Genomic DNA, 144179 nt, shown 5'->3' with positions numbered 1-144179 from the left:
TGATTGAAGGGCGGCCTGTAGCGTAGTGGTTAAGGTACGTGACTGGGGACCCACAAGGTCGGTCGTTCGATTCGATTCGAATGTGTAGCAGCAAGCTGTGTAGGGTGGGAAGTTTGTCCGCTTCAGAACCGACAGGAGAATTTGATGCAATGGCAGAACACATTTATGACTTCCAAAATGGGACGGCAAAGGTAAAACCTCGCCCTACAACCGATGACCGATGTCTGCTGACCAACGATTATCGTGTCAACCTCTACTTGAAGCGATCGTGTATCTTCATAACCAGCCTTCCTGTTTTGCATGCTTTTGTTCCCACCGTCAAATAAAAGTTCTGTGTCTATCACAGTCATACCAATAGCAAATTGTACGGTTTCAAGCGGCACTGGCTTTTATTCTGAGACGAGAAATGCGATTTCTCCAGCGATTGCAAACAATTTGTACAGCTTGCGTACTGTCCCTCGACTCAGCAGACTAACGCTGATGAATTGCAGATGGGCTAGCTCGGTGGAGTCTGAGCTTGGTGCTAGACCCCCACTGGGCGGGCATATTCACTTGTGGAGTGGGCGGGTCGCGAGCTGGCTGATTTGTTTGATCGATAGATTGTTTTTATGTGTGATCGTTACCTGTAAGCTAAAGTAGGCTAATGGCTGGAAGCCCCAGATTACACAGCTAGCTGTGTGTGGGTAGGTGCTATACTATAAGCAGCTCTTTGTGGAAGCGGTGCTGAAGTGCGCGTGGGAGGCAGAGTGTATTGGGCAGCTTGGGGGTGGTTGAGGACAGCAGGACATCTGTGCTAAAGAGCCACGGGCGGGCAGTAACGCTGGGATTTGTCACAGATTCTGTACATCCACCTGAAACTCATTTCTGAATGCTGAACAGTACACTTTCTGTCTCTCCTCCATTTAAGTTATAACAGAGTAGACCTACACTCTGTGCCCACTTTATTAGGTATTTATTACACCTATTTTTTGACACTCTGGTCTTCTGCTGCTGTAGCCCATCCATTTCCAAGGTTTGAAGTGTTGTATGTTCAGAGATGCTCTTCTGCATACCACTGTTGTAAAGTGTGGTTATTTGAGTTACTGTCACCTTCCCGTCAGCTTGAACCAATCTGGCCTTTCTCCTCTGACTTCTGCCATTCAGTGGATGTTTTTTGTTTTTCACATTATTCTCTGTGAGCCCTAGAGGTTGTTGTGTGTGAAAATAATAGGATATCAGTTATTTCTGAGGTACTCAAACCCCATCTGGCACCAATAATCATTCCACGGTCAAAGTCACTTAGATCACATGTCTTCTCCATAATTTATGGTCTGAACAACAAGTGAACCTCTTGACTACGTCTACATGCTTTTATGATCTTTGCTGGTCTATCTAATAAAGTGGTCAGTGGGTGTACATCCTCTCAAAATGCTTAAATCTTAGGTACAATAGTGTGGCAGTGGACATGCTGTCCTGTAACGCCGGAAATGATTATTAAGTAGAACCTCCTGTAGTAAGAAGCAAGAGGAATGTAGAAGCTAACTGCTAAGTATATATATTTTTTAGGCCTTTTTCAGCTTTATTGGACAGTATAGTATAGAGAGACAGGAAGAAAGGGAGCGAGAGAGAGGGGAAGACATGCAACAAATGTTAGACGGTCGGATTGGAGCCGCCGACGTCGCGGCTCGCAATGAGCATGCGGTCAGTGCTCTACAGGCTGCGCCACCGAGACACCCTGCTAAGTATATTTTATTCGGTTTGAGGTAATGAATCCGCTGTACCTCTGCTCTGACTTCACATACATTGTCCCTCCTGGCTGTGCTACTTTTTGGGGGAGGGGGGTGGGGGAGATATCATCAATCACAACAACAATCAGACATTGTGCATATTCTCCATGGAGACACAAACATGGTGCACTTCCTCCCTGATCCACAGCGATCAACAACATCTGCAGCTCCATCAGGCCAGAGCCAGAGCAGATGTGTGGAGGGAGGGAGAGAGAGAGAGAGAGAGAGAGAGAGAGAGAGAGGAGAGGGAGAGAGAAAGAGGGGAGAGGGAGAGAGAGAAAGAGAGAGAGGGGGATAGAGAGAAAGAGAGAGGGAGAGGGAGGGAGAAAGAGAGAGAGAAAGAGGGGAGAGAGAGGGGGAGAGGGGGAGAGGGAGAGAGAGAAAGAGAGAGGGGGAGAGGGAGCGAGAAAGAGAGAGAGGGAAAGAGAGAGAGAAAGAGGGGAGAGAGAGAGGGGGGGAGAGGGAGAGAGAGAGAAAGAGAGAGAGGGGGGAGAGGGAGGGAGAAAGAGAGAGGGAAAGAGAGGGGGAAGAGGGATAGAGTGAGAGAGAGGGAGAAAGAGAGAGGGTGAGAGAGAGAGAAAGAGAGAGAGGGGGGACCTGCTTCCTCTGGTAGGGGTGCAAAAAAACGTATATAACATGAAAGGAAGTCACATGATCAGATGGGATTGGTTGTTTTGAATTTTGGTTCCAGCGACTATTAGCCTTAGTAATTTTGAGTGGGAGGCTGTCCCATATCATAAATAAAGACACTGAGGATTTACTATTATATTTTCCTTATCTGATCTGAAGGACTGCACCTGGTGAGGCTTGACTTGACTCATTATTCAACGTCCGCTGTGATTTTGTTAAATGGTTATAATATTTATAAATGAACAAAATCTTACACTCTGCATTGTTGCTAAATTCTGGGAGAAAAGTGGCCCCACCGTGACCCTTCCTAGGATCACCGAGTTCTCAAAACATCTATCACACAACTCAACAGTCCCCACTTAATATCCCCCAGAGAGGCATCAGATATTAATAAATGATCACGTATTGTAACATTTGATGCTTTACTGTTTTTCCAATTCGAGTGTCAACAGAAAAAAAGAATTGAAAATGAAACATTGGAAATGTCCTCATTCTCTTTTTTTCCGCGGGACGGTATGTTCCCCGGTTGGTTTCCTCTGCGTGTCCTCCAACCAGTTTCATTCCAATCTGCTCTTCCTCTTCATCATTCCTCATTCAGCGCCCTTCTGTCTGTCCATAACTTACCATTCTGCTCTTTATCCGCCACGTACCGCTCTATCCCTCCATCCAGCCCTTACATCTGTGTTCATTCTCTCTATCCATCAGTGCTCTATCCTATCCCTCCATCCAGCCCTTACATCTGTGTTCATTCTCTCTATCCATCAGTGCTCTGTTCTATTCCTCCATCCAGCCCTTACCTCTGTGTTCATTCTCTCTATCAGTGCTCTGTTCTATTCCTCCATCCAGCCCTTACCTCTGTGTTCATTCTCTCTATCCATCAGTGCTCTGTTCTATCCCTCCATCCATCCCTTACTTCTGTGTTCTATCCCTCCATCCATCCCTTACCACTGTGTTCCTTCTCTCTATCCATCGCCGCTCTGTTGCGTCTCCCCATGTCCTCCCCATGAGGGATGGCCAATCCCAGTCTCCAGCCGCACTCACTCGCCACAGCCCACACTGGGCCGCTCCACCGGCTGACACTCCGTGTCTCCAAGACGAGAAGCCACTGCTTCTTTCCACGCTGCAGTCCAGAGTTTGATCTTGCACAGACGTGAGTCGGAGGATACTCACGGTACACTCTCAGGGAATAAGTTACATAGAGGCATAATGGTACATGGGCAAGCAAGCTTTTAATGCTTTTAAAATATATGCTTTTAAAATGGCAGGGAATCCCTATTTTACCACCTTTCTCACTCCTAATAGAGAGAGAGAGAAAGAGAGAGAGGGGGGAGAGGGAGGGAGAAAGAGAGAGGGAAAGAGAGGGGGAAGAGGGATAGAGTGAGAGAGAGGGAGAAAGAGAGAGGGTGAGAGAGAGAGAAAGAGAGAGAGGGGGGACCTGCTTCCTCTGGTAGGGGTGCAAAAAAACGTATATAACATGAAAGGAAGTCACATGATCAGATGGGATTGGTTGTTTTGAATTTTGGTTCCAGCGACTATTAGCCTTAGTAATTTTGAGTGGGAGGCTGTTGGTGTAAATGGTCCGACCATTCATTTATTATCCTAACCCGCTTATCCTGAACAGGGTCGCAGGGGGCTGGAGCCTATCCCAGAATACATTGGGCGAAAGGCAGGAATACACCCTGCACAGGGCACATGCACCATTCACTCACACACTCATACCTATGGGCAATTTAGACTCTCCAATCAGCCTATCCTGCATGTCTTTGGACTGTGGGAGGAAACCGGAGTACCCGGAGTAAACCCACGCGAACACGGGGAGAACATGCAAACTCCGCACAGAGAGTCCCCGGCCGACGGGGATTCAAACCCAGGACCTCCTTGCTGTGAGGTGGCACCATCCGTGCTGCCGCATGAAGAATTAGCAAGAGAAATTGACGTCAGAACCTGCAATGATCATACTTTAGAGCGCAGTTGGTTCCCTTGCTTTGGGACATTGGTCAATGGCTCAGAAAGAAATCTGTGTCACTTTGTGCCATGTAGCCCACCATGGGCAGGCCGGCCTGTATCATAGTGGTTAAGGTAAATGACTGGGACCCGCAAGGTTGGTGGTTCAATCCCCGGTGTAGCTACAATAAGATTTGCGCAGCCGTTGGGCCCTTGAGCAAGGCCATTAACCTTGCATCCCTCCAGGGGAGGATCGTCTCCTGCTCAGTCTACATCAACTGTGAGTCACTTTGGATAAATTACAAAAAAAAAAGCCAAATGACACGTAATGTAATGTAACGGTCATGGTTCTAAACCAAACCTGCAGTGGCGCTTGGAGAATGGAATTGTGGCTTTTAAAAACCAGTAAACCAGCCAAATGAGCCGGTTTCCGGCAAAACAAAACAAGTGTAACAATGTGGTGCCATGAGCAAACACACACATATGCGAGACAGGGAACACTGAAGCTGATTTAGACTAATGGCATTAGTTTGAGGACTGGCAAATACAGACAAAGAACGGCACGAAACCACATTGAGTAGAATACCAAGAAGCTAATGAACTGGCGCCACATTGCCCTGCTCGCACCAGCTTGTACACTGAACCCATGATAGTCAGCTGGCTCGTCTTTAATGTGGGTTTGGCCACAGATGCACGTTTCATCAAAGTCAGCCAACCGGCTTTCATATTAAGATGCAGTGTTGGCCACTACTCAACTCAATTGCAGAGGGAGAAATCAATTAGTGAAGTTCAATTGTAGACAGACTTCAATGTGTACCCACAACAATGTAAGCTGTGGATGACTTATTTTTTAGACCTCTACTGCTGTAGCCTATCCACTTAGTGTTATGATGCATTGTGTGTTCATAGATGCTCTTCTACATACCATTGCTATAATGTGTGCTTATTTGCATCACTGTCACCTTCATGTCAGCTTTGACCAGTCTGCCCATTCTCCTCTGACATCTCTCATTAACACGGCACATCTGTCTGCTGTTCACCAACAATCCTTCCACGGTCGAAGTCACTTGGATCACATTTTTTCCCCATTCTGATGGTTGATGTGAACATTAGCTGAAGCTTCTGACCCGCATCTACATGATTGTATGCATTGCACTGCAGCCACACAATTGGCTGATTAGATAATCGCATTAATAAGTAGGTGTAATAAAGTAAAAATGTTCCTAATAAAGTGCTTGGTGAGTGTATATACCCACATTACACATCCATGTACATGCTCTGCTTGTGACAACATTAATTGTTGCTTTCACGTTGGTTGATATAAAAATACAAGTTCAGTTTTCCAAAACTGCCCTCAACCCAGTTTATTATAAAATGGCCTCATGCACCAGCTTCCAGCCCATGTCAGCAATCATCAGCAGGTGTGCAACTGGCCTTAATCAGTCACAGCTTCTGTGACTATTAGCATTTTAAGGTAGACTGGAATTACAACAGGACGTGTTAAACAGAATGTGTTAAAAACATCAATCATTAAGCAAATGCATAGTTTCATTTTATCTTTGCCATTTACAAAAACCCATAGTATATCAGTCCCAGAATTCAAGCACATATACTCAAACCACTTGCTCTAGTACACATGTTTGGTCTTCAGAGACCAAGTTTCTCAACTACTACCTTATAATACCATACCACATGTGCAAAGCCTGCATGCATACACACACACACGCACACGCGCACACACACACACACACACACACACACATACACATTCTAAAAAAGAGTATCAACGTTTCTCTTTGTTGGTCAGCCTTGTTCTGATAGTACTCCCAGCTGTGCTGGGTTACACAGTGGGCACTCAGTTCCCATGTGTTCTGTTGCTAGGGAGGGAAATCAAAGCTAAATGCAAACACAGACAAAGATAAAAGACAATACATCTTTTAATACTTGATACCAGTTGGTGAGGTTCCCTTCCTAGCTGTCTTCCTTTCCCACACCACTCAGACTGAGTCTGTCAGGCACTGTGCATAGCCATACAGACCCACAGCCTGAATCAGAGCCAGGAAACTCTCAGTGCAGGAGAGAGGCAGCAATAAAACGCTACATTGCTCCTTCCTGATGATGACAGACAAGACTGTATGAGGCGTGGACAACAGCAATACAGGAATTAAATGTCTAGGGGGAGTGAAGGACATAGTATGTGAGCTACACTACTTTACTATATTCATGCACAAATGCGCTTGTACACACACACACACACACACACACACACACACACACCACTGTAAACATTGTCTGAAACAGACTACTTTGAATGACTGTAGCTTACTCACACATATCTGTAAACAATGTTTGACAGACTAGACTGTTCTCACACACATCTATAAACAATGTCTGATGAAGACTACATTGCTAGACTGCCATCTCACATCATCTGTGAACAATATCTTAAACTGACCACCACACCACATCACAGAGCATTATGGACTCTGTAAGCTCATCATACCTAAGGAAGATCCCTATGCCCTGACCTCTGCCCTTAATGCCAATGACATCACTGAGAGGTGTGCCAACTGTGACCTGCTCCATCAAATCTTTTTAAAATCTCAATCTTTTTGTCTTCCTTACATTGACTAAAAAGTAAAATAAAGTTTTAACCGTCCTATTATGTTTTGGGTAAATTTGACCCCATTCAGTGTTTGAGATCTCTTAAAGGAGTAACATGGTGGTTGGTCACACTTTCCAGGTTTTTATATGCATGATGAAAGTGTTAAATATGTCCGTTCTTTGGTTTTGGAGAAGTATGCGTTTTAAATGTATCGTCCTATTTTCAAGCGGTTCAGAATGTTCTCTCCTGTAACTCGTGACCTAGTTTGCACTGCTGGCCTACAGGCAAGAAAATGCAAATATTCTGCTAAATGACAAAAATGTAAATGTAAAATGTATTCGACTAATGTATTCACTTAAATTAGACTTCCTTTTTATGACTATTAGACTATTTCTGGTTATATTAATTTAGTGAGCTTATTTTGATCCTCTGTACCTCTGTAAAATGTCAGAAAATATTCAAACATTTTTATTTTTATCTCAGATTTCTTTCTGGATGATTCTGGAGGCACTTTTTCATACAGGTGCCAAACGTATGTACCTCAGGCTCTAAAATGAGATGTTTCTCACAGATTTCTCATATATACAAGGCTAGTCATTTGGGAGACAATAAGAAGGCTACACACAAGCTGACAAATTGTTTCTTCTGCAATAATTTAGGGTTTATTTAAACGGTTGGGGTCAATGTGACCTCAAACATAAAAGCGGTCGTAAACTCTTAGCATAATAGGAGGGTTAAGTCTAAATATAAGATTTACTTATTTGTGGCTTTTGCAGTGTGCATGTGTTCAGGGCTGTGATAATTCAGTTTCACACCGCACTGCGATGCTTGATATTCATAGGAAGCCAGACAAAGTACTAGGAGGCCAAACTGTTTCTGTTTGCATGGGCCCTGTGGCAGAATAAATATTTCATATGGGAGATTGACTTTCCAGAGAGACAATATATGTGTCAGTGCTTAATTTAAGCATTTTAAATATACGAGCGAGTTTGGCTATACATTATATTGTGCTATTACACACAAGGGGGCTCATTCATCAAACGTGAGCCGAACAAAATTGACTGTATATCCTTCATAAATGCATGGACACAAATAATGTGGGATTTATATCAAAGTTTTTCGGAAGTCATTTTTTTGTATGATCCGAACAGACTGCATGAGTGATCTCAGCTGTTCGTATTGTCAGTGGAAATAAAAGCACAAGGTTGTGAAGTTTGTTTTGAGCTTTTATTATTCATATTTTATTTTGATTTAGAGCTGCAAAATGACACTCACTGAGTACTTTATTAGGTATTTATTGCACTTATTTTTTTGACTTATTAGTCTTCTGCAGCTGTAGCCTATCCACTTAGAGTTATTATGCGTTGTGTATTCAGAGATGCTCTTCTGCACACCAGTGTTGTAATGTGTGGTTATTTGCATTACTGTCACCTTCCTGTCAGCTTTGACCAGTCTGGCCATTCTCCTCTGACCTGTCTCATTAAAAACGTGTTTTTGCCCGACCTAGCTGGTGTCTTTTTGGCTACCCCCGCTTCACTGTTAATAAGACAAGTTACAAAGTAGCTGTAGCACACACAGTCATATAACGATAAAAATAAAAATAAATCTTATTATTATTATGTTTTCATCTTTTCTCGGCCATCTCTTTAAATGAGCTGAAATTGTGTCTACTCCTCTTTGATGAATCCAGTGGAATTTGTTGAATCAGATCACACATAAATTTGTGCACGGAGTTACAAAAATATTGATAAATGAGGCCCAATATGCGCTTAATGTTTCAAACAGTAGGTCAAGCTCGACCATCACAGTGATCCAATAACTTACTGACTTGATTGACCTCGAGCAACCAAAGGTGACATGTCCAGTCTGCTGACTCCACTCAGTCTGAATTGAAGGAAAACAATACCAGTCCTGCATAAACGGCCACACCAATCTGACACAACAGCAAGCTATTTAAGTGATGAACATTGGCAACATTGAAGTCTCAATTGTTATCCCAAAACTCAGAGTCCGACAGCCGACAGGAAGTACAGACATTAATATGAGAAATTAAACGGTAGCATAAATGTGGAGTTGAATTTTTCAGCTGAATTAACTGCAAACACAATTGCCCTACCTCTCATCCAAGTACTGTAGTTCCTGACCTTATTACTTATGGACCTTATTCCTTACAGACCCGTTTTCCATGTGTACTAGACTTAATGTTCATGGCTGTACACCTGATTCTGTGCGAATTGTGCCTTATCCAACCTGTTCTGTGATTTGTTCTAATGACCTTGGTATGTTTCGTACGTCACTCTGGATAAAAGCATCAGCTAAGTAAATGTAATGTAATGTACAATTTGAGTGTGAGGATTACACAGTCAGCACGGCACTGTAGTTAATGACTTCAGTTCACTGGTCATTGTGAAGCTTTGCACATACTGCGCCATTGTGAAAGCAACACTATATGATTATTTGATACATAGTTCTGCGTATCACAGGTGAAAAAATACCTTTTGCCATTATGTGTGGTAATTGTAGTTCTACGCCCGGCTCAGATGCAATGAGACAAGACAAGAAGGTAATATTTTTAGTTAGTCAGTCCTCTTCAACCCTATTGGGACGTGAGGCCACGGGTAATGTTTTAGCCGATCAGAAACCCAGCGAGTTTCAGGCTCCTCTGCTGGACTCTCCGAGACGCAGGAGTTTCTGAATTCCTCAGGAATTCTTCTGAAGGTCCGTCTCCCCTCATCTCTCATCTCTCCACAGCAGCTTGCACTGTGGCACACACGCCGGGGCTAAAACACATGGGCTTCTTTGAAGATTAAACAGGGCTTTGAATGCAAATGTTAAGTGTTGCAACACCCGAGCCGGCAAAGACTGCCGCCCGACATGGGTCCCGGAGGCCTCGTTCCATTTCACACGGAAAACAAAGCGCCTCAGGATTCCTGGGTCATTTTTCAGCTCGCGAGCACCGCAAACTAGTTTTTGTTTACTGAAATTTTTAAACTTGAAAGTGCCGAAGATGACGCTACAGCTTAGCGGTGAGCACCAATTGCTATCATGTTTTTTCCCCCCACAAGCAGGCATTATACGACCAGATGTAGCTACGACTGCGCTTGTCTTCAGCTGCCGGATAGGACCACAGACCGCGCACATCTGAGTGAGCGCGCAGGGCAGCTTTTTCTGCCGGGCCGGTGCAGCTGGCCCAGGTGCCTAGAGCCCGCTGGGCTGGACAGAGTGTCTTCTGTGCAGCCTGTCGTGTGGACCGTGAGCGCAGAATACACACATGTGCTGCATCACACACTCCACACACTCAGCACAGAGTACAGACATGTGCTGCATCACACACTCAGCGCAGAGTACACACATGTGCTGCATCACACACTCCACACACTCAGCGCAGAGTACACACATGTACTGTACCACACACTCAGTGCAGAGTACACACATGTACCACACACTCAGCAAAGAGTACACACATGTACTGTACCACACACTCAGCGCAGAGTACACACATGTGCTGCATCACACACTCAGCGCAGAGTACACACATGTGCTGCATCACACACTCAGCGCAGAGTACACACATGTGCTGCATCACACACTCCACACACTCAGCGCAGAGTACACACATGTACTGTACCACACACTCAGCGCAGAGTACACACATGTACTGTACCACACACTCAGCACAGAGTACACACATGGACCACAAACTCAGCACAGAGTACACACATGTACCACACACTCAGCACAGAGTACACACATGTACTGTACCACACACTCAGCGCAGAGTACACACATGTACTGTACCACACACTCAGCGCAGAGTACACACATGTACCACACACTCTGCACAGAGTACACACATGTACCACACACTCTGCACAGAGTACACACATGTACTGTACCACACACTCAGCACAGAGTACACACATGTACCACACACTCAGCACAGAGTACACACATGTACTGTACCACACAAACAGCACAGAGTACACACATGTACTGTACCACACACTCAGCGCAGAGTACACACATGTGCTGCATCACACACTCAGCGCAGAGTACACACATGTACTGTACCACACACTCAGCGCAGAGTACACACATGTGCTGCATCACACACTCCACACACTCAGCGCAGAGTACACACATGTACTGTACCACACACTCAGTGCAGAGTACACACATGTACCACACACTCAGCACAGAGTACACACATGTACTGTACCACACACTCAGCGCAGAGTACACACAGGTGCTGCATCACACACTCAGCGCAGAGTACACACATGTGCTGCATCACACACTCAGCGCAGAGTACACACATGTGCTGCATCACACACTCCACACACTCAGCGCAGAGTACACACATGTACTGTACCACACACTCAGCGCAGAGTACACACCTGTGCTGCATCACACACTCCACACACTCAGCACAGAGTACACACATGTACTGCACCACACACTCAGCACAGAGTACACACATGTACCACACACTCAGCAGAGTACACACATGTACCACACACTCAGTACAGAGTACACACATGTACTGTACCACACACTCAGCGCAGAGTACACACATGTACTGTACCACACACTCAGCGCAGAGTACACACATGTACCACACACTCTGCACAGAGTACACACATGTACTGTACCACACACTCAGCACAGAGTACACACATGTACCACACACTCTGCACAGAGTACACACATGTACTGTACCACACACTCAGCACAGAGTACACACATGTACCACACACTCAGCACAGAGTACACACATGTACTGTACCACACAAACAGCACAGAGTACACACATGTACTGTACCACACACTCAGCACAGAGTACACACATGTGCTGCATCACACACTCAGCGCAGAGTACACACATGTACTGTACCACACACTCAGCGCAGAGTACACACATGTGCTGCATCACACACTCAGCGCAGAGTACACACATGTGCTGCATCACACACTCCACACACTCAGCACAGAGTACACACATGTACTGTACCACACACTCAGCGCAGAGTACACACATGTGCTGCATCACACACTCCACACACTCAGCACAGAGTACACACATGTACTGTACCACACACTCAGCAAAGAGTACACACATGTACTGCACCACACACTCAGCGCAGAGTACACACATGTACTGTACCACACACTCAGCACAGAGTACACACATGTACCACACACTCAGCACAGAGTCCACACATGTACCACACACTCAGCACAGAGTACACACATGTACTGTACCACACACTCAGCGCAGAGTACACACATGTACCACACACTCAGCGCAGAGAACACACATGTACTGTACCACACACTCAGCGCAGAGTACACACATGTACTGTACCACACACTCAGCGCAGAGTACACACATGTGCTGCATCACACACTCCACACACTCAGCGCAGAGTACACACATGTACTGTACCACACACTCAGTGCAGAGTACACACATGTACCACACACTCAGCACAGAGTACACACATGTACTGTACCACACACTCAGCGCAGAGTACACACATGTGCTGCATCACACACTCAGCGCAGAGTACACACATGTGCTGCATCACACACTCAGCGAAGAGTACACACATGTGCTGCATCACACACTCCACACACTCAGCGCAGAGTACACACATGTACTGTACCACACACTCAGCGCAGAGTACACACATGTGCTGCATCACACACTCCACACACTCAGCACAGAGTACACACATGTACTGTACCACGCACTCAGCACAGAGTACACACATGTACTGCACCACACACTCAGCACAGAGTACACACATGTACTACACACTCAGCACAGAGTACACACATGTACCACACACTCAGCACAGAGTACACACATGTACTGTACCACACACTCAGCAAAGAGTACACACATGTACTGCACCACACACTCAGCGCAGAGTACACACATGTACTGTACCACACACTCAGCACAGAGTCCACACATGTACCACACACTCAGCACAGAGTACACACATGTACTGTACCACACACTCAGCGCAGAGTACACACATGTACCACACACTCAGCGCAGAGTACACACATGTACTGTACCACACACTCAGCGCAGAGTACACACATGTACTGTACCACACACTCAGCGCAGAGTACACACATGTGCTGCATCACACACTCCACACACTCAGCGCAGAGTACACACATGTACTGTACCACACACTCAGTGCAGAGTACACACATGTACCACACACTCAGCACAGAGTACACACATGTACTGTACCACACACTCAGCGCAGAGTACACACATGTGCTGCATCACACACTCAGCGCAGAGTACACACATGTGCTGCATCACACACTCAGCGCAGAGTACACACATGTGCTGCATCACACACTCCACACACTCAGCGCAGAGTACACACATGTACTGTACCACACACTCAGCGCAGAGTACACACATGTGCTGCATCAAACACTCCACACACTCAGCACAGAGTACACACATGTACTGTACCACGCACTCAGCACAGAGTACACACATGTACTGCACCACACACTCAGCACAGAGTACACACATGTACCACACACTCAGCACAGAGTACACACATGTACCACACACTCAGCACAGAGTACACACATGTACTGTACCACACACTCAGCGCAGAGTACACACATGTACTGTACCACACAATCAGCGCAGAGTGCACACATGTGCTGCATCACACACTCAGCGCAGAGTACACACATGTGCTGCATCACACACTCCACACACTCAGCACAGAGTACACACATGTACTGTACCACACACTCAGCGCAGAGTACACACATGTGCTGCATCACACACTCCACACACTCAGCACAGAGTACACACATGTACTGTACCACACACTCAGCAAAGAGTACACACATGTACTGCACCACACACTCAGCGCAGAGTACACACATGTACTGTACCACACACTCAGCACAGAGTACACACATGTACCACACACTCAGCACAGAGTCCACACATGTACCACACACTCAGCACAGAGTACACACATGTACTGTACCACACACTCAGCGCAGAGTACACACATGTACCACACACTCAGCGCAGAGTACACACATGTACTGTACCACACACTCAGCGCAGAGTACACACATGTGCTGCATCACACACTCCACACACTCAGCACAGAGTACACACATGTACTGTACCACGCACTCAGCACAGAGTACACACATGTACTGCACCACACACTCAGCACAGAGTACACACATGTACTACACACTCAGCACAGAGTACACACATGTACCACACACTCAGCACAGAGTACACACATGTACTGTACCACACACTCAGCAAAGAGTACACACATGTACTGCACCACACACTCAGCGCAGAGTACACACATGTACTGTACCACACACTCAGCACAGAGTCCACACATGTACCACACACTCAGCACAGAGTACACACATGTACTGTACCACACACTCAGCGCAGAGTACACACATGTACCACACACTCAGCGCAGAGTACACACATGTACTGTACCACACACTCAGCGCAGAGTACACACATGTACTGTACCACACACTCAGCGCAGAGTACACACATGTGCTGCATCACACACTCCACACACTCAGCGCAGAGTACACACATGTACTGTACCACACACTCAGTGCAGAGTACACACATGTACCACACACTCAGCACAGAGTACACACATGTACTGTACCACACACTCAGCGCAGAGTACACACATGTGCTGCATCACACACTCAGCACAGAGTACACACATGTGCTGCATCACACACTCAGCGCAGAGTACACACATGTGCTGCATCACACACTCCACACACTCAGCGCAGAGTACACACATGTACTGTACCACACACTCAGCGCAGAGTACACACATGTGCTGCATCACACACTCCACACACTCAGCACAGAGTACACACATGTACTGTACCACGCACTCAGCACAGAGTACACACATGTACTGCACCACACACTCAGCACAGAGTACACACATGTACCACACACTCAGCACAGAGTACACACATTTACCACACACTCAGCACAGAGTACACACATGTACTGTACCACACACTCAGCGCAGAGTACACACATGTACTGTACCACACACTCAGCGCAGAGTACACACATGTACCACACACTCTGCACAGAGTACACACATGTACTGTACCACACACTCAGCACAGAGTACACACATGTACCACACACTCTGCACAGAGTACACACATGTACTGTACCACACACTCAGCACAGAGTACACACATGTACCACACACTCTGCACAGAGTACACACGTACTGTACCACACACTCAGCACAGAGTACACACATGTACTGTACCACACACTCAGCGCAGAGTACACACATGTGCTGCATCACACACTCAGCGCAGAGTACACACATGTACTGTACCACACAATCAGCGCAGAGTGCACACATGTGCTGCATCACACACTCAGCGCAGAGTACACACATGTGCTGCATCACACACTCCACACACTCAGCACAGAGTACACACATGTACTGTACCACACACTCAGCGCAGAGTACACACATGTGCTGCATCACACACTCCACACACTCAGCACAGAGTACACACATGTACTGTACCACACACTCAGCAAAGAGTACACACATGTACTGCACCACACACTCAGCGCAGAGTACACACATGTACTGTACCACACACTCAGCACAGAGTACACACATGTACCACACACTCAGCACAGAGTCCACACATGTACCACACACTCAGCACAGAGTACACACATGTACTGTACCACACACTCAGCGCAGAGTACACACATGTACCACACACTCAGCGCAGAGTACACACATGTACTGTACCACACACTCAGCGCAGAGTACACACATGTGCTGCATCACACACTCCACACACTCAGCACAGAGTACACACATGTACTGTACCACACACTCAGCAAAGAGTACACACATGTACTGCACCACACACTCAGCGCAGAGTACACACATGTACTGTACCACACACTCAGCACAGAGTACACACATGTACCACACACTCAGCACAGAGTCCACACATGTACCACACACTCAGCACAGAGTACACACATGTACTGTACCACACACTCAGCGCAGAGTACACACATGTACCACACACTCAGCGCAGAGTACACACATGTACTGTACCACACACTCAGCGCAGAGTACACACATGTACCACACACTCTGCACAGAGGACACACATGTACTGTACCACACACTCAGCACAGAGTACACACATGTACCACACACTCTGCACAGAGTACACACATGTACTGTACCACACACTCAGCACAGAGTACACACATGTACCACACACTCAGCACAGAGTACACACATGTACTGTACCACACAAACAGCACAGAGTACACACATGTACTGTACCACACACTCAGCGCAGAGTACACACATGTGCTGCATCACACACTCCACACACTCAGCGCAGAGTACACACATGTACTGTACCACACACTCAGTGCAGAGTACACACATGTACCACACACTCAGCACAGAGTACACACATGTACTGTACCACACACTCAGCGCAGAGTACACACATGTGCTGCATCACACACTCAGCACAGAGTACACACATGTGCTGCATCACACACTCAGCGCAGAGTACACACATGTGCTGCATCACACACTCCACACACTCAGCGCAGAGTACACACATGTACTGTACCACACACTCAGCGCAGAGTACACACATGTGCTGCATCACACACTCCACACACTCAGCACAGAGTACACACATGTACTGTACCACGCACTCAGCACAGAGTACACACATGTACTGCACCAAACACTCAGCACAGAGTACACACATGTACCACACACTCAGCACAGAGTACACACATGTACCACACACTCAGCACAGAGTACACACATGTACTGTACCACACACTCAGCGCAGAGTACACACATGTACTGTACCACACACTCAGCGCAGAGTACACACATGTACCACACACTCTGCACAGAGTACACACATGTACTGTACCACACACTCAGCACAGAGTACACACATGTACCACACACTCTGCACAGAGTACACACATGTACTGTACCACACACTCAGCACAGAGTACACACATGTACCACACACTCTGCACAGAGTACACACATGTACTGTACCACACACTCAGCACAGAGTACACACATGTACTGTACCACACACTCAGCGCAGAGTACACACATGTGCTGCATCACACACTCAGCGCAGAGTACACACATGTACTGTACCACACAATCAGCGCAGAGTGCACACATGTGCTGCATCACACACTCAGCGCAGAGTACACACATGTGCTGCATCACACACTCCACACACTCAGCACAGAGTACACACATGTACTGTACCACACACTCAGCGCAGAGTACACACATGTGCTGCATCACACACTCCACACACTCAGCACAGAGTACACACATGTACTGTACCACACACTCAGCAAAGAGTACACACATGTACTGCACCACACACTCAGCGCAGAGTACACACATGTACTGTACCACACACTCAGCACAGAGTACACACATGTACCACACACTCAGCACAGAGTCCACACATGTACCACACACTCAGCACAGAGTACACACATGTACTGTACCACACACTCAGCGCAGAGTACACACATGTACCACACACTCAGCGCAGAGTACACACATGTACTGTACCACACACTCAGCGCAGAGTACACACATGTGCTGCATCACACACTCCACACACTCAGCACAGAGTACACACATGTACTGTACCACACACTCAGCAAAGAGTACACACATGTACTGCACCACACACTCAGCGCAGAGTACACACATGTACTGTACCACACACTCAGCACAGAGTACACACATGTACCACACACTCAGCACAGAGTCCACACATGTACCACACACTCAGCACAGAGTACACACATGTACTGTACCACACACTCAGCGCAGAGTACACACATGTACCACACACTCAGCGCTGAGTACACACATGTACTGTACCACACACTCAGCGCAGAGTACACACATGTACCACACACTCTGCACAGAGTACACACATGTACTGTACCACACACTCAGCACAGAGTACACACATGTACCACACACTCTGCACAGAGTACACACATGTACTGTACCACACACTCAGCACAGAGTACACACATGTACCACACACTCAGCACAGAGTACACACATGTACTGTACCACACAAACAGCACAGAGTACACACATGTACTGTACCACACACTCAGCGCAGAGTACACACATGTGCTGCATCACACACTCAGCGCAGAGTACACACATGTACTGTACCACACACTCAGCGCAGAGTACACACATGTGCTGCATCACACACTCAGCGCAGAGTACACACATGTGCTGCATCACACACTCCACACACTCAGCACAGAGTACACACATGTACTGTACCACACACTCAGCGCAGAGTACACACATGTGCTGCATCACACACTCCACACACTCAGCACAGAGTACACACATGTACTGCACCACACACTCAGCACAGAGTACACACATGTACCACACACTCAGCACAGAGTCCACACATGTACCACACACTCAGCACAGAGTACACACATGTCCTGTACCACACACTCAGCGCAGAGTACACACATGTACCACACACTCAGCGCAGAGTACACACATGTACTGTACCACACACTCAGCAAAGAGTACACACATGTACTGCACCACACACTCAGCACAGAGTACACACATGTACCACACACTCAGCACAGAGTCCACACATGTACCACACACTCAGCACAGAGTACACACATGTCCTGTACCACACACTCAGCGCAGAGTACACACATGTACCACACACTCAGCGCAGAGTACACACATGTACTGTACCACACACTCAGCACAGAGTACACACATGTACCACACACTCAGCACAGAGTCCACACATGTACCACACACTCAGCACAGAGTACACACATGTACTGTACCACACACTCAGCGCAGAGTACACACATGTACCACACACTCAGCGCAGAGTACACACATGTACTGTACCACACACTCAGCGCAGAGTACACACATGTGCTGCATCACACACTCAGCGCAGAGTACACACATGTACTGTACCACACAATCAGCGCAGAGTGCACACATGTGCTGCATCACACACTCAGCGCAGAGTACACACATGTGCTGCATCACACACTCCACACACTCAGCACAGAGTACACACATGTACTGTACCACACACTCAGCGCAGAGTACACACATGTGCTGCATCACACACTCCACACACTCAGCACAGAGTACACACATGTACTGTACCACACACTCAGCAAAGAGTACACACATGTACTGCACCACACACTCAGCGCAGAGTACACACATGTACTGTACCACACACTCAGCACAGAGTACACACATGTACCACACACTCAGCACAGAGTCCACACATGTACCACACACTCAGCACAGAGTACACACATGTACTGGACCACACACTCAGCGCAGAGTACACACATGTACCACACACTCAGCGCAGAGTACACACATGTACTGTACCACACACTCAGCGCAGAGTACACACATGTGCTGCATCACACACTCCACACACTCAGCACAGAGTACACACATGTACTGTACCACACACTCAGCAAAGAGTACACACATGTACTGCACCACACACTCAGCGCAGAGTACACACATGTACTGTACCACACACTCAGCACAGAGTACACACATGTACCACACACTCAGCACAGAGTCCACACATGTACCACACACTCAGCACAGAGTACACACATGTACTGTACCACACACTCAGCGCAGAGTACACACATGTACCACACACTCAGCGCAGAGTACACACATGTACTGTACCACACACTCAGCGCAGAGTACACACATGTACCACACACTCTGCACAGAGGACACACATGTACTGTACCACACACTCAGCACAGAGTACACACATGTACCACACACTCTGCACAGAGTACACACATGTACTGTACCACACACTCAGCACAGAGTACACACATGTACCACACACTCAGCACAGAGTACACACATGTACTGTACCACACAAACAGCACAGAGTACACACATGTACTGTACCACACACTCAGCGCAGAGTACACACATGTGCTGCATCACACACTCCACACACTCAGCGCAGAGTACACACATGTACTGTACCACACACTCAGTGCAGAGTACACACATGCACTGCACCACACACTCAGCGCAGAGTACACACATGTACTGTACCACACACTCAGCACAGAGTACACACATGTACCACACACTCAGCACAGAGTCCACACATGTACCACACACTCAGCACAGAGTACACACATGTACTGGACCACACACTCAGCGCAGAGTACACACATGTACCACACACTCAGCGCAGAGTACACACATGTACTGTACCACACACTCAGCGCAGAGTACACACATGTGCTGCATCACACACTCCACACACTCAGCACAGAGTACACACATGTACTGTACCACACACTCAGCAAAGAGTACACACATGTACTGCACCACACACTCAGCGCAGAGTACACACATGTACCACACACTCTGCACAGAGTACACACATGTACTGTACCACACACTCAGCACAGAGTACACACATGTACCACACACTCTGCACAGAGTACACACATGTACTGTACCACACACTCAGCACAGAGTACACACATGTACCACACACTCTGCACAGAGTACACACATGTACTGTACCACACACTCAGCACAGAGTACACACATGTACTGTACCACACACTCAGCGCAGAGTACACACATGTGCTGCATCACACACTCAGCGCAGAGTACACACATGTACTGTACCACACAATCAGCGCAGAGTGCACACATGTGCTGCATCACACACTCAGCGCAGAGTACACACATGTGCTGCATCACACACTCCACACACTCAGCACAGAGTACACACATGTACTGTACCACACACTCAGCGCAGAGTACACACATGTGCTGCATCACACACTCCACACACTCAGCACAGAGTACACACATGTACTGTACCACACACTCAGCAAAGAGTACACACATGTACTGCACCACACACTCAGCGCAGAGTACACACATGTACTGTACCACACACTCAGCACAGAGTACACACATGTACCACACACTCAGCACAGAGTCCACACATGTACCACACACTCAGCACAGAGTACACACATGTACTGTACCACACACTCAGCGCAGAGTACACACATGTACCACACACTCAGCGCAGAGTACACACATGTACTGTACCACACACTCAGCGCAGAGTACACACATGTGCTGCATCACACACTCCACACACTCAGCACAGAGTACACACATGTACTGTACCACACACTCAGCAAAGAGTACACACATGTACTGCACCACACACTCAGCGCAGAGTACACACATGTACTGTACCACACACTCAGCACAGAGTACACACATGTACCACACACTCAGCACAGAGTCCACACATGTACCACACACTCAGCACAGAGTACACACATGTACTGTACCACACACTCAGCGCAGAGTACACACATGTACCACACACTCAGCGCTGAGTACACACATGTACTGTACCACACACTCAGCGCAGAGTACACACATGTACCACACACTCTGCACAGAGTACACACATGTACTGTACCACACACTCAGCACAGAGTACACACATGTACCACACACTCTGCACAGAGTACACACATGTACTGTACCACACACTCAGCACAGAGTACACACATGTACCACACACTCAGCACAGAGTACACACATGTACTGTACCACACAAACAGCACAGAGTACACACATGTACTGTACCACACACTCAGCGCAGAGTACACACATGTGCTGCATCACACACTCAGCGCAGAGTACACACATGTACTGTACCACACACTCAGCGCAGAGTACACACATGTGCTGCATCACACACTCAGCGCAGAGTACACACATGTGCTGCATCACACACTCCACACACTCAGCACAGAGTACACACATGTACTGTACCACACACTCAGCGCAGAGTACACACATGTGCTGCATCACACACTCCACACACTCAGCACAGAGTACACACATGTACTGCACCACACACTCAGCACAGAGTACACACATGTACCACACACTCAGCACAGAGTCCACACATGTACCACACACTCAGCACAGAGTACACACATGTCCTGTACCACACACTCAGCGCAGAGTACACACATGTACCACACACTCAGCGCAGAGTACACACATGTACTGTACCACACACTCAGCAAAGAGTACACACATGTACTGCACCACACACTCAGCACAGAGTACACACATGTACCACACACTCAGCACAGAGTCCACACATGTACCACACACTCAGCACAGAGTACACACATGTCCTGTACCACACACTCAGCGCAGAGTACACACATGTACCACACACTCAGCGCAGAGTACACACATGTACTGTACCACACACTCAGCACAGAGTACACACATGTACCACACACTCAGCACAGAGTCCACACATGTACCACACACTCAGCACAGAGTACACACATGTACTGTACCACACACTCAGCGCAGAGTACACACATGTACCACACACTCAGCGCAGAGTACACACATGTACTGTACCACACACTCAGCGCAGAGTACACACATGTGCTGCATCACACACTCAGCGCAGAGTACACACATGTACTGTACCACACAATCAGCGCAGAGTGCACACATGTGCTGCATCACACACTCAGCGCAGAGTACACACATGTGCTGCATCACACACTCCACACACTCAGCACAGAGTACACACATGTACTGTACCACACACTCAGCGCAGAGTACACACATGTGCTGCATCACACACTCCACACACTCAGCACAGAGTACACACATGTACTGTACCACACACTCAGCAAAGAGTACACACATGTACTGCACCACACACTCAGCGCAGAGTACACACATGTACTGTACCACACACTCAGCACAGAGTACACACATGTACCACACACTCAGCACAGAGTCCACACATGTACCACACACTCAGCACAGAGTACACACATGTACTGGACCACACACTCAGCGCAGAGTACACACATGTACCACACACTCAGCGCAGAGTACACACATGTACTGTACCACACACTCAGCGCAGAGTACACACATGTGCTGCATCACACACTCCACACACTCAGCACAGAGTACACACATGTACTGTACCACACACTCAGCAAAGAGTACACACATGTACTGCACCACACACTCAGCGCAGAGTACACACATGTACTGTACCACACACTCAGCACAGAGTACACACATGTACCACACACTCAGCACAGAGTCCACACATGTACCACACACTCAGCACAGAGTACACACATGTACTGTACCACACACTCAGCGCAGAGTACACACATGTACCACACACTCAGCGCAGAGTACACACATGTACTGTACCACACACTCAGCGCAGAGTACACACATGTACCACACACTCTGCACAGAGGACACACATGTACTGTACCACACACTCAGCACAGAGTACACACATGTACCACACACTCTGCACAGAGTACACACATGTACTGTACCACACACTCAGCACAGAGTACACACATGTACCACACACTCAGCACAGAGTACACACATGTACTGTACCACACAAACAGCACAGAGTACACACATGTACTGTACCACACACTCAGCGCAGAGTACACACATGTGCTGCATCACACACTCCACACACTCAGCGCAGAGTACACACATGTACTGTACCACACACTCAGTGCAGAGTACACACATGTACCACACACTCAGCACAGAGTACACACATGTACTGTACCACACACTCAGCGCAGAGTACACACATGTGCTGCATCACACACTCAGCACAGAGTACACACATGTGCTGCATCACACACTCAGCGCAGAGTACACACATGTGCTGCATCACACACTCCACACACTCAGCGCAGAGTACACACATGTACTGTACCACACACTCAGCGCAGAGTACACACATGTGCTGCATCACACACTCCACACACTCAGCACAGAGTACACACATGTACTGTACCACGCACTCAGCACAGAGTACACACATGTACTGCACCAAACACTCAGCACAGAGTACACACATGTACCACACACTCAGCACAGAGTACACACATGTACCACACACTCAGCACAGAGTACACACATGTACTGTACCACACACTCAGCGCAGAGTACACACATGTACTGTACCACACACTCAGCGCAGAGTACACACATGTACCACACACTCTGCACAGAGTACACACATGTACTGTACCACACACTCAGCACAGAGTACACACATGTACCACACACTCTGCACAGAGTACACACATGTACTGTACCACACACTCAGCACAGAGTACACACATGTACCACACACTCTGCACAGAGTACACACATGTACTGTACCACACACTCAGCACAGAGTACACACATGTACTGTACCACACACTCAGCGCAGAGTACACACATGTGCTGCATCACACACTCAGCGCAGAGTACACACATGTACTGTACCACACAATCAGCGCAGAGTGCACACATGTGCTGCATCACACACTCAGCGCAGAGTACACACATGTGCTGCATCACACACTCCACACACTCAGCACAGAGTACACACATGTACTGTACCACACACTCAGCGCAGAGTACACACATGTGCTGCATCACACACTCCACACACTCAGCACAGAGTACACACATGTACTGTACCACACACTCAGCAAAGAGTACACACATGTACTGCACCACACACTCAGCGCAGAGTACACACATGTACTGTACCACACACTCAGCACAGAGTACACACATGTACCACACACTCAGCACAGAGTCCACACATGTACCACACACTCAGCACAGAGTACACACATGTACTGTACCACACACTCAGCGCAGAGTACACACATGTACCACACACTCAGCGCAGAGTACACACATGTACTGTACCACACACTCAGCGCAGAGTACACACATGTGCTGCATCACACACTCCACACACTCAGCACAGAGTACACACATGTACTGTACCACACACTCAGCAAAGAGTACACACATGTACTGCACCACACACTCAGCGCAGAGTACACACATGTACTGTACCACACACTCAGCACAGAGTACACACATGTACCACACACTCAGCACAGAGTCCACACATGTACCACACACTCAGCACAGAGTACACACATGTACTGTACCACACACTCAGCGCAGATTACACACATGTACCACACACTCAGCGCTGAGTACACACATGTACTGTACCACACACTCAGCGCAGAGTACACACATGTACCACACACTCTGCACAGAGTACACACATGTACTGTACCACACACTCAGCACAGAGTACACACATGTACCACACACTCTGCACAGAGTACACACATGTACTGTACCACACACTCAGCACAGAGTACACACATGTACCACACACTCAGCACAGAGTACACACATGTACTGTACCACACAAACAGCACAGAGTACACACATGTACTGTACCACACACTCAGCGCAGAGTACACACATGTGCTGCATCACACACTCAGCGCAGAGTACACACATGTACTGTACCACACACTCAGCGCAGAGTACACACATGTGCTGCATCACACACTCAGCGCAGAATACACACATGTGCTGCATCACACACTCCACACACTCAGCACAGAGTACACACATGTACTGTACCACACACTCAGCGCAGAGTACACACATGTGCTGCATCACACACTCCACACACTCAGCACAGAGTACACACATGTACTGCACCACACACTCAGCGCAGAGTACACACATGTACTGTACCACACACTCAGCACAGAGTACACACATGTACCACACACTCAGCACAGAGTCCACACATGTACCACACACTCAGCACAGAGTACACACATGTACTGTACCACACACTCAGCGCAGATTACACACATGTACCACACACTCAGCGCTGAGTACACACATGTACTGTACCACACACTCAGCGCAGAGTACACACATGTACCACACACTCTGCACAGAGTACACACATGTACTGTACCACACACTCAGCACAGAGTACACACATGTACCACACACTCTGCACAGAGTACACACATGTACTGTACCACACACTCAGCACAGAGTACACACATGTACCACACACTCAGCACAGAGTACACACATGTACTGTACCACACAAACAGCACAGAGTACACACATGTACTGTACCACACACTCAGCGCAGAGTACACACATGTGCTGCATCACACACTCAGCGCAGAGTACACACATGTACTGTACCACACACTCAGCGCAGAGTACACACATGTGCTGCATCACACACTCAGCGCAGAATACACACATGTGCTGCATCACACACTCCACACACTCAGCACAGAGTACACACATGTACTGTACCACACACTCAGCGCAGAGTACACACATGTGCTGCATCACACACTCCACACACTCAGCACAGAGTACACACATGTACTGTACCACACACTCAGCAAAGAGTACACACATGTACTGCACCACACACTCAGCACAGAGTACACACATGTACCACACACTCAGCACAGAGTCCACACATGTACCACACACTCAGCACAGAGTACACACATGTACTGTACCACACACTCAGCGCAGAGTACACACATGTACCACACACTCAGCGCAGAGTACACACATGTACTGTACCACACACTCAGCACAGAGTACACACATGTACCACACACTCAGCACAGAGTCCACACATGTACCACACACTCAGCACAGAGTACACACATGTACTGTACCACACACTCAGCGCAGAGTACACACATGTACCACACACTCAGCGCAGAGTACACACATGTACTGTACCACACACTCAGCGCAGAGTACACACATGTACTGTACCACACACTCAGCGCAGAGTACACACATGTGCTGCATCACACACTCCACACACTCAGCGCAGAGTACACACATGTACTGTACCACACACTCAGTGCAGAGTACACACATGTACCACACACTCAGCACAGAGTACACACATGTACTGTACCACACACTCAGCGCAGAGTACACACATGTGCTGCATCACACACTCAGCGCAGAGTACACACATGTGCTGCATCACACACTCAGCGCAGAGTACACACATGTGCTGCATCACACACTCCACACACTCAGCGCAGAGTACACACATGTACTGTACCACACACTCAGCGCAGAGTACACACATGTGCTGCATCACACACTCCACACACTCAGCACAGAGTACACACATGTACTGTACCACGCACTCAGCACAGAGTACACACATGTACTGCACCACACACTCAGCACAGAGTACACACATGTACCACACACTCAGCACAGAGTACACACATGTACCACACACTCAGCACAGAGTACACACATGTACTGTACCACACACTCAGCGCAGAGTACACACATGTACTGTACCACACACTCAGCGCAGAGTACACACATGTACCACACACTCTGCACAGAGTACACACATGTACTGTACCACACACTCAGCACAGAGTACACACATGTACCACACACTCTGCACAGAGTACACACATGTACTGTACCACACACTCAGCACAGAGTACACACATGTACCACACACTCTGCACAGAGTACACACATGTACTGTACCACACACTCAGCACAGAGTACACACATGTACTGTACCACACACTCAGCGCAGAGTGCACACATGTGCTGCATAACACACTCAGCGCAGAGTACACACATGTACTGTACCACACACTCAGCGCAGAGTGCACACATGTGCTGCATCACACACTCAGCACAGAGTACACACATGTACTGTACCACACACTCAGCGCAGAGTACACACATGTGCTGCATCACACACTCCACACACTCAGCACAGAGTACACACATGTACTGTACCACACACTCAGCAAAGAGTACACACATGTACTGTACCACACATTCAGCACAGAGTCCACACATGTACCACACACTCAGCACAGAGTACACACATGTACTGTACCACACACTCAGCGCAGAGTCCACACATGTACCACACACTCAGCACAGAGTACACACATGTACTGTACCACACACTCAGCGCAGAGTACACACATGTACCACACACTCAGCGCAGAGTACACACATGTACTGTACCACACACTCAGCGCAGAGTACACACATGTACCACACACTCTGCACAGAGTACACACATGTACTGTACCACACACTCAGCACAGAGTACACACATGTACCACACACTCAGCACAGAGTACACACATGTACTGTACCACACACTCAGCACAGAGTACACACATGTACCACACACTCAGCACAGAGTACACACATGTACTGTACCACACAAACAGCACAGAGTACACACATGTACTGTACCACACACTCAGCGCAGAGTACACACATGTGCTGCATCACACACTCCACACACTCAGCGCAGAGTACACACATGTACTGTACCACACACTCAGCACAGAGTACACACATGTACCACACACTCAGCGCAGAGTACACACATGTACTGTACCACACACTCAGCGCAGAGTACACACATGTACCACACACTCTGCACAGAGTACACACATGTACTGTACCACACACTCAGCACAGAGTACACACATGTACCACACACTCTGCACAGAGTACACACATGTACTGTACCACACACTCAGCACAGAGTACACACATGTACCACACACTCTGCACAGAGTACACACATGTACTGTACCACACACTCAGCACAGAGTACACACATGTACTGTACCACACACTCAGCGCAGAGTACACACATGTGCTGCATCACACACTCAGCGCAGAGTACACACATGTACTGTACCACACAATCAGCGCAGAGTGCACACATGTGCTGCATCACACACTCAGCGCAGAGTACACACATGTGCTGCATCACACACTCCACACACTCAGCACAGAGTACACACATGTACTGTACCACACACTCAGCGCAGAGTACACACATGTGCTGCATCACACACTCCACACACTCAGCACAGAGTACACACATGTACTGTACCACACACTCAGCAAAGAGTACACACATGTACTGCACCACACACTCAGCGCAGAGTACACACATGTACTGTACCACACACTCAGCACAGAGTACACACATGTACCACACACTCAGCACAGAGTCCACACATGTACCACACACTCAGCACAGAGTACACACATGTACTGTACCACACACTCAGCGCAGAGTACACACATGTACCACACACTCAGCGCAGAGTACACACATGTACTGTACCACACACTCAGCGCAGAGTACACACATGTGCTGCATCACACACTCCACACACTCAGCACAGAGTACACACATGTACTGTACCACACACTCAGCAAAGAGTACACACATGTACTGCACCACACACTCAGCGCAGAGTACACACATGTACTGTACCACACACTCAGCACAGAGTACACACATGTACCACACACTCAGCACAGAGTCCACACATGTACCACACACTCAGCACAGAGTACACACATGTACTGTACCACACACTCAGCGCAGATTACACACATGTACCACACACTCAGCGCTGAGTACACACATGTACTGTACCACACACTCAGCGCAGAGTACACACATGTACCACACACTCTGCACAGAGTACACACATGTACTGTACCACACACTCAGCACAGAGTACACACATGTACCACACACTCTGCACAGAGTACACACATGTACTGTACCACACACTCAGCACAGAGTACACACATGTACCACACACTCAGCACAGAGTACACACATGTACTGTACCACACAAACAGCACAGAGTACACACATGTACTGTACCACACACTCAGCGCAGAGTACACACATGTGCTGCATCACACACTCAGCGCAGAGTACACACATGTACTGTACCACACACTCAGCGCAGAGTACACACATGTGCTGCATCACACACTCAGCGCAGAATACACACATGTGCTGCATCACACACTCCACACACTCAGCACAGAGTACACACATGTACTGTACCACACACTCAGCGCAGAGTACACACATGTGCTGCATCACACACTCCACACACTCAGCACAGAGTACACACATGTACTGTACCACACACTCAGCAAAGAGTACACACATGTACTGCACCACACACTCAGCACAGAGTACACACATGTACCACACACTCAGCACAGAGTCCACACATGTACCACACACTCAGCACAGAGTACACACATGTACTGTACCACACACTCAGCGCAGAGTACACACATGTACCACACACTCAGCGCAGAGTACACACATGTACTGTACCACACACTCAGCACAGAGTACACACATGTACCACACACTCAGCACAGAGTCCACACATGTACCACACACTCAGCACAGAGTACACACATGTACTGTACCACACACTCAGCGCAGAGTACACACATGTACCACACACTCAGCGCAGAGTACACACATGTACTGTACCACACACTCAGCGCAGAGTACACACATGTACTGTACCACACACTCAGCGCAGAGTACACACATGTGCTGCATCACACACTCCACACACTCAGCGCAGAGTACACACATGTACTGTACCACACACTCAGTGCAGAGTACACACATGTACCACACACTCAGCACAGAGTACACACATGTACTGTACCACACACTCAGCGCAGAGTACACACATGTGCTGCATCACACACTCAGCGCAGAGTACACACATGTGCTGCATCACACACTCAGCGCAGAGTACACACATGTGCTGCATCACACACTCCACACACTCAGCGCAGAGTACACACATGTACTGTACCACACACTCAGCGCAGAGTACACACATGTGCTGCATCACACACTCCACACACTCAGCACAGAGTACACACATGTACTGTACCACGCACTCAGCACAGAGTACACACATGTACTGCACCACACACTCAGCACAGAGTACACACATGTACCACACACTCAGCACAGAGTACACACATGTACCACACACTCAGCACAGAGTACACACATGTACTGTACCACACACTCAGCGCAGAGTACACACATGTACTGTACCACACACTCAGCGCAGAGTACACACATGTACCACACACTCTGCACAGAGTACACACATGTACTGTACCACACACTCAGCACAGAGTACACACATGTACCACACACTCTGCACAGAGTACACACATGTACTGTACCACACACTCAGCACAGAGTACACACATGTACCACACACTCTGCACAGAGTACACACATGTACTGTACCACACACTCAGCACAGAGTACACACATGTACTGTACCACACACTCAGCGCAGAGTGCACACATGTGCTGCATAACACACTCAGCGCAGAGTACACACATGTACTGTACCACACACTCAGCGCAGAGTGCACACATGTGCTGCATCACACACTCAGCACAGAGTACACACATGTACTGTACCACACACTCAGCGCAGAGTACACACATGTGCTGCATCACACACTCCACACACTCAGCACAGAGTACACACATGTACTGTACCACACACTCAGCAAAGAGTACACACATGTACTGTACCACACATTCAGCACAGAGTCCACACATGTACCACACACTCAGCACAGAGTACACACATGTACTGTACCACACACTCAGCGCAGAGTCCACACATGTACCACACACTCAGCACAGAGTACACACATGTACTGTACCACACACTCAGCGCAGAGTACACACATGTACCACACACTCAGCGCAGAGTACACACATGTACTGTACCACACACTCAGCGCAGAGTACACACATGTACCACACACTCTGCACAGAGTACACACATGTACTGTACCACACACTCAGCACAGAGTACACACATGTACCACACACTCAGCACAGAGTACACACATGTACTGTACCACACACTCAGCACAGAGTACACACATGTACCACACACTCAGCACAGAGTACACACATGTACTGTACCACACAAACAGCACAGAGTACACACATGTACTGTACCACACACTCAGCGCAGAGTACACACATGTGCTGCATCACACACTCCACACACTCAGCGCAGAGTACACACATGTACTGTACCACACACTCAGCACAGAGTACACACATGTACCACACACTCTGCACAGAGTACACACATGTACTGTACCACACACTCAGCACAGAGTACACACATGTACTGTACCACACACTCAGCGCAGAGTGCACACATGTGCTGCATTACACACTCAGCGCAGAGTACACACATGTACTGTACCACACACTCAGCGCAGAGTGCACACATGTGCTGCATCACACACTCAGCACAGAGTACACACATGTACTGTACCACACACTCAGCGCAGAGTACACACATGTGCTGCATCACACACTCCACACACTCAGCACAGAGTACACACATGTACTGTACCACACACTCAGCAAAGAGTACACACATGTACTGTACCACACATTCAGCACAGAGTCCACACATGTACCACACACTCAGCACAGAGTACACACATGTACTGTACCACACACTCAGCGCAGAGTCCACACATGTACCACACACTCAGCACAGAGTACACACATGTACTGTACCACACACTCAGCGCAGAGTACACACATGTACCACACACTCAGCGCAGAGTACACACATGTACTGTACCACACACTCAGCGCAGAGTACACACATGTACCACACACTCTGCACAGAGTACACACATGTACTGTACCACACACTCAGCACAGAGTACACACATGTACCACACACTCAGCACAGAGTACACACATGTACTGTACCACACACTCAGCACAGAGTACACACATGTACCACACACTCAGCACAGAGTACACACATGTACTGTACCACACAAACAGCACAGAGTACACACATGTACTGTACCACACACTCAGCGCAGAGTACACACATGTGCTGCATCACACACTCCACACACTCAGCGCAGAGTACACACATGTACTGTACCACACACTCAGTGCAGAGTACACACATGTACCACACACTCAGCACAGAGTACACACATGTACTGTACCACACACTCAGCGCAGAGTACACACATGTGCTGCATCACACACTCAGCGCAGAGTACACACATGTGCTGCATCACACACTCAGTGCAGAGTACACACATGTGCTGCATCACACACTCCACACACTCAGCGCAGAGTACACACATGTACTGTACCACGCACTCAGCACAGAGTACACACATGTACTGCACCACACACTCAGCACAGAGTACACACATGTACCACACACTCAGCACAGAGTACACACATGTACCACACACTCAGCACAGAGTACACACATGTACTGTACCACACACTCAGCGCAGAGTACACACATGTACTGTACCACACACTCAGCGCAGAGTACACACATGTACCACACACTCTGCACAGAGTACACACATGTACTGTACCACACACTCAGCACAGAGTACACACATGTACCACACACTCTGCACAGAGTACACACATGTACTGTACCACACACTCAGCACAGAGTACACACATGTACCACACACTCTGCACAGAGTACACACATGTACTGTACCACACACTCAGCACAGAGTACACACATGTACTGTACCACACACTCAGCGCAGAGTGCACACATGTGCTGCATAACACACTCAGCGCAGAGTACACACATGTACTGTACCACACACTCAGCGCAGAGTGCACACATGTGCTGCATCACACACTCAGCACAGAGTACACACATGTACTGTACCACACACTCAGCGCAGAGTACACACATGTGCTGCATCACACACTCCACACACTCAGCACAGAGTACACACATGTACTGTACCACACACTCAGCAAAGAGTACACACATGTACTGTACCACACATTCAGCACAGAGTCCACACATGTACCACACACTCAGCACAGAGTACACACATGTACTGTACCACACACTCAGCGCAGAGTCCACACATGTACCACACACTCAGCACAGAGTACACACATGTACTGTACCACACACTCAGCGCAGAGTACACACATGTACCACACACTCAGCGCAGAGTACACACATGTACTGTACCACACACTCAGCGCAGAGTACACACATGTACCACACACTCTGCACAGAGTACACACATGTACTGTACCACACACTCAGCACAGAGTACACACATGTACCACACACTCAGCACAGAGTACACACATGTACTGTACCACACACTCAGCACAGAGTACACACATGTACCACACACTCAGCACAGAGTACACACATGTACTGTACCACACAAACAGCACAGAGTACACACATGTACTGTACCACACACTCAGCGCAGAGTACACACATGTGCTGCATCACACACTCCACACACTCAGCGCAGAGTACACACATGTACTGTACCACACACTCAGCACAGAGTACACACATGTACTGTACCACACACTCAGCGCAGAGTGCACACATGTGCTGCATTACACACTCAGCGCAGAGTACACACATGTACTGTACCACACACTCAGCGCAGAGTGCACACATGTGCTGCATCACACACTCAGCACAGAGTACACACATGTACTGTACCACACACTCAGCGCAGAGTACACACATGTGCTGCATCACACACTCCACACACTCAGCACAGAGTACACACATGTACTGTACCACACACTCAGCAAAGAGTACACACATGTACTGTACCACACATTCAGCACAGAGTCCACACATGTACCACACACTCAGCACAGAGTACACACATGTACTGTACCACACACTCAGCGCAGAGTCCACACATGTACCACACACTCAGCACAGAGTACACACATGTACTGTACCACACACTCAGCGCAGAGTACACACATGTACCACACACTCAGCGCAGAGTACACACATGTACTGTACCACACACTCAGCGCAGAGTACACACATGTACCACACACTCTGCACAGAGTACACACATGTACTGTACCACACACTCAGCACAGAGTACACACATGTACCACACACTCAGCACAGAGTACACACATGTACTGTACCACACACTCAGCACAGAGTACACACATGTACCACACACTCAGCACAGAGTACACACATGTACTGTACCACACAAACAGCACAGAGTACACACATGTACTGTACCACACACTCAGCGCAGAGTACACACATGTGCTGCATCACACACTCCACACACTCAGCGCAGAGTACACACATGTACTGTACCACACACTCAGTGCAGAGTACACACATGTACCACACACTCAGCACAGAGTACACACATGTACTGTACCACACACTCAGCGCAGAGTACACACATGTGCTGCATCACACACTCAGCGCAGAGTACACACATGTGCTGCATCACACACTCAGTGCAGAGTACACACATGTGCTGCATCACACACTCCACACACTCAGCGCAGAGTACACACATGTACTGTACCACACACTCAGCGCAGAGTACACACATGTGCTGCATCACACACTCCACACACTCAGCACAGAGTACACACATGTACTGTACCACGCACTCAGCACAGAGTACACACATGTACTGCACCACACACTCAGCACAGAGTACACACATGTACTGCACCACACACTCAGCACAGAGTACACACATGTACCACACACTCAGCACAGAGTACACACATGTACCACACACTCTGCACAGAGTACACACATGTACCACACACTCAGCACAGAGTACACACATGTACTGTACCACACAAACAGCACAGAGTACACACATGTACTGTACCACACACTCAGCGCAGAGTACACACATGTGCTGCATCACACACTCAGCGCAGAGTACACACATGTACTGTACCACACACTCAGCGCAGAGTACACACATGTGCTGCATCACACACTCAGCGCAGAGTACACACATGTGCTGCATCACACACTCCACACACTCAGCAAAGAGTACACACATGTACTGCACCACACACTCAGCGCAGAGTACACACATGTACTGTACCACACACTCAGCACAGAGTACACACATGTACCACACACTCAGCACAGAGTCCACACATGTACCACACACTCAGCACAGAGTACACACATGTACTGTACCACACACTCAGCGCAGAGTACACACATGTACCACACACTCAGCGCAGAGTACACACATGTACTGTACCACACACTCAGCACAGAGTACACACATGTACCACACACTCAGGACAGAGTACACACATGTACTGTACCACACAAACCGCACAGAGTACACAGATGTACCACAAACTCAGCACAGAGTACACACATGTACTGTACCACACAAACAGCACAGAGTACACACATGTACTGTACCACACACTCAGCACAGAGTACACACATGTACTGTACCACACACTCAGCACAGAGTACACAGATGTACCACACACTCAGCACAGAGTACACTCATGTACTGTACCACACACTCAGCACAGAGTACACACATGTACCACACACTCAGCACAGAGTACACGCATGTACTGTACCACACACTCAGCACAGAGTACACACATGTACTGTACCACGCACTCAGCACAGAGTACACACATGTACTGTACCACGCACTCAGCACAGAGTACACACATGTACTGTACCACACACTCAGCACAGAGTACACACATGTACTGTACCACACACTCAGCACAGAGTACACACATGTACCACACACTCAGCACAGAGTACACACATGTACTGTACCACACACTCAGCACAGAGTACACACATGTACTGTACCACGCACTCAGCACAGAGTATACAGATGTACCACAAACTCAGCACAGAGTACACAGATGTACCACACACTCAGCACAGAGTACACAGATGTACCACACACTCAGCACAGAGTACACACATACTATACCACACACTCAGCACAGAGTACACATTTACATTTACATTTTGGTCATTTGGCAGATGCTTTTAATCCAAAGCGACTTACAAGTGCATAGGTTCTTCCACAAGTCAAAGCATCACATCCATAACTAGGAAAATACATAAGAAGTGCTGTTTTAAACATATAGTCATCATAAGTGCACTTTTTTTTTTTGGGGGGGGGGGGGGCTCCAAGTTCATACCCCATCACTTCCTGTCTCCACTGTGTACTCTAGGGGGGTGTCCTGCTTAGCCTGTTCAGAAATGCACAGATAATGCGTTGTACACAGATGTGTTTTCTTCCAGAATTTAAGAACATTTCCTCCTTTCTCATGTAATGGAAGTCATGGAAATCCCATCTTGGTGCTGGAAATATCTTAAGATATTTAAAAGGAAATTAAAGTGAATTAAAAGGAAATTAGTCACAATTCCCAAGGATAAATATTGCAAATGCATGCCTCGCTCTTTGCCTAAATTTCTGGTCCATTTAATATAAACTACTACTGAAGGAATGGCATAACGACAAGAAAACAAAGGTAATTTATTGTGGACAATTAAATATTAAATGCATTTTTTGACACATAGATACTGTATTTATTCATTAACAGCAAGAGGCATTTTATGTTGAGCTGTGTTGTCAGAGGCTGCTTTCACTTCCACAGACGTGTGCTCATTGTTCAATGTCCGCTCAGCGAAACCGTGCCCAATGCAGCATGGCAAAAATCACCCCTACCAGACTGTGATTCAAGAAGAAAAGCATTTCTGTAACACAACTTTGATAAGAAGATGATCTGTTATTGTGCTTCATCGTTAATAATATGTCAGTGTTAATCCGTGGGTTGCAATGAGTCCATTTGGCTGGAAAATAGGAATTTTGTCTTGTTCACAAATTTAACTTCTGCTTGTCGATTCAGATGTTGAATAGACAGATGTTGATGACGCCAAAGTTTGAATTTATATTAAACTTCCAATAAATATTGCTTAATTCATTGTGCGTGGTCTGACTGAACTGATCTTGTTAATTGGCTTATCAAACTTGTCGGACCATCATTAAAAGAAAGAGAGCACTGGTGAACTCAGTCATTTTGAAGGGTCTGGTAGGCCTCTATCTCCACTGTCAGTGACTGCTCTCCACAGAAGACTTCACAAACAGATCTACAGATGCTACACTGTAAGATGTAAACCACAGTTTTGCCACAAAAACAAGAAGGCCAGGTTACAGTCTGACAAGTACCACCTAAAAGCAGGCTTATGGACAGATGAGACCAAGCTTCACTTGTATCAGAGTGATGACAAGAGCAAAGTGAGGAGGCCAAAAGGAGCTGCCCAAAATCCAAAGCAGCCCCCCTCCCCTCATCTGTATAACATGGTGGTGGGGGTGTAATGGTTTGGGCATGTATGGCTGCCACAGATACTGGCTCACTTGTCGTAATTGACGATGTAACTGCAGGTAGCAGCAGAATGAATTCTGAAATCTTATCATTTCCCAATACCCATGACCAAGTTAAAAAAAATGCTTCCAAATTCATTGGACAGGGATTCATCTTACAGCAAGACAATGACCCCAAACATACTGGTAAAGCAACAAAGCAGTTTTTCAAAGCCAAAAACTGGAAAATTCTTCACCGGCCAAGTCAGGCTCTGTATAAAAAGTGCAGTAATTTCTACATGGCGAAACCAAAATGTATAAAAATACCCTTCAATAAAAGCTGAGAATGTGCACTTTAACCACATGTGGATTGTTTGATTACATAACAAAAATTGTGTCCAGAGCCAAACCAAAACAAATATGTTTTCTGTCTCAAACAGTATGGAACTAACGCTATATCTAGTTCTCATCTTCCCCAGCATCTGTGCCTACTCACTCAGTATCTACCTCTCTCTTCAGCATCTTTACCCATTCCACAGTATATACCCCTAGTCCCACAGTATATACCCCTAGTCCCACAGCATATACCCCTAGTCCCACAGTATATACCCCTAGTCCCACAGTATATACCCCTAGTCCCACAGCATATACCCCTAGTCCCACAGAATATACCCCTAGTCCCACAGAATATGCCTAGTCCCACAGCATATACCCCTAGTCCCACAGTATATACCCCTAGTCCCACAGGATATACCCCTAGTCCCACAGAATATACCCCTAGTCCCACAGCATCTACTGCACTCCACCAACATCTATCCCCGGTCTCTCATTCGAAGACCCAGTCTCTTTGTACTTAACATCACATCATTATCTACCCCTACTCCCACTGTATTTACCCTCACTTCCTAATTATCTACCCCACTCCCTACATATTTACCCCCACTTCCTCAGTAGTTGAGACCGATTCCTGGTATAAAATATAGACATTACAAGGAAAGGCGCAAGCTGATTAATCTCTTCAAGCTTAGTAAAAGCAGAATGAGGGGAGATTTGGTAAATGGTTGCCATTTATATAGCGCCTTTACCCAAAGCGCTGTACAATTGACGCTTCTCATTCACCCATTCCCACACCAACAGCAATTGGCTGCCATGCAAGGCGCCAACCAGCTCGTCAGGAGCATTCGGGGGTTAGGTGTCTTGCTCAGGGACACTTTGACACAGCCTGGGCAGGGGATCGAACCGGCGACCCTCCGACTGCCAGACGACTGCTCTTACTGCCTGAGCCATGTCGCCCTGGCATCTAAATTAATTAAAGGGATTAACAGAGTGAACTACAGGAGATTCTTCAGGTTGAGTTTGGTTAGCAGTTCAAGGGGGGCCTAAATTAGCTACCCCCACTCCCTCTGTATCTACCCCACTCCCTCTGTATCTACCCCCACTCCCTCTGTATCTACCCCACTCCCTCTGTATTTACCCCCACTCCCTCTGTATCTACCTCCATTCCCTCTGTATCTACCCCACTCCCTCTGTATTTACCCCACTCCCTCTGTATCTACCTCCACTCCCTCTCTATCTACCCCACTCCCTCTGTATTTACCCCCACTCCCTCTGTATCTACCCCCACTCGCTCTGTATCTACCTCCACTCCCTCTTTATTTACCCCCACTCCCTTTGTATCTACCCCACTCCCTCTGTATCTACCTCCACTCCCTCTTTATCTACCTCCACTCCCTTTGTATCTACCCCACTCCCTCTGTATTTACCCATATTTCTCCTATTCCCACCCACTGTACTTATTCCCTTAGGCCAAGGTCCCAGCAGCACAGTTTTATGATACATAAACACATATTTCATGAATTTATTAATTACTCTGCTCTGTGTAAAAAAAGTTCATTTCTGCTTCCATGACAGCAGCAGAGAGACTACAGGACATAAGAAAAACAATATATAAATCATGTGAGGGTAAGAATTCTTCAGGAAAATGATGATTTATGATGTTGAAATCGGGTCAACTTGAAAGGCGTCTGTGCACGGACTCTTGAAGAAGATGGGTGTCCTCAGTCAGCTGGAATGTGAGACACTCCACTCTTTATTAGGCAGTGAATGCAGCACCCTTTACAAGTCCCTCCCTGCTGTTTACTGCTTTCACATCTCCACTGGAGGAACCACGGAGGGTTACTCAGAATGTTTGTGCAGCATTTCATCCTGTAGACAGGGCTGCACTGCACCTGTGTGTGTGTGTGTGTGTGTGTGTGTGTGTGTACATGTGTGTATGTTTGTGTGTTTGTGCTTGAGTGTGTGTAGGTGTGTGCATGTGTGTATGTGTGTCTCTGTACATGCATAGGTGTGTGTAGGTGTGTGAGTGTGCAGCTTGGTATCACCTGTCACTTCTCTGTGCCAGTTGAGAAAGCTACTTTTTGGATTTGTACCCCTGGTTCAGTGGGTTACGCCCCCTCCTGGCACAGGCCTATCTCCCTGATCCTGCACAGGGCAAACTGGTCCTCAGAGTCACAAAGTGTGGAAGGAAGGTGGGTGATTGCACACCAACACACTCTCACCCACAACTCCAACAAACAGCACCAACACACACTCTCACCCACAACTCCAACAAACAGCACCAACACACACTCTCACCCACAACTCCAACAAACAGCACACATGCTGAGGCTCTGAGGGCTCTGGGCAGCTGACCCAGATTCACAGATTCATTGTCAAATATTTAATACTCTCTTCAACACAATCTTTACAACATTTTATAATGGGGAAAAAATATAAAATTTAGACGAGTGTAGCTCTATCATTTCATGGTATTCTGGTATTCTGGATTTCTCCAATAAAAGAAGATGCCATTTGTTGCTGTCTGCCTCTGTGCATCTAAAGCAGACCTGGAACATTAGGTTAGGGAAAAAAGTGACTGTGTTTGCTCTGGCTGCCCATTTAATAGACAAAGTAAAAATAGAGAAAAACCAAGGCTCTCATGCACTGCCAGTGGGAACAGGAGCCCTTGTTAAAGTAAGCCCCTTTAAACTATGAGAATCTGGCAGCGATACATCTCAGTGGCATTTTAGCATTTAGTGTCTGAGACTGAAAGCACGACACACAGTAGCTTTTGTGAACACGCTTAGGTGTGCACTACCCACTGTGAGTGTGCACTACCTGCAATGAGTGTGCGCTTGCGCTGTAAGAGAAATGCACTTTACCTGCGTGAGAAGGGTACTGCTCAGCTCTCAACATTGACTGCACTGAGTTTGGACCATATTTCTGAATGCATACTCCAGCAGGAATAGCGTGCAAACCCAGTCTTCCCTACTGGCACACACACACAGACTCACGTACACATGCACAGACTCACACACACACACAGACTCACACACACAGACTCGCATACACATGCACAGACTCACACACACTACGACGTTACAGATTGTCACTGAAACACACGGAAAGGATGTGACTTAATCCGCAAGTTTCTCCCCTTTGAGCATTGGCCGAATTATTGAACAGAGACAATAAGAACGGCCTGCGTGCGTCCTCTTTGATGTGAATGAGGTCATCAGCCTCTCTTTGATCTGAGAGAATGGAACACAGAAAGGGGAAGAGTTCTGTCCGCGACAGATAGAGACAATGAGGACAAAGTAGAAGAGCGGACAAAAGAAAACAGCAACGATGCCCCCCTTGAGGACCTGATGTTAGAACAGCCACACTGTTACTCACACAACTATGCTGCTGCACGAGCCCAGCCCCTGACCTCTCACTAGCCCTGTGCTCCACCCACTCTAAAAGTCCATGACAACATGTTGGAAACTGTTCCTGTAGTGTTTTTACGTAACTGCAACTTCCATAACCCAAAACCCTTTAAAGACAAAGTCCGACTACAAATGAAAACTGAATAAGATATAATGTATGGAGGTTTACACATGGCTGTGTACTGTACCATTAAAACAGGTTTATTGGACACCATGGCCTGGTTAGTAGCCTACATGCAAAGTTGTGTGCATTTTGTGGGTCCTAAAATGTACATTTACACAATTCTGCCAAGTGGGTATGAAGCTTTTTTTGTCTGATTTTAGGCCGTCTACAAAGCTAAAAGCGCATCCTTCTTCACTTCGTTATACAGTATTTTATTGTGTTACACTACCAAATGTCTCAGTCCCGCACACATGCATATAATATTGTGACTTAACTTGCTCTTTTGGTTTTGTTATTTGGTGGATATTTTTGTTGCTCTGCTCTGTGTTTTACCTCTCCAGCACTGAGCCGCTCACCGCTTGCGAGAGTGTGCGTACCATAAGTTCATGGAGACACTGGTGCCAAGTGACCACAGAAGAAGAACGTAGCACCATTAGGGCCCCCACGCAAAGCTGTGAGTCTGACTCATCACTTTCCTGTCTGCTCCTCCAGCCAGGGCCCGGCCAGCTGTGCGACATCACTTCCTGTGCGTCTCTCCCGACTGTCAGCCGGGCCGTATCAAAGACTTCCGATCCAGGCAGCTGTGAGGTCAGGTCACCCTCCACCTCCCCGTCCACCGGCGTGGGGGCAAAGAGGAGGGTCTCTCAAACACAGACACGAGTCAGGGACTCCAGCACGTTCGTTTCCTCTGGAAGGAAAACGTACATCTGGAGGAGGAGGAGGAGGAGGAGAAAAGCAGAGCAGTGCAGCATTCGTGCGTATGTTTATGCAAAACAAAATGTATGCGAGAGTAGTGTTGAGTAAGGTGTGCATATGTGGAAGTGAAAGTGTGGAATCGTGAGGGTAGGGGCGTGTTTGTGTGTGACCGTGAGAGGAAGAGTGCGAGGTACGGTAGTTTACATGTGTGACAGAGTGTGTGTGTGTGTGTGTGAGAGAGAGAGAGAGAGAGAGAGAGAGAGAGAGAGCGAAGCAGTACTACACTGCCCTCTTGTGGACGAATAGAAATACAACAGGCATCTTAGACTTAAATGCCAGCTCCAGAAAAGCTTCAAGATTATCCAAGTTCATTATAATTCATCATACTTAAAGGTACAATAGGTAATTTCTGACTTCTAAAGGTCAAGAGAGGAATAGCAGCAACCAACATCTTCAAACCAGAACACTGTTTATCCCTCCCCCTTCTCTGTAAACATGCTGGCGTTTAAACACCATTGGCTCTAGCAATTAGAACCAATTTTCAATCAATGAGCTTGAAATTATGGTACAGTGATACCATATTTTGGTACAGAGTGTCGGGCCTTCAACTGTATATTTTGAAACCTGAATTTAAGGACTATAAACACAGGCAAGAGGTGAGTCAACATGTCAGTGAGCCTTTTTCAATCATAGGAAGGGATTTACAATGGTCTTGTAACAATGTTTTAACACTAAATTCTTACCTATTGTACCTTTAAGCAAGTGAACTAAACATAACAAAATAAATAGATAAATAAGAAAAAGATCAACTTGAAGATGGAGAGATGGACCGATAAACTGAGAAGCAGACTAGAAAGATGGGGAAAGAAGTGGGAGGGTTAAGAGTAACAGAAAATGGCGAAATGTGGAAACAGATAATATGTGTGAGATCGTGAGACAGAAAAAGCAAATCTTCCACATTTTTTTTAACTTTTAAGTAGCCCATGAGTTAAGTAGCTCATCAATGGGAGGTTACAGTAACGGGAGGTTATAGTTTTGTATTTGGAATGTGAGTGTTCTATAATCATCCCATTGGTGATCAATTTCCTATCATTTATGTACACTCAACGAGCACTTTATTAGGAACATTTTTACTTTATTACAACTATTTATTCATGCGATTACCTCATCAGCCAATTGTGTGGCAGCAGTGCAATTCATACAATAATGTAGATACAGGTCAGGAGCTTCAGTTAATGTTCACATCAACCATCAGAATGGGGAAAACTTGAGATCCAAGTCGTGGAATGATTGTTGGTGGCAGACAAAGGGTGGTTTGAGTATCTCAGAAACTGCTGATCTCCTAGGATCTCTAGAGTTTACAAAGAATGGCGCAAAAAACTTCAGAAATCCAGTGAGCAGCAGTTCTGCAGACAGAAATGCCTTCTTAATGAGAGACATCAAAGGAGAATGACCAGACCGGTCAAAGCTGACAGGAAGGTGACAGTATCAGAAATAACCACACATTACAACAGTGGTATGCAGAAGAGCATCTCTGAACAAACAACGCATCATAACTAGGCTACAGCAGTAGAAGTCTAAAAAATGAGTCTAATAAATACCTAATAAAGTGCTCTGTGAGTGTGTTTTTTTTTTAAGGAAGGACATAGCGCTCCCCCTGGTGGCACACAGTAAACTGAAGTGTTCGACACTGAAGCACATTCATCCTCGATGAAGCTGTGTTCTTTCAGACAGATTTTATATCCCTTTTGAAATCCCTTTTTTTGCTATCCCATATCTAATTGAGCTGAGCTGAGCTTGAAGCTGTGGGTGAGAGTGTGTGTTGGTGCTGTTTGTTGGAGTTGTAGGTGAGAGTGTGTGTTGGGGCGGTTTTTCTGGAGTTTTGGGTGAGAGAATGTGTTGCTGCTGTTTGTAGCAGTTGTGCGTGAGAGAATGTGTTAGTGCTGTTTGTTGGAGTTGTGGGTGAGTGTGTGTTGGTGCTGTTTGTTGGCGTTGTGGGCGAGAGTGTGTGTTGGTGCTGTTTGTTGGAGTTGTGGGTGAGAGTGTGTGTTGGTGCTGCTTGTTGGAGTTGTGGGTGAGAGTGTGTTGGTGTTATGTGCTGAAGCTGTGGGTGAATGCATTTTTCTTGAAATCAATGAAAAATGGTCCACAGTTTAGTCCACATAGACTGCTGGTGTGCTACCTGTATTAAGAGTTTTGAAAAAGCGTAGCCTACTCAGCATTGGGACACGGGTATAACCAATTATAAAACACGTACAGATTTAAGCCTAATTAATGAATTCCTAAACAAAATGGTTGTCAAATACTGGGCCATGGCGTTTGGACCGTTGGTTTTTGTGATATTATTTTGCGCAGTTATCAACAGTATACATTAACGTGAGCTGGCTATCTACGAATCTTTTACGTTAGTTAGTGAACTGGCTAAACATAGCAATGGAATCGTACTTGGCGAATTCGTTGCGGCTAACTCGGTCTGTATTTTCTTTTAGGTAATTATTTAAAATGTATTTAAATTGTAAGTAGGCCGGACAAGACATTAAACGCCAGACAAGAACGTTTAGAATGTATTGGATCTAGGCTACTTTTTTGCAGATCCTCGTCGATGCGTTTTTGCGTTTAGACGATTAGCGTTTTACACAAATAAAAAATAAAAATGGTCGAGCCAGCCAGGAGTCGAACCTGGAATCTTCTGATCCGTAGTCAGACGCGTTATCCATTGCGCCACTGGCCCGATACAAAGACCCGGAAGCCAGGGGGGAATAATATATACAGGTATTTTCTGAAATAATGTCTGATTTGTATTGTCACGTAAAATTCACACGGTCATTTTTTCCACCTCCACATTTTGAAAGGTAGCTACCTACAGAGATTTTTTACACGGGTCGTTTAAGCAGATTTGATGGAGCTGGGACTCATTTATTCCTGATTGTGAAATCCACTCAAATCATTTTCTGCTACTAAGAATCGCTTGGGAACTGGGTATTTGTGCATTTGGAATGAGAGTCCGTATCGCTATGAAGAATAGTGTGACCGGACGAGTATATCCACCAAAATGTTCGTGAACGTAAATTTGGATTCGCATAGGACTCAAAGCTTGGCTTTATACCCTTGCCCCGATCTATGCCTCACTACAATTTTAGGTCTTTGGTGAGTTCCTGACTACTTTTTTTTTTTTTTTTCCCCCTGACATTCAGTGTGGATTGCGGGACTTTATATACACACACAGGTGTGTGCCTTTATAAACTATGGCAATTCAATTCGCAATAGATGGTGAGACGGGTGCGTGGGGGGTTTGGACCCAAAATGCACGACTCAGAAACAATGGTGTAGTAAAGTCCCGTCAGGGCCTTATTCGGAGAATATCCAGAGAGCGTAGTCAAAAACAAGCAATGTTCGTACACGTAAAATCCAGCCCAAAAACCAAAGCGCAGTACCGAGGGAGAAGGCAGTCTCATAACTGGTAGTCCGGTAGCCAGGAAAGCTGTCAGCGGGGCAGAAGTACAGGCCCCGGGTAGGCAGGCTCAGGGTCGATGGCGGCGCAAGAGTCAAGACCGAAGTCTGCTCCGCGGGGCAAAAGCACAAAGACAGCAGGCAATGGTCAACAAACAGAAGTCAATTATCTTTGGTCAATAAACATCCTTGACTGTAACGGGTAGCCACCGGCTTGCCAAAACCACTCAACAGGTGCACTAATGCAATTTCACAACGACAAGACATGAAACTGAGCTTTATATGCAGGTGTAGACAGGTGTAGACAATTAGCTTGAGAGCAGCATGAGAATGGAAATCAGGTGTGGAGGATTGACAAGTTAACGAGGTAATTAGTAATCGTTAGTAATAAACCAGTGGAGGCTCCTCCATAGAGGTGGAGGAGGCCTGGCCTCCCCAATAATTTGAGAGAAGAGAGAGATTTAAAAAAAACAATAAATATATTTATTTTATTTATTTATTTTAACAAAAAACATATTTTTTATTTTTTATATTCATATTATTTTAGTTTTGTTCATAAATCTAAATTTTCCCATGGCTAAAACCCAATATTGCAATTGTAAAGCAACAGGCCAGATTTCCCTATCAGTTTGTATTAAGGGAGGCCAGGCCTCCCCTAGGAAATTCGCTTTTCATAGAAGTCAATGTAATGCATTTTTTTTCATGCCAATATGTGATTGGCCAGATCACTGAAAATGGGTGGGCAACGGAGGCCTGGCCTCACCATGCATTGTGTCCAGGGCTGAAAGATTGACATTTTGTTCGTCCAATCACATGCTACTGGTTCATTTGGAATCAACTGTCCTTTCCTTTCCTATTCAACACAGAAGCCATTTTGAGAATTCGCTAGTCACTTCAGTCAAACAAACACACGCCATAGTGGCTACGAGTGTCCTATCAACTTGTGCTTTTCAGGAAATTTAGAGAACACCCCTGGAGTTTATAGCTCATTTGGCCAAACACTTTTGCTTAAAGCTACCTCGGAAGTCGGCGAGATTCTAGCGCAATTTGAGATCTTGGGCTGGAGATATGCAGATTCCAGATACTAGGGAGTGAGAATGACATTCAATAGGTCATGTTAGACACCATTTGGGATTTATTGAACAGTTTTATTTTTAATGTAGTCCATTTCGTTTTATTACAAGTCAATTTAATAATCTTCCATATCAAATTACCGAATTGTTGCTCTGTGAGGAAATTCACTCTAAATACGAATAGAGTGCTGCCCTCTAGTGGATAACGTTAACGTTAGATAAAGCCAACTGGAACCATATTTTTACATATTTTATATTAAATATATTGAATAAAACTACATATGATAAAGAAAGTGTTATCTTATCTTTTTTATATGCTAAACTTGATTAAATTGGTGATTACATGTTGAAGCTGTAGAAGAATGAAAAATGTAAGCTAAACAAAATAGTTTTTAACTACATAATTAAAATTCCTGCCTTTTACACATGTTCACTTGGCATTTATATTACATCCAAATGTCATTTCTCAGCTTAATTATCAGGCAGGCTCATAGACTTACAGCAATGTCATTTCTTCAGGAAGGCACAAGGCTAAGCTCTGCACAATGAATTTCATCAGCCAGAACTTTCTGACTGTAGCTTACACTCCAAATAGTATGCCTTTGGCCAGCACAAAGACAGATAAGAGAACAGGGAACATTCCATCGCGAGTGAAGTGAGCAAGCGGAAAAAAATGGCCTCCTCAATTCTGGAAGTCACCAGCCTCCACTGTAATAAACCTATCCTGCCCTAGCGTTAGTAAATTAGTAAATGACATGCACAAGAAACGTAAGGTAACATGAACACATGGTTAGAATGTTAGTATTACCCAATCCTGATCTAGCGTTGTAGATTAGTAAGAAGACAATTAGGGTGTGAGTGACAGAAAGGGAGAGAGAGAAAGCTGGAATGCAAGATTTGCAGAAAGACACAAAAAAGTGTATGCTAATCAATGAACAGTACAGCATAACATGAAACATAAATTGTGACATAACAAGTTTGCTAAATAATGACAATAAACTATATAACATGACATGGCAAGACTAAGAAATAAATGGTAACAAGAACTAAACATGAAACATAACATGACATGACAATGAAACGTAACAAGAAATAAAACATAAAAACGTGGCGAGGCTAGAATAACATAATACGTGACATGACAATAATGTAACTAAGACAATGACTAAACATAAAACATGACATGACAAGCATGAAACGTGACAGATGGACTCTGAATACTTATGTAAATGAGGGATTAAAGTTTTTGATTTGTAATAAATTTGCAAGAATTTCTAAAAACATGTTTTGACTTTTGTTGATGGGCTAAAATGGCAATTTTATCCGTTAGAAATGAGATCTACAACACCATAAATTGGTCTGAAAAGTGGTCTGAGTACTGAGTCAGAAACGGGCTAAATCTCTCATCGATAGGGTGAATGTGTCGACCACATTTTGTGCAGGTGTATTTCCTTCAGCTTGCCTTAAAAGCCTAATTAAGTGTCATAGACTTTTGGCATGTTTTGAACATTCAAAATGGACAAGCCAGTATTGCTGATTCTAACCCCTCTGGGCATATGGAAGAATGGTGCAGTGCAAGTTGATTCTGATTCTGAATATAACAAATGTAACCAATGTCCACCTGGTACTCTGCTGATATTTCCATACATTATAAAGCAATTACATTATTACATTACATTACATTAAGCAGGAGACAATCCTCCCCTGGAGCAATGCAGGCAGGGTTAAGGGCCTTGCTCAAGGGCCCAACGGCTGTGTGGATCTTATTGTGGCTTCACCGGGATTAGAGCCACTGATCTCTTGCGTGTCCCAGTCATTTACCTTAACTACTACGTTACAGGCCACCCCAATTGTATGTCCTATTGAGATGGCTCTACAATATTGTTATTTTATACTACCTATTCTTGTCATGCTACATGATATTCCTGAACTGACGTGGTTTGCTTTTGGAGATATACTCAAGTGAACAAATGTTTTAGTAAGCAGAACCTTTTCTCCAAAATAATAGGGCTTCAACTCAGCTCAATAATATCATATCCAAACCCAAGCCTGATGGGGACAAGTCCTCTGAATTGTCTTAGATAACCCCCCATGCAGCACCTATTATATGAACCTGTTTAATGTGACAATCGTGAAAAAATGTCAAAAGCAGTGTCCAAGGAGGTAAATCACTTAATATTCAGTGAACTGCCTAGACAATCTTATTAAAGTAGTAACTGCTATGTATGTGGTGACAGCAGTCAGCTATAAATCTGGAATTGTGCAAGTGGCCCAGGCAACACTAAGTGAACCTTGAACCTTTCCTTTAATATCATACCCTACTCTTTGCTCTGAATGTTTTATCATTATTATCTCAGGCGTACTTTCATTATATTGCCACTGTATAAACTTTGCAGGTCTTACATCTCTCATGTACACTTCATGGGCCAATGAGGGTGTGTCCATACCACACATGCCTGCCAAATTTTATGAGATTTTGGAGCATGGCAAAGAGATGAAAATTTAGCAAGAGGCAGAAGAAGAAGAAGAACAACAACAAGAGCAAACCAAAAGGCCCTGTGCCCCCTCGGTCCTGGAGTACCCATGTGTATGCTGCTTTTCGTTCCAACAATAGCAATCCAATTGCTGTTGTTGGAAAAGTTGGATTGCACAATAGCAATCCAACTTTTAACAAGCTCTTAATTTTTCTTAGTTAGGTTATGCTTTTCTTTTTTAGAAGGATTAACTTACCCTCTTAAACCACATTATGTCAGATAGCTATGCATACCGTAAATAATAAAATCCCCATGTTAATATTGTGCTTATCATACTATATTGCAAACAATGCATACATTTTGCGGAAAAAGTGGTAAATTATTTTTAACTGATGAAACTAAATACTGAATCAATAGGTTCCTGATTAGTGAATGTGTTGACACCTGGGTCCTCATGCATAAATTGGTTGTACGACCGGATTTAACCGTAAATTGTGCCTACGCTGGAATCTAATTAATTTCTTGTGGGCGCTGACAGCTTTTCTGAGCCAATAGGCGATTAGCTCAAACCGGAGCAAGTCGTTTCCCATCATGCACAAAGTTTTGCAGTCGGTGGTGAACAACTGCGTCGCCTATTCCTGAAAACATCGCCTGAAAACGCCAGAGCAAGTCCGACAACATTCTAACCGTCATGCAATGCGCTTGCCTGCAGGCCTATTTCATCTCACACAAGCCTATTATCTCATGACGTATCCTCCATCTGTGAACAGCAGTGATATCTGAAGACCAGAAGCGTGTAGTCTACGAACTGGGCCGTGTAAATGTATCCGTTTGTCTTTTTAATAGCGACATGGATATTTGTGATTCATAAATAAAAGGCGGAAGTCAGGGAAGTATGGTTCCACGTGCGAGAGTGAACACATAGATAAAAATGTGAACCCTTCTAACATAATCAGATAAACTGGCCAAGTAGTAATCCCACAGTTGCGTTATAGTAGGGAGTTAATCATGATAAATGAATGAATAAATAAAAATCTAGAGCAAAAGGTAGGTGATACAGTTAAAGGACAAGTCTAAGGTTCATATTTGCACACAGGGGAGACCGGGGCACAAACAAACTAGTATCAATTTCTTCCAAGACATCCATTTCATATATATGGTGTCATATGCGGTTAGTACAGACAACATTATAGACAATTTCTACAAGACAATTTCCCAAAGTGCGTTCTCGTCCACACACTTTTACAGATATTTCTGATTCATAAATAAAAGGTGTATATGTGTGATTTACGAAATTGTTTTCATCCGTACGCGCATTTTATAAAGGTGTGTATGCACGATTTAGTAACTGGCCATATGGTGAAATGTAGGATGAAATGCACGGCAATTCTATGGACGAGGGCCCCAGGTCCCCATGTTTTTTATCCCCTATTTGCAGCATTCGCGACACATTTCCCCCCATGCCTCAACTCACCCTGATTGTGACGCACACACACAGACACACACACACACACACACACACACACGCTTGAAAATACTAAATACAATACTCAAATACAATTATTTGGTTACTCGAGAACATATTTGAAATTCAGCTGTGATATTCAGAAATATTTCAAATGTACCAATTAAAATGCTTTTATTTTAACACATATATTTAAATTCTCCCAATTTAAAAATATATTTCCCCGTGTCCAGTCGGCCCACATTTTCCTCTGTTGACTGAGATAATTCTCCATGAACATGGGATTATCTCCCCACCTGGTAACACAGGTGTTGTTGATAAAGCGGAACTGGGACGCTCGCCCCACACTATCCGGCAACGCAGTTGAAACGAGCACAATGCACCTCCACGCAAAGTGCACTTTTGCCATAACAATTGGCTTGTTGTTTTTTCACAGTTCTTTCGCGGATCCCAAAGGTAAGTACCAGAGTATATTTATATTAACTGATCTGCATTGCTGTGAGATCACGTATTGGTGAGAATAAAAGGATAAAAGCACGACACTCGTAAATGTGCAGAAAAAAAACACCATAAAAAAAATAAAATAATGCATAAGCTTTATTTTCCAACATGTGTAAAGTAGTGTTATTTCTTAATGATTCATTTAAATCAATCAAAGTCTTGAAAAAACGAATTGCACAATTATTTGGATCCCTGTGCAAATGTAACGAGAGAAATATCCCGAATTCGACGTGGGATTTGAACCCTACTCTCTCACTCGGAGAAGTATTTTTTGGACGAAGGCGTTACCAGTCAGCTAAAGCACTAGGGAGCGTTTTTACGGTAACCTGGTACAAGCCTTTCCTGAAGCCCGCGAACTAGCTAAGCTAACCCTGCTACACAAACACACGCAAAAATGACTACCATGATTGTGAGTTCAGTAATGAGTGTGAGGGTGATTGTGAGTTCAGTAATGAGTGTGAGCGTGTGACAGTGAGTTCATTAATGAGTGTGAGTGTGTGACTGAGTTCAGTAATGGTTTGAGTGTGACTCATATGGGGAGATCTCCCAGGCCTTACATTGCTTACACAACTTGGACTGGACCCCCCTCTTCAATTCAGATTACATGTTTGGACAGGATTTAAGTCTGCAGACTTTGATGGCCATTGCAGAACATAGATGTTGACTTCACTTTCACCGTTTCTGTTTAGATTTTGATGCATGTTTGGAGTCATGAGGGAACAACTTGTCCATATTACATGACATTACATTAATGGCATTTGGCAGACGCTCTTATCCAGAGCGACGTACAACAAAGTGCATACCCATAACCAGGGATAAGTGCGCTGAAAGACCCTAGAGGGCAGTACAATAGAAGTACATATTCTCCAAGAGCAGGTGGTGGAAGTGCTGGGTCTTGTAGAGACTCACAGCTCAATATTCCAGAACACTCCAGGTCTCACACATGTATTGATGCATGACGTGGATGTGGGTGATGGTATGCCAATTAAGCAACATCCGTACAGAATTCATCCAAACAAGTGAACAACCGTCAAGGGGCGTCCAGGGGCATTGTAAAAAGAACAGCTGTGCAATGGTCATTTCTGTGAAATTTAAGGGGAAAATATTATCATTACTGGATGTTGGCCACAGAAAATATTGTGGCTGAGCCGCAACGGCTGTTGAAAGAAAATCTGAAGATGTAGCAACAGTTGGCCAACAAACAAGTTTTCAGCTCCCTTTGCAAATTTCAATGGGGTAGCCTATTCCTGGTTAAATAAAGGTGAAATGAAAATAAAGAAACTCAACAGGAAGTGAAACAGCCTACCATATCTTGTACATAGCTACGTTTGAGGGAAAGAAGGTTCATCACCACTGTTGACAGGGGCTGTCAAACATCTGCAACATCTGTTTCTTGATAACAAAATATATAAATGAAAAAACAATATGCATATTTCTACCCTTTTCTTTCTATTTCCATTTTGAAATCATGTGATTGGGAGGAGGCCATTTTGTGAGAAGTCAGATAATTTGGCGGAAGCCATTTTTTAAGCAGTCAGGTGTCTGGGGAGAGTTTTGATGATTCAAACCTGCAAGAAAAACAACTTTGAGGCTGGAGCTGGTTGCTCAGGTGTGGAGCACAGGTTTTGTCTAGCCTTTCAAAGGAAGTGATGAGAACTTGTCCGACCACTCGGTCTCCAGCCAGCCACTTTCTTTTGTGTTCTTTCCCCCCTATCTGAAAACTGTGCATTACGCACATAGCCAGGAACACCTTGGGTTATTTACTGTCTGTATGGTAGTCAGCAGCGTAGCCTAGTAGCTCCATTTATAACAAAATAAAAATATTTGGCAGATTCAGAAGTATGTGAGCACTGCCTCATTTAAGATTCATAGAATTAAAACAATTATCTATTGCGTGCAAACCAATGTTTTCTTAAAAAGAAAACAATATTATCTTAAAGACAGACCAGATACAATATACACTCTGTATTAGGTAGACCTGTACACCAGCTTGGTAATGCAAATATTGAATCGGCCAGCCCTGTGACAGCAGCTAAATGCATGAAAGCATGCATGCAATCCTTAAAGGTACGATAGGTAAGATTTTTGTGTTAAAACATTGTTACAAGACCATTATAAATTCCTTCCTATCATTGAAAAAGGCTCACTGACATGTTGACTCACCCTCTGCCTGTGTTTATAATCCTTAAATTCGGGTTTCAAAATATTCCTGTGACGGCCCAACACCAAAACGTTGTGTAACTGTACAATAATTCAAGCTCATCGGTTGAAAATTGGTTCCAATTTCCACAGTCAATGGCGTTTCAACTTCAGTGCATTTACAGAGAAGGGGGAGGGATAAACAGTGTTGTGGTTTGAAGGTGTTTGTTGCTGCTATTCCTCTCTTGACCGTTAGAAGTCCAACATTACCGATTGTACCTTTAACTCCAGTCACGGTTGTGTGTTAATGGGCAGGTCCTCTGGCACTCCTCAGATCGGGCAGCCTGAGGGGTAAGTACGTGAGTGTGGTGGGGAAGGAGGCCGTGGTGGAGGCCTACCTGGGCGTGCCGTTCGCCCAGCCGCCGGTGGGGCCTCTGCGGCTGGCCCCGCCGCTGCCCGCCACGCCCTGGGAGGGAGAGCGAGACGCCACACAGCAGCCAGCGATGTGAGGCCTGGGAGATCTCCCCACACGAGTCACAGTCAGACCCATTACTGAACTCAGTCACACACTCAATCCACCCTGTCACACTCACTCTCATTACTGAACTCACACTCACTCTCATTACTGAACTCACACTCACTCTCATTACTGAACTCACACTCACTCTCATTACTGAACTCACACTCACACTCATTACTGAACTCACACTCATTACTGAACTCACACTCATTACTGAACTCACACTCACACTCACTCATTACAGAACTCAGTCACACCCTCAAACCCAGCCTGTCACACTCACTCATTACTGAACTCAGTCACAGCCTGAGCACACACTGAGCACACAGGTCGACTGAACTCAGCCTCACCAGAATTATATTGAAATCATTGTTACCATAAGTATTCATAATATAAATTGGTGGCATGTAAAGATTATACTATATTGTAATGATATAATATTCTTTACTTTCTAGGTGTCTACAAGATTTAGAGATGATTGCGGGCTTCACTAAAAATATTTCAGTGCAATTGGACATTCCTGGAATATCAGAAGACTGCCTATACCTGAATATATACACTCCTGCAATGTCCAAAGCATGCCCTAAATTACCTGTAAGTCCAAATGCTAGTTAACTTCACATATTTCTCAATGATGCTTTATGTACAATGAGATTAGTCATCTGTTGTACTGTGTACAGTGGGAGGACTGGCTGCCCTGTGTATGTGCAAGAAAGTATTTCTATGTGTGTGATAGAGCGTGGGTATGTAAGAAAGTGTAGATACGTGTGAGAGTGCGTGTATTTGGGTAAAGTGTGTGTGTGTGTGTGTGTGTGTGTGTGTGTGTGTGTGTGTGTGTGTGTGTGTGTGAGAGAGTGAGAGTCACTGATCTCTTCCTCAGGTCATGGTATTGTAGGGGTCCTCGCACGGGACTCCAAATTATGTAGGGTCCTCGCACGGGCCGCCAAATAACGCAGGGATTTTACTCTCTACGAAACCGGGGCGCCAGTTAAACGTTGTGTAGCAGTATAACTGCAAAAAGTAATCAGTCTCATAAAATTACTATTATCAGAATATCTAACCACAAATTTAGTATTTTAATTAATAATTAAAATAACCAATATTAATGATTAAACATACCGATAACCTGAAGGTTGGAAGTTCTTCGAAAGACTGCTTTAACTCGGCTCTCATGTCTATGCGATTCCAAAACGGACACCGGGGTTTAATAAAATATATTTATTAAACAAACATACAAACATATAACAGATAAACTAACGGGAAGTTAGTAAGGAAATTTAGTTGGGTATGTGTGTGTGCGTGTGTGTGGCGCGCGCAAGCGCGCGTGTCGCTAGAGTTCTGGGTGTGGTAATGAGTTGGGGTTAGCTGTGAGAAGGGACTACTTGCGTAGTTTTACTCTATATATGCGCAAAAGACGGCGAATCAATTCACGTACATATATATGTAGCTAACCAAACACATTACAATGGTTGGATGGTAAATATTGAAACACAGATTCACAAAAACAGTTAAGACTAAACTAAACACTGGCTATGCCTGAATGTTTGTTTTCTTACTGAGTCCATACGCATTGCTGGGTCCAAAAGACATGCTGTCCTTGTAGAAGCGGCGATGGTGCTGTGAATGGTGTCCGGGAGAGATGCGCAGGCTGGGGTGTTCCCGTCTTAGCAGCGCGTTGTCGTCTGATCCGCTGGTCCTTTTCCAGGTGTAAAAGTTCGTTGCTGTTTCGTTGTTGTGAGCTTTGCAGGAGTAAACTGATGTAGCGTTCCGCGTACACCAGTTTCCACTCGCTATAGGCCACGAAGTTACCGCGAGGTAACGGGGTGTGTCCGTAGGCCTGGTAGTGCGCTGTGCAGCATTCAGCCTCTGTCCGAGTCTCGGAGCAGATGAGCTGAAGCGAATGGCCAAAAAGGGTGCGTCGAAGAGAAGAAGCAGAAGAGGCAGAAAAAGCAGAAGAGCCAGAAGAGAGATCCCAAGAACGTGTCTTGCTCTTATACGGGACCGTTTATTGCTCCCGCCATTACGGGATTGGCTGAACCAAGTTAGACGTCATTCGTGGTGGACGTCGCAGAATTTTCCTGTGGGAATGTGGAAGTTGTAGTCCCTACATCCCCCCTGTGGTCTCAGGATGCGGCTGAAGCCAGTGTTCCTTGAGAGCATAAAAGTCAGTTCACAGTCCACAGGTCAAGTACGTTGGGTCGGTAACACAGTTCACAATTGACTGACAAACATCCAGGCATTTATCAACAATTAACTAAACTGGTCTAAGACACATGATACAAACAATGTGAAACACTAAGGTCGAACAGTGAATACATTGTCACAAAACAAAAGAAACCTTGGTGAAAGGGTTAGTCGTTTTGTTAGTTCAGGTGTTTTGTTAGTTATTGGATGGTGTCCAGAAGGTGGAGCACCAACAGGAATGACCCAGCCATGAAAATTTTCAGATGATGTAGGGGTCTAGGATGGAGAGGCTGTAGTCTTTTTGGAAGTCTTGTTCAGACTGACCAATTGTTCTAGTCCCTACAGTCAGGTTGCTGACGAGGGTTGTCATCTGAAATATGTGGGGACATTTTCAAATTAGGGCAGCTTTCTGTATCCAAGCTTAACCTTATGGCTGTGTCATCAGGAAGGAAATGGAGAGGTGGTCTCATTTCTAAATGATGTGGTAAGCTCACAAGTGGTCTTGTCTTGCTTGGGGAAGAGGTGGAGTAAGGCACACTGGGGTGTGGCAATATACTTGTAAAGATTACACTGTAGTTTCTACATGCAATACTTTACGATGGTTCAGTAGGTATAGAAAGAAGCAATGAACGTTTATGAGTTATAGCAGGTGTCGGATTTAACTCTACAGTACCTACTTACGATCTGCGTTTGCTGCTGCTACATGCAAATCTAAGTGGCTGCTATAAACTACCAGTTTATTTTGCCACCCCCCTTTGGTAGGAAAGGTGTGCAAAAGAAAGTGGTCAAAGCTTCAGCTAGGAGTCTGCCTGTGAGGAGACCACGGCTATAGATCAGTCTTATTCAACATCTTTTGATGGAGGTTGAACAAGACCAGATAGCTCTTTGGAGTGGTTACTCAAGGCATACACACTACTGAACAAAGGTTAGAGGCTTTAGTTGTCCTCAGAGGAACTGAAGAAGCTCTCTTCAGACAAGGTATCTTCCCTATCAGAGTCATGCTGGTGACTCTGAGGCTTGGGCCTACCGGGTCGGTCTTCTCTCCAATTCCGGCTGGAATCAGATTGTGAGAAGCGACCACGGTGGCTCTTAACCGGGAACTTACTCACATGCCGTTGTTTTGAGCCGTTAGATTTTAATGGGGCAACTTGGGAAGTGCCGGCGGGCTTGGTTGGAACAACGTGCTTAGCTGTTTCCAATACCTTGTTCCTGGGCACAATCCTTAAAGTGTCCCAGACCATTTGGGCTTCATTTCTTAATTCAAGGGCTGAGTGTTGGCCCCTTGAAAACAGTGAAACATGAGTTCGGACACAGGGGTGCAGGTTGTGCACAAAAAGGGATTTGAAGGCTTGATCTTCATCTAAGCCTGGTCCGTTTCTGCCCTGGAAAAAAGCATGTTTAAGACGTTGGTAAAAGTCTTTTGGTCTTTCTGTACGGCTGTGTTTAACCTCCACAGATTTGATCATGGCTGTGGCCTGATCAAACCGTGGCAGGTACTCAGCTACCAACGCTTCACAAACCTTGGGATAGCTGGAACGAACCTGTGGTGGAAGTTGTTCCATAAATGTATGGATCTCTCTGGTTGAGGTTTTCCATACAAGTCGTACCTTTTCTCGATCGGTTGCCCTGGGCAGATCCGAGAGACAGTAGTCAACTTCCCTCAAGTAACTCTGAATGTTAAATTCGGAGTCCTTCGGGTCAAATGTGTGGACATACTTCGCCATGGCCTCTAGCTCCTCAAAGCGAAGACCATGTGAAGTTGCCCTAGTCTGCCTGTTTGGAGAAGGAGAGACTGAAATCACATTTGAATGTGAATGCGTTTCATGCAGAGCTCGACGTCCTCGGTTTGGTTTAGGGGGTGGAGCTACAAAACAGTCATTCTCACAATGGTTGGCAGAAGATGAATTGTCGCTGTCAGTGTACTGTACAGAGCTGTCACCTATCCTCTCAGTTATAAAGGGAAAGCTAGCGGGATTAGCGTTGCTTTTTGTGTGCCCAATTAATAACGTTAGATCTCCTCTACCGTGTCCACGGGAGGGTTCCCTGACCTCCTCATGAGAGGGGTGGGCATGGAAGGTGCAGTCCTGTACTTGCCTGACTGTTTCTCCCTTGCGGAGATGGACCACCGTTGGGACGGAGTCCCCCCTTTCCCTCTCCAGGGAAGAGGTGGGCAAACCATTGCATGGGTGGTCAACAGCACTGCAATCTGAGGAGACTGACGAGTCTCCATCAGAGCAAGCTGTGGAACCGGGATCTGACAAACCCGAATCAATTTGTGACCCCCCTTCCCCTGCCTTGTGGTGTAAGGAGGAAGCAGGAGAAGTTGGAGTTGGGCAAGCCTGAGAAAGCAGGCTTACAGAAGAGAGTGGATGTGGTAGCTTGTGGCATCCACTCTTCAACTGAAATAATTCCTCTCTGTAGGAACAAAGATCTGATTCGGCTGAATGCAGATCACGCAAGTATTGTACTGCTTTCTTGCCAACAGTTTGAAGCTCAAGTAAAACACTGGTGTGTTGTCCTCTGAGGTATGCCATCTCTGAGTCTAAGTTTTTGTTGCTCTGAAGAGCAAGACTAATCTGTCTGGCAAAATTCAAGACCAGACAACTTAGAATTGGGTCTTTTGAATGGTTGGGGGAGTGACCTTTCTCGTTGATTAATGAGAACATTTCTTTCCTACAATCAGTGAGGTTCATCTGATTCAGGAAAGCTATGTAGCCAGGTGCTAAACCTTGGGCTAAAAAGGAAAGGTACTCATCAATAGATATGGGTTCCATATCTCAAGCCAAATAAAGCTAAAAGCTAAAATCAGTAACTTAAGAGGGTACTCTTGAAGTTAACAATTTGACAAGGGCCTTGAGCTCCTAACAGTTGGCAATGAATTGTTTCCCAATATCACAATCCAACATACAAGTTGTGATGAAGGATAAGGAATTTAAAACGCTCTTTGAATATTCTCTATAACTATAGTACAAGGTAGCTATAGCATCACACAGGGACTCGAGTTGCACTAGCGGTACTGCAATGCAACAACAGCAAAATGAACAAACATATGGCGGATATTCAGACCGTAAAATAGGAACTGTGATGCTGATCACATTAATCCTAAATACCAGAATGTGATTGGTTGAAATTACAATTAAATTTGGATTTAAATGTAAAATTCAATTAATTATTAAAATTACTTTGACCAAGTAATTATAATTAATAATACAGTGCGGCTAGTAATACTATTATTGATAATACGTATTATACCGGAAGGTAAATGCCAATCAACAAACTACCGTGTAAGATTACGAATGTAATGCCACAATGTTACACGAGGGGGCAGTATATTGAGAAAGCGGCTCATGCAGGCTTTCAAAAATGGTACAAGGGTGACATCTAGCGGTATTTTCAAAAAATTGCACTGGTGGCAATTTAGCTGAGAAAGAATGCCGAGAATTCGTTCTGGAGGCACGTGACATGAGCCAAAGCTCGTCTTTCTCACGCAGAGCTCCAAATTAGGATGGGGAATTCGTTATGAAGTCACAAGACATGAAATTTGAGCCAAAGCTAGTCTTCCTCACACGGGGCGCCAAAATATGTAGGGGTCCTCGCACGGGACTCCAAATTATGTAGGGTCCTCGCACGGGCCGCCAAATAACGCAGGGATTTTACTCTCTACGAAACCGGGGCGCCAGTTAAACGTTGTGTAGCAGTATAACTGCAAAAAGTAATCAGTCTCATAAAATTACTATTATCAGAATATCTAACCACAAATTTAGTATTTTAATTAATAATTAAAATAACCAATATTAATGATTAAACATACCGATAACCTGAAGGTTGGAAGTTCTTCGAAAGACTGCTTTAACTCGGCTCTCATGTCTATGCGATTCCAAAACGGACACCGGGGTTTAATAAAATATATTTATTAAACAAACATACAAACATATAACAGATAAACTAACGGGAAGTTAGTAAGGAAATTTAGTTGGGTATGTGTGTGTGCGTGTGTGTGGCGCGCGCAAGCGCGCGTGTCGCTAGAGTTCTGGGTGTGGTAATGAGTTGGGGTTAGCTGTGAGAAGGGACTACTTGCGTAGTTTTACTCTATATATGCGCAAAAGACGGCGAATCAATTCACGTACATATATATGTAGCTAACCAAACACATTACAATGGTTGGATGGTAAATATTGAAACACAGATTCACAAAAACAGTTAAGACTAAACTAAACACTGGCTATGCCTGAATGTTTGTTTTCTTACTGAGTCCATACGCATTGCTGGGTCCAAAAGACATGCTGTCCTTGTAGAAGCGGCGATGGTGCTGTGAATGGTGTCCGGGAGAGATGCGCAGGCTGGGGTGTTCCCGTCTTAGCAGCGCGTTGTCGTCTGATCCGCTGGTCCTTTTCCAGGTGTAAAAGTTCGTTGCTGTTTCGTTGTTGTGAGCTTTGCAGGAGTAAACTGATGTAGCGTTCCGCGTACACCAGTTTCCACTCGCTATAGGCCACGAAGTTACCGCGAGGTAACGGGGTGTGTCCGTAGGCCTGGTAGTGCGCTGTGCAGCATTCAGCCTCTGTCCGAGTCTCGGAGCAGATGAGCTGAAGCGAATGGCCAAAAAGGGTGCGTCGAAGAGAAGAAGCAGAAGAGGCAGAAAAAGCAGAAGAGCCAGAAGAGAGATCCCAAGAACGTGTCTTGCTCTTATACGGGACCGTTTATTGCTCCCGCCATTACGGGATTGGCTGAACCAAGTTAGACGTCATTCGTGGTGGACGTCGCAGAATTTTCCTGTGGGAATGTGGAAGTTGTAGTCCCTACAGTATGGATCCATGGAGGAGGATTTGTTCTGGGTGCAGCGTCATTATACGATGGTTCTGCACTGGCGGCCTACCAGGATGTGGTGGTGGTTCTGATTCAGTACAGACTTGGGATCATGGGCTTCTTAAGGTAAGTGCCAGACGCCACCACCACTTTGTTAAAGAGTAGGGGGAACTGCAGCTTAAGTGAACGATTGGGTCTGGTGACTATGGTATGTGTGAATGGGTCTGCGGTCGCTGTTGTTGGAGTGAACGGGAGGTCTGCTGTGGTCTTTGCTCAGCACAGGGGACGAGCATTGCCCAGGGAACTACGGCCTGCTGGATCAGGTGACCGCCCTGCACTGGATCCAGGAGAACATCCACAGCTTCGGAGGGGACCCAGGATTGGTCACAATCTTTGGAGAGTCAGCCGGGGGAGTGAGCGTGTCCCTGCAGGTGTGAATACGGGCCGTTGGCTGCTGGGCAGCTGGCTTGATTAAAGTATCACTTGTATCGAGTGGGGTTCAATTCCCGGTCCTGCCAAAAGCCAAGCTCACTTGAAGCAGCAATAATTGGCTCGCTGCTCCAGAGGGAGGGACTTGGCAGGTTAGCTGATCGCCGCACAATAAAGCACCTCGGGCGCCTCGGCATCATGGTCACGAGTATGAGATGAGACGGCTCGAAGAAGGCGCGTCGCTCTCCTTCGGGCCGCCGAGGGACAGGGTGTGGGCGGTGTATCTAACACTAGCTCTAATTGGATTAGATGGGGTGTAATTGGCTACCAAATTTGGAGAAAAATGGAAAAAATGAGAAATGAATGTATTAAAGTGTCCGGTCCCACCCGTAGCCAGCTGCCCCACAGCAGCGGGGTGCCAGAGCTGGCTTTGTGTTGCTCAGGGATGTGGGAGGGATGCAGTCAGTAGTAATGTAGCGTTGTTCTGGGCTGGAGCGACTCCTGCTGGCCTTCCGGGCGTCCTGTGGCCAGCTCTCCGCACGTGTATGAACGGGTCTGCTCCTCCGCTGCTCTGCTTGTGTGCTGCTTCTACAGCTGCAGTGTGAAAACAAGCAGCTAGCTGGCACCCGCGCGCGTCAGAGGAGATTGCCTAGTTCATAGTTCACAAATTAGACATTTTTGATTGGATTGGAGATGGAAAATTAAGAATAAATAAATGTAAAAGTGAGAAACTCAAGCAGACGCAAAAGTGACCAAAGGCCACGGGCATAAACAGAACCATACTGAATGTCACTGATGAGGCCATTTGCATTTATTCTCATTTGCAGACTTTCCTTCTCTCCCTTTATGTGCTCTGCAGCTTCTCTCTCCTCTGTCTTCCGGGCTGTTCCATCGCGCCATCGCAGAGAGCGGAACTGCAATGATGGGTGGAGTCCTTAATTCCATGCCTCTGACTTTTGCACAGGTAATGCACTCACCTGCCCCAAACCAGACCGTTGCATGTTCAGTTCACACAGCTTACCCTCAATCAGAACGTAAGAGAAAAGTGCTGAGAGTAATGAACAGGCATTCGTATTGTAATCGACCGTATTGTCCTTCTCTGTTTCTGGATTGACTTTGCTGTGTCAATAAAAAGCACTACATCGTCCTGTTATTCAAACAAGAATTGGCTGTTCTCCCTTTGACATTTTGTTGATAATTTATTGATCTCCCAAATTTCTCCTGTAGATGGTGGCTAATATGTCCGGCTGTGACATCACCAGCTCAAAGACGATTGTGGAGTGCATGATGCAGCTATCTGAAGAGGACATTATAAATAACTTGGAAAAGGTGAGACAGGCTGGGTACCTACTGACCCACAAGGACAAAGGTCAGTCCACCCTCCACAGAGTGATTATGAAACACTGTTCTGGTGGCACCATAACATAATTATATTGTCTTCCTCATTGGACAATGCATTCCTGGCTTGACATAAAGACCGGTGCATAAACATGGATGCTAATGTCACAAACCACCTGATATTTTGTCCAAGAAAGAAAACCTGTAAGTGTTCTGCTCACACTTCTTTTTAAAGCTAAGAATGATTCCCTTGGGGGTGGTGATTGATGGAGTGTTCCTCACAAAGTCGAGGGAAGAATCCTTCCAGAACCATGAAGTCAACAAGGTCCCATTCATGACGGGCGTCACAGACCTGGAATGCGGATGGTTGTTGACCAATGTAAGCTTGTTGTGGATTTGAAATCTTATAACGCTTAGCTATGTATATGGTATGTTGTACATTTTTGAAGGGCTAGTTTTTAGCAGGGGTTACAGGGGTTCATTCGGGAATTGAAAGATAAGGAAACTAACTAGGTAGGTTATTGTGTATTTTAGGTACAAGTACAAGTGTATGAGTGAATTGGCTAATATTTTGGCTTATGATTTGTTTAGATTAGAGTCTCAAGGCTAGAGCCTTCTACAAAGTAGGGGGCTGTCACTTATATTAAATAATATAATATAAATGGTAAATGGTTGGCATCTATACAGCGCCTTTATCCAAAGCGTTGTACGATTGATGCTTCTCATTCACCCATTCATGCACACACACACACACACACACACACACACACACACACACACCGATGGCGATTGGCTGCCATGCAAGGCACTGACCAGCTCCAGGAGCATTTCGGGGTTGGGTGTCTTGCTCAGGGACACTTCAACACAGCCCAGGCGGGGGATCGAACCGGCAACCCTCCGACTGCCAGACGACTGCTCTTACTGCCTGAGCCATGTCGCCCTCAATAATATAATATTATTATATAATTAAAATCTGACCTAATTTAAAAAACATTCATCTTTTTTTTATTTTTATTTTTATTTTTTTAAGATAGTGGGCTTAAAAGTGATATTTACAGTTTTATAACTAGCTTGGGACAGGTTGTCATTAGTTGCTAGGTTATAGACGTGAGTTTCACTCTGAGGAACAGGAATGAAGCTGAGGAGATTTCATACATTATCTGGCTATAAAAACTGAAATGTATTTTTTTCCCGCAGTTCTTCGCTCCTCCCGGCTGGGTGGATGGTATGGACCGGGAGCAGGTTGCACCCATTTTGTCAATGTTCAACACCAAGGTGAGGAATAAAGGTCACTCGTGCAAGGTTACGGATGATGATTGAATGTATTACCTTGCATATACACCGATGAGACAAAGCAGAATGACCACTCACAGATGAAGCGAATAGCGCCAGTTATCTCGTTAGAGCGGTGCGTGTCATGGTCTGAGATATATTAGACAGTAAGCGAACCGTTGGTTCTCGTAGTCAACGTGTTGGATGCGGGAGAAAAGGGCAGGCTTAAAGACCTCAGCTAATTTGACAAGGGTCAAATCGTTATGGCCCGACTAGGATGGAGCATCTCTGAAACGACAAGGCTTGTGGGGTGCTCCCAGTCAGCAGTGGTCTGAGGAGGGACAAACCACAAACCGGCAATTGGGCCCCCAATGCTTTAGATGAACAACAAAGGCTATTCCGTCTGGTCCAAACCGACAGAACAGCTACTGTGGCACAATTCACAGAAGAATGTAATGACAGTTACAGGAGGAACGTGTCACAACACACAGTGCATCACACCCTGCTGCGTCTGGGCCTGTATAGCCGCAGACCAGTCAGAGTGCCCATGCTAACCCCTGTCCACCGTCAAAAGCGCCTACAATGGGCATGTGACCTTGGAGCAATGGAAGAAGGTCGCCCGGTCTGATGAGTCCCATTTTCTTTTACATCATATGGACGGGCAGGTACGTGATGGTAGTGGCCTCTTTCAGCAGGGTAATACACCCTGCCACACTGCACAAATTGTTACCCTGGCCTTCAAATTCTCCAGATCTCAATCTGATCGAACATCTGTGGGATGTGCTGGAAAAACAAGTCCGATCCAAGGCTGCTCCACCTCACAACTTACAGGACTTGCAGGATCTGCTGCTAACGTATTGGTGCCAGATACCACAGGGCACCTTGTAGAGTCCATGCCTCGGTGCATCAGAGCTGGGCGGCACACAGGATCAACAGCATATTAGGCAGGTGGTCATAATGTTTTGCCTCATCAGTGTAGATGGGTTATATATGCATCAGAGTCAACTGGGAGATAAGTACATAGACAAATCAATTAAACTGTGAATTGATTAATATACGGCAGATGGCATCAATGCAACCATCTCTCTTGTATATGATAGTTTACATCTGTAACAACTCAAATTGTCCAGTCCCAACAAAAATTGCAATTCGGGATGGGTGCTTGGAGATGATGGGGGACATTTTATTTAACATTCCTGCTATCCAGGTCGCCAATTATCACAGAGGTAATGATACTGTAGGTCAGAGGTCAATAGGTTATTTGAATCAAATAACCAGAAGGCCACAGAGAAAATTCGCTGTGAATATCTTACTGCACCAAAAATCTGTATACAGCACATTATTAAATGCCAACTTAATAACACCTTCATACAGAGTATATTACAGATCTTCCTTCCTCTTATTGTGGACCTTCAAATTTTACACATTTTTTTCTTTTCATTAATCCACAAATATATGGTAAAACAGTTGAACTGTGCGAACAGTTTTCTTGTGGGTTTATTTGTTGTTTGTACCATCTACTCCTTTATGTGAATAACATGATTGGAAACACATAACCGCATTAAAGAAAGGAATCTGAGCACAATGTGCCGTACACATTTTTATATAAAATATAGATACAGAATGGATCACTAAAAGAAAATTGCAGTGCGAGTACCACATTTATTTATGAAAATATCATGGAAAAACTGCTCAGCTCAATTTTCGACAGAACATTCCTGACTTTTAGTATGGTTGCTCATGATCCGTCCTCTGGTCTGGAAGGAATTTTGACCACTCCCCTGCTGGATGTACCCGGAAGTACACGGGGTGGAAGGTCATTGGTCACATGGTCGCAGTGTCGCACAGGGAGAGGGAGTTTCTATTGGCAGGGCATTCTCTGCTCATCACTCCCCAACCTCTTCTGGTTCATCGGCCGCCTGCTAGCTTCTGCGTCAGTCACAGGTCCTCCAGCGCGGCTGCAATGGCGGCTTTGCCGGCAGATTGAAAATATGATTCTTTATGCTTCAGAGGATGTACTGTACATACAGGTCCTGGCCTTCCGATTGTGATGGCATGTAGCATAGTGGTTAAGGTACATTACGTTACATTATTGGCATTTGGCAGACTCTCCAGAGCGAAGTACAGTTGATTAGATTAAGCAGGAGACAATCCTCCCCTGGAGCAATGCAGGGTTAAGGGCCTTGCTCAAGGGCCCAACGGCTGTGTGGATCATATTGTGGATACACTGGGATCCCCAACCTTGCGTGTCCCAGTCCTTTACCTTAACCACTACGCTAAAGGCCGCCATGGTAGGTACATGACTGGGACCCGCAAAGTCGGTGGTTCGACTAAAAAGTTATGCCCAACATCTCAAAGGAATTCCATGGCTGTGATTTCCCCCCCCCCCCCCCCCCCCTCAGATGCAGGCGCGCCCACGTACCTCTACGAGTTCCAGCAAGCTCCCAGCATCATCCAGGACCAGCGCGCCAGCTTCACCAAGTCTGACCACGGGGACGAGATCCACTTCGTCTTCGGTGCCTGCTTCTGGAACGGGGGGCACATCAAGTTCACTGTGGACAAAGGTCAGAAATCTCTCCCTTGTCATGGAACGTGCCAGAACCACAGGATAAGTTAATCGTTTGTGTTGTGTTTTCAGTCAGAGCTTCCTTGGCCTCTCTCTCTCTCTCTCTCTCTCTCTCTCTCTCTCTCTCTCTCTCTCTCTCTCTCTCTCTCTCTCTCTCTCTCTCTCTCTCTCTCTCTCTCTCTCTCTCTCTCTCTCTCTCTCTCTCTCTCTCTCTCTCTCTCTCTCTCTCTCTCTCTCTCTCTCTCTCTCTCTCTCTCTCTCTCTCACAGCTGTTTGCACAGAGGAAGAGCAAAAGCTGGCCCTCACAGTGATGGAGTACTGGGGCAACTTTGCTCGCACTGGGTAAGTAACATTTTTAAACAACTTGCATCTTCACTTTGCTTTCATTGCCTTCGAGTCGCATAGTAAGGTATTAATTTAAAGGTAGTATAGGCAAGGTTTTGCGTTAAAACAATCCCTTCCTATCATTGAAAAAGGCTCACTGACATGTTGACTCACCCTCGGTTTCAAAATATGCAGTAGACGGGCCAAAACATTGTATAACTGTACACTAATTCAAGCTCATTGGTTGAAAATTGGTTCTAATTGCCACAGCCAATGGCGTTTCAACGTCAGCGCATTCACAGAGAAGGGGGGGGGGTAAACAGTGTTATGGTTTGAAGGTGTTTGTTGCTGCTATTCCTCTGTTGACCGTTAGAAGTCTGAAATTACCTATTGTACCCTTAAGTCATGTTTGACAATTTCCTGCATGTGATGGTACAGTAGTCGACCCTTTTCAGATTAAACGGGTCATAGTGTACCATTAAATTGTATTTTACCTTACTCACTGGTCCAGTTTAAGAGGGTACATTATGCAGCACTGTAGCCTATTATTATCCATATCATTATTTTTATTATACATATTATTATACATTTCATCACACACCCGCGTCTGTGGTCCAGTGTGCAGTCTGTACAGTCTAAGCTAGTGTACCAATAAAATGTACAATTGAGGATAATATCAGTTTGGAGGTCATTTTGATGAAACTATCAATTCAATGAAAATACATATTTGTAACATATTTAAACACCATTTTGCATTATAATGTCTCATATTAATCTATATGGTGCCAATAATGACAAACAATATCACTGAATGTAGTGGTAGTCTATAAAGTAGCATCGGCAAATCAGTGAACATGAGGATGACTTGCAAGGAGGACATGGGTCCTGTTCCACAAAGCAGGATTACTGAGCTGGCCAGATAACTGCACTGAGTAAAACCAGGAACAGCTCTTTTTACTTCAGTCCATCTTCCAAATTCGGGCGGGGTCCGGGTGCTGTACTCTGTGCTGTTATCCGGCTAACTTTGTGAGACCATTCAACTGTCCCGCAAATGAGAAATCCATTACAATTTCAACATTATATACAGTCTGTCCGTCATATCGCTCAGGCTAGCCAAGGTGGGGTTTGAGCGCCCATTACCTTCTGGGAAACACAGGCCAGTTCCAGTATGTGGACGGGTCCATGGACCGGAAATGAGAATGAATGTGAAAATAATAATTTACATGAAATAAAACTCATCAAAGTAGTAGATCGTTTAGTTTAATTTAGTTTAGTTGTGTTCAAACAAGACCCACACTAGATTTGTTTGAGTCTCGCTCGACATGGCGCTAAAGATTAAAGCGTTTTGTCATACATTCTTCACTGGTGAAATAGTCATATATGCTGACTTTTGATGAATCCCTTGGAAACTTTGTTCACCCAGCTCCCCAGCTCTGTTTTGAGTTAAGTCAACAGTTTGGCACAGTGGGCTACTTTGAACACTATTGGAAATAATGATGACCACAATTTAGATGTGTGTTATCAGTACACCTTAATCAACAGAATTTTCATCATTTGAGACAGCACTTGTTTGCAAACAAGACAATACGGCCATGACCACGATAATTGTCCTTTGAAAAAAAGTAGCAGAGGACCTAATGTAGTATGTCAGAAAATCTGTCTTACTTTTTACTCGTGTACTACGTAAAGCCGCAGTATGTACTCTGAATGATAGTGTACGTATATAGTGTGTAGTGCGTAGTGTGCGATTTCAGACGCGGCCTTAGTCAGTGGAATGACTAGGAGGGGAATTGGGACCAGACACTAGTCTGTCTATCCTTCACCTGGCTCATGTCCGTCACCTGTGTGTGTGTGTCACCTGTGTCTCACCTGTGTGTGTCACCTGTGTCTCACCTGTGTGTGTCACCTGTGTCTCACCTGTGTGTGCGTGTCACCTGTGTCTCACCTGTGTGTGCGTGTCACCTGTGTCTCACCTGTGTGTGTCACCTGTGTCTCACCTGTGTGTGTCACCTGTGTCTCACCTGTGTGTGTCACCTGTGTCTCACCTGTGTGTGTGTCACCTGTGTCTCACCTGTGTGTGTGTCACCTGTGTCTCACCTGTGTGTGTGTGTGTCACCTGTGTCTCACCTGTGTGTGTGTGTGTGTCACCTGTGTCTCACCTGTGTGTGTCACCTGTGTGTGTGTGTGTGTGTCACCTGTGTGTGTGTGTGTGTGTCACCTGTGTCTCACCTGTGTGTGTGTGTGTGTGTCACCTGTGTGTGTGTGTGTGTGTCACCTGTGTCTCACCTGTGTGTGTGTGTGTGTGTCACCTGTGTGTGTCTCACCTGTGTGCTGCAGGTCTCCCAATGGAGAGGGTTTGGTGGAGTGGCCGCAGTACGGAGAGAGGGAGGAGTACCTGGGCCTCGGGCTGGAGCAGAGAGTGGGTCAGCGGCTGAAAGGGAACCACTTTGTCTTCATGACCCAGACGGTGCCGGAGATGGTGCAGCAGAGGCACAGCGAGCTCTGAGGGCCACGAGTGTGTGTGTGTGTGTGTGTGTGTGTGTGTGTGTGTGTGTGTGTGTGTGTGTGTGTGTGTGTGTGTGTGTGTGTGTGTGTGTGTGTGTGTGTGTGTGTGTGTGTGTGTGTGTGTGTGTGTGTGTGTGTGTGTGTGAGATACTGCATACCAGGTAAATCAGTAGTCAGTTGCACTACACAGGGTCCAAGGTATCAATTGAGCCTGAACCCCCTGTGTTGCTGTCAGATATGCAGTAGATAGAAAAAATAAAAATATTAAATGAAAAAGACTTTTCACCACTGCGGGGCACTGCAATAAACAAAAACAACATTTTGCCTTGTAAGTGTTAATGTGTTTCCCTTAACAACAGACTTCAACTGCTGTAGCCCATCCACTTAGAGTTATGCATTGTGTGCTCAGAGATGCTCTTCTGCATACCACTGTTGTAATGTGTGCTTATTTGTATTACTGTCACATTCCTGCCAGCTTTGACCAGTCTGGCCATTCTCCTGTGACCTCTCTCATTAACAAGGTGTTTCTGTTGGCAGAACTGCTGCTCACTGGATTCTTTTTGTTTTTTTGCACCATTCTTTGCAAACTCTAGACTAGAGATCAGGAGATCCCAGGAGATCAGCAGTTTCTGAAATACTGTGTATTCTGAGATACTCAAACCAGTCTGCCAGTGACTTAGGTCACATTTTTCCCCCATTCTGATGGTTGATGTGAACATTAACTGAAGCTCCTGGTCTGTAGCAACATGATTGTATGCATTGCACTACTGCCACACAGTTGCCTAATTAGATTATTACACTTACTTATTCATGTGATTAAGTAGAAATGTTCCTAATAAAGTGCTCGGTGAGTGTATATTTAGATGGTGGTGATTTCTGAAAACTAATCCGGTTGTCTGAAGCTTCAGCTAGCTTCATGGCATCATTGGATAATTACTGAATCTAATGTAAACTCATGTAATATTTCTGCATTAGGTTCTAGGAACTGTAATAACTGTTGTGCTTGATTCAACTGTGAAGCAGTTTCACAAACAGTTGCGTGGAATAACAGTGAAATCGTCTTTCAGTGGTAATTACAGGGAAGTGATATCATACTTTCAGTGGTAATTACAGGGAAATTTGGTTTCTGAAGAAGGCAAACACACTGCCGTCTGTAAGTATTTGGATAGTGGCACAATTGTTGTTTTGGCTCGGTACTCCAATACATGTACATTAATCGTTAATTAAACAATGAATACGAGGTTAAAGTGCACTGCCAGCTTTAATGTTCGGGTATTTATATCCATAGCCAGTGACCCGTGTAGGAATTACAGCCATTTGTATACATATTCCCTCCAATTTAGGGAACCAAAAGTAATTGGATAAATAAACACAATCTTAAATAAGACAATCATATTTAGTGCTTGGTTACAAATATCTTAAAATGTTATGGGTAGAATTAGTAATTTCGGAATTCCAACGGTCAAGAGAGGAATTGCAGCAAAAAATACGCACAAACAACAACACTGTTTATCCTACCCCTTCCCTGTGAACGCGCTGAAGTTGAAACGCCATTGGCTGTGGCAATTAAAACCAATTTTCAACCAATGAGCTTGAATTATTGTACAGTTATAGATGTTTTTGTACGGAGTGCTGGCCCGTCAACTGCATGTTCAGCTGGACTATAAACACAGGCAGAGGGTGAATCAACATGTCAGTGAGCCTTTTCCAACGATAGGAAGGGATTTACTATGGTCTAGTAGCAATACTTTAACACAAAAATCTTACCTATTGCACCTTTAAGTTAGTCCGCCACTGCCGCCGTCTATGCATATGTACAGCGGGAAAGCACTGAATCCTTTGAAGTTGCGAGTGCTGAGATGTGTCGTTTGTGAGACGCGGAGCCTACTCGCGGCAGTAACGCAGGAGAGTTTCAGCGGCATAAACACAAGAGGAGGAGTTCAAGCACAGTTGTCTGTTCACAACCCCGTCTGTAACAAAGTTCTTAACAGCAGCATTTGCAGATTTCATGGCAATCAAGTCTGTCAGGCAGACGCCATAGGATGAAAACATGAAGAATTATTATTTTAATAATTAACCGATGCATTTTTAGAAAAATGAAACGAGCATCATGCCTGGACGCTACATGGATTTAACTGTGAGGTTACACTGCACGATGTCAATTTAAATGTAAATCTTGAATTATCTGACTTACAATGTTACCTATTAAGATGGCCCAAAATAAAGTTTGAAAATGCAATTAAATTTGTCAGTACAGTTAAAAAAAAAAAGAAACTAAAAGATACGACCCCTAGCGGTCATAAGCTGTGTCGGTTATACAGTTAACCGTTTTAATTATGGGAGGGTATCAGTTTACAAAAACTGATTATTTGTCTCATCCCTAGAGTGGATAATTTTTAATCTATGTCATGTCAAATGTGTAATTTAAGGTACCTGTGCTGAAATTGTGGTTTTCTTTGGTTTTCCATTGTGTGTTGGAAGTCGGATAAATTGCCAGTCCATTGCATTGCTCAGATACTTACACAGTCCAAGAATACCTTTATGCAAACACCACCCTACCTTAACTCCAAAAATAATGGTGACTTATAGCTCACAGAAAGTCAATTTTATCAAAAACCAACAAAGAAAAAACTGTTAACACTGCATTTCAGAAATAACCCTGACTGCCTGGAGCCCCAAGACAAAACAAACAGCCTTTTGAGAAAATAGCAAACAAGACCTGTTTGTCGGTTTGATTTTTAAGGCAGTATCATCTGAAAATGCCACTATATTCTCCATTCACCACCCCTTCTGGGTCGTGAGTACAGTGTTTTTTAAGTCTACCCTGGTATTTGACACATTTTGTGCCAAGCCAAAATAATGTTCTGTATGCTTGGCTACACCTAGTTCTAAACAGAATAGTACTTACTTGAAAAACATCATCAATTTGTTAAGTGTGGTCACATTTTTTTATACAACCAACAAAAAGACTAAGTAGTAACCCAGCTTCTGAGATTGCTCTGAAGACCATAGTTTTGCCTATGGTCTCTATACTATCTGTATGTCTAATGATATCCCAAACGCACTATAAGCTCACTGCAATTTGTAGACACAATATTCTCCATTGTCTTTCATTATTAAATGCATTCTTGTAATGTCCTGCACCAGGGGCTGTCTGTTTGCCTTTTGTCTTCTTTAGCAGAATCTGGGCAGCACTAAGGGTTAGAGGTTACTACAACATAGCTAAACTCAAATACGCTGCGACTCAGATTCCAGATCTCAGCCTTTCAGAAAGGTACTTAAAACCATGGATGTTTTTCCGAATAACAGTCAAGTTACTATGAAGAAACATTTTAACGTCCAGTCACCCTGAATGAGGACATTAGGAATAATGTTACTGCTGCGTTTACCACTACCATTACAACTACTACTACTACTACTACTACTACCCTCTCTAGATTTATTGAATAACTACAGACACTGTCAAAGGGCAGACTTTAAGTGGGCTCAGACTTTTCCCCTCCACGTGAACTCCAGGTGAAAAATACGGGAAAAGTTTCTCGGTGAACTTGTGCTTGAAAGTGTAAATGGGCGCCAGGCTATCGGCGTCGAGGAAAGCCACCTTCCCTTTCTCGTAGTCCAGGTCGACGGTGATCCTCCTGGGCCTGGACTTCAGTGTGAGGCGCGTACGGGGCGCGGTCTGGGCCCAGTACACTTCTCCGTTACAGAGGCTAATGGTCCAGAACCCCTCCTCCGGGTTCAGGAAGACGCTCTTCTTCCTCTGGATGGAGACTTGGGCCACCCCGATGCACCAGTCCCTGTTCTCCCCGACCTCCACGTCCCAGGTGCGCCGGGCCGAGGCGAAGCCCTCAGCCCCCAGGACCGCCATGCGGCTGGTGCAGCGCTCGGGATTGTTGGGCGTCTGGTTCTTGCTGCTGTACCTCACGTTACTCAGCTCCTGAGTGAAGGTCAGATTCGGATGTGCCGTGTTGGGGTCCATAGTGATCGGAGCTGAAAACAAGACAATGCAGACATTGTTTTTTTTGCTATGTAAACCTACTGTTAGCAGCCATGATTTTAAGCCAACTTTAAGAAAAAAATACTCAGGGTAGGGGTAAGCTTTACATTTAAAATGCACTTGCTGAGTACACCGTAGATCAACTGAATTATGATCATGATGGACAATTTTTCAATTCAAATACTTTAATTAATCACTGAAACATGAATGCTAGCAGACACTGCAACCCTCCAGGACTGGTGTTTTTTTTTGTTTTTTTTTTAACTTTCTTTTTATTTGTAAACATTTTTCACATATTAAGAGCAACACACAAAAATAAGAAAGAAAACTAATATGAGGTCATGGAATGATCAGTCAGTTAAAACAAATTTGCTTTTCCAAGTTAAATAAAATAAAAAATATCAGTGCAAACAATCATGAGAGATCAGTCTCATTGGCTAAATAAACACACCACTTCTCCCACCATTTTTCTCCTAACTCTTTTTGGAGACGTATGGAGTAGGTCATCTGTTCTAGAAGATGCAATTGCTTGGCAATACTGATAAAGAGGCCAGCCGTCGGACCATTCTTCTGAAGCCAGGTTTTCGTAATGGCCTTTTTACTTGCTGCCAGAAAGACCTTTAAATGGTAGGTATCACCTGTACTTAGCCCATCAGGGGTAAGTCCAAGATAAAGGGATGTGAATGATATACTGACACTAAAACCCAAGGTTCTTGAAATGATTGCAGCCACTTCCCATATGTCCGACATAAATCATCAAAACTATTAAGTTCCCATTTTTTTACTATTTTACATATGGAGGTGATACCAGAAAAGACCCATCTTCTATACCTACCATCTTGCGATGCTGGCCTAAAATCAGGGTCATAGGCTGGCCATCTAAGCAGTTTAACCTCCCTTTGGAGTTGGAAGCGTTTAACCACCTCCACCCAAACTTTCAATGAAAGATTCACCCATTGACTCTCCGTCTGTAACAGTTCCTTCTCCCTGCCAACAGAGCCAAGCAATGACTGTATTGGTATATCTATTAAAGATAACTCCATGCTCTTCCATTTGGCCTCATAAGATGGGTTACACCAGTACACAAGAGGCCTCAACTGAGCAGATAAATAATAATCCCTTAAGGATGGGAGGGCCATGCCCCCACTCTCCCCCGGCAACCGAAGAGTAGAAAATTTCACCCTTGGTCTATTTTTATCCCAAATGAATCATGAAATCTGTTTATTCCACTCTCTAAATTGTTTCAGAGGGATCTCTACTGGAAGTGATAAAAAAAGATATAATAACCCGGGAAGAATGTTCATTTTAACCGTTCTAATTCTGCTGCCAAAGTCAAGAGGGAGCAAGCCCCACCTATCATATATTTCCTTGCTAATATAATTATAGTTAATTGCAAAAAAACGTGACAAATCTTTGGGTAAACCCACTCCCAAGTATTTGATGTGTGACGAGTCCCAATTAAAATTATACTTTACGGTGAATTCTTGCGTGGGAGTGTAGTGAAATGTCAAAACCTGAGTTATGTGCATGTCAAGGACATAACCTGAATATACCCCATATGTTTCCAACATTTTCATTAGTAGAGGCAGGCCTGAACCTGGATCCTTGATTGTAACCAGAACATCATCCGCGTATAACCCTACTTTATACTCCACTCCTCCTATAGATATACCCTTCAATCCTGTCTCCTGTCGTATTGCTTGGGCCAGAGGTTCAATGAATAAATTGAAGAGACTGGGACTGGTGGGGCAGCCCTGCCTGCAGCCACGTTGCAGAGTTATGGAATTAGAAAGGCTACTATTAACCTTTATTCTTGCAGTAGGAGAAGAGTAAAGTGCCTGAATACAACGTATAAAATCTTCACTAAAGCCGAATCTGCTCATTACTAGATAGAGAAACTCCCACCCCACCGAATCAAAAGCCTTTTCAGCATCTAAACTGAGAACAACAGCACTAACATTTTCCTTATTAATCTGTTCAATAACATGTAGGGCTCTCCTTATATTATCTTGAATTTGTCTATTTTTTATAAATCCTGTTTGGTCCTCATCTATTAACATAGGCATTACAGCTTCCATCCTCTTTGTTAAGATGGTAGCATAAAGTTTATAATCTGTGTTTAAGACACTGATAGGCCTGTATCCTTTACAATCCGACCTGTCTTTTCCTTCCTTGGGGATAACTGATATGAAAGCTTCCCTCCAAGATGGGGAGGGGAGATCCCCCGTTTAAAACATAGTTAAAACAGGTCTCCAGTAAGGGGAGCAGGTGTTCTCTCATGGATTTGTACCACTCTGGGGGGGACCCATCAGTACCAGGTGACTTGCTAGAGTTCAGGCTTGAGATGGCTTTGTCTATTTCCTCCCTTGTTATTGGCAAAATAAGTTTATCATTAATTCCTTTACCAATAGTAGGGAGGTCTAGAGAATTCAGAAATTCAATTATTGTATGCCTATCGACCTGATCTGACTGGGAATACACAGATTTGTAATATGTCTCAAATGCTTTTTGTATACCATCCAAACTACTGGTGATCTTATTTGTAACAGGGTCTCTAATCTTATAAATAGTGTTATCTGCTTGTTGTTTTCTAAGCCTCCAAGCTAACAATTTTGCTGCTTTGGGCCCTGCCTCATAATATCTTTGTTTCATAAACCTTAAGTTTTTCTCCACTTCCTCACTTAACAGTTTATCAATTTCCTGTTTGACATTCCTAATTTGGTGTATAATAGAAGGCTCTTTATTAACAATGTGAGCTTGTTCTAGAACTCTCAAATTTTCCTGCAGATTTGACAGTTTTTGGGATCTTATCTTTTTGAGCATGGCTGTCCTGGCTATGATCTTCCCCCTGAGAACTGCCTTGGCTGCATCCCATAATATACCAGGGTTCACATCCCCATTGTCATTGTCCTGTAAATATACACCTAGGTCCATCACCATAGAACTTCTAAAGGTGGGATCGTTTAACATGCCAGTATTTAGCCTCCACAATGTTTTCCGCTGTCTACCATCTAGATGCAACGTTAGATAAACTCCAGAGTGGTCTGAAAGGTCCCTTTGGCCTATTCTACAGTCCTTCAGTCTGTGTAAGTCCTTGTTATATATAAAGAAGTAGTCTATCCTTGAATAGACTGTGTGTCGTGCCGAATAAAAGGTGTATCCTGGGGCTGATCCATGCACGGACCGCCATACATCAGTCAGTCCCAGGTCTTTAAGTACCTTGTCTATACGTTTTTCAATAGGAGTCCCTCTTCTTTTCCTATTGGTTGTATCCAGTAAAGGGTTGAGAAGCATATTAAAGTCTCCTGCACAGATAAGGGTCCCACACGTCTCTGAAGCAATCAAATCAAAGATCTTTCTAAAAAAAGACATATCACTACCTGGGGGGGCATAAACATTAAATAATGTAACCTCTTTTTGGTCTATTTTCCCCTTTATCAAAACAAATCTACCCTGTCTATCACTTATTTCAGATATGTATTCAAACCGAATCGAATTGGAAATCAATACAGCAACCCCCCTTTTTTTACCGTTTTTATATGATGAGAAAAAAGTATTCCTAAAGCCCAGTTTTTTTATTTTTTCGTGTTCAGTACCAGAAAGATGAGTTTCCTGCCAAAATGCTATGTTTACCCTCTCCTTTTTTATTTTGGCTATCATTTTACTTCTTTTGATCTGATTATTTAGCCAATTCAATGAAAGTATATTATAATGTTGGTAATGCATTAGTATTATGTTTGAAACCTTGCACTTGTACCATCCCAGACCTCAAAAAATAACAATATAACACACAAAAAATAGAACTTAAATAACTATAATAGAGAACATTAAACTGAGCTTCCAACTGAAAAGGCGCCATGTCGCCTTTGACATTGAGGGGAGCTGGCCACTAAGTGGGGCCCCTCGGTTGCAAAAAACAAAACAAAAAATAAAATAAAATAAAATCTTGTGGCTCTATCTAGTGTCTATGAACTTGTAGACAAAAAAAGTCTTGTGACTGTCTATGAACTATAAGTATCAGCCTACATTATAATCCGACAATAAGAGGAGTAAATCGCTCACTCATCCTCTGCTGTAAATTCCACCCCTATCCTACGATACTTCAATCTCTCCCGAATTTGCCGTTGGAACCGGGTCTTCTCCCTGCCGTTCCGGGGCTCGGTCGTCTCCCACGGTAGAAGTCGGGCCAGCGTTTCCTCTGTTATGCCCTTTCTCTCGGTCCCACGAATGGCTTTGCCCAAGGTGAATCCCCTTTTCCGAAGATCCTCCCCTGCTTGCATCACGCTGTTGTACAGAACAGTGCCCGATTCAAAGAAGACACGCATTCTGGTCAGCGGGGTCTGGAAGCGTATTCCCCTCTCCTTCAGCTTCTTCTTAATGGGTATATATTCCTTCCTCTTGTTTTGCACATCCGCTGCATAATCATGGTCAAAATACACTCGCTTGGTTTGGAAACTGGGTTGCTTCTTCCAGGTAGTATGGAGGATCTTCTCTTTGACTGAGAAATGGTGGAACCTGACCACCATAGAGGGTGGTGGGGGTTTTGCGGGTGGTTTTGGTGCGAAGGCGCGGTGTGCGCGTTCTATCCCCAAGTCATGGTCACGGTCCCAGCCGAGACCGTCTCCCAATTCCGATTTTATCAGGCTTTCAACGAACCCAGCTGCGGAGGTGCCCTCGGCGTCCTCCGGGACGCCATAGATCCTGATATTGTTGTGCCTAAAGCACCCTTCTAGGTCAGACACTTTATCTTGTAGCACCCGTTGATCACTGAGCAGCTGGGTGAGGGTGTCTTTGACTCCAATATCCCACCGTTCCATGTCAGCCATAGCTTCCTCCATCCTCCCCACGCGCTCCACTGCTCCTGCTATCTGACCTACCGCGTCTTGAATCCTCAGGTTTATTCCCGTCGTGAGTCCCGTCCATTTGTTTTTTAATGTCTTCTCGAATGTCGTCTCTGAAGTCGGAGAAATTGCTTTTCAGTTCGGCCTGAAGCGTTGCTATCCCCATACTCACAGCTTCGCTCACCACTCTTCGAATTGAGTCCAACGTTTCGCTCTCTCTGGGGCCTCCATCTTGTCCTGTCGCCATTGGGACTTCGCTAGCCGCCCCTTCTCTCCCCTTTTCTCGTTCGTTAGGCTTTCGTAACCCACCACCTCTTTTCTTTCCTTTATCCCCATCCATCATTACGTCGAAGTATATCAACTTGAATAAATACAAATTCTTGAATTAGGGAAAATTTAAGGCTGATACCGGAGCTCTGTAAACTAAGCTGCCATGTCACGTAGCGTGCCACCGGAAGCCCCCAGGACTGGTGTTTGACGGTAGTCTATTAAAACATTTACTGAAATATGTGAATTAATCTCCCTTAACTTTTAAACGAATTGCATGTCATGAATACTGACATTAACATGTTTTATATTAGTGATACACTTTTCTATGTAACAATATTATTTCTTATAAAAACACCTGTCAATAAAGCAAGGATGTTTATTACAATGCACAATACATTGACATGCATACAGTGAGTACTTACTGTGATTGATTGTTTCCAACATCTTCTTCCAGACGTTGAATTTCAGCAAGCCCAGGTGCTTGGGCACATCTATCAGAGCTCCAGGAATTCTCTCTACCTCTGGCGTTCTATATAACATTCTGTAATATCAATGAATCACCATTGTAATGGGTTTGCTTTCAGTATGACACAACATAGTCGGGGGTTATGCTAAATTGACCTACCTGCTCTTTGTCTGCTTGAAGTCCTGCAAAAGACAAGACATTTGTATCATATCATACGCACCAGTGTGTCTATCCTGCGGACTTGCACTCATGTACAGGTAGGGATAAAAACGTGTTCTTGAACAGAATTGGGACATTTATATTATCCATAAGAATTCATAAGTATTTTTAGCTGATACTGAAAAGAGAACTGGTACTTACCCGCAGGAATGACAAGTTGTCAGTTTCTACAGACTTCTGAAATTTGTCGATGGTGTCCGACAGGACAGCAATAGTTTTTGTAATATTCTCCAGCCTTTTCTTCACAATTTGAGCTTTCTTTATTTCCTCCTCTCGCAGGACGGCCAACCTGGCTGCCTCTTCCTCCCAAAGAAAGGTGTGCAACGTCTCAAATTCCTTCTTTATCTGTCTGTCAGTTTTGTCAGCCTGGATCTAGGGCACAGTATTACGATTAAAATACATGCATTACAAAGGTACACGGTCTGTAGATCTACGGTTGACTTTATAGCTTCAGCGTTGACACAAACTACATTCTGGAGTTTTAATGGCTATTTGAATGAAAACTGTAAAGAAACTGTAGATTAACACCTTTATGTATAGTTCCGTTTCTATCCAGTCTTCTTTAGTTGCGTTCAAGGCTTTCAGTTGTTTCTGGAGCGGGGTCAGCCGGGCTGAAATTTCACGCTGAAAAATAAAACGTATTTGGTGGATTCAATGTTCTTACATTGTATTTAACATGTAATGGTGATAGCCTCGTCACAAATCAAGACTATGGCCCATATTCGTGGTTTTAGCCATATTCATTGCTCAATCTATCATGGCTTACATTGGTAGAATGTACATAGGGGCATGCAGGGGCATGACAATATTGTTAATGGTCCTGAGATTTAGGCAGAGTGAAATGGCATTGAAAGGTATAAGGCAAAAGGCAAGCTGTCAATGTTGAGCAACAGTATTTTAAAAGACAATCTTTCCTTTGTCTCTCATGGAATGGGTCAGCCTAAATTAAATTAAATAAATTCAACAACATTAAAAACTGCGTCTTCATGTTACGTCACTCCCTGGGAACTCCGCAAATCTAGTGACTGCTTCGTCACAATGAGGAAGGAATAAGTAAACATCATATCCAGTAACTCTTCATTCCACAGCTTACCACACTTTACAAAACTCAGGGCAATTGAAAGTACTTAAAGAAAGCAAAATGCTATAGTGATATGGCAAGTCCCTCCCTCTTTTGAATGCAATTCACATATAATGAATCTATAACTGTTTACAGACAAGTTTATACCATTGACGACATTTTTAATCATGAAAAAAACTGGTTTAAGCAGCTGATTTTAATATTGTGACTGATCGGCGTATATTTCTATACGGCCCCAAAATGAACCTCCACTACAAAAAATATCGTGTGGCTTCCACCTGACTTTACGTACGATTTAAAATACAGGACAAACCACTCTCCCACCTTTCTTTCCGAAGCGGCTTCTTCCACTGGACAGTAGGAATGGCGGCTGTGTTTATTTGACACTTGGCAAACCACACAGATGGGTTCCTCCTCGGTCAGGCAGAAGACCTTCAGCTGCTCGCCGTGGAGGTCGCACAGGGGCTCGGCGTTCAGGCCCAGCTTGCGCTGCTTGAAGGAGTCGGAGGCCATCTTCAGCGCCAGGTTGATGGCGGGCTTCTCCGTGGGAGACACCGCGCGACACACCGGGCACTCTCGAGCTCCGTTCCACTCCCAATGTTTCTCCACGCAGACTTTGCAAATGGTGTGGCTGCATTTCAGCGTGACGGGGAGAACGAACACCTCGTGGCACGTGGGGCATTGGAGGTCTTTTTCGGAGAGAGGCATGCAGTACGCCATCATGAAAGCAGGATATGTCCGGTCCCTCGCTGGTTTCTTGGTCTGCTTGGGTTCAGGCGCTGCTGTTTGTGTCTATCTGCATTCTGTAAAACCAGTCTTCCGTCTCTTCCTTCCGAGAAAATACCTGCTGAACAGGATCACGAGCGATCTCAGGGGCATGCGCAACATCTCATTGAAACACTTCCATCTTTAACTATGATTTTTTGTATTTTTTTAAAACCTTTTAAGAGATACAATTCTGATGAGTGTTCATATTCACAGTCTATTTCAGTATTTCAGCATTGTATTCATTTTTAATTAATTTGGTATAATTCTTAGCTACAGTCAGGTCCATAGATATATGGACATTGATAAAGTAAGTAAATTAATGAATGAATATGAGCTAGATCAGGTATACGGTGTAGGAATTACAGACCTTTTTATACATAGTCCCCCCAATTTTAGGCGCTCAAAAATAATTAGAGAAATGAACATAATTATAGATTAAATTGACATTTGTTCTATACTTGGTTGCATATCCTTTGCATGCCATGACTTCCTGATGTCCATTACCTTTTGACATCAGCAGAGTCTGGATGTCTTATTTTCAGGTTGTCCTAGAATGCTAAAACTCTTTGCATTTCAATGGGTCTCTATGGGAATTGGAGGGTGGCACTACATTAATGGCATTTGTCAGATGCCCTTATCCAGCGACATACAGTTGATCAGACTAAGCAGGAGACAATCCTCTCCTGGAGCAAGAGAGGCTCAAGGGCCCAGGCATCTAATCTTCGTGACTCGCTTTTGTGACATATGCATGAAGGTGCAACTCACAGATCAAAGAACGAGTGAGCCTCATGATGCGATTGTTTACTTATATTATGAAATTATATTATGAAACCATTAGTAATAATGAACATTTACTGTATGTGTTATGTTTATATTCCTTCCTGGAAGCTCTACCCTTAGACAATCAGGAAATAGAATTTATAGTTTGTAGTATAGAATTTATAGAATTTCACCAAATCAGGATTTGTCAGAAGATTATATGAGTTTGTGCTCAAGAAACCAAGCACACTGACCCAAATGTTCTCTTCATAATTTTGGAAATCTAATTGGAATCTCCCTCAAATTTCAGGAAGTATGTTGTGTTGGCTCGGATCTGAAAACAATTCATTAGCAACGTAGTTGGGACTTGGCGACAACACATTTCTGTCAGGTTATGCAGCAGACAAGTTGGCTGTCAAATACAGTGTTCTGAAAAAATATTTGCCCTTAATTATTATTTCATTAATTTAATGAAAAAAGCTATCAAACACACTTATCACCCATGTGAAAAAGTAATTGCCCCCTTTGTTACTCAATCAACCAATGGACCAAATTTAATTGACAATTAGATTCAGTTGATTGGACACCGAAAGCCTTGAATCTAAATGTCACTCATACCATTACCATCTGAGCAAAATAGTCTCCACAAAATTTCTTAAAGCATGCTATACCACAATCAAAGAAAATTCCAGTAGAGATGAAAAAAAATGTTATTGAAATATATCAGTCTGGAAAGGGAGTGAGAGTGGGTTAAAATTCCTCCGTAGCGATGTAAAAAAATGATCTCAAATTATGGGAAGCTGTTATTGCTGCTAAAGGTGGTACAACCAGTTATTAAGTTTAAGCAGGAGGTAAATACTTGTTTACTGGTGATATGGGTGTAACTTTTTTCATTAAATTCATTTAAATTAAATTAAACATATTCGGGCCAGAGTGGGATTTTTTGCATTCATTCCTTTTTCACATTGTAATTTTAGTTTGAAAGCATTAAAACTCATGGTTCTATGTGTTTAAACTATTTTATGATGCCATTGCTTTAGTGACAACAGTTCACCTTCTCTGCATTTTGTGAATCCACAGGCTACACAAATCAGGGTAATGTCGGTGTCCTTTTCACGACGAGTGTCCAGCGAACCAAATCCATTATAGTTTATAATTCCAGAAATGTGCTGACTCTGAGAAACATAGATAGAATGGCCATTGTTTACTTTGAATTTCTCTGGAGGAATTCTTGGCAATTTCACCGTGACTTACTGTATGTGTACAAAAGTACTTGTACATAGGAATGCTATTATCTACATTTTATATTGGCTCTCTGGAAGATGATCAGTGCAACTACGACCAGTCCCAGTAATGCAGTCGCAGGGTATAGACAACGCCCCTCTTCATGAGCAATCACCTACAGCATAACTTCTGCTCATCATACAGCCAGGTACATGTGTGGTATTAGAGAGACAACTGCGCAGCATTTTATAGAGCAAGTCTAAATGGAAGACTGCATTTGAAGGCCTCGAATGAAATCACTCGTCTGAGAAGGACAGTCAAAACGCATTTGGCTCCACACTAGATGGCATTTCCAAAGATGTGACCCCATTTTATACTGGTCAGCATCTAAATACATTGTCAAAATGGTTTATTATTATTCTGTGCGCTTATAAATAAGGAGCAGGCCTGTTTTTGAATAATAAATAGCATGTGAAATTGTGGGATTTTTTTTACTTGTTGTTGGGGGTTGGATATTTGACAAAAACTATCAATATTAGTATACAAGATTTTATTATTGTAATTATTGTACTTTTTTTTTCTTTTACAATATTCTGGACCTGCTAAACGCGGAAACAGCCATGAGCATCTGCATCCACTCAAAAACAAAAACAAATATTTTCAGTGAGAAACAACAGTTTTGTGTTTACACAGGTCCTCTTAAGTTATTACATTTTGTCTAAAAACTTTTTGAAACTATTCAGAAGTGAGGAAATATTTCGCTTTTACAACATACAATAGAGGAAATTTGGAAGTTGGAACCGCAAACCACTGGCATAGATCTGTCTCATTTCCAAAATTCCTTCAAATAATCAGAATTTTAAGTCAATGCATAGCGTTTTCTTTTAAATGCTATTAAAAATCATCACACTATTCGTCAGATGTACTACTACAAGCCGACATGACTGGTGAAAAATTGGCGGTGTGAAAACAAAGAACCCTCTCTCATTGGTAGAAGGCAACCGCTTGCAGTTCACTCCTTCTGCGTACAGGCGCGCAACTGTCCTTTCCCACCGCGTTCACGTTTTCTCGTGGCTTCCAAATTGTTACTCGATCCACGCGCTCTGGTATAAAAGGGGCCCCTGTTCCTCTCTCATCATGTCAGTGTCCGTCTCTCCGGATAAGCGGCGAAAGATGGAGTCGGCGTTGGATCAGCTGAAAAAGCACACGGTGGTTGTGGCAGACACTGGCGATTTTAACGGTAAAGAACGAAAACTAAAATCGATGCTAGGTAGCTACAGCTATATCGCTCAGGCTACTTATTGGTTGTAGAAGATAAGCTTATCAGAAAAATACAACCGGTGTAACTTATTTTATGTAGTTATCTTCCATGCATATAATGTAGCTGTGCACCCATAGCTAACTTAGCTATCCTACCCAATGTAACGTTAGCACTAATTCTTACTAGCTAGTTAACTTTGCTGTCATAGTGTTTACTGAGTTCTCTGACCTCTGTAATCGGATTGTTAACGGGAGGTTCTTGATGTCGTATCTTTTCAGTTTACAGCTTCGTGGTTGTACCTGCAGGCTAGACTACAGCTAGTTTGCCACCTTGCAGGATTTCGATCGAGTTGAATTAGTCTAGCATAATTGGCTACCTACCTAACGGTGTCTTGCTAACGTTAGCTATCTTGGAACGGCTTCTAGTACCAAACGTAACGTTAGTTTGTTCGCTTGTTAAACATCAGCGTGCGTTTTGACCACACAGGATTAAGGCTATAACTTTTACTAAAGTTAGCTTGGTTGCTTTCGATGACTGAGAATCGGTCCAGTGTGACTGCACAATTTAAATGGTCAACACAAATCTGTTCAGATCTGCAGCTTAAAATATCACGTACGTCATCAGAATGTTACAGTACATTAGCTTGCCATTTTTGCAGTAGGTTACTGCTGTTATTGGTATTCTTTCTATGTTGAGTATGACGTAAAACTGAACGTTAGAGCATTCAGTGACGGAAAATGATTATTAAAGTTAGTTGCAGCTGCGTATTCGCAGCGGAGTGATTAGATCCAAACCAGGAAATTTGAAGATGGTGTAATCTTGTCTGTAGTATGGCGTGACCACAGAACTGTATGCGAGCTGTGGGCGTGACCAGCAGTTTCCCCTGCGCTGCTCTGTTAGCAAGTCAGGATGACGAGACAGAATACTAATACGGTTAACGTTACCTTCATTAATATCTGGATCTCCTTCAAGTTTGTTGCCCCAACGTGAATATACTAGATATGTCACAAAATAATTTAGCCGTCACATTAGTTGTGTTCTTAAATGTACGATTAGTTTGCTTCCTGCCTTGTCTAATTGGTTCGATCAGTGGTGTAAATGAGAATTATTAACTCGTGTGGTCCATACTCATAAGACTCACAGAAGGTTTCACATTAACGTTACATTTTCTGGCTTCCGTAAGTACAGTAGCCAGTAAATGTAATTTGACATGTAAAGCTGGCGAGTTTTGTCATGTGACTGAACGGCTTTTGAACAGACTACGTTTGTTGTACTAACAGTAAGCGAGAATTCCACAGTGCTAAATTGTATCTTCACGTATGTTGGAAGATAAGGTTAGCCTTGTGGAAATTCGCGCAGGTTCAAAGTGGTTCTCTTGCAAACACACTCGCCGTATTTACTATTCTCCTTTGCTATATATATATATATATATATATATATATATATATATATATATATACACATACACTATACTCGAGTTGGTATCAGTGCCTCTTGTATTGCGAAGTTCCTGTCTCCATTGTCACTTGCGTGAACGAAGAACCTGAAATCCTATCTTCCAGTCATTCATCAATGCGTTGCAACAAGAGCTGAAGAGGAGAGGTAGACTCCTTTTGCCCTTGACGTTATCTCCAGCAAGGCTGACATTCTGTGGGCTTGGTCACTGACTAACTTTAATGTTTTGTATAGATCCTCAAGGACTGGCGGCATGCAGAAGCCGGATAACTTAAACTAGAAAACCTCTTGCTAGCCCACAACCAGGACCTCCCCTCAAGATAATCTCTATTAGCTGTTAAGCTTGCAGGAATTGTCACTAGTTTGAACGCCTCTTTTTAAACCATTCCTTTGTGTTAACTTAAAAAAAAAAAGAAGAGAAAATATAGTTTTCAAATGAATATGAACATTGGGCATAAAGGAGAGGAGGGACCAAGGGTGGGGGAAGCATGGCCAGATTTGCAAGTAGCCACTGGCACAATGCACTCTGGGTAAAGGGGGGGGGGGGGGGGGGTGACAGTGGGGGGGGCTGATCAGCTGACAGTGGGATGAGCATCGGTGGTGCTGCTGCTAACAGACGTTTCCTCTGCACTGCTCTCCTCCGCAGTCTGTGGCCTGGGCATCTCGGGCCATTTCCTCATGTACGCCTGAGCTGGTATTGGTCAACCGTTGTGTGTGTAAGACTTGAGGCTTGAGTAATGTGTGCGGATGGCTGCAAGCGCCGGGCATACGAGGACCGCGGACAGGGAACTTGTTGGCCTGTCACTTTTCTCTCTGCCTGCTCATTTCCCTAAAACGAAATGTTTTGCATTAAACGCAAGTTGATAGAATTCTTTTTTTTTTTTTTTACCTGTTGAGGTACATTGTGTTGCATTCAGGCAAGTATCAACCTTTCCCACATCATTGCAAACCACAATGGACCGTAACCCAAATAACATGCCACCAAACCAAAATCTTAAATGCACAAATCTCATTACAAAATATTAAAAAAAAAATAAATAAAAAAAAACGGGAACTTAATTATCATGATTAAATTGTCCCTCCAGGACACTGAACAGCTGGTGCATGCATTTGTTACCTCACGGTTGGATTGTGATGTTTTGCCGTCTGGCTGCACTAATTCAGCTCTTGAAGTCTACAACCACTAGGGTTCTTGCTAGAACTAAGAAATGTGAGCATATCAGTCTGGTGCTCAAAATCTTTCACTGGCTGCCTGTTGAATTTAGAATTGATTAGAAGATGCTGTTAAGTTAAAGCTTTAATATCTCAGGGATTTTTCTCCTACTAGGCTGTGGTTTACCTCATATCCTATTTAGGGGCTTAGGGCTGATAATTCCCATTTTTCTTTCCTTCTGTTTACTCTGTAAAGTGTCTTTGTGACAGTCTACTGTGAAAAGCACTATACAAATAAAAAGTTGGCCAGATGGTCCAGGCACAAAACAAAGTGTCTACTTATAAGTAAACTTCCCTACTCTGACCTGAACTCTCAAAAGTTGCACAAAGAACATGCCTGGCCATCTGCCAACTACAAAATAAACGCTAATCTAGAAAACAAAACATGCCACAAAACACTCAACTAAAACTGTAAAATACATTGATCTCAAAAACACAGGTCTTTAAAAAGGCGCCTTCAAAAGGGGAATCTTCAGTCTGCAACACTGCAGAGGCTACCACCTTTTATTCATTTGTGGCCAGTTGACATTGTCTACACAGGCACACAGGCTGTGTCTGAAATGGCTCACTATTCACAAATTACTAATCCCTAACTAGTGAATGTTCATGTTGTGTGCTAAATAAACACTGAATTCAGACAGTAGACGTTGTCTCTTGCAATCGTTCAGCATCATTACGTAGGTTACACGCTACCTAAACCCTATAACCGGTTTTTAAAAACGTGACCTCCGATCTTAATCTTTATCCTGCAATGCCCTGTCGAGATTCAGCTCACCTAACCCTGCGGTGTTCGGGCTAAAATCAGGTTTCAGTTTGTGGAGAGACTGTTTTAGCTAGCTATCACAGTGCCACTTACTGGACAAACAGGGTTTTGGATGATTGAATTGTGAACATGTTAGGTTTATAATATTTTAGTTGTAGGCTACTTTATTAAGCTAATGCTCAAGAGAAATTAATTTTGTCATCAGTGTGGCAAAAAACCCAGAAGAGTTGTTCTTTAATTTGAACTGCTCCTGAACTGTGCCATTGTCTCAGCTCTTTTTCCAGATGTCTTTTTAATCGCAATGGGACATTCCTGGTTAAATAAAATTAAAATAAAATTAAAATCTGTTCGCAAAGCATTGTGGTTCATATCCACCTTTGGGTGCAGTTAGGCAGAAGGGGGCAGCAGTTGCCCTCGTCTCACCTGCCGCAGGTGAACTGCTCTGCCCTGGCAGAACTGCTCTTCCCTACCCCAAATTAGACCCCTCCAGTCAGGTTTAGATTGTGTGGGAAGTGATCCCTGGTTTGTGGGACCGTGCCTCGGAGTAGGGAATGTACTGCGGCCGGGTGGCTACGGGTGGTGCAGCTGTGGTTGGAGAGGATTCATTTCCCATGGAAAATCACTGAGGGGTTACCTGGCAACCGTAACTGAGGATGGCGGGATTTTGGGCGGGGGTGGGACAAAGGGTACGCCCGTATGAAATGAACAAAGGGCCACGGGTATTGTACCGCTGGCTGAACGATGATGATGATGATATCCCGTGCTATGTTAGAAGATGTTCTGTTTCAGGCTGAACCCACTGATCCCAGTGCTTCCCCTCCCTCCCACCTCCTTCTCCTCTGTAATTTGACACCAGGTGACAGATTGGCTGCCATCCCTACGCGATATTCTCGGCATGCATTTTGTACATGTTGAGGCTAGTACCGCTAGCCAAGGATCTGGTTGTATACTGCAAATCTCTAGCCCTGTGTGCCCAATGTTTTTGTTTCATGTGAATTGGTTGGCAATCTGAAAAGGTTGCCATGATAGTGCTTATGTTATTTAGTTCAAAACATTATTGAGAAGCTGGTATTACTCTAAAGCAGACGCTTGATTGTTTACTCAGCATGCAGATTGTCAGCATAATAAAGGTTGGGATGTGTAAATGAATGATGTACTTAGCAGGGTTCTCCCCAAAGAATGCAGCCCTGGCAGTGTGCCACTGCTCCCTCCCGTGTCGCTGTGTAACGACACTAGCCTGTGTCACCTGCTTATTGTTGCTGCTCTACCTAATCACGATCAGGGGATCACAAGTGTCAGTGCTTACTGTGTCATGGCTGTGGGGAAAACAATCTCTCAGTACCCGTCTTGCTTTAACGCACGTGTGGTTAAATTAAAAATTCAGGACTGAACTTGAATTTAAAACCAACCCGGTTTACTTGGTGTTAATGCTGCGAATTTTGTTCAGCAAGAAATGCCTAATGCCAGTAGCCAATGTTTTACATTTTCTTTAAAATAAGTGTATATACACACACTCAGTGAGCACTTAATTAATCTGCTTTTCATGTATTGAAGTGTATATGTTCCAAACCGTACTAGTCCATTAAGCCCAATCATAATGTGTAATATTTGTCCACATGTCCACTGCAGACACACTGTTTGAGCACCACGCTGTTTATGAATTCAGGGCTGCGTAGAACGGGCTAATGACATTCACTGCTGCCCTGCCATGTCCCGTGACCGGACCGGAACAGATCCTGATTGGCTGAGAGGCTCCCTGTGACGTGTCAGTGACGGCCCTGAAGCGCAGGCCATGCGTGTTTGTGCGCTGTGTGCATATGCATGTTAATCACATGAATGTTCCCTTCCTTTTACAATGATTCTTCACGGCTGTCTGTAGAGAGGGACAAGTCCTAGCCAGGATGCTGTTGTGTTTGGCCCAGTGCGTTGAGGCATTCATTATAGCGTTTGACATGTTTCTTTCTCTCTTTCTCTCTCTCTCAGCCATTGAGGAGTACAAGCCTCAGGATGCCACCACTAACCCCTCCCTGATCCTCGCGGCAACCAAGATGTCAGCCTACCAGCATTTGCTGGACCAGGCCATTAAATACGGCATCTCCAAAGGCGGGTAAGAACCCAGCGCAAAGGGTCTCTGTGGTTCCCTCTGCTCGGCCACCATTTTGTCTTCATTGAAATTCTACCTGGTGTGATGACTCTGTTTACCTTTACATTACATTACATGTTATTTAGCTGATACTTTTATCCAAAGTGACTTGAACCACCAACCTTGTGGGTCCCAGTCATGTACCTTAACCACTAAGCTGCAAGCTGCCCCAAGCTAAATGACTTGAGGTCAGTCTGGAATTGTTACTCCCGTCTGCCTCAGTGTAACCTCTGCTCTGCTGCGGTTGGTCTTGCTCTTCTAGGAGTGAAGAGGAGCAGGTGACGAACACCATGGACAAGCTGTTTGTGAGCTTCGGGCTGGAGATCCTGAAGAAGATCCCCGGGAGGGTCTCCACTGAAGTGGACGCCAGGTACAGTCTCTGCGCTCCTACGCGGACAGGCCCCGTGCTGGACCCTGGAGATGTGCAGGGATGATGGCGCCCGCGGCCTCTGGTCTGCGTCTCGGGCTTCAGTTCATCCTTCCTGAACATCGCCGTGCATCTGTACCTGATGAACGGTTGAGTTGAGGTTTGTGGGAGCCAAATTTAAATGTCCCCCTTCCTTGTTGTAATCTCTGTCCCACCTCCTTTCTTTTTCTGTTTTTCCTCTTTCTCTCTTAACTCCAGGCTGTCGTTCGATAAGGACAAGATGGTGTCCCGCGCCCTCCAGCTGATCTCCCTGTACAAGGAGGCCGGCATAAGCAAGGATCGAATCCTGATCAAGCTCTCCTCCACCTGGGAGGGCATCCAGGCCGGTCGGTGAGTCCCCTGCCCTGACCCCCCCTCCCCACCCCCCCCCCGCGCGGTATCCAGCCTCACCCCGGACGCCTCTCTCTCCCCCGCAGGGTGCTGGAGGAGCAGCACGGCGTCCACTGCAACATGACGCTGCTGTTCTCCTTCGCCCAGGCCGTGGCCTGCGCTGAGGCCGGCATCACTCTCATCTCGCCCTTCGTGGGCCGCATCCTGGACTGGCACAAGGAGAACGGCGACCGCAAGAGCTTCGAGCCGCACGAGGACCCGGGTACGCGCCGCTCCCGAACCCCCTCACCCGCCCGGCCGTGTCGTTGTGTGTCGTTGCGTGTCGCAGACGCTCTTATCCAGAGCGACGTGCAACAAAGTGCAAAGTGCATACCTATAACCAGGAACAAGTGCGCTGAAAGACCCTAGAGGGAAGTACAATTTCAAGTGCCAACAGTACAACAAAGATGAGAACTAGGGCCCATTTGATTAATCTGACAATGGATTATATCTAAAACCTGTTTTTATACAGCACAATGCTATAGAATGATATACACTTCTGTAGGAACACCTTGCACCGTTCTGATCTTGAGTTCAAGAACTATTGTTAAGGAAAATCCGTGGGAACCCTTGGTTAACCACAAGTTAACGGTGTATGGAGTAATATGCATTCAGAAAAGGGAACAATGTATTGGTTTCATTCCAAGCATTGCAGGGTAAAATGTACATGTAGAGGATTCAGGAAGGATTGCTGGGCTGCTGTGGACTGCTCCCCTTATCTAAGTGAAAAGGGCGTGTTGGTGTGAGAAAGCAGAAAGGCAGTGGTTTTGTGGGAATATGTAAGGGCTTCCTGGTTTACGGTCAGACTGGAATGAGGAAATGGATGCAATGAAACCTGCTCTGCTAGGTGTGGGGGAAGCGAGGATCATTGGCAGCCTCCTATCTCTCCGATGGAGTGTTCATATTCGTTTTCACACGGGGAGGGGAGTGCTCAGAACTGCTCTCGGTCTTCTAGATGCACCATGTAGGGTGCCTAAGACATTAGGGGCCAGTGAACCTTAAAGTTCTAGGCAGGGTGTCAGATTTTGAGTGTGCCTGGTTTTGTACCAAATGGGCCAAAAGGCAGTTGTGCCACTCTGCCTTTAACTGGCATTGATAAGGACTCCTGCTCCCTATTAGCCGATGAGATTACATTAAAGGGTACCAGAAGCCAGACAGATGTAATCAGATGATTGAAACTGAGCCCAGTAAATGTAGTTTGTAGTAAAAGGGCAGGCACATGCTAACAAGCCTAATATGTTTGAGGAAGTGTCTGATACAGAATGGATCTATTGTGTTTCTGATGTCATGCTGCATTGCTAGATGCAGGATGCATTGGAATGCATTCCAAGGCACTCACCTAAAGGTCTGATCTCGTACTGATCTCATGTAGTGTTGGCTGAAGAGGCTCTTATTTAAAAAAAAAAAATTAAAAAAATTAAAAAAAAAAAAAAAATTTATGCTCTTCCTTAATATTGAAGTGAGCTCTGTACACATGAAATGTACACAAAGCTTGGGGGGGAAAAAATAATGCCAATACTAATGATAATTTACTTTAATGTACCCTCTTATGCTGCTCATCTCCTTGTCCTTAGGGGTGATTAGCGTGACCAAGATCTTCAACTACTACAAGAAGTTTGACTACAGCACGGTGGTGATGGGGGCGTCCTTCCGCAACACGGGGGAGGTGAAGGCGCTGGCGGGCTGCGACCTGCTGACCATCTCCCCCGGCCTGCTGGCCGAGCTCAGCCAGGACCACAGTGCGGTCACCCCCATGCTGACCACGGCCGGAGGTGAGCTCCTGGCCCTGATCCTACGGGTGTACGGCCAACCTGACCACCTGACCCTGATCCTACGGGTGTACGGCCAACCTGACCACCTGACCCTGATCCTACGGGTGTACGGCCAACCTGACCCTGATCCTACGGGTGTACGGCCAACCTGACCCTGATCCTACGGGTGTACAGCCAACCTGACCCTGATCCTACGGGTGTACGGCCAACCTGACGACCTGGCCCATGCTCCTAGACGTGCCAGAAGCTCTTTGGCTTTTTTGCTGTGGGCCTGAACCCGTAGTAGTATCTGTCCATCTAGATAAAATTCAGCGAAACTTTCTTGTAGTTTTGTAAATATTAGCTGCGGTTCTCCCTGGTAAAAGGGACCAACTGCGTCCTTTGTCCTGCGGCTTCAAAGCACAAAACGTTTTGTTTGAGCTGAACTTCGAGTTGTGAACATTAGCCTCAAAGGCTGTGAACTGTAACTGCACTTATTTCTAATCCAATGTGCTGGAGCGGAGCCAAAACGACGACCAATGGGTTTGTGTTTAAATGCGGATAGACTGCACCGTATATCAATATGACAAACCTCCAGTTATTTCAGTTTTGTGACTTCTCTACCCCTACACTCAGCTGTTTGTTTATATATATATTTTTTTAATTGTATTGTATTTGTATTTTCCTGCCTCTTCATTTTTGCAACTGATTTTGCTACCTTTTGACACACTAAGGCATGGAGGTGATAGAGTTTGGGGTGATGGCGTTTGATGGCCTGTCTCCACCACTGTAAGGGATGGCGTTTGGGGTGATGGCATTTGGGGTGATGGCGTTTTGGGGGTGATGGCGTCTGACGGCCTGTCTCCACCCCTCCCTCCTCCCCTCAAGCGAAGGCCTGTGAGCTGCAGAAGGTGCACCTGGACGAGCGGGCCTTCCGCTGGCAGCACAACGAGGACCGCATGGCCGTGGAGAAGCTGTCCGACGGCATCCGCAAGTTCGCCGCCGACGCGGTCAAGCTGGAGGGCATGATCAAGGTGAGCGGGGCCCGGCAGTGGGGCGACGCCCTGGCCCCCGGGGGAACTGGGCTCTTCCTGTCTGGGGCTGAGAGTCTGCCACTCAGTGGGCAGGGGTGAGGAAAGGGGGGGAAAGTACGGTAAGACGTCTTCCTTTTAGACTGTGACTGCATTGGCCAATCCAGTTTGACTGGGTTATGTACCTTGGCTTTTGCATTCATTTCCTTAAATTTCCAAATTCAGACTCGGACCCAATTTCTATGAAAACTTGCTCGTGTTTCTTGGCAGTGTTTTTCTTGCTGCAGTATAGTCTACTCTGAAACTGGAAATGCTTTTTGAAATGTTAGAACCCGTCTGCCACAAAGCCTTTGTTGCTGCTCTGGGCTGGCACTGACATTTGGGTAACTGGAATTTCTTGCCTAGCACCTGTTCAGTCCAGGTTCTTTTTCCTTTTTCTTTTCTTTGTTTATTTAAAAAAGGGGGGAAAAAATAAATATAATTCTGCTGTGGTCCAGTAGAGGGCAGTATATAATCAGAATTCCTTTGATCATGCATGGCAATATTCTTGGGAACATTCTATTTTTATGCAGTTGAAATCATTATTTCAAGTACATCCATGACTGCTTGTCTCTTATAGAATTTGAAGTGTTTTATAAATGTTCACCTCGACGTCATCCGTGAGATAACATTTCACAAAGGATAAGAAGTAATGATTTGCATTCATCTTTAAATGAATCAATTTGGACCGAAAAGTGAAATGTTGTTTTAGAGTAGCATATTCAGTTGTGAAGCAGTACACCCAATATATATTGCTGTTACTTTAACGTGATTTTAAAATAAATAAAAATGATTAAATACTGCATTACTTGCTGTATATCGGATACAGTTTAATCATTGACCCGAAAGGTTGGCGTCTACTTGAGAAATTGATTACGGTGTGCTTTTGGTACTCGTTATGTTGAGGGGTAATAAAATATTTCCTTCGTTCTGGGCTTTGATTTGTATCGCCCAAGTACACCGATGACATGAGTTTTGTTTTCGTTTTCTCCAGGAGAAGATGCAGAACGTGAAGAACGGACAGTGAAGCAGGACGGGAGACGAGCGCGGCTCCGAGCCGCCCGTAGGGTCGGGAACCGGGGAACCGGGGAACCGCCGTTCGTCTCGACTGCCCAGGGTCTCCGTGGCTGACCTCCGTCCACCAGCGCTGGACCGTCTGTAGGATCCATTCTATAGCTACTGCCGTGTTCAGCGGGCGGTAGAGTGCACTGTGTAGTTCCTAAAGGACTAAGCACTTTTTGTTTCCCCCCTTTTCCGTTTTCCCTAACAGGGTCTATCCCAATCCCGTGTGACATTCCACCTACTGACCAAATTTTCCAACCTTAATGAAAATTGTATTCCACCTCAAAATCAATAAAGAAATTGTCTCTTTGGGTATTTATTTTTTTTATTTGTTATTCATGCTTGGGCTTGTTTAGAACTATTCCCAGACAATATTTAGAGTAATCAAGCTCCGTGGCAGTGGACATACTTTGTCCACCTGTTTATTTCATTGATAATACATTATTGTACACTGTTATGTACATTATTTATACACAAGTATACTGGGCTCCCAAATGAATCACTTGATTTTGTTTATTACATTTTATATTTATATAGAAATAATATATAAACAGTATGGGGAGGTAAAGCGGATGTCCCACTGAATTGTATGTCAACAGACTGAATCAGTGACAACTTCATTTAAGCAAACAAAGCATTAAATCGTCCTGCAACCACAAACTTACAAGCCTCCTTATAAGCAAATGCGGCTTTTCATTACGCACGCTCAGATTTGTGTACCAAACGCAGCAACAAAGATGACGTTATCTATCCCTGGATTTTTAAATCGCACGAGCCGGGACGATAAAAGGGACGACAATACAGACGCCACTGACAGTGGCATTAGGATGGTCCTAATTGTGGAAACGTCATTATGAAAAGGAAAGCATTACGGGAGACTCAGCCCATCTCTTATCTAAACGCAAAACAGGACTTCTTCAATTCTTATGAATTGAAATCCGCATATAGCCATGTATTTAAACCATGAAACGCATACATACAAACACACTTTCAACCCAGACTTCAACGCTACGTAGTTTGCTTAATAAAGTAGTATACCGGAAGTACTGTTCCCGAAACTTCCGCTTTACCACCCTATTGGTATCGGTTTGAACAACAGTATCTGCATTGGGGTAGAAAACCAGAAGTGGGTCTGGCTTTTAATGGAAGTTTAGTAATCCATTGGCATTGCAATTGCGCTGTTGTCACCACACTTGTGTGGTAACACTGACACTATAATACTACTATAACAACAGACCATACCGTGAAAGCTGCAAACTCCCCAAACTGTCATGCCCCCCGCCCTTTTTGTTCCAACCTGGTTGTGATCACCTTCGGCCTTGTAACGGTATGCATGGTATTCAGTGGGAGCTGGAGTCAAATATGAATTTATAGCAGTCTCTGGTGAATGGATGGTGAAATTCACTGGTTCGCTGGTTTAAGTTTCGAGTTCGCACTACCACACACGCCCGTGCTGTCGATAGCAGGCGACTTTATTGTGCACTATTGTTCTATCACACGCGCAAGCTTTTTCCCCGAGTGCGTTTTAATGATCACGCCGCTTCATTAGAATGCAGCTCATTATGCTAGATTCATTTCGCAGACTTATAATGCAAGCGCATAAGTGCACCCACTTGAAATTGAAGAACAAGGGCAACACTGAAAGCAATGATGGCAACCATGATGTAAACCTTAAATACTTTTAGATAAAAATATTTTAAAAACCATAAATACTGTAAAAGCCTGAATAAACACACAAGATGGTGTAGATCGGCCATGACAAGATGCAGTCGAAATCTTGGCGTAAGCAAGGGGACAAACTCCACAACTGTGAGTGTGTGTGTGTGTGTGTGAGTATGTGTGTGTGTGTGGGTGGGTGGGTGTGTGAGTGTGTGTGTGTGTGTGTGTGTTGTATATGTGTGCTATTATTGGTGTACGTGTGTGTATGTGTAGGGTATGGGTGTGTGTGTGTTATTATGGGTGTTTGTGTGTATGGATGTGCATGTGTTTGGGTGTATGTATGTGTGTGCTATTATGGGTGTTTGTATGTGTATGGGAGTGGGTGTATGTGTGTATGGGTGTGCGTGTGTGTGGGTATGGGTATAGGTGTGCGTGTATGGGTGTGTGTGTGTGTGTGTGTGTGTGAGTGTGTGTGTGTGTTGTATATGTGTGCTATTATTGGTGTACGTGTGTGTATGTGTAGGGTATGGGTATGTGTGTGCTATTATGGGTGTTTGTATGTGTATGGGAGTGGGTGTATGCGTGTATGGGTGTGCGGGTATGGGTATAGGTGTGCGTGTATGGGTGTGTGTGTGTGTGTGTGTGTGAGTGTATGGGGGTGTGTGTATGTGCATGTGGGTGTGTGAATGCGTGTATGGGGTGTGTGTGTGAGTGTGTGTATGGGTATGGGTGTGTGTGTGTGTGTGTATGTGTGAATGCGTGTATGGGTGTGTGCGTGTGCATGTGTGTGTGTGTATGGGTATGGGTGGGTGGGTGGGTGTGTGTGTGTATGGGTATGGGTGGGTGGGTGGGTGTGTGTGTGTATGGGTATGGGTGGGTGGGTGGGTGTGTGTGTGTGTGTGTGTGTGTGTGTGTGTGTGCGTGTGCGTGTGCGTGTATGAGTGTATGTTTGTATCTACTGGCTGTTTTAACGAGTAGAGGGGAAGTGGTGACCCATCACACTAAGAGGAAGCAACACAAAACAAAGCCGAAACACGAACCGTCACACAAACTGATGGGTTAACATACATTTATTCTCGCTATATACTTAGTTATACATTTTTCTATAAAATAACAACTATTAGTTCAGTCAGTTCATTTGACAGTCATACTCATTTAAAAGGCACCCAGGCTGCTAGCTAAATAAATGTAGGTCTGATGCGCCAAGCACTTCCAGAGCACACGTTTGGCATGTCCAACTATACATCTCACCTTGGGTTCTCTGTTGTTAGTATTTATTCACTCTTTCCACGAAATGTCAGTTTAATGATGCTAAACTCCCTTCAATGTTACGATTTCAAAGACAATCCACAGGTACCTTTTAAGCTTGGTTCATATCAGTCCGCTCTGACCTGATATTATGTCCTCATACTGCTTGGCAAATACAGTAACTGTTATTGCATTATAAAAAACAGTGATCACTTTATCATTTTAAAACTACAAAAGGAAGATATGAAAACAAAGGCATGAAAGAGATAATAGAGAGCAGCCTGAATTTTGCACTAATTTAATAAAAAGTTAATAGATAAAAGTTTCTTGACTGCTTTGGCATGTGTAGGGAGAGATTGAAACCCATATAAAAACGTGAACATGACAAAGGCATCAGAAATTGCCTGAGTTAATTAGCTACGTGTAGGTTTGTAGAAAAATACTTAAGTACTTAGTGCCGTTGTAGACAGAATTGTAAAAAAAAAAAAAAAAAGGCAAGAAGGCAGAAGTTAAACTCAGTCAACATTATCCATTATACAAGCAGCTACACTTTACATCTGCCTACTTGTCTCCCTTACTTACTATACCAAAACCACTAAAACTACATGCTCAACATCGTTTCTCATCCTCAGACTCTATATGGCTCTAAAGTCCTCTACACATCATTCCTAAACAATCTCAAACTCATTCTAAGTTCAAAAACAATCTATGGCTCATTCAACGTTCTTACTTATCCATACTTCAAATATACTTCATATTTTGTATTCTCGCTGTGTTTTGTCAACGAGTTGTTCAGTCTATGAAGGAAAAAAAAGCATTTAAAATTATCAATGGGACAATTGGGTGAACTAAATTGCACCTGCCAAAAAAAAGAAGAAGAAATTAAAATCCAACAACTTTTCTGAGAATGAAACAGATGAGTGAAAAAAACAGGACCTCTCCACAATCCCTCCTTTCTTCACTTCCGCACCCTTTCCTCTCTCCCATCTATTTACAGGGCACATATACAGACAGACAGGCAGAGAGAGAGAAAGCGTGATGTGAGAGAAGAGCCCTGCAGATGGCTCGGGCGGGGGCCCTGCCTTCCGTCCTCAGTACGGCTCCGCCTTCAGGTTCCGGTACAGGCAGCACGTGAACACCATGCCCACGATCTAAGAGAGGGGAGAACAGATCTAAGAGAGGGGAGAACAGATTGCTACGTCCTGGGTTCCGCATGATTTATTCTCTCCGGGAAAGTCTACGGCTCCTTCCTTGGATTTAACTGAAGTGGCAGCGTTGGCATAAGTCAGCATTTTTGATAATGGAATTGGGAGTGCCATAAATCACCTTGCAGCTTCTCAAAAAAAATCCAAAGGGGACCTTCGAGAATTAAGGTCAGTTCTATTTACGGACACAATCCAATAAATGGTAGAATCAAACCACTTCGCAGCTCAAACTCTGAACTGCCGAGACCTTTTATGGGACTATTTACTGGTTTGAGCCACTCTGTTTTTCCTGAGAAAATGCGTGGTGGTGCAGGACAGAATTTGCTTGGGTTAAAGTGATGTTGGCTTAGTGGTTTTGGGTTAAAGTGATGAGGGCGGGAGGGGGAGCGGGAGACGTTAAAAGAGAGACGGAAGGATCCGGAAACCTACCTGCACGCAGGCGATCCCGATGCCCACTGCCCCGATGATCCTCAGGTGATCCAGGATGAACTTCTCCAGCTTAGTGATGCACCCACCCTGGGAGGGGAAGAGGGGGAAGGTTGTGACATTGGCTCAGGTGGTAACAGCAGTCGTTGCTGGTTGCCGGTTTGACGCATCCGCATCTGTGCCCTGTGGTCACATGATGCAGAGGCGTCGTGACCACAGCACAGAGATACGGACGCGTCACGTGACCCCAGCACAGCAATACGGACGCGTCACGTGACCCCAGCGCACAGCCTGCGTCAGGAGCAGCCGTGGCCTGACTCACCTCCTCCTTGTAGATGTTGGAGGGGTGGTACCTCTCGCCGCAGTTCTCGGTGATGGTCTTGCAGCAGCTGTCCGGGACCTTCCTCGTCCCCGCCTGCCCAGTCGTCACCCACTTGCTCTCAGCCCAGTCCGCCGAGCTGTTGCTGCCACAGCACTTAAACTAGAACACGGGAGGGGGGAAAAACGTTAACTGTGCATTCGCTACGACGTAGACACGCTTAAACAGCACCCACTAACGTTACATTACATTACATTATTGGCATTTGGCACTCTTTTATCCAGAGCGACATACAGTTGATTAGACTAAGCAGGAGACAATCCTCCCCTGGAGCAATTCAGGATTAAGGGCCTTGCTCAAGGGCCCAACAGCTGTGCAGATCTTACTGTGGCTACACCGGGATTAGAACCACCGACCTTGCGTGTCCCAGTCATTTACCTTAACCACTACGCTACAGGCCGCCCCCTCTCCCCTAGCACGCCCTTGGCCCCCTACAGTACAGCAGCCGGTTGCACCACTATAACGCACGCTTGCTCGTAAGTTACAGCGTAAGTCAGCACTAACTAATTTAAAGCTAAAGTTGTGTCTTTATTTGGTTGCAGAATTCATACCTGTATCTGTACTACATCTTAGCTAAATCGACCGGGGCTTGAGCCACCAACCTTCCATGTCCCAGTCACGTACCTTAGCCACTAGGCTACAGGCTGCCCCAGTCACGTACCTTAGCCACTAGGCTACGGGCTGCCCCAGTCATGTACCTGAGCCACTAGGCTACAGGCTGCCCCAGTCATGTACCTTAGCCACTAGGCTACAGGCTGCCCCAGTCACGTACCTTAGCCACTAGGCTACAGGCTGCCCCAGTCACGTACCTTAGCCACTAGGCTACAGGCTGTCCCAGTCACGTACCTTAGCCACTAGGCTACAGGCTGCCCCAGTCACGTACCTTAGCCACTAGGCTACATGCTGTCCCAGTCACGTACCTTAGCCACTAGGCTACAGGCTGTCCCAGTCACGTACCTTAGCCACTAGGCTACAGGCTGCCCCAGTCACGTACCTTAGCCACTAGGCTACAGGCTGCCCCAGTCGTGTACCTTAGCCACTAGGCTACAGGCTGCCCCAGTCACGTACCTTAGCCACTAGGCTACAGGCTGCCCCAGTCATGTACCTCAGCCACTAGGCTACAGGCTGCCCCAGTCATGTACCTTAGCCACTAGACTACAGGCTGCCCCAGTCATGTACCTGAGCCACTAGACTACAGGCTGCCCCAGTCATGTACCTTAGCCACTAGGCTACAGGCTGCCCCAGTCATGTACCTTAGCCACTAGGCTACAGGCTGCCCCAGTCATGTACCTTAGCCACTAGGCTACAGGCTGCCCCAGTCACGTACCTTAGCCACTAGGCTACAGGCTGCCCCAGTCATGTACCTTAGCCACTAGGCTACAGGCTGCCCCAGTCACGTACCTTAGCCACTAGGCTACAGGCTGCCCCAGTCATGTACTGTACCTCAGCCACTAGGCTACAGGCTGCACTCACCTCCTGCTGCAGCTTGTCCACCGCCTTGGTGATCTGTTTCTCGTTCTCCTGCTTGTACTTCTGCACCATGGTCTCCCTCAGGTTCTGCTTCAGCTCCTCGTTCAGCTGCGCAGCGGGCAACAGAAACCCAGCCATTAGACAAACGCTTCTTCTGCTCTCCGGCTCACGTTCTCACACGCGTTACCATCACATTCACAAGCATTACTGACATCGGCAGACGCGGTCATCCAGAACGAGTGGCAACAAGAAGACAGGTGCAGGAATTGGGGTTAACTGCAACAGTAACCCTAGAAGCGGGGTTACGGGTAACCTAGGATGGACTGTAAACCAGTTAAGCCTGTTAGGGAAAATTCAGAGGGCCACACAAAAGCAAGATGTACAACAAACCCAATGCAATGCAATGCAAAACATTTTATAAAATGAATATATACTATCAGTATCAAACAATGTAACAAAAAATAAATCAAAGGGCAATGAATGGCAAGATGTACAACTTCAAACCAAGCAAAATAACAAGATTCTTTGCAATGCAATGCAAAAAAGTCAAATAAAATAAATATATATACTATCAGTAACAAACAATGTAACAAAACAAAAACCAACAGGCAATCAATAACGAGATGTACAACTTCAAATCGAGCAGAATTTGAAAAATAAATAAAATGTAACAATGTCAAAACACAATCAAAGTGTAATCAATAGACACCTAACTAAAATAGGCTGGACTGTGCCACAAATCTATCTGCACCAAACAGCAACTCTTGATGTAATTTCATTCCATTCTCTTTGCCGAACGCGGTTTCAAAGCGGAGACGGCGATCGCTCTTATCCAAAGCGATGGCACCGTCGTCTTTGCATGCATGGCCCTGAATTACATGCGGCACAACTTTACATCATCATGAACATGATGGCTGAGAGAGGGAACAGAGGACAGAGGAGAGTTTTACCTGGAAGCAGGGGAAAGGGGAACACTGTAACAGGAACAGGAGAAAGAGAGGGGTTACAGGAAGATGGGAAAACGCAGGGAGGAGTGTTAAAGAGATGCGTAATGCCATCGATAATCCCACTCAATTGCTTTGCGTCGATCCAGGCAGCAGCTCGCCAAACCTGCACAGACTGCAAGTTTCTTAACTGCCAGGCATCAAGCCAATTACCATTACGCTGAAAGCAAACGCTGCAAGAAATTATTTATCCCCCTTTTTTTCTCCCAATTTGGTAGCCAATTGGACCCCGTCTGATTCAATTGGAGCTAGTATTAGATACACCGCCCACACCCCGTTCCTCGGCGGCCGGCAGGCAGCCTTCTTCAAGCCGTCGCGTCTCACAAGTCGTGACCGTGATTCCGAGGTGCTCGAGGTGCTTGTTTGTGCGGCGATCTACTAACCCTGCCAAGTCCCTCCCTCTGGAGCAGCGAGCCAATTATTGCTGCTCCACGTGAGCCGGCCAAACTTGGCTTTTGGCAGGACCGAGAATCGAACCCCGATCCCCGGTGTGCAACTGCAGCAAACTGCAATCTTAGCCTGTTGCACCACCGCGGCTCCTTATTTATCGCCTTTTAATTACATTTCCAAATTGATGAACAAAATGTACAACGATCACATCTCATATACCAATAACTGCATGCGTATTTGCAACATATCAGCAACATTTCAAAATGAGCTTTTTCAGGTTCATACTTCGACTACATAAACTACATTGTAAACTAGAGGCTCATCTCATGGCAGAGCACTAATGCAGTTCACCATGTGAACAGAAGAGGTCGCTGTGGCACTGAAGTGTTGCAACGGTTAATATCAGTGTAACAACTGGTCGCTGCACATTGAAATGTATCGTTGCACTGTGTTCGCTGTGCAAGGTATCAATATACGAGACTGGGAAAGCTAACATTACATTAAATGACAGTCATTTAGCAAACGCTCATACAATAAAAGTGCAAATCAGAGCCTGGGACAAGTGCGTTGAAGACCCTACAGTTCCAAATCTTGGAGTGATCACAGATACAAATTGAACCCTTGAAGAGTAAATCAAGTTTCCAGCTACCATACCACGGTTGGCAACTAATATACCCTGAATACTAAAATAATTACACATAAGTGCAATTATAACCTATGGCATACACAAGGCTAATTACAGCAGTGAGGTAGGGAGGGAAAAGTGCAGCCTGAAGAGGTGAGTTTTCAGACTGCGCGGAAAGCAAAAACAAGGCAGAGAATAAAGAATAAAAGGGATTGAGCGAGTAGCCTGCCCCACGGGTAGCTGATGTTCCATTTCTGCAGTACACATGGGTGTCTATGTGCCCCTGAAGTGATGACATCACACAGAGCATCTCCCCCTGGTCATCTTTGTTTAGGGGGACTAACCGCTAATTCGTAACCGCTGACCAATAAAAACTGAAATAGGCCCAGAACACACAGCATCTGTGTTCAATTTCGCCCTGGTAAACGTATCAAGGAGGCCAGAAAACGTCAATCGAATTGAAATAGCGTCGGCATGTTCCACACTCGGGCTGTGGACGCACGCATGTACCTGCTGATAGTAGATGTAGGCCAGGACTCCAGCGAGGATCTCCAGCAGGAAGATGCACAACAGCAGGACAAAGTACTGTGGGAGAGGAGAGACATGAGGGAGAATCAGCCACGTTTTAAGCTAAACTGCACGATTTCATAATTGCTCTGATGACCCAGAACTCTGCAAATTATGGTTTGCTGGCATGAGCTATGGCATAACTATGCTGAAAGATTCTTGGAGAAATATAATATATTTTAATATTAATATAATATATATATATATATTTTTTTTATTGGTTCATAAGGGACTTTCCTTTTCCATAAAAAGAGAACGGACTATCCACCCAGCCGAAATCACTGAAGGACAAAGGCACGGTGGTTAAATCAAATACAGGCGTGAAGATTTCGGTTGTGCAGCTGCAACAGTCCCATAGTGAGGGAGTGTCCCTTCTTCAATCATTTGTTACATAGTTTTTAACTATGGACATAACACAACTCTCCATGTTAACAATGGAGATACCACAACTCTCCCGGTTAACTATGGACATAACACGACTCTCCACATTAACAATGGAGATACCACAACTCTCCCGGTTAACTCTGGAATGGAGCTTGGTAGGATAACCATATATAAATCACTTTTAATGGCTTGAATGGGCTTCTTATGGTGTATCCTATTTAACATTTGCCTCAGGATTTGTCTTCATGTACACAGAATTTTCCGATCAGAAAATACATGACAAGGAAGAATGCACTCGGTAGAGTGCAGACCTCCACCAAGGCACAAACATCTCCCAAAACAAATGTCTAGGCAATCTAGTCATTACTTTTAAAAATATGGTTATCTTGATGGTGGCACGAGAGGAAAGATCAGGGGGTCACCAAGATCAATAGGTTTCTTCCTCTTGGGCACATGAATGTTCACAGAAAATCCAGCCATTGCTTTTCCGGCGATCACAATCCAAAGTTTGGCCTGATGGTGTCGCTAGAGGAAAGGTCCGCGGGTCACAAAAATCAATAGGTTTTCTTCCTCTTAGGAGCATGCACTGCAAATTCTATGGCCATCTGGCAATTAATCTTCCAGACATCTATCACACGGATAGATGGACAAACGGACGGATGGATGTCACTGCATACTGTACCTCCATGGTGGATGTAAAAACAGTAGGGCATGCATTCTCAAGAGAACAGCCTTCAGTGCTTACTAATAAGCAGAAAAGCTGTGAAGCTTTCATCTTTAGTGTTTGCTCTGACCTTATCTCCAGGTTAATTTATAACCGGACAGAGGAAACGTGTGCATGCTCAGCCCCGCCTTATAGTCCAGATTTATTTTTACCGTGACAGAGAGGCAAAGCAGTCCACAGCAGGAGTTGCAAAATTTACAAGATAAGGTGGCCTACTAGCGTATTACTAACAAGACAAAAAAAAAAAAACACCTTCTAGTCTACTGTAAGATCAGGATAGCCTTGATCCTGTGGAAGAAGGACATTTCATGAAAGGACCTGTGTTCAGTAGTAACACTGTAAAACCTGCCTTCAGTTATCTCAGAAGGCAATAGGCACATTCTGTGTCAGGAGACAGGGTAAATGGGGCAAGGGTGCCACAGCGCTGAAGGAACTGGTCTGGTGACCTGGAGGAGGAGGGACGGACTCCCACAGGGAGTGGAATGCCTTTCCTGAATTCATAAGTATCAAATTGCAAAAACAGCTTCATTATAGAAGTGTAGCTGCCTGCTACACTGCCTTGCATGAGGGCAACTAGCTGAGAAAATATTTGTAAAAATATATATTTTAAGTCTAGCAGCTGATGATGATGCTGCTGTACAGTATGAATTAAGGTTTGCAATGTATTGCAGATTAATTTCATGGCTTGTAAATATTTAGGTGCATAACATCTCGGAATGGTGCGACAATGATGGCATTTCAAACTAAACCAGCCGTGACACCGACACTCCCGAGCGAGTGACTGCAATTCCACCATTTAGAACGTTAACAATACCCAGCAAAATAACTGTCATTACACACATACAAATACCAAGCTATGCAACGCAAGTCACGCTGGACAAAAGCGCCCCCTAGGAAACCGAACTGAGTAACAGAACGCAGAGAAAGTCCAGAGGGAGATGAAAGGTTGGTGAAAACTTGGGCCGACAGCGTTCTTTCTGCCCCGCTCGACAGCGCATTCCTTACCGCCCCCTGCACTATCTCTCCCCTCCCTGCACGCCCGCCCAACAACAGGGTCAAGTTCCCCCCCCCCCCCCCCCCCCGGCACGCATTCCTCGGTCCTGACTCACTGGAGTCCGAATGCTCTTAAAGACACATGCTGCATTCCAGCGCATCTCTCCATCACATCGCTCAAGCACAGACTAGAGTAATATTCAGTTTTTAGAAAAGATCAATAACATCTTATTGATCTGAAGGGGGGGGGGGGGGGGGGGGTCAGGATCTTTGTTAAGCTGCTTTGTGACAATCTGGCATTGAAAAAAGTGCCATACAAATAAAATAAAATTGCATTGAATTGAACTGAGATTGAATTCAATCTCTCCAGGGAGGACTTACACCTAGCAACAGATATAAAACACATTTAAAACATTCGTTTGGTTAATAAAGATTTTAAAAATTCCAATATTGTATGAAGCACCTGAAGTTGCTGATCTCAGTAAGGAAAAACCCTTTTGGATTTCGGTGGAGCCAATTCATATTGGGTTTGGGACTGAACAGGTGAATGTAAATTTATGGTTGATGTAAAAACGGTTTCTTTTTTCATTGTATGCTGGCTGCTGCACCTGACGTTCCCCCGGGGAAAAATAAAGTATTCTAAACTCTATTCCACTCAAAACTATGCTACAACACACACATCTGCTAAAAGACATCTGAGGGTACAGGAGTCTTCCGCTGCATTCCCTCGGCTGACTGCAGCGAGTGACATCGACCCTGGGTTTGAATTTACAGCTCTGAGGTGTTGGAAGGCACCTCTCCACAGCTAATCTCCAGACGGATGGAGGAGGGGGAACTGAGGACAGTGGCCGTGTGTGGTGTTTAGGTGTGTGGGGTTTAGGTGTGTGGGGTTTAGGTGTGTGGGGTTTAGGTGTGTGGTGTTTAGGTGTGTGGGGTTTAGGTGTGTGGTGTTTAGGTGTGTGGGGTTTAGGTGTGTGGTGTTTAGGTGTGTGGGGTTTAGGTGTGTGGTGTTTAGGTGTGTGGGGTTTAGGTGTGTGGGGTTTAGGTGTGTGGGGTTTAGGTGTGTGGTGTTTAGGTGTGTGGGGTTTAGGTGTGTGGTGTTTAGGTGTGTGGGGTTTAGGTGTGTGGTGTTTAGGTGTGTGGTGTTTAGGTGTGTGGTGTTTAGGTGTGTGGGGTTTAGGTGTGTGGTGTTTAGGTGTGTGGGGTTTAGGTGTGTGGTGTTTAGGTGTGTGGTGTTTAGGTGTGTGGTGTTTAGGTGTGTGGTGTTTAGGTGTGTGGTGTTTAGGTGTGTGGTGTTTAGGTGTGTGGGGTTTAGGTGTGTGGGGTTTAGGTGTGTGGTGTTTAGGTGTGTGGTGTTTAGGTGTGTGGTGTTTAGGTGTGTGGGGTTTAGGTGTGTGGTGTTTAGGTGTGTGGGGTTTAGGTGTGTGGTGTTTAGGTGTGTGGTGTTTAGGTGTGTGGGGTTTAGGTGTGTGGTGTTTAGGTGTGTGGTGTTTAGGTGTGTGGGGTTTAGGTGTGTGGTGTTTAGGTGTGTGGGGTTTAGGTGTGTGGTGTTTAGGTGTGTGGGGTTTAGGTGTGTGGTGTTTAGGTGTGTGGTGTTTAGGTGTGTGGGGTTTAGGTGTGTGGTGTTTAGGTGTGTGGTGTTTAGGTGTGTGGGGTTTAGGTGTGTGGTGTTTAGGTGTGTGGGGTTTAGGTGTGTGGTGTTTAGGTGTGTGGGGTTTAGGTGTGTGGTGTTCGAGGGGAGGCCATCGAGCGAGTGCGGCTCCAGGCAACTGGACACACATATACACATTGGTTCACCGTGTAGAAATTACAGCATTTTTTTATACAGTCCCCTCATTTCAGGGTGCAATAATATTTGGGACAATTAGAAATTGTCTTAATTTTAGGGTTTATTATTGTCATTTGTGAACATGAAGACCAGAGTTGTGCTAATGAAAGTCATGAAATACAAAAAAAACACCAAACTAAACTATTCTATTTAGCCAACAGTAGTACCACTGTCCAATTACTTACGGACTACATGGTAGCTCTGAATGAAATAACCCCTGGGAGAGTAGCTATGAAGAACAACCCTGACTTCTGTTCTCATCCGCGCCCTCAGCCTCTTGCATGTTTTCCACATTCCCGTTCCTCTCCCCGAAATAAGCATTAAAGTGTCAGACTGTGAGAGGCAGCAGGGATGGGCCGAGCGGGCCCTCAGCCCCTGGCCCGCTCCGGGGCAGATGTGTCAGGCAGGCGCGCTGGGCCAGAGTCCAGGGGGAGGTCTGTGCTTTCTCTCTTCTGGTTGCATGAGTGCACGAGAGGGCCAGAGAGATGGAGTGTGTGTGTGTGTGTGTGTGTACGTGTGTGTGCGTGTGGGGGAGTGTGTACGTGTGTGTGTGTGTGTGCGCGCGCGTGCGTGCGTGTGTGGGGGAGTGTGTACGTGTGTGTGTGTGTGTGTTTGAGTGGGTGTGCGTGTGCGTGCGTGTGTGAGAGAATGCAGAAGCGTCGATGTGTTTGCAGCAGATTACACACAGGGCAAAGCCCGACTGAGCGGCTAGTGGAATGTACAGGATGAAGGGTACAGGGATGAACAGATAAACAAGAAAGCGCTGATCTGTCTGTAATCCAACCAGCCAGGCAGGATTACAGGGAGGGAGGAACTCCCAGGAACGCAGTGTACATCTTTCACCGCAGTGCGCCGTTACCCTCTCCAACGTTCCCAAAAAACCCAGCCCCGCAGGACAGGAGCCCCTCTTACAAAGACCAAAACCATTGCGCTTCGTCAGCTTGTACAAAGGTCACGGTTTGACGTTTCATTGTAAACATTTAAACAAAACGTGTCCTCAGCGGTGTAAACGCTTGCGATTACAGCTACTGGGCCGATTTGGATGACATTCCGGCATTACACCATGAGAGATTAGCAAAGTGCTGAATCATAACCGCATGAAGTCATTACCGTATATCAGACAGACACTGCGTTACTGTGTATGTGTGTGTGTGTGTGCCTGCACGTGCAGGAATTCCGCTGAAAATGTGGAGAACCCCCGTCACCCATGAGTTGTTGGAAATGACTAAATCAGTCGATTAGGAAGGCCAAATATTTTCCCCGACCCGCCCCATGGCTCCCGTGAACACAATGGAGCGCTTATGCGCCCTCTTCCCCCTCATCTGCCATCGGGCACTTCCCAGCCAACCCGCCATCACGGTGCCACTGCCTCTGAGACCCAGCCCCGCCCGTTCTGTTCACTAATAGTACAATAGGTAAAGTCGGACTTCTAACGGCCAAGAGAGGAATTGCAGCTTCACCTTCAAACCACAACACTGTTTATCGCCCCGCCCCCCCCTTTGTAAACGACGTTGAAACGCCATTGGCTGCGGCAACCAATTTTCACCCAATGAGCTTGAATTATTGTACAGCTATACGATGTTTTGGTCGGAGTGCCGGCCCGTCAACCGTGTATTTTGAAACCTGAATTTAAGGACTGCAAACACAGTCAACATGTCAGAGAGCCTTTTTTCAATGACAGGAAGGGATTTACAATGGTCTTGTAACAATGTTTTAACACAAAAATCTTACCTATTGTGCCTTTAAGTTCCACTTAGCTGAGCTGAAGACATCCAATGCGACATAATATGCAGTCTGACGGAGAAACTGAGGTGGAGTCGAGTTTGTGATTATCGGCATTTATGGAAGAGAACCGAAAAAGGCGTTTAGTGGCCCGGTTCATCTAAACTCCTCTGTGCCTGATTCCTGCAGCGAGTCTGTCCAAGTCTCCACCCGTCTTTGAGTCCTTCCCCCCCCTCTGGGAACGTTCTTCTGTTTTGCCCCTTCGTACGTTGAAAGCTGCTTACTGGTGTTTTGCTTTGGCATGTCAGTTTGATATACAGTGAGCTAGTAGGCCTATCCATCAGTCTGGACACGTTAGAAAAAAAAAAAAAAAACATAGACAATGTCCGGCCCAGTTTCCCCAATAAAAGTGCTTTCTTGGCAGGTTTTTGAAAACTGCAAGGTAAGACGGAAAAGCTTACAGTTACGCCAACCAGACCTGGGTCAAATACGTAATTGTTTTGTATCCAAATACTTTTCTGTGCCTGGCGTAGATTATTTCATAGGGCCCAAACCCCCAGACAAGCTCAGCAAAGCATAGAAAAGTGTTAGAATCAAAAATAATTCCGTATTTGAACCCAGTCTGATACCAACACATGGGGAGCATTCAGTTGGCAAAGCTGCACAGAATCTCATCTGAAAGGGCTGATGGGAGATGTAGTCGGGAGCCTGTGAAAGGGCTTCAAATTCTCCATTTCTGGACTACGTTCCATTTCGCTCCCGGTGAAATGCTTTCTGACGGGGCATTCTGAACGCCGCTTCAGTGTACATGGGTCGCCCCTCTCCAGTTCCCAGTGCGTAAACCGAACTTCGTACCGGAAAGATGGTAAATTTATGCCTAGGGACAGCCCGACCACCAAGCGTGTATTCTCGAAGTGTGACACGTGTATGTTTAATGTCCGGCAGCATGTGATATATGACCCCTGTCGCCACAGGGTCACCTATTCATGTTCCTGGGTGTGCACTGATTGGCTGTCAGCAGAGTAGGCCGGTGCTGGGAAGTTATTTGCCTGCCAGACGTCGCAATTCGGTGTGAGTAAGCGCGCTGCCGTTTGAACAGCTGAACTTTTACAGCAGCAGCTGAGGGGAACAGGCCTCTCCTCGAGCTGTCACTCAACACCTCCTCCTCGGATTTACATGGGTGAAATATGTCATAGTTTCGGATTCAAATACGTTTCTACGCTTTCCTGAGCTTGTCTGGTGTGTTGCACACCGAGGGCCGGGGTTCACGTCCCGGTCCTGCCGAAAAGGCCAGTACGGCCGGCACACCAGGGAGCGGCATAGCTGCACACGCGTCACGGAAATGTAAAGATTCTGAGATGGTGCGTGCGTGCCCTCACCACTCTCAGAAGATTCCTCTGCTCCCTGAAGGTGGCGCAGCATCCTAGCACACCCGTTACCATGACGATGACCCCCGCCAGGATCAGGATGTAGGCGGAGGCTGCGTACGTGCTGGAGGACAGCAGGCTGATGTAGTCGCTCTTCTCCACCAGAGTCCATATTCCCACTGCCATTACAACGCCCCCTGCCAACTGGGAGGACATGATGCAGTCAATTCAAATTTCCTATAAAACTGACCGACTGACACACACACCAATGCGCTCATAATATGAATACAAATGTTTAACATGTAAATATGAATTCATTTTCTAGGACAGGTTTTGGGAATGCCTTCGGACACACTGACAATTCGAGATACAAGTACAGACAAACGCATTGATTTGCTGCTCTCCTTTTAATAGCAACTGTCACTTAATTCCACACTCCCAAGATTAACATCTACTGGCCAACACTGTCTTCATTGTTCCAGCTACTGTTCTCCTAGGAACTAGCACTTGTTTTGTCCCCATTTTTTTCTTTCCTTAATTCAAACCCTCTTTTTTCCCCTTCTTCAGACTAAATTGTTATTTCCATACTTACAATCCGTATCATTTTTCCTCTAATGACCTATGACCAACGCATTTGCCACAAAATATTTGGGCATTATCTGAAATCAAATTTAAACAGAATTTCATGCATTTCATTGTGGATTATTTTTATTTATATATAAAGAGCCAGGCCTCAGTCCTGAAGGTCAATCAGTCCTAAAATGACATATGAAGATGGTCAGAGAGACGGGATAACAGTAAGATGGACACTCACCCAGAACAGGAAGTTGAACGCGAAGAGCAGGTACTTCAGACAAATCGTTCCGCAAGTTTCCTTCTTTTCGTCGTAGGCCCCCATCTTGATAGAGACACAAAATATTTGAAGATTCACTATTAGTCCCACTCATTTTGTGCTTTTGAAAAGTTTATATTATTCAAATCTACAGCCTAGCACAGAGCTTACATGTGGTGGAGAGTCAGGCAACAAAGAGAGAGTTCCTTTCTACCGTTTCTACTGCAAATATGCATTTCTGGACGGTAGCAGCAGAAGCCTGAGAACATTAGTGGCAGATATCAAAGCCATGTTGTGCTCAGGTACGTTTAAAGCCTGTACTCATCCTGTTAAGTCACCGTTACGGTGTGTGGATGGGCCTTGCGGTTCGGTCTTAGTCAAATCTGGACTGTAGCCAGTAGCCCTGTAGGGCAGGGCAGAAGATCAGGGTCTCACTGGGCAACAGTATTGCCCACTGGTCAACCAGTGCACAGCCCACATGGTGTCAAGATATTAACCCGTCCTTACATTACAGTGGATTAGACTAAGGAGGGGCCAATCACTCAGGAGCAATGTGGGGTTAAGGGCCTTGCTTAAGGGCCAGGGCTCAACACCTGCATGGATCTTATTGTTGCCACAGTGGGGTGTGAACCACAAACCTTCAGCATCCCAGACAAGCACCTTAGCCACTAGACTATAGGCTGCTCCGTCTCGGAAACCATGAAATTCTAAAGGAATCAAGTGCTTTGGAGGTGAGCTCATGCTTCCCGGAACTTTGTGGAATAGACAATAGAGGTTAGAGTGAACATGGGGGGGTTATTGGAAGAAAAAGAAAAAAAATCATGTACACCGATGATTCCCAACAAGATGTCTGTCCGGACCTGATCTGGCAGAGTAATTAAGATACCTGGAAACGACAGGAAGCCTACTGGGCCGCCTGCCAAGACTCTGCACTTCTTGTCCTGAAGGCTTGTCGGAAATCCCTTACCAGACGGTATGAAACAGGGTGCACAGGGGCTAACGCTACCGTGTATGTTAGGAATGGTGAGCACCAATTTCTATTCAGGTTGAATAGAAGCAAACTAGTGTTGTGTTCAGGCTTTTCCTACATAAAGTCATTTGTTGAAGAAAAAATAAACATTAGAAGTTAAATCAGGAACTGGAAGTAGGAACACAGACGATATCCCCATTTTGAAAAGTTTGACATGGATGTTCAATAATGTAGCAGGGGTGGTTCTTTCCCAGGAATTTTAAGCCGCACTTAAGACCTGGAAGGGCGTGGATGAAGAGTGACTTCGTACCCCCGTGACCTGAGATATAAATCTTGAATGGGACATCGGCAACTACTTGTTTGTTTCTCATTTCTGAAAGGATGATCGTCTTTTGGCGCTTCAAGCAAGTTTGTCCCCGTCTGAATACAGGCATTTTGTTGGCAACATTTGGTGAAACTGTATACGGTTGATGTGCAAAGTCGATTTGGGAAAACCATGGGAAAGTAGAGGTTCTCTTTCCCAGCTATGCCCTTACTTTATTTTGGGAATGTCCCAATTGCTCAGGGGAATTGTGGACAGACAAACTACTTCCAAGATCAGGAAACATGGCAGTGATGCAGTGCTGGCCAATTCATATGAATCATTAGTTTGTAGAGTTGGAGCTCCAAATATAAGTCGTAATTCCAGCCAATATAACAAAATGCCGGCGCATCCTAGCATGTTGTACTTGCTAGGTCCAATGAGATTTCAAGAACAGAAACAGAGCATTCTGGGACAAAGTTAAGGGACATATAAAAAATGCATGAATCAGCAAGTTGTACAGCACTTTAAAAAAGTAACATGTAGCTTATAGGCTAGTACTTGTAAACCCTTTTGCTGTTTTGAGTTTCACAATGAGGGATGGGATGGGAAGGCCCTGCCCTGGGGCATATGATTCAACAGGCAGACTGATATCATCAGTCTGATCACAATATTTTGCCACTGACAGGATGTCTCGCTGTTCTCTGACTGGTCTACTGCTCACATGGGTGGCACACCTTTGATGCTCATATGGGTGGGGCCCTCATAATACCGAAAAGACAGCCTTTTCTTTTCCTCATGGTTGACCTTCAGGCACCGGTTGTTGAAACCAAAAGGAAAAGTGCATTTTTGCCCCAGATGTAACACTGAGAATGTAACAGATGTAACACTATGTAACGTAATGTCTAGACAAAGCAATACAGTGGCGGGGGGGTTAAACCTTAAAGATCTATACAACTTAGTTTGAAGATTTACACATACATCTCAAGCTTTTAATTAAGCATCACCCCTTTTCTTAACACAAGCTTGAAAATCACATACCCAAAATAAAATGCCTCCAATTCTTGAACCCTTTTGACTACAGGTATAATCCTGGTGTCTTCTGAAAGGTAACCCTTTGGGATTTGTTTTCCCAAGAGTCAATTAGTCTAAGTATTACGAAATCAAAGTTACAGATGCTCAAACACAGTGGAAGCGGAACATTTTCTGGTTTGACTGGATACAGATTATTGTGGCGGCACCTGGTGCACTTAGAAACACGATGGAGCCACAGCCAAAACACTGGACAAATCCCCTTTCAAATTTGATGACAATATCACCAAAAAGGAGCATTCTGCATTGCTTTTTCTAAGCTACGTCTAAGCAGTTTTCCAAAAAGGACATTTGGAGACTCCAAATGGACACATAGAACGAAATGATATTATGGTCTTATGATATGACATTTATTCTGAAAAAAAGAGTTTGCACTTCCCCCTGCTTGTCACCCTCCCCCTACCCCTCTCCTTGTGCTCTCCTCAGATAGCAACAAGTCAAGAAGATTGTAAAAAAAGAAGAACAATAATCACAATAATAACAACATGTATACTAATACATTCATTGAGGTCCTTTGATTGACATTTTTGTCAAATACCCAACCCCTATCAACAAGTCAAACACATCTGAAGTTCGTACGTGGGCTCATCTTGTTCCAGAGAGCCTTTGCAAAATGTAGGTAATGGCATTCATATGTTCAAGTACTTTTGTAGACATAGAAATGTAGTGGCGAAACAGACAACTATGAAAATTCCTCAAGAGAAATTCTAAGTGAACAATGGAGATTATATCGATGTAGTTAACTCGGTATATCCTCTTACCATAGTGATTAACAATTGCACTGCTAAAAACGGAATGAATGCAAAAGAACCCCACACCGACCCAGTGAGACTTAAGGGGTTAAGCACTCATCTTAATAGGGCATGAGAAATAGGAAAGAAATGTGTAGACTGCCTTCTCAGAATACAGTACACGATCTGTGTCCTCACCATACAATTTCTACCCCATACCCCCAGGTATGTCTGCGGCTCTCAAGCCTAGACTTGCCCCATGCCCCCCCACCACCTTCAAAGATGGAGGAGGTAGATTTTGTCCACTTCACTTCACTTCACTGCAAGACTTGGCAAGTACTCTAGTCTCTCTCTGAGACTGTCTAGCCAGTGCAATCAAAATGAGCTGGCAAATAAAGAAGATTTTAAGTATTAGCCTTCGTGGCAATGTTTTCCCTGGCCGCAGTTTGGTGAAGGAAGGTTGTATACGGAGCCCAGGCTTTCCCATGGTGCATTGTTGCAGCTAATGCTATAATTGCAGCGAAAATCGTAGGATTTGTGGGATGGCGGGACGTGTCTGCAGGAGTTAAAGCAACTCTCTTTCTGACGCGGTCAGTCGACACATCTGTGCACACAGACACCAAAGGATAATCAGTCTCTGCCTGTCAGCGTGAATCCGTCCCCTAGTATGCGCCTGTCAATTAAATTCAAACAAAGCTTTGTTGACGCAACTTCATTACAGGACCCACAAAGGCCTTCAGAATCTTCAGAAAATGCACCACCATTTTAAGGAATATGCAGAAAAAGTGTTGTTCCCGGTCTGTATCAATGAGTAGCTTCACATCTGCCAGTCTATCAACCCGTGTATCGTGAATAGATATTTGCATAACCATCTATAAAATCTCACAATTTTCCTCAGCTCACGGTTTCATAAACAGTCCACAGTAATAAATATGGGCACAGATAGTGGTGTACCCCATGGCATACTAATGTTGAACTGCCTCTGACATTGTACACTTTTAGAAATTTCACAAAACGTCTGAAACGGTTTGCTCTTAGGATAGCACAGCTTGTCATTATTTTAACATTATCTTCCTCATGTTATGTTAACATGCCACAATAACAGAATCATTATTCAGTATTGAGGTGTGACAGGGCTCATTTGTATGCGACCAATCCGACAGATTGTTCTAATTTCATATAAGAATTCATTAGGCTACAGCATGCGTGGCTGTTCACCTGTGTTGTGTGTGTACCTCTGTTTAATAATTGTATTTATACACACAGTATGTGTGAAATGGAGACAAAATATAAGGTAAAAATAACAGTTAAAGTAATGGAAAAGGGTTTCGCAAAATATGCTAGATAGAAAAACTTTCTTAATCAGTTCAATGAGAACCGAGTTGTATTAATGTTGTCTGATATCTAGCCCATCAAGATCCGCCGTTTTTAATAGTCGCAGGGTTTCCCGAGATATTTATAGCTACATACACTTACTTATATTATAGTATAGCGGTAACGTTATATCGTCCCGAGGGGCTACCTAATAACAGCTAGATGTTATTACAAGACCGCAAAATGTATTTATCCTGTGCCGGAAAAGTCTGAATGAAACTGCAAGTTTCACATTGTGGAGTAAATAGCTCACTTGGCTATCTATCTCGATTCCAAACCATCAGGCTAGGTGGCTAAAATCAATGCATTACCAAAACACAATAGCAAGCAAGCATTTCCTTCGGGAAACAACGAGAAAAACAATGGTGGCCAAATGTAAGTTCACACTCTTCTTACTTGTAGATATCCCGAGGTTATAACGGTCACCGCCGCATACACAATCAGTGTGCCTAATTTGGACAAATAATGCTATGCGGTTATGAGATTGTCCAACAACTTAACGTTAAGTTAAGTTAAGTTAGGTTAGCTAGAGATAGTAACGCTGAGGTTAGCTCATTACGGCTGCTTGCAATAACGTTAAGTTCGCTATAGCTACTGATTAACTAGTGTTACTCACATAAACTCTAATAAAGCTAGTTATGGTTCGTGTAAAAGCTACCGTTAGCCAACGTGTTCATGGTCACCAACTTAGTCACACGTTTACTAGCATTTCAGCTAACTAGTACTGATGTGGTTAGCCCACCCAGCTACTGCAGCTAACCTAGCCGTTATCAAGTTCTATAGCTGGCGAGCTAACGATACTGAACAACTTTAATTAATGCTTAGCTACTAAAATACTAGCTGAGCACTCGTTTCTGAAACATAACACATTAGAACGTGACCATTTTTTAGATAAGCAATCGGTAAATACTGTATACAAGTTAGCTAGCTAAATCGGTTAATTAACTTACCTTGTCTTTTCACACGTCCTCTTCTCGTTTCAGAATTAACTATTACAAAACCCGGACTTAATTAACAGACCGTCCTATCTTTTTCCTCGTTTTCTCTTCGGTGACCTTTGGGGGTAATAAGGGCACAAACTACCAGTTGCCCGGTGTATATTTAGGCAATATGAGCTGGCAAGAAAATACAACCTTCGGTATTGTGGCAACCAACTCCACCCCACGCACTTGTCTGCCTTGAACTAAAAAAAAAAAAAAAACCGCAGTGGGGGAAAAAGGTAGCTATAGCTCATCTGGCGTACCGCATTGGTATTACATTGGCACGACACATTGTGCCTGCGTGCGTACGTGCGAGCGAGCGAGAAAGTGACACTGTCTAGCAAATCAACATTATGTGAATATAAAGATAATACGCTCCTAAGATTCATACATTGAAGTCATAGCTGGTCGATGTATCCAAGAAGGATTGTCCAAGAAGGATTTAGCTTGATTTATCATCTATCAAGAACTTCCGCATGTGAAATGGAATAAGAAAAATATTTATTAAATGAAATATCGTATTATCATAAATGATAGATATTTTGCACTGGTTATAAATAATTACATTTGATCCATTAATACGAAATTTAAAGAATGTTTCGGCACCAGGCTGGCCTGTGCAGCCACTTGCAAGCCGTCCTATTTAAATAAAATCCCATTTAGAACACTATAATGTAGACTTTGTTTTGATCAATGGAATTTGTGTAAAAATGGTCCAAATAACAACAGTCCAACAGCATTACCCACACGACTTGTACGACTGTTGTAAAACAATTAATTGTGCGGAATATTGCATTTTTAATAGCTAGCCTTTGGAAGGCAAGCCTGCCAGTTCCTTTTTATGTGAATATGTGTTTGTGTGTGAGTGTGTTTACATGTTCAGGAAGGAGCTTACTACTGTGAGATGTGTTCATGCAGGCAGGATGAAGTTGAATGGTACTGTACATGCAAAGATGGCTTTTCTTTCAGCCAATTCAGTACCAAAAGGCTTTCTGACAAAGTCAGATTCTTCTTTGCTCTGTCTGACCCATATTCCCACCCATAATCTTTTCCTGTTTGATCGACTTCCTGCCTTTGTTACACCTCACTTTGTTTTTTGTGTTCTCTGTTACCAGCTAAATCAGACAGGCAGGATACGTAAAAAAAAAAAACAGTTGGAAAAAACAACATTATTTTACTTTGCTAGTAACCAATATGTTTAAAAACAGATATTCTAGATCAGTTCCTCTTTCCAATCGGACAGCATAACCAAGTACCTGCCCTTGCAGACCCTATACATATCATTCCAATGTTTAATGTGTACCATTAAGCTGTACTCATTTTATTTAAATAGGGCCTACTCTCTTATGAGAGTGTAGGGAATTTCATCATATTTAATATTAATCATTTGGAAGTGGTACATGTAAAACATTTACATGAGAAAGAAACATCTAAAAAAAGATCTGTTGTTTATGCCCTGCAACTGGTAGACCACCGAGGAGGAGACCAACTAGTGTCAGTGTAACAGCTGTTCAGGGCAGAGCAGGTGATAGGTCATCTCTTTTGGTATTTTGACTTGTTGACGATTTCATGGTCTTGCGGTGGTTGCAGTTGCTACAGTTCCATAGTTAAAGGGGATGAGAAATGTTGTTATGTCCGCCCCCCATTGGCTGGCCGGTTATGCCACACAGGGACCGCGGCACCCATGGCTTTATCTCTTTATGGTTTCACCGGATCTGTATCACAGTAGTTTCCATTTAATGATGTTTATGGTGCAGCATGGGTTTTCCAATTTTATACAGTCTACACCTTGCAATCCTTCAGCATCCATTGTAAGACTGTCATTATAATTGACACCTGTGAAATGTATTGAGGGGTTTTAGGGACTTCAAGGATTTACCCTCATGAAGGCATAGTTGCTTTTTAAATTAATTACGCTTTTCTTATCGCTAGATGGCAATGTTTCTTTCCCACTTGATGGTGTTACCGTACATACAAGTAAAAGTGTGGACACATTTATGTATTTAAACAATTGTTTACAATGTTTCTTGAAGTAATGCATATTTACTTGGCATACTTTTCCTTTAACATTGCTAAGAGTTGTATTTTTTTGTCGCTAGCCAGCAATACGATTGGTCATTCCAATTTACCAATCCTACTAAATTTTATGCGTTACTATTAGGAAGTTGACGGTGCAAGCGTCTCCTCTTCGTTTCTATGGGAGACGCGTGGGGAATGAGAAAATGCGCACGCTGCTGACAGCGGTAGACGAGACATCGAACTGTATTACAGGCAAGAGAAGACAACAGCTTACTGGTCGCAGGCTGCCCGAAACATTCACACTGAGCAACGTGAGAATTCAAGGTGTGTTGTTGTAGCTAATAACCAGTATATAATCTGTAACGCAATTGATGGAATATAAATGAATAAATCATACACTTTATTAGCTCGCCAGCTCCTAGCAGCTATCTAGTTGTAACGCAAGGAGATTAATTTAACTAAGTTAGCTGTCTACTTTTCATAACTATCGACGTTGCTTAGTTGAAAGTTAATACCAAATAATTGAGTCATTTTTGGTTCTGTGAGATACATTTGCGTTTTATACCGTCATGAGCAACGTTTTTAAGCTGCTAGTATGGACCTTGCCAGGCGTTTTACGTTAGTTAATTCGTTGCATTAGCTGCTGTTGCGTTCTGTGTTAACATTGTTGTCATAGTCATAACGGACCCAGAGCATGACATCTCTCATTTAATGTCTTAACCTAACTACATACACCTATCGAGATGATTCTGTAGAAACAACACTCAGTGTATACATGAGGGATATCTAGTTTGGACAGTAAATTACTGTTTTTTGCAGATTTTGTGCAAATCATGAAATTATTGTGCGTGGTGTCATGCCAGCATGAGGTGCGTCAGCTAATGTTAGCTCGATCCGTGTAACTAATGTCACACTATAAATGAATTAAAAAGTCACTATTCCCAAATGTTTTCTGACATGACAATCTACGCAGTCATTCGATCGGTGTGAATTGAATTGAATTGTAATTGGTATTTCGAGGAACTAAGCGCTTTCCTCTCTAGGATGGGTCATGCGAGGTCTTATCTCAAGTCTGTGAAACTGGGCTTAATCCCTGTCATTTCCAAGTGGACCTAAAAATAGCACCAACTTCAGCAGAGAAAAGGGGTGGTACGAATGGGCCACATAGCTGAGAATACTAAAAATTTAATCGCAGTGAAATCATCTGGCCCTATCAATTATTACCATTGCTCAGTAAGCAATGTTAGCTGCACGTTAAATTGTATCTGTACTTGCAAAATGCGAGGCAAGTGGTTCCATGGCATTTTTTCAGATGTATAGAAACTTTTGCCACAGGATGATATGCTTATCAATTAATCCTTAGATTACCAAAGACTCTGGTATACTTTTATTACAGTATTGGTTCAGTGACATTATCTATCTGGCTGAAAGCTTGCTTGCCTGTACTTTGGGGTACAGCACACTAGAGGCAGCTTTGAGCATCTGAATGTGCTCCTCTAAGCCTCTAGCAATAATAACTCAACCCTGTTAACCCCTCACCCCTACGAAATATTTTGAATATTCCACAAGCCATGTGTTCAACATCTGAACTTCCTGAAGGTCATGGGAAGAAGATAAACCTCATTCTCATTCACTCATCTGACTGAGAAGGCCACTCTCAAAGTACAAACCTGCTACCAAAATTATGGCTTGAAAAAAAAATATATATATATATTTGTATATTTGCTAATTCTATGTTAAAAATTAAACCCTGTTACATTCAACCCTGTTACCCTGTCACTGCTTTTGAACAGATATAACTTATTTTCTCAAAAATTTAAATTTTATTAAGGATTTATTTAACATGCTTTTAGAAACCTTGTAAAAAATGGGATATTATTACCTGAGATGGGTAAACATGTTTTTCTTGGGTTTTTCTTATGATTAAATACCTAATGAAGTGGTCACTGAGGGTATTTAGTTGCTAAATTATGAACCCATATGAACCTGTTGTGCCACTGAAAATGTTTTAACCTTAGTCTGTCTCCCCTCTCTAACAGGCAGTGTCTGGAGGTCTTGAACAGCGAATATATCCGCAAAGTAGATCACCGCCACTGAGAACAATGTGCCAGATGAGTCATATTAAATAATAATCATTCAGTCAATCAGAAGCACAAGTGATGCATGGACACCTCTGCTGTCCTAAAGTCAAGGTTGGCCATACACCAGCACTGTGCTCTGTTTTTGGACAAGTCAGCCGGTTCTCATTCTCTCAGTGTCTTGTGACTCAGTCCAGGTGTGACCAAAAACTCCACCTTACCAGACAGACCAGGTCTGACTGTGTATTCCTCTTTTAGCCTTCTGTGAAGTCAGGCCAGACCACATGCCTTCACACTACTGTAATACCTACGGACTCAGAGTACAGTCAGAGGAGGAGATGCTCTTTGATACTGGACCGCGACCAGAAGAACACCAACGCCCTTGAACGCAGAGACCCGCCGGAGTACTGCAGTGTGTTCCGCCATTGTTTGTTTTGGCGGTCCCAAAGATTGGCATGATGGACTGGGTCTGGTTCTGAGCTCTTAGCTGGATTATTTGGAATCCAGACAGGAACATTCCGGGTCTGTGCATGCATTTGGACCAGGCGAAGTGTTGGAACTGTTGTTTTAAGCTCTTGATCCATACATGCCTTCCCCCGTTGTCACAAAGACGCCGTTATCCCAGTGTCTTGGTCCCATCGGGCACGGGCTGGGGTGAGGGAAGAGCCGTGCTGGAACACGTGGAAGTTCGGTTTCGACGAGCCCCTCGCTGACCAGTCCCCCGTGGCCAGAGTCCTGGTTCTCCAGGGAGATGCTTCAGACCGACAACTACTCGCTGGTGATGCTGGTCCAGCTTCTGCTACTGACCTACGACCTCCTCGTCAACTCCTTCAGTGAGCTGCTGAGGACCACGCCTGTCGCCCAGCTTGTGCTCTACATGTGAGTCATGGGGAGAAGAGCGAAGGCTTGCCGTGGTAAAAGATAAAGAAATAGGCACTTGTGGAGAAAGAAGGAGACGTGATAATGGGGGGAGCAACCTCAAAATTAGATTGGGGGGGGCTGCTGAGCGGCTCATTCGGTTAAGGCACCATGCTGTGGTACATTGATGAATCTGGATCGTGCCAGGGCTGACTGTAGCTGGTAGCTCCTTAGGGTGACACACAGTTGCCGATAGTGTCATTCCCCTGGGCTGAGAAGGGTTCAGTTGTTTAGGGCTCTGCATTTCAATGCAGTGGACTGTGTGTTAAAGCCACACATGAACCACATAGCTCCCGACTCCATGTCCATGTTTACATACGAGTAGCTTTGAAATACTGTAGACAAGTATTTTTATCAGTCCTGTGTGCATACTTCGTGTGATTCAGTAGGACTGAATATACGGGCAGTAATATAGGGGAGGTGAACAAGGGCTTCACTGCACCCTGTGGGTGCCACAGCACCTCTACGGGCAACAGAAAATTCAGAGTCAACTGTGTAATGGAGTACCATGTAGCTCTGCGATGGATTGGGGACACATGTCCATGGTGTGTTTGTGCCGTTCAGCCAATATATGCTATATGCTATGATAGGCTCCATCTACCCCCCAATCCATCCCCCCTCCCAGGCCCCTGACCAAGTTTGGAAAATGGATGGAAAGATATGGATGGATGGATAACACTATGTAATATAAAACAAGAAAATAAGCAATAATAGAAAAAAAAACATTATTTTCCAATAAGAAATACACAAAGTGGGTAAATCATTTTGGTAGAAAGCTTGAGGGCGCGGCAGGCTTTAATGGGTTTAAGGCAGCGAGTCCCTGTGGTGCCTGCAGTATGTTGAATTACGCGTGTGGGGTAAACAGACCGCTAAGCTGGTGGACATGTTACGCTGCCCTGTAAGTGCCCTGTTAATCCTCTGACATGTGGGGCAGGAGCGAGAGGGCACAGATGGCAGGTGTCACTCTCCCGGGGTGAGAATACCAGCGTTGCCATGCCTCGCATGGTGTACCACGGAGGAGATGATAAAACCTTGAATCTCCCTCCTATTCTACCTTTAGAGAATGGAGCTGAACTCCCAAGCCATACCAAATTCGCCAAACATTTATACCAAGCTGCCCAACCTTTTCCCCACTGTCATGTTAGCTATGACTTTGGGAATGGCACAGATTATCAGTGTTGCTGAACAGGTGTGCCAATTAACAAGCCTGCCAAATGTCTGTGTAATCCATCTGTAATCCCGAATCATTCTCTTAAATGCGTCTCACACCGTATTGTTTCTTTAGGTCACATTAGAGGACGTAAACAATGAGACCGACCTCACTTTAGTCAAATGCACAATAAAAAAGATAAAGCTTAGAAAACTAATTTGACAACCTTTTCATGAACTGCATACGGTCAGCAGCAATAGCTATAATCTCTGTATGCAGAACATCAGCTACATGAACCTGGTGTAAACCGGTTGTATACCATGGCATTGTCCCTACTCAAATAAACATGAAATAAATTAATAAAAAGGGTTTTTTCTCAGTATTATTTGAGAGCGATTTTATTAAAAACATTTTTTTAACTTATGTTACTTTCATTAACATCACAGACTCCTGTACTTGCTGTGTGGAATTTGTTTGCCTGCTCAATTAGACCTGTATTTTTTAACCTTGTATTGTCTGTTTTTTATTATGTCTGTGTTTTGGCTTCTTGGCCAGGTTGTGCATATGATAATTTGTTTTCAATTTGCATCCCTGTTTAAAGAATGGTTAAATAAAATAACCATAAATTATTAGATTTGTGGATATGGGCAAATATTAGTTTTCTGATATTCAGAAAAATAATGCTAGCTCACAATAAAATTCATTCATTCATTAATTCATTATCCTAACCCGCTTATCCTGAACAGGCTCGCAGGGGGGCTGGAGCTTATCCCAGCATACATTGGGCAAACGGCAGGAATACACCCTGGACAGGTCGCCAGTCCATCACAGGGCACACACACCATTCACTCACACACTCATACACACGGGTAATTTAGACTCTCCAATCAGCCTAACCTGCATGTCTTTGGACTGTGGGAGGAAACCCACGCGAACACGGGGAGAACATGCAAACTCCGCACAGAGAGGTCCCGGCCGACGGGGATTCAAACCCAGGACCTCCTTGCTGTGAGGCGGCAGTGCTACCCACTGTACCATCCGTGCCGCCTCACAATAAAATGAATAATTAAGTATAGCTATCGGTATGAAAAAAAAATGTTTTAAATATAAGTTTCTGACTCGCTAGCCGCAAATGTGGTCTCCCCTAAATGCCTTGTCGAAGCTGTGATGGGGCTTGAACAGTGCCATCTATGTAGACTGCTACATGATTCCCTAGATTGCATGCAGTAGTTCTGATAGCCCTTGTATTGTGCACCTTTGGAACATCTTGCATTCTGACACAAATGAATACTTCTGCCATAATATGCCAACTCTCTTTGAAGCTCATAATGCTACCAACAGCTGTGTAAATATTATTATCAATAAACACAAATATCAGACACCGAAGGACGATTGGCTCAATGAAATGGGAGTAATTATTTTCTTATGGTTCGTGTCTGCGTTATCGCCCAGGATATTTGAGTATCTGTGTTTACAGAACAAGGTGTATTTTCTTTCCTGCATTAAAAACACAGTCATGTGTTAATGGGTGCTTTGAAAATTAAGCCTGCATAAATGTAGCTGATATTTGTATTCGGTCATCAGAGTTGAGTCTATTTGTAATAACCTGGAAAAAAAAAATTCCAACCCCCCTCTCCCTCTCTTCTCATTCTTTCACTCATGTTCACTGGAGGAGAATAGCATTTTTGAAAGCAGGTTAGATTAACTTCTGATGTGGACAAAGTCCATAAGTGAATACTGCCCTATTGTAGATATACTAACTTTGTCCACCCCCAGAACATCCCCCAAGGTCATCTGTGAGACAACAACAGACCGAATGCATAGATGGGTACCTTTCCCAAGAGGGAGGCGAACATGGTTTTTCTCACGGCTGTAGATCCCAGAAGCCTTGAAAGGTGTGATAACAGAGTGCGATTGCTCCATTATAAAGGACGTTGTCTCGTTGTCTCGTCTCAGCATCCAGGACATCGGCCTCCTGTTCAACCTGATGATCGTCCTGCTGATGCTGTTCAACACCTACGTGTTCCAGGTGGGCCTGGCCTCCCTGCTGCTGGAGCGCTTCCGGGCCCTGCTGTTCATCTGCCTGCTCTACCTGGCCCTCAGCATCGCCTCCCACTGCTGGCTCATGGTACAGCGGGGCGCGACCGCGCTAAAGTTCGAGGCCCACGCGCATACTTTTCCTGTGTCATCCTGGAGCTTTCCATTTGTGCTCCAAACTGATCCAAGTAAAACGACGCACACGATGTGCAAAGTATGCACATTGTTGCGTAATTATCGGATGACATTGTAAATGATAACCACAAAAGGAGGTGGGGGATGGGGAATTTGACTCTGGGGGCAGGGTTAAGGAACCTACGTCACTGCCTTTGCAAAACGTTCAGGAAGAGAACACTGATGCGTGTGGGCCTTTGAGATGGTGGAAGGAGAGTGAAGATGTCCTTGCGTCTCAGTGTATGGTTGAATGTGTGTGTGGAGGTGGTGTGATAAGGGACGTGTTGATATGCAGTGGGGTGCCATTACATTGGACTTCATTATTTTCTTTTTTTCGGTGCATAGAACCTGCGTTGGGTGGACAAAAGCAACTTTGTCTGGTCAGACGGTCTCCAAGCCCTGTTTTTCTTCCAGAGAATGGGTGAGTTTCTCTGTATGGTGTTACTCGTAGCAGAATGCTGGAACAGAGGCGTTGGCTCTCAGTCTGATGAAATGACTCACTCTGATAAAAATCCGGGCTGTTTGTTGGAATTTCCATTCAGGTGAAATTGGGCACTCCTAAATGGAATCAGTTTGTTTCCACAGTTACAAAAGTAATATAAGGAGTTAAACGGTGAGCCAGTCTGGTTAGTGCAGAATTGTGTTTTGTTTTTATTTCCTGAATGTTCGCAGCTTGACCATGGGGAGAGGAAACTGCTTCCATCTGGATGATTTTAAGCAATATGCTATCACTTTTTGAAATTTATACTTGACTCCTACAAATAAGGTGCGTGGAGAGTCGAGGGATGTTGAGCTATTGATTGTTCTTGGAACGGGTCAGAGGTGAAATTTTGAATGGCTGTGAGCCAGCGCCAGTGTCAGGGAAGGTACATCTGAAAGCACAATGGGAGAGTGTTGCCATGACGCTGTTCCTCCTCTGTTTTAGACTGGGTCTGTATCGCCCGGCACGATTTGAACTCAGGCAGCAGAGACGAACAGTTGTTCTGCTTAAGGCTGATGATCTGATCAATGCTGCCACTGAGGGTACCTGGGGTGCTTTTAAGGAGAGAATCAATTTAATCTCAGTCAGAACTGAGGACATTACTCTATATAATAAAAGGCGATTGTAATGTTAGTGGATTTCTCTATGAATAATGATATATGCAGTTAACATCAAGCTGATGGGTAATGCTACAATCTGGGCCTCAAGGCCAGTCGTACTGCTGGCTGTCTCTTCGGCCTGATGGTCCGTCTGTAGTCCAGCGTCACTGACTACACTTACCCGGTGTGTCAGATTTAAGTGAGTCCGTGATTAGAGGGAGGACGTGAACCACCAGACCCGCTGGCCCTGAGCACCAGATTTGCACATCAGTGGTATATTTTATAGTAGTAGTCACCAACCCTGTTCCTGGAGATCTACCGTCCTGTTGGTTTTCATCGCAACCCAAATTTGGCACACACGATTTTACTAATTAGCAGCTGGAAAGGATCTTTAGCTGTTGAATGAGGTGTGCTTTACCGAGGTTGGATTGAAAACCTGTAGTAGGACAGTAGATCTCCAGGAACAGGGCCTGTGACCGCTGTTGTTGTATAGTATGTAAACGCTGTATCGTTCCTCTCTGGGCAGTGGCGGTGTTGTATTACTACCTCTACAAGCGGGCGGCAGAGCACCTGGCCGACCCCCGGCTCTACGAGGACTCCCTGTGGCTGCGGGACGAGTTCAGGGACCGCAAGAGCCAAGATGGACGGAGCCGTGGACACAGAGGAGAGCTGTCGCCGTGAACGGCACCAGGTTGAAGGAAACTGTGGACCGGGCTGCGTGATCACTGGGCACTCGAGTGGACTGACCCCGGGAGCCAGACTGAGAGTGAAGACGACGCTCCAGAGGGTGGGACAAAGCCAGCTGGGGGGAAAAGGTTCTGATCCGGTTTGAAGAGTTGCTTTGACGTGCGATTTACTGAGACGTTCCGCAAAGTCAGGGCTCACACGCAGGACGGGGCGCTGTGAAACAGGAAATGAGTGGTTTCTACATCCTTTCATTGTTTACAAAAATGATGGTGTGTGTGTGCAGTCGTACACTCAAAGTAAAGTGACTTTACTCTGGAGGGCACAATGTAAAAAAAAGCTCAGAGACAGTAACAAACATAAGTGGATCAAGGTGTCGTCTGCAGTGGGATTTATGGTTTATCCTCAGTGATGTAGATTCACTCCAGATGGAATCTGGGCTAAGTGTAAATGCATTTGCAATTGAGATTGAAAGTGTTTAAAATATCAGTGTTAATGGCCTTGGAGCATGCTTATGCAAAAATGAGAATGCAGAATGTTTGTGATATTTGCAGGAAATGTGCACCAGAATGCAGCATTCCTTATTCGTTTACAGAGGAGAGGATGAGGACATTAGATTTATTCATTGTTTTTATAAGTAATTTGAATTAAATCGGATGTGGCTGTATTTGTTTATAAAAACAGCAGCTTGGGTATCAAATTTCAGGCTTCACTTCAATGATCAAGATGCAACCTTATCTGCTGAATGCACAAGCTAGTCATGTTCAGTTCCATTGTAGTTACAGTGCACTACTGAATTCATTTTGCGGTACTGCACACACACACAAACACACGTAAGGCCCGAAACATACCCTACGTAGGCAAATGCAGTCGCCTCGAGCTGCGTGAAGTCGATTTCATGCGTCGTTGCGTTCTAAAATGAGTCACCTGACATTCTTAAGGCAACGTGAGCACAAGCTGCCGTGTCGAACGTCACAGAAAGGGGGCGCTATAGGAGGCAACAATTCGATGAAGCCGTCTTCTTCCATTTGTGCTTTCTTCCGCTGAGACTTTCACAATTGTCCTGGATCGCCCCCTTGAGGACTGGGGTGTAGTACCTCCACTGGGGCATAAGTATGCAGGTTGAGTATGTACAACCGGACCATACGTTTGTAATGCATCGGTTTGCTGTTGTCGTTGACGTTCACGGACTTGCATAGGGTATGTTTTGGGCCTATTGCAGTGTGCTCTACCGTAAACTTCAATTAAACGTATTATTAACCTTAGTGTTTCATGCAAAACAGTTTTTTCGCAGTGAATAATACAAATAAATTCATTCAAATCACTGAAGTACAGAATTCATGCGTATCACAATAAATTCCAAGGGCTTTTTTTTCTTTTTTTTTTTAAACAAATCTCTTTAATTCTGAATGGAATCCATTCAAAACCCTGCCCCGCCCTACCCCATACCGAGTCCCACGAATGCCCAGAACCACCTCCCACCCATCTCCACCCACTTGTCAGTGCAAAGTCCAATTACAATCCCAGTTTCCATGGTGATGGTCTGTGGTGCCATGGTGATGTGGTTCGAGACTTCTGACCCACTGGAATGTTCACCTTTGTCTTTGACCTTGTGTCCTTTACCTGCAAGGCAAAACCCGACAGGAGGAATCTGAGTATCAACAAAGCGCACGGCAGTTTTGAGGTTTTACCAATCTGCAAATGCTACAGTAGTATTGAGTCAAAATTACAATTCAGGTCACTGTGGGGAAAAAACGCCCATTCAGTCCTTGATCAATAAGCCAAACACTTTAAGCTTTATTAAAACACCACATTGTGCTGAAGTCCTTACCCCTTATGAACCGCAGAATTAAAGCTATCAAAAGAAGTCTAATCTCCAACTGTGCACTGGTGAAAAGGCCTCAAACAATTTCCGATTGGTGGCCATACAGAAACACAAATATCTAGAATGCATTAGCATCTGCAAAACACATGACATCACTGTATTTAAAAAAGCAATTGCCCATTAAAAACCAGTGCTGATGCTCAAAAGCCCTCAATCAGTCCAGAGAACTATGCCACTTATTTAACCGCATCACAGACCACAAGTCTTGTCATTGTCACACTGCCACCGACAAGTGTATTTTTATATAACTAATAACTTCAATATTAATTACTTCTGTATTCATTTGTACATGAAAACAGAATAGTGCGTGCATTTTAGTGCAACATGCAGAACTGTGAAATCAGAACACTGTAAAAAGACCCCACAATCCATTCCAGTGACACGTGGCATACAGCTGAAATGAAGCATCATTATCAGCATTGGCATCGATGTTGAATGGTCTTAGTGGGTTTCTCACCGTCAGACGTATATGCCCACCCAGAGGAGCAGGAACAGCACACCGAAGCCCATGAACAGGGAGGCCACCAGGGAGATGAGCAGCTCCTTGTACACGTCCCGTGTGTACTTTGTAGAGGTCACCTCGTAACTAGGAGTGAGTGAGTCAAGGGCCCAATAACCACAAATCAAACCTCTCATTTCTACACTGTGGCCTGGATTCATTCAACACTGACTCACCTGAAAGCCCGCTTTTCATCAGAAATGCACTTCCAGTGATCACTATAAACAACTTGTCAAACTTTGGATTGAAATTAAAGAAACATTGAGATTCAATTTAATCGAGAATCGAAGTTAAATACTAATGTTGATTGAATCCCTGTCCATAAAATGTCATTATAAACTAACTTGTTACTGCATTCATTATCAAAAATGCATGTCTAATAAAAATTTTAAAAATGAAATGAGGGCAGTCCAAAGCTTATTCCAAGTTAAGAAAGAAAAATTTAGAGATTATATCTCAGTTGCTTCAGTTGATGAACCAAAGTAAGAGATTGTTACTACTGATTGCATGTGAGGATTTATATTGCTTTACATTACTTCTGACAAGACGATCTGCTTGTTTATCTGTACATGGAAGATGGGTCCTAAGGACAGGCACTCAGAGCAAACCAAAGCTCCGGTGGACTTCCTGTGATTCAGTGGAAAAGCAGGAGGTGACATGAGCAGTAGAACGGTCAGAGGGTCCGGGAACTTTACTGACCGGCAATTTTACACAAGAAATGGGCCAAAATGTACAGGAAAACCCTCAAGATGTTTGGAGAAATTAGTGCGTTATAAAAATAGTTTTCTATGCATGTACCCCGATCTCCCATGCCCTCTTATTCTGTACTTTAAAGGGGTTCTAATCAGTGTTCCACAGTTGTAGATTTTCAGACATCCTACATCACACTTCCCAACCCAACTGTTCTCCGTGTCCTACAACCTGTATGATTCCGTCGTGTCTGTACCTGTCTCGAGTCACACATTGTGCGGTAGCTACACTTTTCTTTGTCATTCGGTCTCTCCAGTTACAGCGGCCGGAAACTCACGCAGCGTTATCACTGATCAATAGGTTACCCTGCGCCAGAACATCATGTCAGAAGGAGGATACACGAAGAACCACGCCGTGAAAAACATTCCGATGGCCAGCAGGACTACGGTCAAGTGTGGAAACACGGCCGGATTCACCGGACTTGTGTATCTGGTCATAGCCTCCAAATCCTGCAAACAAGCACATGCAAGGCTCAACAAGGTGTACACATACCATCATTTTAGGGGCAAATATAGGCTGTACAAATATGACAAGATTACTTCAGAGAAATGTTTAACGTCTGAACATTTAAGATCATGTGTTGCCAATCAAGTTCTGTCATGTCAGTCGACTTTTCGGGCAACACGTGAAAATAAAAATATATGGGGATGCTATAAACGTACAGTATGTGATCAAACTGTAATTGATGAGAAATTCTGAAGGGTTACTGAGCATCAGAGAAGATCAGGCCAAACAGGAAGATAAGAAACTTGTGAACACTAACGTTATATTAGTAAACATTTTACAACCTACTTAGCTGGATATTACGTTTTATAGATGGCTTAACTAGCTACGTGAAACACGCAATGGTCATGTATATAAGGCTAACTATGTAGCTAACATCCAATGACAATTAGTAGGTTAGTGCAAATAAATCTATGTCAATATTAGCTAAACGCCATTTCCTTCTACAGTAGATACACTTAATGTGATTGCTTTGTCAAAATGTAGCTAGCTATATTTTTGAAAACGCCACCACCGTATGATTTTAAACTGGGAGCGAAGGATCGCACAATACGTGGCCTCCATATGTGCCTTTTTGGTTAGTGATAAAAATGTTAACTAGTTAGATAGCTACCAACAGCTTTTAGCTAGTTAGACCGCACGTTGGCTAATGCATAACCACCGATTAAATGAAAGCCAATTAAAGGCGTTCGCTAGCTTGATTGTAAACGAAGTTTACTAGCTAACTGGACTTCCAGTAAAGATCTCGACATTGAACGAACGCATGCTAGCTCGCTAACTAGCTATCTTGTTGCTTGCACGCTGTTTGCAAAATTGATGTAAAATCGTAAAGACGTATAGATTCATTTTAATCTAGCTACTAAATGTATACATTGTCTCCTAGTTATATACTGTCATATACTGGCCAATCCCGGCATTTTTGCACTCAATGTTAGTGGCTAGCTAGTTTTAGTTGTTAGCCTAATGACAGCTGATCAGCGTAGTCTAGTTAGCTAAATTAGCTGTCGAATGACTCTCTCAACGTGCCGGGTTGGACGCAATGTCCATAGATATATATAAAAAAGGAAACTACGAGTTTTATACATTTAAAACTGTTAATGTCAGTCCAAACAACGCTAGATACTCACCATTGTGCACTGCGAGTTTCAGGAGAAGCCACGTATGTTCAAAAGTCTGACGTGAAGGCCAACCGTTCGCTTTGCATGATGGGCGTAGTAGTTTTAATTCAACCAGCCTTAGGAGTTCTGAAACTCAGGCTGTGTCTGAAATTGCACACTGGTGTTCTTACGAGCATGACGAGTGCACCAACAAGGCAACTACTTAGAATGCAAGAACATAACAAAATCTGAGACGTACTTGTACTATATCGTATGTGACATGCTTCCAGCAGTGAATGACATCTGAAGTGACAGTTAGCTAGCTAGCTATGTTATTGCAGGAACACGTATACGAATTTGTGGCGAACATATGTTAGTATATTTTTATTAGCGGCGTGGAAAGTGTGCTCTGAACACTGAACGGTAATATAACTGGAAGGGAAACCAAAGACCTGAGAACATTGAACTGTATGATAAATGGTAAAAAAAAAAACGTGGTCACGTGGTTCCATTCAAGCCCATTCAATTCGGTTCTTCCGCAAAGGGCACCACCGCAAGATGGCTGCCATGGCCCGGAAATAGAATGACCGATGAGGCTGCCATTCATTTTCTATGAGTATTCTCTAAACTCATCATGCTCGCTCCAGCGTGAATTACAGCCCCAAAGCTCACATTACACTCATCAATAAAAGCATTCAATATAATTTAAAAAATTTCCAAGGTCAATAGTTTTTCTAGGCTGAACCAAAAAGAAAGAGTGATCAGAAAAATAAATCACTGAATCTATGCAGAGTAAGCAAACTGATCTCTGATTGGTTGAGGCAGGGGTTCACGCAGCCCTAGTTTTGTCAGTTTTGTCACCTGGCAATTCCTCACTCCACTGTATGCATATATATAGCTATGTACTTAAACCATGAAAAACATATTTTGAACATTACGTAGTTTGCTTATATTTAACTTCAACGTTACATAGTTTACATTATATTTAACTTTTGTCGCTCTATTTAATCCGCTTTACCTCCCTATTGAAAAATTGTGTATGGCGGAATGCATCAGCGTGTCCGACTGTGTCATGATTTAAACTGGGCTATTTCTGTCAACAGCAGAGTCACAGTGCTGGGCTGCAAAATATGCTATATGTGATTTGCACAGTTGTGTAGCACTGTGATTTGGAGACTAGACTACAGTTCAATCACTCCTAAGTAGTTCCCAAGTACAAGAGAACCTCCGGTGAATTCGATGTGTACTAGCCAGTTTTTGTACTTGAGTTTGGGACGAACTTGATCACATGACCGTTAAATTCCGAGCGTGTTTTGAGCGCTAACTAGTCCATAAGTCTGCAGTTTGAGACAGAGACTCAGTCCTGGGTGAGGATGCCTATGTACATGGAAGATGAGTGCTGGTATTTATAACAGCCAATCTCTTGGTCAGTTCAGAATGTTGACCACAGGTTATTTCCTTAAACGTATTAAGACAAGGTATGCATCGTTATTTCTAACATTGTCTGGTTTAAGAGGGTATTTAAACCCTCTAAACATAAAAAATGCATAATTATGACAAATTAATAGAATGTTAAAATTATTGTATTACAATTGTGGCTAGAATGAAAACCAGCCTAAACAGGGTCCCCAGGACTGCATGAAGCTACTTTTGAGAATCACTGCTCTACAGTCAACATACAACTTCACATCTGCTTTTGGGAAATCTTCTTCAAATCATGCATTATTGCTTTGCAGTGTTAATGATAGATAACAATACAATGTGTTTGAGATGGCAGGAAGATTGCCTAATTATTTTAATCAGAAGATTTAGCAAAAAAGGAAATTCAGAAACTATACATTCAAATGAATGAAATCCTACATTATGGAGTGCAGTAAGCTCAGCTATAAAAAGTAAGCTGACAAGCTCAAAGATCGACTCATACTTGCGTTGGACAATTTATGTTTAATCTCATTCATGGCCATGTTAGGATGTACAGGGCACAGATTATTTAAAAACAAACAACGTTTATTTCTCAAACTTTAAAGGCATGCGGAGGACGTGACACACTATGGCTTATATAGGACAGGCTGTGACTTTGTGCCTAAACATTGCTCCGGGAAGAGCCATCAGTTTACACACGCACACACGCACTCACGCATGCATGCATGCCCACACACACGCGCACACACACACACAGCCCTGTACCACACCACACAGAAAGTACAAACCTATTACATGAGAGAGATCACGAACACTGCAGTGTTTTTAGACAATGAAACAAACTCGTATTACAAAGAAATGGACATGCCAGCGCTCCAGGGGTATTGGAAGGGAGAAGGGAGGGGCAGGAGAATGAAGGAGAGTGGCATTTGGGCAACATGGAATCACACAGAAAGCTGTACATTAAATATTTTCATGCTCAGAAGGTTGACACTGTAACCATGCTTGCAGTATGGGTGAACATGTTCTTCTGAATGCCAAGAGAAACTGTCTGAGGACAGTTCACTAAAACACATTTATTATTCGGTTTCAATGCACTGTTGTCTGAAATAAACTGAGTTATGATTTCGATTAGGTGAATAACCGTGAGTGTGAATCCCAAAATATGGTTACAGAGTCATACCACCGACAATTACAAGGACAACAGCAAAATAAGATGATAAAACAATAAGACACATGTGATTGCTGTAAGATGAAGCAGTACAATACAAATTAGACCATTCCAAGAGCACATAATACCGGTTCATGTTCTTGGTAACGAGTAAGTGCTGTTTGTATTTACAAAAGCTTGAAGTGCTGTGTTACATTTAATAAGACAACAGGCATTTTTTTCAATAAAACAAGTGTTTACCACACAAAATAATTGGTTACTTAAGTCAAAAATCATTGTTTAAAAACATATATTTAGTACATACTGTTTTTGGTCTTTTTTATTACGTTTTCTACAATTCTTTTTTAGGAAAAAGTTTTTAACTCTGGGTTAAAATAAGATCTTTTGTATAGAAATTTCACTTTGAGTGCACAAAACTTTGCTGTGATTGAAATGCATTGTAATGTAACATGCAGACCTACAAAAATGTACCTTTCTTTAGAAGTTCTTTACATTTGGTGATAGGAGAATAAAAGACATAGCTACAAATGCAAATAATCACATTTAAAGTAAAGAATAATCCATTCCACTCACTCAGAGAATGAAACGCCCACACGAGACTCTTACATGGTCTACTGTTACAATAATATTGTACACAATACTGCAGAACATTGGACATAGTATATTCAATTCATTTTCATATATAATAAATCAGTTTAGTGTTTGAATTTGTTACAGCGTTAATAAATCAGTAATTACGTATTTTTTGTATTCTTGTATTTATTTAATCATGGTCATTCCCCGAGGATTATCTTTCTATTTTATTCACAAACTAACAGAAAAATATCCACAATGCTGCATCTACATATAGGGCCAAAATGGAGAATATACTTTTACCATGGCATTGCTTTGTGGGCCAATTCATACTGTGACAAACCTGTGTTTATGTAGGGTTCATCCCGGTCAAATTCTTGCTTTCTTCTACTTAAGCTCACAAGATTAATCTATAACATAAAGCCTTCTCATAAAACATACCATGTCCTCATTGTGAACTCTGCCAACAATCTCATGTTTATGAATACACTGGACATCCTCCAGTTGCATTCAGATTAAAGGTTTGTGGGCGACACTGTATCTTTGTAAATTACCTTCACGTTACACCAGTGGAAGGTGTCAGCAATATTTCAACAGTGCCGGCAGTAACAATAAAACATCGATAATAATTATGGCTGACATACTGTATCAAAACACAGAGGGATGAAGACAGTGGTTTTTTTCTGATACAGAGGATAAGAAGATGTGGATGATTTGAGAGGAACATAAAGAAGGAGTGAAGTATGGTTGTATGAAGGATGGAACCAAAGATAGTAAAAAAAGGAAAAGAAAAAAGGCAGAGAGAGAGAGAGAGAGAGAGATGCATTTACTGTCTAAGTAATGTAGACTGTTACCACACTGATCCTTTTCATGTTTTTTTTCCAGTCAAGCAGGGAATTAGATTCAGTGTACTGTCTATCTGTAACAGACCTCAGTTCTGTTTATTGAGTCCAATTTATTCATTTCCAGTGGTAGCAATCATTTCTCAACCCAGTCCACTTCTCTCTGGGCTGAAATCCACTGACGTGTGAACAGTCGGGTCTCTCTCTATTGGGTATACTCTGCCAGCTGAACCCCCCATCCTACACTCTGGCCCATGAACCCAGAACACAAGGATTAAAGCAATAAAAAACAAAATAATCACAATGAAATATCCTAGCCACCAAAACTACAAACATAAGGAAACTTGTCATTGTAAGACAGTGTAAGAATACACAGGGATGAGAGAGAAACCAAGACTAAGGGTGGTAACAGTGTTCTGCTGAGACAGATTGGCCCAGGAACTGGAGTTCCTCTCCAGCTGGCCAGCGTCCACTAAGCTGGTTCCGAGGGCAGCTCCAGTGTCAAAACCAGCGTCCAGTGTGGAGCACTCCTGGGTTCAGAGCTGCACAGTAATCAGTCATCCGAAGCTCCTGAACCGGAAAACCACCAAGGAGTCCAGGCATGTGACTCACATTGAATCCAGTGTTCAAATTATAGCGCAAAACATTACCAGTGTTACCTCGGCTTTTCTGCCCATCAGTGTCAGACTAGAGCGATCCAGTTATCACATTAGCACGTTGCTCCAGTGTATCTACACAAGACAGTGGTTAACAGGTGTTCCAGTTATTTTCATGGGTAAGATACCTCATTACAATCCAGTGATTCTGCTTTCCAGTCAAAATGCAAGTCAAGCATTTTTAAATGGTCCAGGTAGGATATCCTCTTTTTTTTTCTTCTCAGACTCGTGAAAGCCAGCACTTACAGTCTTAATTGAACACTCACTATTGTCTACGTGGCCACAGTGGTGAGACTAAATAAATCCTTGTTTTAATCCCGATACAATCAAAACAATAGTCTAACTGGAATCTTTAATATACACTCAGTGATCACTTTATCAGGTAGACCTGTACACCAGTTTGTTAATGCAATATTTAATCAGCCAATTATGTTCGATCTGCACTTTGTTGTATGTCACTCTGGATGCATAAAAGCATGCCGACATAGTCAAGAGGTTCAGGTTTTCAGATGTCAGAATGGGGAAGTTATGTAATCTAAGTAACTTTGACCATGGAATGATTGTTGGTGCCAGATAGGGTGGATTGAGTATCTCAGAAACTGCTGATCTCCCGGGATTTTCATGCACACTAGTCTCTAGTCTCTAGTCTCTGCAGGAGAGCATCTCTGAACACACAACGCATCAAAGCTCTAAGTGGATAGGCTACAGCAGCATAAGTCTAATAAATACCTAATAAAGGGCTCACTGAGTATATATTTTGTTATACGAGCTCATATTTTATTTATCCTAATCATAACTTCAGTTCCAAAGTCCATCAGTAACATATATAAGGGCACTGATACATATAGCATATCCACAGTGAACGACTACAACTTCAGGCATTTGCATGGTTAATGTGAATCCTGAGTAAGCTGAGGGCTTAAGATTGTGATTCCTCTCCTGAGTAGGTGGAGTTGATCACAAATAATCTCGCAAACACAGTCTAGGCTGGTCTTAATTCACCAACAGTAAGTTCAGATGCTGTATTTGCAACTCCAAGTCACCAATTTGGTTGGAAAAGCTGCTACACTTCTTACATAAGTAAATGCAAATGCTTTGGATAATACAGTGAATTTATGTTTTAGGGCATTTCATTACCGTTTAGAAGATTTTGTATTTTTGCTGACATTGTATAGTACACCTAACAGTCCTGTGCTTGCCTGAAAATATGGGGCAAGCATGTACAAAATTTAATTTTGACTGCGTTTCCCCTGTTCTGCGGGGTCTGGTAGTTAAATTTCACAAAAACCAAAAGTAATCTACTTTCACTGAGCTGACTGCATTATGAAGCAAAGTCACATCCACTAAGAATGATTCTGACACGCTTGTTTGCGTGATTAAAACTGGGTCAGTGTGGTACTCATGACATATTGAATCTCTATGGCACCACACAAATGAATATAATCTCAATACCGCTTGCGTTTACTGTGCACAATACGCACAAGGACGGTTGGCAATGCAATGCCAAATGCAACCTGTTCATAATTTGAGTCCTATATCTCAATCTACAACCCCAATTCAAAAGGCACTAAAGAGGCCGACAAGTCCAAATTAATTCTCTGCCCTACTTTCCTCGTCCTCTACTGAAACCACTGCCCCATAGACAATGTGCGGTCAGAGAGGACATTAGACAGACACAGAAAACAGAGGTTTGGTACACGATGTGCCACAGGCTATTCCAGTACATTTTGTACCAGTGGTTCAGTGAGTTATTCAGTCTGGCACGCTACGCATGCTATGCTCGCTACACCCTGCCTATAACTGGCAGTTGCTAAGGCACTTTCCAGAGTTATCAGTCCAACCGACGTTCATAAGACAGTCATTGGGAATGTCACGGTTACAGTATACACGCATAATAAACAATATTTAGAATCAAAGACGGGACAGAATGCTACGGTAAAATACACAGCCTAAGTTCCGAGAAACTGGCATTGCATCGTAAGACATTTACGTAACGCATTACTGAGGACGTGATGAACAGGCTTGAGTAATAGAGTGGTACTCTAGAGCATTACTATAGAGTAGCATTGCAGTGAGACTCAGGTTGATTATCTGCTTCATACGTCATATGTTACAAAGCAAGAATCTTCTTAGAAACAACAACAGAGGTCGCACAAAACTTTGCGTCCTTGCGGGGAAATACATAAGGCTGAATCTGAGGGGCCATATGTGTAATGCGCAATTTTTTTCTTTCGTTTTTTTTTCTATAAAATATCTTTTTAAAAAAACAAACCAAAAATAGAAGAGTTAAAACATTTAACATACTGCATGTCATTCGATCCCCTGTTCAAAACTGGATGGGGGAGGAGTCAGAGAGACAAGAAATACAGGAAGTGCTCTTAAGTGCATGAAGACAGGAGATACAATGTGCACTGTTTCACTCCCACAATGCACTGGCAAACACCAACCCTCTATTTACACAAACCGCTGGCCTCATTCGCAGCTGCTCTGGAACAGGAAGTGGTAATCGGAGTATGGGCCCGTTCTTTTGTCTCCTTCATCCCCACAGCTTATTTCCCTCTGTCAAAGGCAAAAGGGTCAAAGGTCACTGCTCAGCATAGGACAACACAAAGTGGTAAATCACCGGATTAAATACGCATTTTATGGAAATATAAATAATACAAATATGAAATATGTTAGGGCTCCTGGTTTATTTATTTCTTTCTTTATTGATATACTTATTTACCAGGGACAGTGCACATCAATCAACATTTCAGTTTCCACATCAATGTAAATGTGCCAGAGTTAGCTAATGAGCTAATTTTCATCTGTGGTCCCTGGGTCCCAGTGTGGTCTATCTTACATATGATACGTTGTATGACTGACTTAGTGGTACACTGATCCGACCCACTGATGAACCAACACAAGGATGGCCGGAGTGTTCAAAGACACGTCCAGCGTGTCTCTTTCTGAACAGGCAGGTTCACTCACAGACAGAGCCACACGGAAGTGGTAAGTAATTTCCTGGAATGACTGCACAGGCACGGGCCACAGGTGCTCCGTCCCCTGGGAGAGAGGACAGGGGGAGAGATAAGGGGAGAGATAAGGGTAATATTACAATTAAGTCAATTATTACATTGGGTATGGAACCTGAGTGGATTTGATATACGGTTGGATCTCCTTGTGTAAATGCCATGCTGAAAAAAAACAACTCAAGCTAGGTTTTGAAACAGCTGGTAGCTGGTTGACCAGTTCAGACCAGCTTTGACAAGCTCAAGTTATGTTCCGAAACAGACAAGTTACCAGCACTCACTGGTTAACCAGCTCATACCCAGCCAGAACAGTATTATGACCTGTTTGGCCATGCTGGTTGACCAGCTAGACCAGCTTATGACCAGCTAGACCAGCTCAATTTTCAGGCTGGCCAAGGTGGCGCAGCTGCATTTTACAGCAGGGTCGTTGTGCTGTTACCTTGGTGAAGGCCACCTCCTCGCTGCTATTCTCGGTCTCGATGTGGTCGTGACATGGGCGCCCCCTGGTGACACTGCACTGTAACACCAGGACACTGACGTTGGAGCTGGGGGGGGAAGAGAGATTATGGAAACATACAATGAGAGAGACAAGAAATATGGAATAAAAACAAGTTGAAATCAAAGTAGACTGAAAGTAGACAATAAACCATAAATAATACAACTGCTATAAGATCAGTACTATAAAACTGAAATGTGGAAACGTGCGATTTGATGTCCGAGTGTCACACACAGAGAGATGTCCGTTTGAGTACCTCATGTGCAGAGTGATGTGTGATGGAACAGTGCTGTTTCTATGGAGCGCTGCAGCGTAGCTGTAGACCCCCGCCCTGAAACACACAAGAGACACCATGAAACCACTAGGTGCACAACACTAAATACGGATGCTCTCAACCTTATCTAGCCTATTGGTCAACAGCATTAGGTACTCAGAGGCAATTGAGAGAATGAGTTCAATTTCAATCCGATTGTGTGCATTTAAAAGTTATGCAGGGTCAAAGGGCGTCATTTCCAATAACAGGAAGACGACACGCAGACTGAAGATAATGAATATGAAACGCAGTCTAAAGAACACAGACAACTGAACCCATTTGAAAATTCTGCATGGAAACATTAGTATTATCCCTCCCCCCCAAAACACACACACATACACACACTCACCTGCAGCTGTCAGGAGATGGACAATACTGTGTTATGATTGGTTGGTCGGTCTCCAAGATCCGCAGGCCTATCAGCAAGGGGGTGGGGCTCTGACCTACAACAAACAGCATTAACTGACATCAACACAAAGCCACTGAGCGGCTGATAAGGATCTGAATGTCCCTGTACCTGAGTACATACGTTGTATTTGGTTTTCTCAGTAAGCCTGCTTCACCTTTTCAATGTGAATAGCCGTGTCTCGACCATTAACAGCTTAAGTTTGCTCCTTCCGTGAGGGAAATGGACTTAGATGGAGCTTTAAACTTCAGCACTCCAGCAACCAAGACTCAAGTAACCAAGTGTATCGAGTCAACTTTAATGAACTGCTCTAATTGTCTAAAAGTTCAGAGTAACAACAAAAACCAGCAGAGCCTATGACTGCCTATGACTGCCCAAGTTGCAAAAATGGCATCCAAGGGCAAAATGCTAAATTATTGTTTTAGTAAAAAAAAAAGTAGTGCAATCAAATAGTAATCCTACGATGTAACAATGTTAATAGTGTTCCACTGCAAGGTTAGTACAGCCAGCATGTTTGGGTTGAAGTACAGGGTGGCATTTAATCAAAGCCCACCCAAAACTGACAATTTAATGCTTGGGAAACTATTAATTTTTCGCCTCACAAGTACAGTTTGGCATTTCGGGACACACGTGAATGTTGATTGAATACCAGTCCATTGCCTAAAACTGTGTGTATGCACTTAGTGTGTACAGTAAGTCACTTGCAGACCTGGGTGAAATACGTCATTGTTTGGGATTCAAATACCTTTCTGTATTGAAAGGGCGGCCTGTAGCGTAGTGGTTATGGTAAATGACTGGGACCCACAAGGTTGGTGGTTCTAATCCCAGTCTAGCCAAAATAAGATCCGCACAGCCGTTGGGCCCTTGAGCAAGGCCCTTAACCCTGTATTGCTCCAGGGGAGGATTGTCTCCTGCTTAGTCTAATCAACTGTATGTCGCTCTGGATAAGAGCATCTGCCAAATGCCACTACTACTACTACTACTATTGATCTTGCCTGGTGCAACTGAGCAATGAAAGAGGCCAAGAAAGCAGAGATTTGCACTCTTCGAAAGTATTTTATAGGTTCCAGTACATCAGACCAGCTCAGTACAGCATAGAAAAGTATTTGAATCCAAAACACAACAGTATTTTACCCAGGTCTGCTCTAGATAAGAGTGTCTTGCGGATACTGAGATGGGGGCGACATGGCTCAGGCAGTAAGAGCAGTCGTCTGGCAGTCGGAGGGTTGCCGGTTCGATCCCCCGCCCGGGCTGTGTCAAAGTGTCCCTGAGCAAGACATCTAACCCGCAAATGCTCCTGACGAGCTGGTCGGGGCCTTGCATGGCAGCCAATCGCCGTCGGTGTGTGAGTGTGTGTATGAATGGGTGAATGGAGAAGCATCGATTGTACAGCGCTTTGCATAAAGGCCAAATAAATGCCTGCCATTTACCATTTAAATGTCTGTGGTCGGGCAGGGTGTAAATGTCTGTGGTCGGTCAGGGTGTAAATGTCTGTGGTCGGTCAGGGTGTAAATGTCTGTGGTCGGGCAGGGTGTAAATGTCTGTGGTCGGTCAGGGTGTAAATGTCTGTGGTCGGGCAGGGTGTAAATGTCTGTGGTCGGTCAGGGTGTAAATGTCTGTGGTCGGTCAGGGTGTAAATGTCTGTGGTCGGTCAGGGCTTTTCGCCTGCCGTCTCTCACCCGCAGCACTCGCGCTGCGCTGTCTGCGGGACAGCTGCTGTTGAGCCCCCGGCAGGAAGTTGCTGACGCCCATGTCCTCCAAGTCCACAGGCGGGACTCTCTTGTCCTTGGTCAGGTAGGCGGGGGGAGAGGTGTGGCTGACCCGGTTCCTAAAGCGGCCTTCCTTCTCGACCATGCGGGACTTCGCTTTCTTCCTGGAGACGCCCGGCGTGGGCACGGGACTGCTGACACCTGCAGCACAGCGGGGTCAGGTGGACACGGACATGAAAACAATGATTAACGGTGAGCACAAAGACGGAAGCCATTTTGTCGATGAGCTCTTGTTGCATGCATTGTGGCGAGTCTCACCTGTGGTGGACTGGTTGATGGTTTGGAGCTGGCTATCGTCTGACTGGTTGCTCGTAGCAGTTGTGGAGACGCAACAAGCCGCTTGCTTGGGCAGGGAAGGGGAAGGCGGACTTGCAGCTGCACAATTCAAATATAATTAGCAAAATCCTCAATGGCATAACAGCAGTTATGTCAAAGAAAGTTCTGTATTACTAACCTTGTGCTGGCGGGGTGGGAGGCCTGGGGTTGTAAGTGGATTTACGAGATGAACCCAATCCTGAAAGGGACCTGAACGAACCAGAACACACACGGTGTGGGTTAGATGGGCAGAGAGAGAGATGCAGGTGACAAGTCAGAGACAGGCCTGGTCAGAAAAAGCGACATCTTTTACAGTGACTAACCAACAGAGATGTTACCCATGTTGAGGGTTTGTAACAGGTTCTCCATTTAATGCCGTTCCAGGTTTCCAGAGAGGCAATATGGCTATCCGATGTGGATTAAAATGTGGTATATCACTGCCAAGTCCTTATTTACACTTGGAATTTGTCCAAACACACTCTGCTTTTATACAGTAAGTGATGTACTGTACTGTAAAAGTGATGTTTTATACAGTAAGCTTGGGTTGTCAAGTAAGAAAACATGAAAGGAATAAAAAAACAAAAAAATAACTGGTTCAGACCTGTTAAGACTTACCTATGATTTGAAAGAAAGAGTAAGAGAGACAGAAAGAAAAAGACAGAGGGAGAAAAAGAGAAAAACAGACCTACCAGGGACACACAGACGGACAGAAGACGACAGTGGCAGTGAGGATGGGCGTCCAGGACAGTGAAAGAGTGCAGAGAGACACGGGGCTACAGGGGAGACAGGGGAGCACGTGAAGGAGACAGATGGAAAGGAAGAAGAGTCCTGAAAGAGCTGTTTCATGGTCTAGTGCCTTGCGAAGTCTAAAATTTACATGGACAATTTACACAATAGAAAAAATGTTTGACAACAATTAGAGAGGAGGGTTGGAGACATAGTGGCCATACTAATGCCCAGACTGTAATGGTTTCAGTTAGCAGACTATTCCTGCCTCAGCAAGCCATAGTATCTCCTCTGGTCAATGAAGCACTTGCAATCTGCTTCCTAAAACGAGTACATTCCT

General features: G+C 44.6%; 7 protein-coding genes and 1 non-coding gene across 11 annotated transcripts in view; 3 read left to right on the top strand and 5 right to left on the bottom strand.

Annotated features, from left to right (window-relative positions):
• Positions 1-45470: 45470 nt before the first annotated feature.
• On the bottom strand, positions 45471-45543 carry trnar-acg (transfer RNA arginine (anticodon ACG)). Its single transcript has one exon. It is a non-coding gene; the product is annotated as a tRNA-Arg (tRNA).
• A 5998-nt stretch (positions 45544-51541) lies between these two features.
• Positions 51542-70670, top strand: LOC133131588 (fatty acyl-CoA hydrolase precursor, medium chain-like). Its single transcript, XM_061246961.1, has 13 exons — positions 51542-51730; positions 54230-54419; positions 54890-55032; positions 61412-61547; positions 61699-61852; positions 62710-62814; positions 63078-63179; positions 63424-63567; positions 64386-64476; positions 65591-65686; positions 66863-67024; positions 67296-67368; positions 69688-70670. The coding sequence occupies exons 1-13, from the start codon at positions 51547-51549 to the stop codon at positions 69854-69856; spliced, it is 1749 nt and encodes a 582-aa protein (XP_061102945.1). The 5' UTR covers positions 51542-51546; the 3' UTR covers positions 69857-70670.
• On the bottom strand, positions 69596-81500 carry LOC133130665 (zinc-binding protein A33-like). 2 transcript variants are annotated; one of them, XR_009708961.1, is made up of 7 exons: positions 81054-81500; positions 80177-80272; positions 79790-80020; positions 79589-79611; positions 79386-79504; positions 71623-73845; positions 69596-70153 (listed from the first exon to the last, which is right to left on the bottom strand). XR_009708961.1 is itself a non-coding variant. In XM_061245407.1 (6 exons), the coding sequence occupies exons 1-6, from the start codon at positions 81450-81452 to the stop codon at positions 73295-73297; spliced, it is 1419 nt and encodes a 472-aa protein (XP_061101391.1). In that variant the 5' UTR covers positions 81453-81500; the 3' UTR covers positions 71098-73294. The 2 variants fall into 2 exon arrangements, 1 of the variants encoding a protein (XP_061101391.1); XM_061245407.1 differs by lacking the exon at positions 69596-70153 and having other exon boundaries at positions 71098-73845.
• Positions 81501-84506: 3006 nt separating this feature from the next.
• taldo1 (transaldolase 1) lies at positions 84507-95308 on the top strand. The gene is made up of 8 exons (XM_061247128.1): positions 84507-84720; positions 90155-90278; positions 90577-90684; positions 90940-91071; positions 91158-91333; positions 92685-92882; positions 93750-93895; positions 94926-95308. The coding sequence occupies exons 1-8, from the start codon at positions 84618-84620 to the stop codon at positions 94956-94958; spliced, it is 1020 nt and encodes a 339-aa protein (XP_061103112.1). The 5' UTR covers positions 84507-84617; the 3' UTR covers positions 94959-95308.
• A 2399-nt stretch (positions 95309-97707) lies between these two features.
• Positions 97708-117471, bottom strand: LOC133131457 (CD151 antigen-like). 2 transcript variants are annotated; one of them, XM_061246829.1, is made up of 9 exons: positions 117235-117471; positions 111799-111882; positions 110997-111188; positions 103910-103984; positions 102331-102354; positions 101384-101488; positions 99854-100012; positions 99535-99621; positions 97708-99051 (listed from the first exon to the last, which is right to left on the bottom strand). In XM_061246829.1, exons 2-9 carry the CDS (start codon positions 111880-111882, stop codon positions 98992-98994), a joined length of 786 nt encoding a protein of 261 aa, XP_061102813.1. In that variant the 5' UTR covers positions 117235-117471; the 3' UTR covers positions 97708-98991. The 2 variants fall into 2 exon arrangements, with proteins under 2 accessions (XP_061102813.1, XP_061102814.1); XM_061246830.1 differs by lacking the exon at positions 102331-102354.
• Positions 117472-119513: 2042 nt separating this feature from the next.
• LOC133131424 (transmembrane protein 138-like) lies at positions 119514-128690 on the top strand. 2 transcript variants are annotated; one of them, XM_061246789.1, is made up of 5 exons: positions 119514-119607; positions 121323-122240; positions 125386-125458; positions 125986-126061; positions 127247-128690. In XM_061246789.1, the coding sequence occupies exons 2-5, from the start codon at positions 122113-122115 to the stop codon at positions 127399-127401; spliced, it is 432 nt and encodes a 143-aa protein (XP_061102773.1). In that variant the 5' UTR covers positions 119514-119607; positions 121323-122112; the 3' UTR covers positions 127402-128690. The 2 variants fall into 2 exon arrangements, with proteins under 2 accessions (XP_061102773.1, XP_061102772.1); XM_061246788.1 differs by having other exon boundaries at positions 125386-125557.
• tmem258 (transmembrane protein 258) lies at positions 127699-132327 on the bottom strand. Its single transcript, XM_061246791.1, has 4 exons — positions 132170-132327; positions 130878-130987; positions 129747-129875; positions 127699-129027 (listed from the first exon to the last, which is right to left on the bottom strand). Exons 1-3 carry the CDS (start codon positions 132170-132172, stop codon positions 129749-129751), a joined length of 240 nt encoding a protein of 79 aa, XP_061102775.1. The 5' UTR covers positions 132173-132327; the 3' UTR covers positions 127699-129027; positions 129747-129748.
• A 6929-nt stretch (positions 132328-139256) lies between these two features.
• Positions 139257-144179, bottom strand: part of myrf (myelin regulatory factor) — a 50645-nt gene continuing 45722 nt past the window's right edge. Inside the window, exons 19-27 of the mRNA XM_061246960.1 lie at positions 143803-143886; positions 143253-143323; positions 143057-143173; positions 142709-142939; positions 140973-141066; positions 140567-140641; positions 140254-140359; positions 139774-139848; positions 139257-139362 (exon numbers count right to left, since the gene is read on the bottom strand). Of these exons, the coding sequence (XP_061102944.1) occupies positions 139276-139362; positions 139774-139848; positions 140254-140359; positions 140567-140641; positions 140973-141066; positions 142709-142939; positions 143057-143173; positions 143253-143323; positions 143803-143886 (940 nt within the window). The 3' untranslated portion in view covers positions 139257-139275. The remainder of the gene's footprint in view (positions 139363-139773; positions 139849-140253; positions 140360-140566; positions 140642-140972; positions 141067-142708; positions 142940-143056; positions 143174-143252; positions 143324-143802; positions 143887-144179) is intronic.

This window comes from Conger conger, chromosome 6 (assembly GCF_963514075.1).
Source record: "Conger conger chromosome 6, fConCon1.1, whole genome shotgun sequence".
Taxonomy (NCBI): domain Eukaryota; kingdom Metazoa; phylum Chordata; class Actinopteri; order Anguilliformes; family Congridae; genus Conger; species Conger conger.
Note: the sequence above shows the minus strand (reverse complement) of the source record. Positions and strands in the feature narration are given on the sequence as shown.

Excerpts from the sequence above, each read along its gene's own strand:
- LOC133131588 (XM_061246961.1), top strand. The coding sequence starts at position 51,547 with ATGAACATGGGATTATCTCCCCACCTGGTAACACAGGTGTTGTTGATA. Across the intron at positions 51,731-54,229 it reads TTCTTTCGCGGATCCCAAAG|GTCCTCTGGCACTCCTCAGA; the intron begins GTAAGTACCAGA and ends GTTAATGGGCAG. Across the intron at positions 63,180-63,423 it reads TTATAAATAACTTGGAAAAG|CTAAGAATGATTCCCTTGGG; the intron begins GTGAGACAGGCT and ends TTCTTTTTAAAG.
- LOC133130665 (XM_061245407.1), bottom strand. The coding sequence starts at position 81,452 with ATGATGGCGTACTGCATGCCTCTCTCCGAAAAAGACCTCCAATGCCCC. Across the intron at positions 80,273-81,053 it reads AAGCCGCTTCGGAAAGAAAG|CGTGAAATTTCAGCCCGGCT; the intron begins GTGGGAGAGTGG and ends TTTATTTTTCAG. Across the intron at positions 73,846-79,385 it reads GTTGGAAACAATCAATCACA|CTCCGATCACTATGGACCCC; the intron begins GTAAGTACTCAC and ends TCTTGTTTTCAG.
- taldo1 (XM_061247128.1), top strand. The coding sequence starts at position 84,618 with ATGTCAGTGTCCGTCTCTCCGGATAAGCGGCGAAAGATGGAGTCGGCG. Across the intron at positions 91,334-92,684 it reads CGAGCCGCACGAGGACCCGG|GGGTGATTAGCGTGACCAAG; the intron begins GTACGCGCCGCT and ends CCTTGTCCTTAG. Across the intron at positions 93,896-94,925 it reads AGCTGGAGGGCATGATCAAG|GAGAAGATGCAGAACGTGAA; the intron begins GTGAGCGGGGCC and ends CGTTTTCTCCAG.
- LOC133131457 (XM_061246829.1), bottom strand. The coding sequence starts at position 111,882 with ATGGGGGCCTACGACGAAAAGAAGGAAACTTGCGGAACGATTTGTCTG. Across the intron at positions 103,985-110,996 it reads AGAGGAATCTTCTGAGAGTG|TACTTTGTCCTGCTGTTGTG; the intron begins GTGAGGGCACGC and ends CCTCTCCCACAG. Across the intron at positions 99,622-99,853 it reads CCAACATCTACAAGGAGGAG|GGTGGGTGCATCACTAAGCT; the intron begins GTGAGTCAGGCC and ends TTCCCCTCCCAG.
- LOC133131424 (XM_061246788.1), top strand. The coding sequence starts at position 122,113 with ATGCTTCAGACCGACAACTACTCGCTGGTGATGCTGGTCCAGCTTCTG. Across the intron at positions 122,241-125,385 it reads GCCCAGCTTGTGCTCTACAT|CATCCAGGACATCGGCCTCC; the intron begins GTGAGTCATGGG and ends GTCTCGTCTCAG. Across the intron at positions 125,558-125,985 it reads CCTCCCACTGCTGGCTCATG|AACCTGCGTTGGGTGGACAA; the intron begins GTACAGCGGGGC and ends TTCGGTGCATAG.
- tmem258 (XM_061246791.1), bottom strand. Across the intron at positions 129,876-130,877 it reads TTCACGGCGTGGTTCTTCGT|TTACGAGGTGACCTCTACAA; the intron begins GTATCCTCCTTC and ends ACTCACTCCTAG.